The sequence below is a fragment of the Mustela putorius genome, unplaced genomic scaffold (assembly GCF_011764305.1).
Source record: "Mustela putorius furo isolate JIRA1106 unplaced genomic scaffold, ASM1176430v1.1 tig00000224_pilon_pilon_pilon, whole genome shotgun sequence".
Classification (NCBI taxonomy): domain Eukaryota; kingdom Metazoa; phylum Chordata; class Mammalia; order Carnivora; family Mustelidae; genus Mustela; species Mustela putorius.
In genome coordinates this window covers 30,512,979-30,645,565 of record NW_025421321.1, presented here as the reverse complement: position 1 = coordinate 30,645,565, position 132,587 = coordinate 30,512,979, and the positions used below count along the sequence as shown (strand labels likewise).

Sequence of the window (132,587 nt, the reverse complement as noted above, 5' to 3'; positions counted from 1 at the left end):
GCCAGGGGTTTGTCAATCTTATTAATTCTTTCAAAGAACCAGCTCCTACTTTCATTGATTTGTTCTATTGTTTTTTTAGTTTCTATTTCATTAATTTCTGCTCTGATCTTTATGATTTCTCTTCTTCTGCTGGGTTTAGGCTTTCTTTGTTGTTCTTTCTCCAGCTCCTTTAAGTGTAGGGTTAGGTTGTGTATTTGAGACCTTTCTTGTTTCTTGAGAAAGGCTTGTACCGCTATGTATTTTTTTTTTTTTTCAGGACTGCCTTTGCTGTGTCCCACAGATTTTGAACCGTTGTGTTTTCATTATCATTTGTTTCCATGAATTTTTTCAATTCTTCTTTAATTTCCTGGTTGACCCATTCATTTTTTAGAAGGATGCTGTTTGGGTTCTTCCCAAATTTACTCTTGTGATTGAGTTCTAGCTTCAGAGCATTGTGGTCTGAAAATATGCAGGGAATGATTCCAATCTTTTGATACCGGTTGAGACCTGATTTATGTCCCAGGATGTGATCTATTCTGGAGAATGTTCCATGTGCACCAGAGAAGAATGTATATTCTGTTGCTTTGGGATGGGATGTTCTGAATATATCTGTGATGTCCATCTGGTCCAGTGTGTCATTTAAGGCCTTTATTTTCTTGTTGATCTTTTGCTTAGATGATCTGTCCATTTCAGTGAGGGAGTATTAAAGTCCCCTACTATTATTGTATTATTGTTGATGTATTTTTTTGATTTTGTTATTAATTGGTTTATATAGTTGGCTGCTCCCACGTTAAGGGCATAGATATTTAAAATTGTTAGGTCTTCTTGTTGGACAGACCCTTTGAGGATGATATAGTGTCCTTCCTCATCTCTTATTATAGTCTTTGGCTTAAAATCTAATTGATCTGATATAAGGATTGCCACCCCAGCTTTCTTCTGATGTTCATTAGCATGGTACATTGTTTTCCATCCCCTCACTTTAAATCTGGAGGTGTCTTTGGGTCTAAAATGAGTTTCCTGTAAGCAGCATATAGATGGGTTTTGTTTTTTTATCCATTCTGATACCCTGTGTCTTTTGATTGGGGCATTTAGCCCATTAACATTCAGGGTAACTATTGAGAGATATGAATTTAGTGTCATTGTATTGCCTGTAAGGTGACTGTTACTGTATATTGTCTCTGTTTCTTTCTGATCTACTACTTTTAGGGTCTCTCTTTGCTTAGAGGACCCCTTTCAATATTTCCTGTAAAGCTGGTTTGGTGTTTGCAAATTCTTTCAGTTTTTGTTTGTCCTGGAAGCTTTTTATCTCTCCTTTTATTTTCAATGGTAGCCTAGCTGGATATAGTATTCTTGGCTGCATGTTTTTCTCGTTTAGTGCTCTGAATATATGATGCCAGTTCTTTCTGGCCTGCCTGGTCTCTGTGGATAGGTCCTTGCCAATCTAATGTTTTTACATTTGTATGTTACAGACTTCTTTTCCCAGGCTGCTTTCAGGATTTTCTCTTTGTCGCTAAGACTTGTAAATTTTACTATCAGGTGACGAGGTGTGGACCTATTTTTATTGATTTTGAGGGGCGTTCTTACCATCTCCTGGATTTTGATGTTTGCTCCCTTTGCCATATTAGGGAAATTCTCTACAATAATTCTCTCCAGTATACCTTCTGCTCCCCTCTCTCTTTCTTCTTCTTCTGGATTCCTAATTATTCTAATGTTGTGTCATCTTATGGTGTCACTTATCTCTCGAATTCTCTCCTCGTGGTCCAGTATTTGTTTGTCTCTCTTTTGCTCAGCTTCTTTATTCTCTGTCATTTGGTCTTCTATGTCTTTCTTCTGCCTCATTTATCCTAGCAGTGAGAGCCTCCATTTTTTATTGCACCTCATTAATAGCTTTTTAAATTTCAACTTGGTTAGATTTTAGTTCTTTTATTTCTTTAGAAAGGGCTTTTATCTCTCCAGAGAGGGTTTCTCTAATATCTTCTATGCCTTTTTTGAGCCTGGCTAGAACCTTGAGAATCGTCATTCTGAGCTCTAGATCTGTCATATTAGCAATGTCTGTATTGATTTAGGTCCCCAGCTTTCACTACTGCCTCTTGTTCTTTTTTCTGTGGTGAGTTTTTCCACCTTGTCATTTTGTCCAGATAAGATTTGCTTTCTCCTCCTCTGGAATTCCGCTGTTCTCCTTGGTGAGTGATGTTGGTCTTAGCTGGGTTTCTTGTGGCTCTTCTGGGGGAGGGGCCTGTTGTAGTGATTCTCAAGTGTCTTTGCCCCATGGGGAATTGCACCGCCTTTACCAGGGGCCGGGCTAAGTAATCCGCTCAGGTTTGCTTTCTGGAGCTTTTGTTCCCTGAGCACTTTCCATAGAGTTCCAGAGGACGGGAATGAAGATGGAGGCCTCCCAATCTCCGGCCTGGAGGAGTGGAGAGCTCAGGGTCCCGCTCTTCAGTGCGCCCTCAGAGAAAAGCGCCCAACCGCCGCCGTCTCCCTGGCCTCTGGTGGCGCTTGTAGGAAAGCGCTCAATCTGTTGCACTTGGAGAAAAGCGCCCAGAGCTTCCGTCTCCGTGGCCTCCAGCCACGCTCCAAGCTCACCGAGCCTGCGACCTGTTCAAGGTAACCCTGAGCTGAGAGCCCGCTTCCCCGCTCTAATACCTGCAAGCTCAGACACTCAGACATCCCCAGTCCTTCTGTGACCCCGTGGGACGTGGGGTTCTGCTGACCCCGCATGGGCTTCACCCCGATTTAGCCTCTGGAGCGAGGTCCCTCCGTGGAGCAGACTTTTAAAAGTCCCGATTTTGTGCTCCGTTGCTCCGCTGCTTGACCAGAGCCGGCCCCTCCCCCCGCGGCCTATCTTCCCGTCACTTTGGATTCACTTCTCTGCAGGTCCCACCTTTCAGAAAGTGGTCGATTTTCTGTTTCTAGAATTGCTGCTCTTCTTCTCTTCGATTTCCCCGTTGGATTTGTAGGTGTTCGCAATGGTTAGATAAGCTATCTAGCTGATCTCCTGCTTCCTGATATTGTCTCAGCCTGCTACTTCTCCACCATCTTGACTCCTCCCCTCCTTTTTGGCTTCTTAAGAGGAAAAATGTATTCTACAAATTTTTTTCTCCTGTAGTTTATTCAAAATATTTTCACTGCTTCTTTAGTGGGAAAGAATATTCTTAGTTAGATTTATTTAAATATGGTCAAATTTAATCAGTGTATAAAGTCACACTTATTTTTCATAATAGTATTTTGCTCTTGTAAAAATCTCATTATTAAGTAATAGAGTCTATTGAGAAGGTCAGGTCTAACAAAAAAAGATTTGAATGATTCTCATGAGTTTTATTTCATTTATAATGAATTCAGAGGAACATTTTAGTTTTGTTTAACTTTATTTTTGTGTTAGTACTTTCAAAATAAAATTGTGAGAGTAAATTATGAATTTCTCCTTTACCGGAAAACCTAGTTTTAAAGACTTTGATTCTAATTAGGTCCATAAAATTGACAGCATATGTGTTTTTTCTCAGGAATTAAAAATTTCTCAAGTATGCTGTTTCATTTATTCACATAGGCATTTATTTTTTGAACACATATTATGTGCCAGTGATGGTACCAGGCACTGGGGATACCAAGGTAAACAAGACCCAGTCTCTGGCCTCAGAAAGCCTAGGTGTAAAGGGAACAGGGACAAGGACATTGTTCCTCCCAGAGTGTGCCTGTGCTCTGCCTAAAGACTGGGTAAAAGTCAGACTGTTGCTCAAAGAGACTGCAGTGACGGGTGGGGGGTGGGGGTGTGAATGTCCAGAAGTAAGAGAAAGTCTAGGTCTTGGGAAATGGAGGTAGTTCCTGGCTAGATCTGAAAGGGACAGAGTTAAATGAAGAGGGGAGGCTAGCCCCTCCACGGCCCCTAAGCTTATTAAAGAGCCTGGACTTCAAAACCCATCGAAGGACTTCACTGATTTAATTTCATTAATTAATTAATTTGAAGATTTTATTTTTAAGTAATCATTATGCCCAATTAAGGGGCTTGAACTCATAACTATAAGGTCAAGAGTGCATGTTCTACCTACTGAGCCACCCAGGCACCCCTACCATTGAAGGATTTTTAAAGAAGAGCAGTAGTATGCTGAGATCTGTATATTATAATGATCATTCTAGTTGCAGGGAGAGAATGGATTGGAGGTAGGCACGACTGAAAGCAGAGCTCTGTCAGGATGGAGAGTAGGGGTAGGGTGGGGCAGGGATGCGGGGGGGTCCATGGAAGAGCCTACTTACCTGAATTGGAGCTCTGTGAGGAAGCTGGCAGATTTGAGAAATAATTTCACCTAGTAACATTCTTAAAACAAACAATAAAGTTAAATACTTTCGGGGAACCGTGAAAAAATTTTAGTGGTCTGTGGTGAATGAGTTTATATATAAAGAACGTGATTGACAAGAGCTTTCTGTAATTTTTATTCTAAAGTCATCTGACACAAGCCTAAATAAGTAAACCTAACCTGCCCACAGAGTATAGAAACATATCAAAGCTGCTCTGATCCCCAAATATAGGTATTGAAGCAGCCAATAATATTACCACTGGCACTTCTCTTGGCTCTCAGAATCCATAAGTGAATTTCCCTGATGTTTTCCTGGCTCACCTTAGTAGTAGCCCACTCCAACACCTTCCATTCTCTTGAGGTAAAGGGATGGAGGCAGGTTGCAGGACATTCTCAGGAACTGAACGGTCAGAGAACCTCCTTCTCCTGGAGTCCAACCACATGCATTCCTCTGCCTTCACCTGGGGCAATAAGGGGCGACTTCTTTGAGGGCAAGTATGATTTCCAGGTAAAGCATTCAGTTGCACTCCTTCTCTTCTCCGGCAGGTGGCAACATGTAAGCGACAAAACTCCAAAGAGGCCCATTCATAGCCAAAGCCAGAAGGGCACTGAATGTTTAAAATTCTTAACTAAATGCCAACTGTTAAAATATTTAAATTTTGTTTAGATTGGCACAAAATGGAAGGCCTACATAATGTCCTTGTGATTACAAAGAATTGTGGCAGAAGCAAGCACCTCAACATTTTTTTATAAAAACAGAATCCTAAAATTTCCATTTTTTTATATAAAAGGATGACGCTACAAACCAATGCCAGCGGTGACTAGTCTGCAGACGATCCCAGGAGATCACTCTGGGTTTCCTGGACAATGAACCAGCTGTAACCAATGGTCTCCCTTCCCTGTTTCTTCCAAACTCAGCTTCCCACAGCACCAGTAGCTTTTTCCTTCCCAGCAGAAGAGGCGGTGACCTCCCAAAGACAACCCCCCACCCCCAACCATCCCCACCCCCAGAGTCCAGACACAGGCAGCTGGTTCTCTCAGATAACTCCTGACAGTTGACATCTAAACCCTGACAGCCTGATACCAAAGAGTCTGTGTGGACCCCACTGACAAGAATGTTCACAGCTTTGGTCATGGAGAGAGCAAAAGGGAGGTGTCTCTTCTCTGGAATGCTCCCTTATGACATGTCCGACAGAGCACCCTGCTCCCAGTATATCCCCTGTGCCTTCTCTTGCAGACTCATGGCTTGCCACTTTCCCAGTAAAGCCTGTTCCTTTGTCTGTGACACTGAATTCACCTCAGCCCTGTTGATGACAGCATAGGCTTTAAGTTGCTTTTCAGATGATGAGTGTTCCTTAGGCAGTTCAGTCTCACAATTGTAATCTCTCTGGGGATCAACAGTACATAGAATAAGACATGAATCTTTCTAATTAGAAGGAGGCAAGTAAAACCATTGTTTCCTAGTGGAATGTCTTTAGAGGTCTTTTTTTTTTTTAAGATTTTATTTATTTATTTGAGAGAGAGAGAGAACACAAGTAGTCAGAGCAGCAGGCAGAGGGAGAGGGAGAAGCAGATTCCGCAATGCAGGGCTTGATCCCAGGTCCCTGAGATTGTGACATGGGCTGAAGGCAGATGCTTAATGCACTGAGCCACCAGGCACCCAGGAATCATACTGTTTTATAATACATTTTCCACTTACCAGTATATCTTGGACAACTTTCCGCGTCATTCTTTTAAAAGACTGTGTAGTATCTCAATACGTGAATATCATTACGCTTAACCAATTCCACATCTATAGATACCTGCATTGTTTTCAATCTTTTGCTATTATAAACGATGTTGCAATAAGTATCCTGTGTCTATAGATCTTTGGGCTCTTGAATGATTATTTACAGAGGATCAATTGCTGGAGGTAAAATTGCTGAGTCCAACAGTATGACTGTTTGGGTTTTAACAGATTGCCAAATAGTCTCTCCAAAGGTTTGAACCACTAAATATTCTTGTATAAATACTGTATCCAGCTAAGGCAGTGGTTTTCAGACTTGTGTACTGTGGGAATTCTTTCTTTGAAAGAAATCCTTTTCAGAATCAGTAATGTAAAGCAGAAAAGGAGCTTTGTTTGGGTGGAAGCTGATACCCGGGTGGGAGGCCTGCGCTTGGCTGGCCTGGCCCTCACCTTAGCCTGCAGCAGCTCAGGGGGCCTCCTGGGCCAAAAGCGATTGAGGCAGTTCCCTTCTTTCTAACAATGTGTTCTCAAATATCTTTCACCGTCTGCAAGTAGAACTAACATGATCTAAGACTTAAAAGTTACTATAAAGCACCTATTACCCTTGGTTTCTTTATTTTCTTTATTTTTTTAAAAAGATTTTTAATAATTTATTTGACAGAGAGAGAGAGCACAAGCAGGCAGAGGAGCAGAGGGAGAAGGAGAGAAGCAGGCTCCCCACCAAGCAGGGAGCTTGATGTGGGGCTCCATCCCAGGACCCTGGAATCATGACCTGAGCCAAAGGCAGATGCTTAACTGACTGAGGCACCCAGGTGCCCCTAAGTCCTGTTCCTTTTAGATAGTTGAGTGATTTCCATCTTTGTCTTAACTGTTCTAAGTGTATGAAACCTAAACTTGGTTTCACTGGGACCCACACTTTCATTTTTGTTTCTCTTCAGTTTAAAGATTAAAGAAAAAAAATGTATTCAGTAGAGGGGCACCTGTGTGGCTCAGTTGTTAAGGGTCTGCCTTTAGCTCAGGACATGATCCTGGGGTCCTGGAATCAAGCCCTGTGTCTGGCTCCCTGCTCAGAGGGAAGCCTGCTTCTCCCTCTCCTTCTCCCCCTGCTTGTGTTCCCTCTCTCTCTCTCTCTCAAATAAATAAATAAAAGCTTTTTAAAAAATTTATTCAGTAGAGAGAGCACAAGCAGGGGGAGCAGCAGGCAGAAGGAGAGGGAGAAGCAGACTCCCTGCGGAGCTGGGAGCCTGACGTTTGGGGCTCCATTACAGGACCCCGGGATCATGACCTGAGGTGAAGCCAGCCCCTAACCATCTGAGCCACCCAGGCACCCCTGTTTCTCTTCATTTTAATAAGAGAAGGACAAGATGCAATAAAATATTCAAATAATTACACAGACTCATCGACAAAGGTAGTGACTGTGACTGTCAACACTGAAATGAAACTCTTGGCTGTCTCACCATATAATATTTCAAAATATCAATTCATTAACTGATATTTAAGAACCTGAACTGAAGAAAAGGTGGGTTGGGGTGTGACTATAATACATAGAGGGATGGGGGTAAAAATGTGAAGAACCACGTATATAGCATTGCAATCAGTGACCCTAGTCTGGGGTTTAGAAGGCTATTTTCAATGTTTTCTTAAGAGATTGCCAGACTTGAACAAATCTATGTTCCCAGAGAAGCAATGAGAGAAGAATACGTAAATGTCCACCAAAGCTAGGGAGCCATTTGTACCGGTCATCTCTGAAAACTAGATGTCCTGCTTAGAGCTCTCACTCCAGACCCAAGCTTCTGTGAGATTCCTCTAAATAGAGGCCTCTGCTTCCCCTCATTTTTCCCAAGAGAATGCTCACCTCTCTCTCTCTCTCTCTCTCTCTCTTTCCTCTAAACCTTTTCACTTTTATTCCCATTTCTATCATATCAAAATCATGCAAAGTTTATTTCAAGGTTGCTTCACAGAGGCATAATTAGGCTTATTATTTTCAGCCAACCAGGTATTGTCCCCCTTTTCATAATTATATAATGCTTCTTAAAAGCATCCAGAAATCCCAGCTCTTAGAGACAGGATGGAACACATTCAACCATCTAAAAGGAGCAGATCTTTAGCCTCAATCAGATGCTTATTGTGAAGGAAGAAACAACTCAGGAGAAAACACACAGAATGCTAGAATGATTTTATTCGGCGAGTCAACAAATACGTGAGGCCCTATGAGGCAATCACTCGTTGCTAAGAGAGTGCAGAACGTGCAAACAGCGGTCACTCTCCTAAGCCGGTGATCTCACCAGGGCAACTGGGTATACACACCCAAGAAGTTCCATGATCAGGAGGTAGTTTTTGAATTAAATGTGAAATGTGTGGTACAGATGATGGTTGCTGTAGAAGACCCACCCTTTCAGGGTCTCAGTTTATTAACCCCCTTAGAGTTTCACATGCCCTTGTTCCTGGTCTAGCCACTTCAATTACATCGGCATCTCAGAATCCTTTGGCCACTTGATCTTTCATATCTGCCTTATCATTCCTTGATCCTGGTAAATGCCACTGTCTGCTTTCTCAGCTTACTCTCCTGGGGAGAATGATGTTCTCCCCAGCATCCCGGGAGAGAATGATGTTCTTTGCTTTACCTGATTTTCTGCACGGTGTCTTATAGCAGCTCTTCCAATTTTTCCTACTCTCCTGGAGCTCCTGGTCCCAGAGGCTCCCTCATCTCAGCAGGTGACCTACCCTCCTGTACAAGAATCAAGGAGGTCTGGCGAGATTGTACCTTCCATCCTTCCCATCTGAATTTTTTTCTGATCCTTGCTCTTCCTTTCCATAAATAACTTCTCCTTCCTTCCCTGATGATTCTCACCCTACAACCTTCCTCCAGAATTTGACATAGCCATTATTTCCTCTCTCCTGCAGAATCTGCAGGATCCCAGGCTCTTTTGGCTGCTGCTTCTCAACCCACAAACATGTTCAAGACTGCCTTATTCCCTCACCTCTTATATTTGTTATCATTGCATAACAAACTTCCTCAAAATTTAGCAGATTAAAACAACATTTACACTTTCTATAGGTCAGGAATATAAGGTCAACTTAGCTGGTGGTCCTTCTGGCTCTGCGCCTCTCCTGTGGCTGCAATTGCGATGTCCCCAAGAGCTTGTCTTGGGGCTACAGAATCTACTTCCAAGGTTGAGTTTCCTCCCAGCATGGCAGCTACCTTCCCCCAGGGCGTGATCCAAGAAGGCAAGAGGGAAGCCCCAGTGCCGCTTAGGACCTAGTCTCAGAAGTGTCATACCATCACTTCTACCTTATTCAGTTCACTAGGAGTGAGTAACCAAATCCAGCCCACACTCAAAGGAGCAGAACTGTTTCCATCTCTCAGAGAAAGGAATATCAAAGAAGTTGTAGACATATTTTAAACCTACCACATCTCTCAAGCTGTTGTTTAAGAAAAGATTTTATTTATTTTTGCGACAGAGAGAAAGAGAGCATGCTCACACAAGTGAGGGGAAGGGGCAGAGGGAGGAGCAGACTCCCACTGAGCTGAGCAGGGAGCCCAAGCTGGGGCTTCATCCCAGGACCCTGGCTTCATGACCTGAGCCAAAAGCAGATGCGTAACTGATGGAGTTACCCAGGTGTCCTCAAACTGTTCTTTCAAACCTGCCAGTTCTTGGGGTGCCTGGATGGCTCAGTTGGTTGAGCCACTGCCTTCGGTTGAGGTTGTGATCCTGGAGTTTCAGGATTGAGTTCTTCATCAGGCTCCCAGCTCCATGGGGTGTCTGCTTCTCCCACTGATCTCCCTTTTCATGCTCGCGCGCTCTCTCTCTCTCTCTCTCAAATAAATAATCTTTAAAACAAACAAACAAAAAACCTGCTAGTTCTTCAAGGGACTCCACTGCTTCCTTACTCCTTTCTTTGCCACGCTTCTCAAAGCAGTGATCCGCTCCCTTCCCCCACTGTCTCCCCACCTAGTACTCAACTGTTGGCAGTCCAGACGTTTATTGCCTTCCTGAACACTACTGCTGTTGACCATCATATCTGAATTAGCGTGGTATTTAGAGCCCTACAAAACCTAGCCACAGCCTAGCTTTTCATTTCATTTCCCCCAGGTCCCCAACCACCTAGCTGAATTTCTCACCATCATTCCCCAAACATGACCTCAGCTTTTGCTCAGATGGTTCCCTCACTAGAAAGGTCCCCTCCTCACGTTCTCATTGTTCAAGACCAGTTTAAATGTCTTTTCATCCAAGATTTCCTTGCTCTTCCCCTTCCTCCTCTCTACTCCCAGAGTGTGTTCTCATTCCATTTCACACCAGTACTGTGTTGGTATACATCTTTGTATTCCTTTCAGCACCCCAACAATACCTGGCTCATACTAAGACCTTAATCTTTTTTGAATGAACAAATTTATCTAAATCATTAAGATTTAATTTTACTCTTATCAAAGGGCAAATTTAAGTCCCTATAATCTCTAACTCTGTTAGACTAATATATGGAGCTAAGAGAAATTGCAAAATGGTCTCTGCCCGAGAATAGCCTTTTCTATTATTTGAACAATTTTAATGGAGTGGCTCAAATTAAATCACGATTATTTTCCAAAAAGGTTTGCCTCTGAGATATGTTTGCATATAGTATTTTTACAGTTCCTGGTCAACATGAAATTTCCATGGTAACAGATCACACACACTGGAGAAGAAAAGAATTGAATTGTGTTTGAGCTGCATTTTGTCATCTCCATGGAGCTATTTGTGCTAAATATTTGAGTGCGTAGGGAAACTGTAATTTAAAATCACCCAAGAAAAGACATAATATTTAATGCTTTTTAAAAATGGTAATATCTGTTACTAGTCTTAAAGATTTTTATTAATAATGTTGGATATACTATAAAAAGAAGTTTGAATATTTCTCAAATCATATATTAATATCGACGAACAAAATACCTTTTTGCCTCTTTGCCAGTGCATAAAAGGGAAGAAATTAAATGCCATCATGGAAAGGGTGATGGTGCTGTTTTGGGTCAATAGATAGAATAATTTCTTCTGGATATCATTCAGTTTCTAGTCTAGGTTCATGTAGCAATGAACTATCTAACAATTTTGATTCTCAATATTACTAATTAAATACAGTTTAAAATTATGTATAGAAACTAAAAGACAAAATTTTTTTTTCTCACTCAATAGTACTGTAAGCTTTTATGATTTGAGAAATGTATTCTTTTCCTAAGCACTGTAAAACCTACCCAGGAACTTGAAACCATCAGAAATAATGTATCTTGAAGATTATCTTTTTTAATCTGTTTTTGGATATAAATCTTTGTACATCAAAATTATTAGAGATTTATTCAAACAACTCAAAATATTCAAGAGGAATCAGAAACATCTCAGGGGTTTTGGTGTCTGTTTTTTTCAATAAAGACTCTATTTATTTGACAGAAAAAGAGACACAGCAAGAGAGGGAACACAAGCACAGGGAGTGGGAGAGGGAGAAGCAGGCTTCTCTCCTAGCGAGGAACCCGATGTGGGGTTTGATCCCAGGACCCTAGGATCATGACCTGAGAAGAAGATAGATGCTTAACCCAGGCATCCAGGATTTTCTTAAATTCTCATTCAACGGGCCACTTGGGTGGCTCAGTTGGTTAAGGGTCTGCTCAGGTCTTGATCCCATGGTTCTGGGATCAAGTCTTGCATCAGACTCCCTGCTGAGCAAGGGAGCTTGCTTCTCTCTCTGCCTGCTGCTCCCCTGCTTATGAGCTCTCTTGCACTTTCTCTTTCTTTCTCTGACAAATAAATAAGATAAAATATTTTTAAAAAGAGAGAGATTTATTTTAAAAAATAAAATAAAATAATAAATTCTCGTTCAACATCAGCTGTTGACTTTTATTTTTACATTTCAATAAGTATAATCAGAACAAACATAACAGAAAAAAGGAAAAGAATTACAAAAGTTGTATACCCTTTTGTGCACAGAGGCTATTCACAAAAAGAAGTTACATCACACTTACTCTACATTTTACTTGCTCCACAATTACAACTGTTGGCATTTATTTATTTATTTTTATTTAAAAATTTTTTTCAACTCTTGATTTTTTAATATTAATGAAAGGATGTATTGGTAGAAGGCAATTTAAATGTGTCAGTAATGTAGAGGCCACTTTTAGGCAAACAGGCTTGAGCAATGGAATGTCGAAAGGCCCACAGTGACCCTACCTCCCCCAGCTAAATACAGACTAGCCCATCAGATGAGCCAAAATATCTGTAGGTCCTAACTAACCAATGGGTTACTTAAAACCAGGCACTGTTACCAAAAAAGGGAACATTCCATAACTCGTGATATCTCCTTCTTTCCCCTTTAAAAACAGCCCTGGTCCCACTACCTGTATGCAGATGTCCTCTTCTCTGCCTGGGAATCCCTTGCGGTGTGTTCAATAACCTTCCATCTCCTCTGTTCTGCCTCAGTTAAATTCTTTCAAGTCCTGTGCCACTGGCCTCCACCCAATCGACACCCCACATTTGGGGGCTCCCACCCCATTTAGACACCACAAATAATACACTTAGCTTGTTCTTTAACCTTCAGCACCAAAATTTATCTTACAAAAAAGACCAGGTCTCTTACTTTGCCAGGGACAAAAACTGAAAAAGCCATCAAAGCCAAAAACGCAGTAGAAAACGGTCAATGGAGTATCCTTTCCATTTAGCAAGTTTTAATTATTTTCTGATAGTTTTGCTCAGATGGAAATTTGAATGAAGCCTCCACCTATTTGTCCGAGTGATGATAACCCCCTCAGATAGGTTTGCTGTAAGCGAACTTTCTCCAGTTGGCGGGGGCTGGCTTCGGGGGTCTGATGGTTTCCTCACAGGCCTGTAGGACTTTACCTAAATTACTGGCAACCGTGTTGAAACCATGTTTGTCCTTCTTATAGGACCCAGCTTTCCGTTCCTGGGGCAGCTGTAGCTTTGACTGGAATAAACAGCAGCTCAGAGGTGATTATACTTTGACTCTTCCAAGGTGGGGAGTTGGGGAGGTTGGGTGGAGTGACTTTAGTGGAATAGAGGGCTATTCACGCAAACGAAGATAAGTCTAAAATCCAAAATGTAACAACGGAGGCAAAAAAAAAAAAAGGTAGAAAAAGCCAAAATACTCAGGCCTAGAAAGTGACACTTTGATTAATCTTAATGAGAATCTACACATCAGAGATTATTTTTCCTTTCAGATTCTTTCTGCTGCCTCCTCTGTGCCCTGAGAGACTGACCTGTATGGACTGCAGCACTGGGCTCCCTGCTCTCCGATTTCTATCCGTGTTCACTGAATGGGAGGGGCGGTGCTGGTACTGGTGGGAAGTTGGTGAGGGAGTGAGGAAGGATGTTTATTTCCCTGGCTCCCTCCTTTCCATGTTGCCATAGGTTGACTGTTTCCCTTTGTCAAAATCACTGTTCCTGTTATGTTGCCCTCAAATGAAGTTCACCCTCAAAGGTTCAGCAACCATTCCTTCCCCTTGCCCTTTGAAAGGTAAGTGTGGAAACTGCTCCCTACTGTTACTAGCCTTGGGGCACTACACCATCCCTTCTTTTTTCCCTCCAAATCTTGTCTTTATAAATAACCTCTTTATTAAACGCTCCTTAATGACTTGGTTTGACGGTGCCATCTGCTTCCTGGATCCTGACTGATACAGATGGTACTGATTTTCAACAAGAAATCTCAGAAACATCACTCTGCATTGCAGTTTGACTACACAATCCCATTCATATTATGGACACATTTCCTTGTTCATGTTCATGCTCATGACTAAAACCTTTCCACGCCTCCAGGCTGACCCTTGACATAATGTCCTTCTCTCTCTGCACAAGTGACAGGGATTTAGAATAGTTCTTCCTTCCATTCTGGGAATGCACCAAGACCCTGGGCACATTCACGAACGGTTAGACTGTAGCTTTCTTTTGAGTTGTGTTCAGTCTCTCTGACTAATCTTCAGTGCTGGTTATTGGTTTTCAGATTAGCCTTCTTGCTGGGACTAGAGTCTGACCTTGAACCCCAACCTTGTAATTCTGACCTCTGCTTTTCCCAGATATTTAATTGTTCCCCCATTGTCTTTTAGCTACTGGATGCTTCCTATGTCACCAAGATGGACCTTCTTATCACTCTATCGTTGGCCTGCTCCTGATCCTAAAAACTGTCCATCTCAAAATCCCTTTTATTACACTAAACCTGTCCCTTAGAAAGAAATCCTATTTACTAATTCTCCTGGAACTTTCCTATTTGGTCTGCTGGTCCCTCCTTGGAGGCTATGCCTGTTGGGTGTATTCCTCCCCCAGGTCTCATGCCTACTATAGGCAGAACAGGCAGTGGGATTTTGAAATAGTCCATGGCCGTGGTGACATCACTTATGATCAATACATCCTGAAGGGGAATGGATAACACAACGTTAAAAATAGAGACTCACAAAGCAAGAATCAGTAAGCGTGCTTTCAGCAAAATACTAAGGATAATGCATTCTAAGCAACCGATACATGTATTGCTCAGTTTGGCATTTTAATTTACTAATCAGCCCTTATGAATCAATGCCCTGAGGTTTAATCAGCCTAGATAAACTTCAAAATAAGGAATTTAAAACCTAAAGATCAAGATCCTGAAAAGGGAGTAATAATTCTTGGATTCCAACACAAAGAATCTGCCAAGAAACAATCTTAAATGTCTAAAAATAGGAGAAAGATTAAAATTATGGTATTAATAACAACTATTTTGTTAGACACCTACTATGTGCCAGGTATTTTGCACATATCGCTTTTTTCCCTTAACATTAAAAAAAAGATTTTATTTATTTATTTGACAGAGAGAGAGAGGATAAGCAGGGGGACCAGCTGGCAGGGGGCACAGCTGATGGTGCGGCTAGATCCTGGGATCCTGACCTAAGCCAAAGGCAGACGGTTAAATAACTGAGCCACTTAGGTAACCCAATGTGTATCACTTTATTTAACTCTTAACAACCCTGAAACTTTGGTATTTTACTAATGACCAAGGCTGAGAAAGGTTAACTGCCTTTAGTCACACTGCTAGCATTTGGGGAACTGGAATTTGAATTCAGCCTTGTTTAGAAGCTCATTCTTCTCTCTGTACTTCTTTCTATATTATGCTAATACATCAATATGATAGAATATTGGACTACCCTTAAAATAATAAATATGATGACTTTATCGATATAGAAGAAAATGTATATGAGGAATGTAAATACAATATTATATAAAAACATAAAAATTCAGTGACCCTAAAATAATTTACAAAAGGAAACTCGGAGAAAATAAAGTAGTTGCTACTTTAAAGCAAAGAGATTATGTTTTGATAATTTTTTAAAGATTCATTTATTTATTTGAGAGAGAGAGAGCAAACATGTATGTAGGGAAGGAGAGAATCTCTAGCAGACTCACCTTTGACCACAGAGCCTGATACGGGCTTGATCTCATGATTGAGACCTGAGCCCAAACTAAGTCAGTCACTCAACTGACTGAGCCACCCAGACACCCCTTGTTTTGATAAATTTATATCTATGTATTTCTTTTTTTTGGAGGGGGGAGAAATTATAAATATTACTTTTAAATTTTTTGTTTACCGCTGTTAGTGTATAGAAATTTGTATGCTGACCTTGCTGTATCTTGCAATCTTGCTAAACTCAGTCATTCGTTCTAGATTTTCTTTTTGGGGGCATAGATTCCTTGGAGTTTTCTTTGTAGACAATCACGTTATCTGCAAATAGGGAAGATTTTATTTCTTCCTTTCCGATCTGTATGCCTGTTATTTCTTTTTCTTAACTTGCCCTCGCTAGGACTTCCATATGTTGTTGAACAGGAGTAGAGGGATGGACAGCTTTGACTTGCTCTTTATCTTAGGGAGAAGCACACAGCCTTTCATCATTAAGTATGACGTTAGTTGTGGGTTTTTTTTTTTCTCCCTAAGGCTTTATTTATTTATTTGAGAGCAAGACAGAGAGAATACGTGTTGGGGGGAGAATAAGAGGGCGATAGAGAAACAGACACCCTGCTGAGCAGGAGCCCCCCAAGTGGGGCTCAATCCCAGGACCCTGAGATCAGGACCTGAGCTGAAGGCAGATGCTTAGCTCACTGAGCCACCCAGGCACCCCTAGCTGTAGGTTTTTTGAGGATGCTTTTACCATGTTGAGGAAAGTTCCTTCTATCCCTAGTTGGTTGAGAGGCTTTTTTTTTTTTTTAAATCATGAATTGATGCTTAATGTTTCAAATTCTTTTTCTGCATCAATTAGTATAGTCATGTGATTTTTCTTCTGTAGACTGTTAAGCTAATTGTATTAATTTTCTAATATTGAACAAACTTTTCCTTCTTAGAATAAACCCCACTTGGTCATGATGTGTTACTCTATTTTTATATTATTGGATTCAATTTTCAAATATTTTGTTGAAGATTTTTCTATGTTCATGAGGGATATTGATACATAGTTTTCTTTTCCTGTAATGTTTTTGGTTTTAGTACTATAGTAATAATATTTGTATCTTCTATGTTTTTGTCAATTTTCTGTTTGCTACTCTGTTACTGAGAGAGGAGTACTGAAGTTCCCAACTATGATGTGAATTTATATATTTCTTTTTCATTTCTGACAGATTTTTGCTTCCTGTGTTTTGAAAACCTATGGTTAGATGCATAAACAATTAGAATTCTTACACCCTCTCAATGAACTGAATCCTCTATTGCTATGAAATGACCTTCTTTATCCCTGCTGATTTTCTTTGCTGTGAACTCTGCCTTGTCTGATATCAACCACTGTTTCAGTTTTCTTTCAGTTAAGAGTTTTCAAAGTATATCTTTTTTCATTCTTTAGCATTGAATCTATAGATATTTGAAGTGAGTTTCTCATATATAGCAGATTTTTGTTGTTGTTGTTTAGTTTTTTGGTGCATTTTGACTAATCTTCGTATCTCACTGGCTCAAATTCCACTTTACCCAAGGAAATACTGGGCACTGATTTGCTTAAGCTTGGCAATTATCGTGACAAGAGGGAAAAAGATCACCTGACTGGGCAGCAAATTAGAGAATAAATCAATAAGTAGAATTGAGTCTGCTTTTTCCCATAATCCTATGGCTGCTACACAGCTGGGGAGATACACTCACAATGTCCAGGACAAGCTTCAGCTACCATGACACTAGAAACATTTAGTATTTGTAAAGCTGAAGCCTTAAATGATACCAGCTGACTTTGTATCCCAAAAGAAAAACAAAAGTTCTAGAGAGGGGAAAATTGTTCTCTCACAGAAAAGTGTTTTAACAGATATTTTTGCTGAGATCGTATCTCAAGAATTGGCTGGCACAAAACTAACTTGTATTCACACAACAATGCATCGTGTTCCCATGTTAGTGCTGAAGTAAGGTAAAGGTAATTTTAAGTAATCTGATGTACAACTGTGGTCTTTCTGGGTAGATTGAAGAGTATTGACTCCTGCTTGGAGTCATATCCCCACCCTGCTGAAATATGACAGTCATGTGATTTGCTTTGACCAGTGAAATATGAGTGAACGGATATGCATCAACTTACAGGAGGAAGTTTTAAGAGCCAGTGGTTAACTACTTTTTCTTTTTTTCTTTGCCATCACGACCTTCAGTGTTCCAAAGTAGTATGAGTAAGAAACAAATTTGTAGTGATGCATGGGTGGTTCAGCTGGTTAAGCGGCTTCCTTTGGCTCAGGTCATGATCCCAGAGTGGTGGGATCGAGTCACATTGTGCTCCCTTCTCAGTGGGGAGCCCTCTTCTCCCTCTCCCTTTGCCTGCTGCTCCCTCTGCTTGTGTTCACTTCTCTCTGTGTCAAATAAGTAAATAAAAATCTTAAAAAAAAAAAAAAAAGAAAAGAAACAAATTTGTAAGTATCTGAGATCTTGGAGACATTTGTTACTAATAACTAATAATAATTAGCCTATGACTCATATTTTTTACATATGCTTTACTGCCTTTAAGCTTTTCTGTCTCATCTCTCCTGCGTCCATTTTTTTGTGCTTAGTTTTTCTCTTTTTATACCTTTATATTTTGCCATTATCCTGTCCTTGAGAATCTGTTTTTATTTATTTTATTTATTTATTATTTTAACTGTCCTTGAAAATTTGGATCAACAAAAAGCAGAGAAACAGTTAACAAGCCTGGAGCCTTGAAGATTTTAAATTTCCTCTTGTTCTACAAAGTCCAGGTAGTTGATTTGTTTGTTTGTTTGTTTGTTTGTTTAAGATTTTATTTATTTATTTGAAAGAGGGAAAGAGAGCACACAGGAGCAGGGCCAGAGGGAGAAGCAGACTCCCTGAGTAGGGAGCCTGATGTGTGACTCAGTGAGGGACTCAATCCTACAACCCTGGGATCATGACCTGAGCTGAAGGGAGACGATTAACTGACTGAGCCACCCAGGTGCCCTAATCCAGGTAATTTTTACAAGAATCTTAGGCTTACTACCATTTAGGCAGAAAACTAGAAACCTGAGAATTAAACATTTCATAAAAATGCTTACCTTTGACTAGCATTATAAATGCTTACCCTTACTTCACTTTTCATTATTGACTTTATATTAAATACTTAATATAAATTTAAAGCAATTTAAAGTATATATTGTAATCCCAACATCTTAATTCTATTTTCTATAACAATAATATTAATATAAACTTTAAAAATAAAGGTTTTAAATTTTAACACTCTGGTCACTTGAAGAAGAAGAATGGCAACAAATAAACCTCCTTAAATTCTCTTCCAAGCTCTTAATGAAAAGAATTCCCATGGCTCCCATACCTCTTTATGAGTTTGAGAGGAAAGATTCCTCTATAGCGCTCCTAGAGATTCTGATTCAGTACATATTTGGAAACCATTGCGTTAAATGGTAGTGAATCCCTAGTATAACTGGAACAGAAAAGTTTCATCCTCAATTCTCAGGCTGTACTTTCTTTCAAGTACTAATTAGGAATTTTGGAACAGCTGATGCAATGTACTGTCCCCACCATATGTTGAAGCTCTAATCCCCAATATGATGGTATTGGAGCCAGACCTTTGGGAGGAAGTTAAGTTTACATGAGATCATGAGGGTAGAATCCCCATTATAGGATTAATATGTACGTAAGAGGAAGAAATCCGAGCTCACTGTGTACAGTGTGAGGACACAGTGAAAAGGCTGCTGTTTGCAAAGGAGGAAGAGGGCTCTCACCAGACATGGAATTTGCCAGCACCTTGATCTAGAACTTCCAGCTTCCAGAACCAAGAGAAATAAGTGGTTTTTTTGTGTTAAGCCACTTGGTATAAGCTGTTAACCTTAATAAAACTGCAGTTATTTTATCACCAAAGGATGGGCTTACTAGGGAATAGCTGAGAACTGCAATCTGGCAGATAAGCAGAGGCAAAACTGTACATAAATCCAGAGATCAAAGGGACGGAATGCTTTTTTGACGGAGAAAAGAGATCAGTTGGGAAGGCTGTTATAAACTAAAAGTCCACCGGAGTAAACTGAGTATAGTGGCTTCTCATTGGCTGAGCTATTGCTGTGGGACAAGGAACTCCTCTCTTCCTCCCATCTTTCTCCTCCCCTTTCCCAAATGAGGAGAACCAGACAGTGTCTTTTATTACGTTAGTAAGGTGACTATTGAACCTCACGGAAGGATGGGGGCTGGTAGCTGGGAAAACCAACACTGTGATTCGAGGACTGGAACTTTCAGTCCCACTCCCCTGACCTGGGAGGTGAGAGGGGCTGGAGGTTGATTCATTCATCAGTGGTCAATGATTAATCAATCATGCCTATGTAATGAAACCTTCATAAAAACCCCAAAGGATGAGGTTTGGAGAATTTTAAGGTTGGGGAACTTACACGTGACGCTGTGCTGGGCCCCAAACTCCACAAGGACAGAAGCTCCTTGGTTTTGGGAAATACCATCTGTTTCATCCATCCATTGATTCATATTCTTTACTATCCTTTGCAATAAATGGATAATCTAATGAGTAAATGGGTTTCCTGAGTTCTGTGAGCTGCTTTAGCAAATTAATCAAGCCCAAGGAGAGAGTTAACAGGAATCTGTGATTTCTAGCCCGTCAGTCACAAGTACAGGTAACAACCTGGGCTCTGCTTGGCATCTGAAATGGAGGGCAGTCTTTTAAGACAGAGCCCTTAAGCTGTGGAATCTGTACTATCAGCAAGTAGGTAGTGATGTAGTTTTGGAATGTATGTGAGGTTTGGTGGGGTGAGGTCTGGTGCCAACAGCCAAGAAAGAATTCTTGAGATGTCTTTGGTGCAAACAGGTGATTTTATTAAAACACAGAGCAGGGCCTGTTGGCAGAAAGGGGCACTGGGTTTGTGCGGAGTGACTGATTATATATTTCAGGGTCAAGAAGGGAGGTGTCCAAAAGGACTTTCATATGCTAAAGAAGACTGTACTGGTGGCCTTGCTATTAACAAGCTAAGGCTGTTTTCCCCTTTAGCAAAGCATTAACAATAAGATAGTTGGAAGTTTCCTGGAGGAATGTCACACATATCCCACCCAGGAGTTGGGAATTTGGGGAGGTTGCAGGGTGTCAACTTGTGCTGTGTCTTCTACTAGCCTCCTGCTCCCTCATCAGATAGTGTCAGAATTGAATTAAATTATAGGACACCCAGCTGGTGTGGAAGAATTGGTGGCATGTAAAACCCCCCACAAGCTGAAATTGGGAGCAGAACCATTATTCCCAGCCACCTCCTTAAAATTATTAAATCAAGGGGTAGAGCATAGGAATAATTTTTTTAAATTAATAGACTTAATTTTTTTAGTATAGTTTTAGGATTACAGAAAAATTGAGCAAATAATACAGATCTCATATTCTGTCCTTAGATCTATGTAATCTTCCTCATTATTAGCATCTTTATATTAGTATGTAATATATTAATTAGTGAATGAGCCGATACAGATACATTACTAATAACTAAAGTCCATAGTTTATTCAGATTTGCTTCATTTATACTTGTCTTTTTTATGTTCCAGGATCCTATCCTGGATGTCATGTTACAGTCAGATGGCATGTCATCCTTTTTTTTTTCTTTTTTTAAGATTTATTTATTATTTATTTGAGAGAGAGAATGAGCACTAGCAAGGACAGGAGGAAGAGAATGTGGAGAGCAGACTCCTCGCTGAGCAGGGAGACTGATGTGGGACTTGATCCCAGGACCCTGAGATGATGATCTGAGCTGAAGGCAGATGCTTAACCGACTGAGTCACCCAGGAACCCCACATTTAGATGGTATGATTGTGACACTTTCTCAGACTTTTCTTATTTTTGATGACATTGACAATGTTGAGAAGTACTTGTCAGGTATATTATATCATTCCCCTCTACTGAAATTTGGCTTAAATTTTTTTCATGATGAGACTAAAGTTATGAGGGTGCCTGGTCGGCTCAGATGATTAAGCATCTGCCTTCGACTTAGGTCCTGGAGTCCTAGGCTTGAGGCCTGTATTGGGCTCCCTGCTCGGCAGGGAGCCTACTTCTCCCTCTGCCTCTCTCTCTTTCTGTCTCTCATGAATAAATAAATCTTAGAAAAAAATAGACTAAGGTTATGAGTTTGGGGAGGAAATTCACCAAGCATTTTTAACAGGCACTCAGGTGATTTTTATGTTCACACAGTAGTTAGAGGCCCTGCTGGTCATATGTGTATTATCTAGTAATTGTGACTGTAGGTGCAGCTTTGTGTATTATACAGCCATATTGATATTTTCAAGGACAGAAACCATGTCTTACTCATCTTTGAATTCTTAGAGTTCAGCATAGGACTTATCATATAGTACCTATTACAGGTATTATAATATACTTGTATATTACTTATTATTATAGTTACGCAAGTCCATTCACACCAGAAAAGGTAACTAAATATAAGGAAAGAAATAATTGTTCCTCTGAAAACAAAAATGAACATGAATCACCAAAAATAATAGGTATGGACTGAATGTTTGTGTCCCCCAAATGAATATGCTGAAACCCCAACCACCAACATGACTCTGTTAAAGATAGGGCTTTTATGGAGGTAATTAAGGTTAAATAATGTCATAAGGGTATAGCTCTGATCCAATAGGATTAATGTCCTTATAAGAAGAATAAGAGACATCAGAGAATTCATTTTCTTTCATTCCATACTATGCAAGGACACAGCACAAAGGTGGCCCTCTGTATACCAGAATAAAAATCCTCACCAGAACTTATCATCCTGGCTCCCTGATCTAGGACTTCCAGCTTCCAGAACTTTGGGAAAATAAATTTTTGTTAAGCCATCCAGTTGGTAGTATTGTATTATGGCAAGCCCGAGCAAACTAAAACAGACTTGGTACCAAGAAGTAGGATGTTGCTATTATAATAAAAACCTAAAAATGTGGAAGTGGCTTTAAAACTGGGCTATGGGTAGAGGCCAAAAGAGTTTTGAAGTGCATGTTACAAAAAGCCTAGATTGTCATGAAGGGATTTTTGGAAGAAATATGTATGTTAAAGGTGGTTATGGTGAGAGCTTAGAAAGAGAAAAAGAGCTAGAGGGGCTTCTGGGTGGTTCAGTCTTTTAAGCATCTGCCTTTGGCTCAGGTCATGATCCCAGAGTCCTGGGGTTGAGCTGCACATCGTGTTCCCTGCTCGGAGGGGAGTCTGCTTCTTCCTCTGCCTCTGCCCCCCAACCCCACTCTCTCTCTCACTCTGTCTCTCTCTTAAATAAATAAAATCTTTATTTTCTTATAACAGTTTTACAGAGAGATAGCACAAGCAGAGAGAGCAGCAGGCAGAGGGATAAACAGGCCTCCCCCACCACCATACCAGAGAGCCCAATGCACTGATCCCATCACAACCCAAGTGGGAGGCAGATGCTTAACTGACTGAGCCACCCAGTCACCCCAACAAAATATTTAAAAAAAGAAAAAAGAGCTAGAGAGAAGGCCTCCATCATCTTTCTTCCTTTCTTTCTTTTTAAAAGACTTTTAAAATTTTATTTATTTGACAGAGAGAAACACACAGAGAGAGGGAACATGAGCAGGGGGAGTGGGTAAGGGAGAAGCAAGCCTCCTACCAAGCATGGAGCCTGATGCAGGGCTCGATCCCAGGACCCCGGGATCATGACCCAAGCCAAAGGCAGATGCTTAACAATTGAGCCACCCAGGTGCCCTAGGCCTCCCTCTTCTTAGAGAATGTATGAATAGTCATGAGCGGAATGTTAGTAGAAATATGAATGCTAAAGGCCATTCTGGTGAGGTCTCAGATAGAAATGAGGAGCAGTTATTGGAAAATGGAGAAAAGGTGATTCCTGTTATAAAGCAGCAAAGAACTTGGCTGAATTGTGTTCTATTGTTTTGTGGAAGAAAGAACTTGTGAACAATGAAATTGGATATTTGGCTGAGGAGATTTAAAAAAAATTTTTTTTAAAGATTTTATTTATTTATTTGAGAGAGAGAGCTCAAGCACGGCAGGAGGAGCAAAGGGAGAGGGAGAAGCAGACTGACTCCCCACTGAGCAGGGACACCCCCCCCTCAAGACAGGGCTCAATCCCAGAACCTTGACAGAGCTGAAGGCAGACACTTAACCAACTGAGCCACCCAGATGCCTCGACTGAGGAGGTTTCTAAGTAAGATGTTAAAGGTTGTAGCCTTGGTCCTCCTGACTACTACTAGTGAAGTGTGAGAAGGGAGAGCTGAATTGAGGAAGAAAATATTAAAACCAAAAAAGAACCAAAATTTAAAGCTTTGGAAAATTCTCAGCCTATCCATGATGCAAAATAGGAGAATGCTCATTCTGAGGACAACACTAAAGGTGTGGCTGAACAACCATTTGGTAAAGATATTAATATGGGTGTGAACCCTGAATTTAATCATCACTTCAACAGACAGGCAGAACAAGAGATGGATTATACCAACAGAGACACTGCCCGTTGGCCCTAATATGGACAGAAAAAATGAGGAAATGAAGAAAGGCTGCTGGGACTTTTTGTATTGTACAAAACTGGATGATAGAGCTCTTCTGCTGGAACATGGTTTTTTCTTTAAGAAAAAGGAAGGATGACCTTCAAGGTAGTCCAGAGATCTTTGGGGCTTCCATATCCACCATGGGCCCAGTGTGCAAGTTTTTCCTCCTTGGTTTCAGAGGGTGGGGTCCTTGTAGAACAGCAGAACATTGGACCAAAAAATATTATTCTCAAGCCTTAAGATCTTACAGAATTATGTAAGTCCTGGGAATGTAATGTACATCATGATGACTATAATCAATATTGTATTATATATTGGATAAATGCTAAGTGAGTAGATCTTAAAAGTACTCATCACCAGGAAGCAAAATTGTAAATATGTGTGGTGATGGATGTTAACTAAACTCAGTGTGGTAATCATTTTGCAACATATACATGTATCACATCACGTTATACACCTAAACATAATACAATGTTATATGTCAATTATATCTCAATTGAAAGAATCTTTTAATTAAAAATAAGATCTGGGGTGCCTGAGTGGCTCAGTGGGTTAAAGCCTCTGCCTTCGGCTCAGGTCATGGTCCCAGGGTCCTGGGATTGAGCCCCGCATCTGGCTGTCTGCTCGGCAAGGAGCCTGCTTCCCTCCTCTGTCTCTGCCTGCCTCTCTGCCTGCTTGTGATCTCTGCCTGTCAAAAAAAAATGAATTAAGGGGCACCTGGGTGGCTCAGTGGGTTAAGGCCCCTGCCTTCAGCTCAGGTCATGATCCCAGAGTCCTGGGATCAAGCCTCGCATCGGGCTCTCTGCTCAGCAGGGAACCTGTTTCCTCCTCTCTCTCTCTGCCTGCCTCTCTGCCTACTTGTGATCTCTCTCTCTCTCTCTCTCTCTCTGTTAAATAAATAAATAAAATCTTTTTAAAAAATAAATTAAAAAAAATCTTAAAATAAAAGAAGATCTAATGGGATTTGCCTTGCTAGGTTTAGACTTGCTTGGGACTCACTTGTCTCCCTTCCTTCTTTCCTCTTTCTCCTTTTTGGAATGGGAATGTCTATCTGGCCCATTATTTTACTTTGGAAGCATGTAACTGGGTTTCACAGATTCTTAGCTGGAGAGAATTCTGCCTCAGGATGAATCATACCTCTTAAGTCTTACCAATAACTGATTTAGATGATAATTAAATGAGACTTTGGGCTTCAGATTTTAGAGTTGATGCTAGAACAAGTTAAGACTTTTGGGGTTACTGGAATAGACTGAATGTATTATATATACAAGAAGGACATGAGCTTGGGAATCCCAGTGGCAGACTAATGTAATAACTGTCAAACTCATTGAGGGCAAGAGAATATTAAAAGATGAGAGAAAAAATGTAGAAATCTAGAATTCTGCATTCTGATTGCTCGGTGAGTATCTTTAAATTCTTAACCTGCATGGAAGAAATTGAAGCTTGCAACAACAGCAGTGCATTATGGGTATGTTTCATGGAAGTGTACTGATGAACTCCAATCAGAGCCTGAATTCAAAAAGTCTTGGCCCTACATCAAAGCTCTGATAAATATCCATATGCTTTAAGTTAAAACAAAATGTTTAAGTACACCTATATCAATTAAGAATGACAGTTGAGGGGCACCTGGGTGGCTCAGTGGGTTAAAGCCTCTGCCTTCGGCTCAGGTCATGATCCCAGCGTCCTGGGATAGAGCCCCAAATCGGGCTCTCTGCTCAGCGGGGTGCCTGCTTCCTCCTCTCTCTCTGCCTGCCTCTCTGCCTAGTTGTGATCTCTGTCTGTCAAATAAATAAAATATTTAAAAAAAAAAGGAATGACATTTGGCTGTTAGTATCCAAGGTCCACATTTATTGTATAATAAGTAAGTCATCCAAGGGGCTTATTTTTCTTACTGAAAACAAGGCCAGAGATAGGCAGCACAGTTATCAACAGACTCCTATATCATCTCTAGTGGCATATAAGCTGACACTTAGAGCCCTAGCCATCATAAATGAATTCCAAACAGGAAGCAAGAGAAAAAGAACAAGAAAGGTCCCTCCCATAAATCACACTCAACAGAGTCCATTTACATCTCAGTGACCTGCTCTAACTACAAAGGCAGCTGAGAAGTGTCTTTTGTTTAGTACACTGCCTATGCAGAATGAAATACCAGTTTTATTGGTAAGGATGAAAGAGAATGAATTTCTTTTCAAAAATTCAAGTATAAGTAACATATGGTATTACATTAGCTTCATGTGTGAAGAATGAAAATTATTTGGGAGACTAACAGACCCTGCCAGTGTAGAAATTTTGTAATGATTCTTTGTTTTAGTAACTTAAAACTAAATGACCAATTAACTGGCCCTAATGGCACGGAGTAGAAGAGCATGTATTCTCCAGCTTATTCAGGTGGGATATGTGGGATGCTCTGATGGGATGGGGGGGCAACCAAATGTGGGGTGACCCGATTGGGAGGAAGCCAGGGATGCGGGGGCAGTGAAAGAATTCACCCAAAGCAGAACCAAGGAGATAAAAGTTTATTGAATACACCAGAAGGGAGCAATGGGCAGAACAGTAGAGCTGACTGTGTGCAACAAGGTGGTGGTGAGGGGCTGCAGTTATAGGGCAGAGTGAGACAGTATGGGAACATATCGAATTCTCCCTTTTTAGGTAGTCTTAGGAACTGTGCCTGTTTGTGTTTGTCAGTTAGGGCCTATGGTTATTTTGAGGTCGGTTGCTTGATGAGCATGTTTGCATTCAGCTTGGTGGTCACTGTGAGCCCTTTTACCTTACTCGGGTTTCCATTATTCAAGCTTGTTGCCTAATAGCTGCCTCTACAGGATACTGCAAAGCTGACTGGAGTACCTTTTTTACCCATGTGGCATCCAAAAGGGATAGATTCAGTGAAAGTCTGAAAATATGAGACTTGAAAGTTGGTTAGAGTTTAGTGCTAGAGATGCAGATGTCCTAACCTGTGGTATGGACAGCCTGTTGGATGAACTCATAAAAAGGTAGAAAGAAGAAAGCCTAGGACATTAGCTCAAGCAATTGCAGTTAAACAGAATAAGAGTGAAGAAAATAAAGAAAAACCAGAAAGGATAGAAAGTTATATCATGAAGATGAAGAAAAAAGGGAGTGACCAGCATCAAATGAGATAAAAAGGTGAATGCAGATTCATAGAGCAAGCAGTGGAAAGAGGCTGGGGAGGGTCTCACTACTCAGTATATAGACTCTTTCATTTAATCCTTTTTTTTTGCTTGACCTGGTGTGCCTAAATCTCCTTTGGTTCCAACTCTCTACCAGTTCTAGGGTTAAGCTACTCACTTGGTTATTTGTCCTAAGGATGGTGACCTAGATCTAGAAGTCTAACTACTTTGTACAGATTTTCAAATGATCCTTTGGTGTTTCCTTCCACACCCTCCCATTGATGTGGTATCCACAATTTACTTACAAGTCTGTAGTATAATATGGCATGTCTTTGTCTCCTGTTCCTAGCAAAGAGCTTATAAAAACTCTGGAATTTCCTGAGTGATAGGAGAATATTTTGCTTATTCAGGAGGCTCCACTTTTTTTTTTTTTAGGAGAGTGGGAGGTGAGTGGTGGTGCAGAGGGAGAGAGAGAATCTTAAGTAAGCTCCATGCCCAGCCCACCTTGGGGGCTCAATCTCATCACTCTGAGATTATGACCTGAGTCGAAATGAATTCAGACACTTAACCAACTTAGCTACCCAGGTGCCCCCAAGAGGCTCCTCTTTTGAGTACACTTGAGTTCATGCTAATTTAGGGGAGGGCCCCTAAATAGACTCAGGATGGTGCTGGTGACCAGAAAGACCAAATGACTGGAGGGTTAGAACTTTTAGCCTCACCCACAGACCTCCAGGAAAGGGAGAGGGGGCATAGAGATTAAGCTCTATAAAAACTCTCAAGGAAATCTGAAGAGTTTCTGGGTTGGTGAACATCATGGAGGTGCTGGGAGGGTGGTGCGTAGAGAGCATGGAAACTCTGTGCCCCTTCCTCCCTTCTTTGTATCTTTCCATGTTTCATTGTATGCTTTATAACAAATCAATAAACATAAGTAAATATTTCCCTAAATTCTGTGACCTTTTCTATCAAATTACTAAACCAGAGAAGGGAGTCCTAGGAATTCCAATTTATGGTTATTTGGTCAGAAGTGCAAGTGACAGTTCGGACTTGCAGTTGGCATCCGAAGTGGAGGTAGTCTTGACGGCTGAGTCAGGGTTCTCTAGAGGAATAGAACCAATAGGATAGACAGATGATAGATAGATGATAGATAGATAGATAGGTAGATAGATGAGATTTGCTGTAGGAGTTGGCTCAGATGATTGTGGAGGGCAAGAAGTCTTACACTCTGCTGTCTGCAAGCTGGAGAAATAGGAAAGCTGGTGATATAATTGTTTGAGTCTGAAGGATGCAGAATGGCCCAGTCTGAGTACCCAGAGAGGGGGTCCCAAAGGACTAGCCAAGAGGGTCCCTGGCTTCATGCAGGATGGAAATCAAATGAGCCAGCAGAAGTGAAAGCAGAGTTTATTGAAGATGTATGTAGAGACAGTCAGATACAGACAAGAGTATCCTGGAGATTTGGTAAGGTAAGAAGCACGAGTCTTGTCTTTGGTTGTGTCCTGGAGTTTTTATTGCCCATTGTGGTCTGGTGCACAGTCTTTAACCTCTGAGATCTGATGCTGTCTTCAGGTAGGTAGTGTCAGAATTGACTTAAATTTGTAGAACACCCAGGGGTACCTGGGTGGCTCAGTGGGTTAAAGCCTCTGCCTTCAGCTCAGGTCATGATCCCAGCATCCTGGGATTAAGCCCCACATCGGGCTCTCTGCTCAGCAGGGAGCCTGCCCCCCCTCCCCCGCCTGCTTGCCTCTCTGCCTATTTGTGATATCTGTCTGTCAAAAAAATAAAGTCTTTAAAAAAAAATTTGTGGGACACCCAGTCAGTGACCACTGCAAATTGGAGAAGTGATGTGGGATAATCCCCCCACATCTGGTGTCAAAGTTATTGAGAGTAGAGTGAGAAAAACAATTTTCCTTTACAGAGCTTTCCTGGAGTTCTGAATTATGAATTACTACTATACTTCTAATTGTCATTCCCCTCTGCATTCATCTTTCTTTTTTTTTTTTTTTAAGATTTTTATTTATTTATTTGACAGAGAGAGATCACAAGTAGGCAGAGAGGCAGGCAGAGAGAGAGAGAAGGAAGCAGGCTCCCCGCTGAGCAGAGAGCCTGATGTGGGACTCGATCCCAGGACCGTGAGATCATGACCGGAGCCGAAGGCAGCGGCTCAACCCACTGAGCCACCCAGGCGCCCTGCATTCATCTTTCTTAGTTCCAACAATTTCTTTATCCTCTTTCCTTCTTCCACTAAGAACACTCCAACATCTCTCATTCCGTTTCCCACTTTCTTAGTCCCTGTGGGTTTTTGTATTTTCTCATTTCAGTGGGGGTTCATAGGGAAACAAGACTAACATATGTTTGATTGCTCATGTTAAAAGTCACTCTGTAGAACATGTTTTCAAAATTATGAATTTTTAAAAAATCAGTTATGTGGTTATAAAATGCTTAACTGATATCCTTTTTTTCAATACAGTAGTCCTCCTTTATCCACAGTTTCACTTTCTGAGACTGCAGTTACCAAGGCAGGCCAACCTCAGGCCTAAAGCGGATGATCCTTCTCCTGATGTATAGTCAGGTCAATTGTCTAGTGCCACATCACAATACAAACATTATCCACTTCACTTCAAGTCATCACATGGGCATTTTACCATCTCACAGCCTCACAAAAAGGGTGAGTACCACTGTAAGATATTTTGAGAGAGACCAACATTCATGTAACTTTTATTACAGCATATTCTTATAATTGTTCTATCTTATTATTGCTTATTATCAGTCTCTTGCTGTGTCTAATTTATAAATTAAACTTTATCATAGCTTTGTATGCATAGGAAAAAAAAAAAACAGTATAGATAGGGCTTGGTACCATTGCTAATTTCAGGGATCTCCTCGGGGTCTTGAATCCGGGCCCTGCAGATAAAGGGGCAGTACTGAATCTTATTTTTCTGATTAGAAATGTTTGCTCATTGGGGCACCTGAGTGGCTCAGTCGGTTAAGCGTCTGCCTTGGGCTCAGGTCTTGACCCTAGGGTCCTTGAGATCGAGCCCTACATCAAGTTCCCTGCTCAGCAGGGAAACCACTTCTCCCTCTCCCTCTGCTGCTCCCCCTTGTGCTCTCTCTCTGTACCAAATAAAAAAATAAAATCTTTAAAAAAAAAAAAAAAGAAACAAATGTTTGCTTATTAGAGTAACCCAGAGGATACAGAAATATCTAACAAAGGGAAGGTCTTTCACAATCATAGCCTTAGACAAAGTTACAGGTTGGTCTCTTACGTATACTACTGTTTAGTGATTCTATATTTGTAAAATATAAGATAGGAAAAAACAACAGGAACATAACACTAAAATAGTAACAGCAGTTAACTCGGGGGATTGGGATTAATGGATTTTTCCCCCTTCTACTGATTTAGCTGTATTTTCTAATGTGCCCAAATTAACATCTAATTATTTATTTTTTGAACATTTATATTTAAAAAACCTTGAAATGTTAAGATTTAAGTCTCTTCCTCAAAATAAATGTAATTATGTTCAAACTTTTGCAATTTTTAAAAATTAAAAAAAATTTTTTTATTAATATACAATGTATTATTTGCCTCAGGGGTACAGGTATGTGAATCATCAGGCTTACACACTTCACAGCACTCACCATAGCACATACCCTCCCCAATGTTCATAAAACTTTTGCAATTTTTGAAATAAAATATTTCATTTCACTTAATATTCCAAGAATAAAAAAAAAATCCAAGAATAGTAAAAGGCTCTCTGATGTCTACAGATTAAAAGAATTTTAAAATTATAATAAAATTAAAGAATCAATACAATCTACCATACAGTTTCCATCACTTAATTACATAATTTGTGTTTAAGTGCTTAAGGGTTTCCTAGATGAATGAGCTCTTAATTTTCCGTTTTAACATCATTCACCAGATGGTGGTCTAGAAATCTTTGATCTGCAAGCCTTGTGGGGTTGTCAGGCCTCCAGCTGAGGTGTTACTTCCCCCAAACTTTATTGGTTCCTGTCCACTCTCTGAGACAGAATAATTAGACGTTTAGAGTAGAGTTACTGATCAATCACCATAAAGTTAGATAATTTGCCAAAGAGAACAGCATGAATTTTACAACGCTGTTCACGGATTGTTTTTAAGATTTTATTTAGGGCGCCTGGGTGGCTCAGTGTGTTAAGCCGCTGCCTTCGGCTCAGGTCATGATCTCAGGGTCCTGGGATCGAGTCCCACATCGGACTCTCTGCTCAGCAGGGAGCCTGCTTCCCTTCCTCTCTCTCTGCCTGCCTCTCTGCCTACTTGTGATCTCTCTCTGTCAAATAAATAAATAAAATCTTTAAAAAAAAAAAAGATTTTATTTATTTGAGAGAGAGACAAACACAGAAATAGCGACAGAGCAAACAGAGCAGGGAGGAAAGGGTGAAGTAGGCTCCCCACTGAGCGGGGAGCCTCATGAGGGGATGGATCCCAGGACCCTGGGATCATGACCTAAGCAGAAGGTAGTAGACACTTAACAAATTGAGCCACCCAGGGTAACAAATCAGGGTATTTCTACAGGGTAATTCAGAGAGATTGCCTTAAAAAACGTCAACCTTTCCACCTAATGTCCTATTGATATCTCAAACCCAAAGATTTTGAATCGTAATCATTCAAAAATTGGTTATCAACTTTCATCCCAAACACAAGCGTAGTTCTATCTGGTTCCTACATGAGTACAGGAGCGTGTGCCTGTTCATCTCTAAGGCCTCGCCACTTAACAGCCTCTCTGGTTGGGTGTAGTAGGTCTTTCCCCTCCCCGCTTTCCCGGCCCATGGCTAACCCATGCAGCAGCCAGTAGCTGGCCCGACCCTTCAACCTGGGCCTCGCCTTCCCTTCCTCCTCCTCCGCAGTCCCACGTCTGCAGTGGGTCCGGCCTCGGGGAGGGGGTGGTGGTGGAAAACCTCGCTTGACTCCTGCGGCCCGCTAACCTCGGGTGCGAGGAAGATTAAGACGCTCCCAATTCAAGAACAAGCATGAACCAGTCAGTCCCCTCCCACCGCCAAGGTCCCCAACCCGCGCCCCGAGTAGGGCGCGAGAGTGACAGGCCCGCGAGCGCGCTCCCGCCCGGCCTCCCGGCGCGCGCTGGGAGGAGCCTGGCCAATCAGAGCGCGCCTCGCCTCTACGCCCCCAGCTCCGCGCGCGTCCGTCTTCCCGTAAGGGCAGCTTCCTAATACAAAAGCCTGCAAGCGGACCTTCCCTTCCCTACTTGCTCTCAAGTCGTCGCCCATAGAAACGCCCTTCCCCGAGGCGGCCTTGAGACCCTCCCGAGGGAGGGAAAGCGGGTGGTGGGGGAAGGGTGGGAAGTGAGGTAGGGTTTTTCACTTTCAAGAAAACACCTTTCCCTCTTCATACTTTTCCCCTTTCGCCTCTCTAGATAGAAAGTCCCTACACCGGCTTAAGTCAATAGCAAATGATGTGTTAAAAGAAAGCGGTAATTAGTTTTTCTTTCAAATGACAAGTTCTCGTGAAGTAATGCGGCCTCCGTGCATTACCCAGAATTCCCAAGGTTCCGCATGGCGTGTTTCCGTTCTGCGTGCGCCGCAAGGCGGGGCTCCCGCGTTCGCCAGCCTTTTCACCCCGCCCAGTCCCTGCGGGTCCTCGCCCCGTGCCCGCTCCTCGCCCCGCGCCCGCTCCTCGCCCCGCGCCCCCCCCCATCCCCCGACCCAGCCCCTCAAAGTAATAGTTCCCTTGTATTTTATGATGATAAGAAGAAAACTGCTTTCAAAAAGTGCCTGCTCCTTGCAAAACTGATAGTAAGTACATAAATGTTTATAAAAGAAAGTTGAACTCACCACTCACCCACAATCTCACCACCCAGAAATAACAGTATTAACACCCTGGTATTTAAAATTGGGAGACTTCACATAGGCACATAAAGTTTTTTTCTGTTCTGTTTTGTTTTGTTTTTAAAGACAGAAGTGTCTCCTAGCATTCCAGGTAAATTTAAATAATCATTTTTAATGGCTGTGTGGATATAATTTGTTCAACCAGTCCTTAAATTGTTGGACTTTTAGGGTATTTACAGTTTTTCACATGTAAAATAATACAAGATGTCATCAAAAGGAATGAAATCTCGCCATTCGTAATGATGTGGATGGAGCTGGAGTGTATTATGCTAAAGAAAATAAGAGAAAGACATGCCATATGATTTCACTCATATGGAATTTAAGAAACAAAACAGATGAACAAAGGAGATGGAGAGAAAAAACGGAGAGAGAGGCAAACCATAAGAGACTCTTATCTATAGAGAACAAACTGAAGGCTGCTGGAGGGAAGTAGGTGGTGGCGGATGGGCTAAATGGGTGATGGGTATTAAGGAGGGGACTTGTGGTTAAGTACTGGGTGTTAATATTTATTTATTAATTTTGAGAGAGTGTGTGTGTGTGTGCAAGCAGGATAGGAGCAGGGAGAGAGAGAGAAAGAAAAAAACTCCAAAGCAGACTCCGTGCTCAGCACAGAGTACCATGAGGGGCTTGATCTCACTACCGTGGGATCATGGCCTGATCAGGAATCAGGGGTGCTGCTAACTAAGCCATCCAGGTGCCCTTGTTTTTTTTTTGTTGTTGTTGTTTTTAGAGATTCGTTTATGACAGAGATAGTGAGAGAGGGAACACAAGCGTGGGGGAGCTGGAGAGGGAGAAGTAGCCTGCTTCTCGCTCAGAGGGGAACCCAATATGGGGCTCTATCCCAGGACGCTGGGATCATGACCAGAGTGAAAGGCAGCAGTTTAACCCACTGAGCCACCCAGGTTCCTCGCCAGGTGCCCTTGTACTGGGTGTTATATGTAAGTGATGAATCACTAAATTCTGCTTCTGAAACCAGTATTACCCTAAGTGTTAAATAACTAGAATTTAAATTTAAAAAAAAAGAATAATACTCATTTTAAAAACTCTTCTAGATAATTATTCTCATAGATAAATCTGTACATATTTCTGATTATTTCCTTATAATAAATTCATGGCAATATAATTACTGGATGAAAGGAATAACTCCTTTTTTTTTTTTAAGATTTTATTTATTTATTTGACAGGCAGAGATCATAAGTAGGCAGAGAGGCAGGCAGAGAGAGAGAGAGGTGGAAGCAGGCTCCCTGCTGAGCAGAGAGCCCGATGCCGGACTTGATGCCAAGACTCTGAGATCATGACCTGAGCTGAAGGCAGAGGCTTTAACCCACTGAGCCACCCAGGCACCCCACAGAATACTCTCTTATAAGAAGAGTCTAGATGATGTTATCAGACTCTCCCCATGAGATATATTTATTACTTTTCTACCTGTGTCTTCAACTTCTTGCTAATCTTCAGTACTGTTAGGCTTTGAGATCTTTATCACCTTTTGAACATTTTTATCATCTTTGTCATCTTGTTTTAATTTACATTTTTGTTGACTATAAAACAACATCATTCGTATATTTATTGGCTCTGTTTTTGTGCAATTACTCCTGGTTTAAAACTGAAGTATTTACATTTAAAAATTATAAGTGTTTTTGTATATTAGGAATATTAACCTTTGAATGAAATGTAATTACAAATATTACCATATTTTTAAAGATTTTATTTATTTATTTCAGATAGAGAGAGAGAGCTTGAGAGAGCACAGGCGGTAAGGGGAGGGGTAGTGGGAGAAGGAGGTTCCCCACTGAGCAGAGAGCCTAATGTGGGGCACAATCCCAGGATCCCAGGATCATGACCTGAGTTGAAGGCAGATGCTTAACCAACTAAGCCACACGTTATTACCTTTTTTTTTTTTTTTTTTAAACGCAGCTACATCTTCCACCTTATAACATGGTGGGGGTTCAGTTTAGAGAATTCAACTATGGGTATTGTTTTATTTTAAAGACTTCATTTATTTGACAGGGATCAGAAGTAGTCAGAGAGGCAGGCAGAGAGAGAGAGAAGGAAGGAGGCTCCCTGCTGAGCAGAGAGCCCGATGCAGGGCTCCATCCCAAGACCCTGAGATCATGACCTGAGCTGAAGGCAGAGGCTTAACCCACTGAGCCACCCAGGTGCCCCATTATTACCATTTTTTAATATGGCCTATGGTGGTCATTTGCTGAAGGAGAGAAAAGTCTTGCAAAAAGGAAGAACATATAACGTCAGATGGACTAACATAGCAAAGAATACAATTCATCTCTAAGTTATTTGTATGTCAAAAGTTTAAATTAAAATGCAAAAAAATAGATCTTAAGAAAATGATACTAAAATTCACTTGAGAAAGTACAGTTGACTCTTGAATAACACAGATTTGAACTGCTTCCATCCACTTATATGTGGATTTTTTTTTGATACAGTATAGTACTGTAAATGTATTTTCCTTATGATTTCCTTAATATTTTTCTCTGGCTTACTTTATTGTACAAAATATGTGTTAGCAGTTTATGTTGTCAGTAAGATAGTCAGTTTATTATTAATAAAGATTTTTGGGGTGCCTGGGTGGCTCAATTTGTTAGGTGTCCAACTTTTGACCTCAGCTCACATCTTGATCTCAGGGTGGTGAATTTAGGCCCTCTGTTGGGCTCCACACTGGACATGGAGCCTACTTAAATAATAATAATAACAAAGTTTGGGGGGAGTCAAGAGTTATGTGTGGATTTTCTACTTGGGAGGAGTTGGTGCCCCTAATTCCTGTGTTGTTCAAGAGACAACTGTAAATCATCATCACTTTTTTTTTTTAAAGATTTTATTTGTTTATTTGTCAGAGAGAGAGAGGAGAGAGTGAGGGCACAAGCAGAGGGAATGGCAGGCAGAGGGAGAAGCAGGCTCCTCACTGAGCAAGGAGCTTGATGTGCACTGATTCCAGAATCCTAGGATCATGACCTGAGCCGAACGAAGGCAGAGACTTAACAGGATGAGCCACCCATGAGTCCCTGGTCATAGCTTTCTTCTTTCTTTCTTTCTTTTTTTTTTCCTGGTTATAACTTTTTTTTCTTTTCTTTTCTCTTTTTTAATTTATTTATTTGACAGAGAGAGAGAGAGAGAGCACAAATAGGCATAGATTCAGGCGGCAGGGGGAGGAGGGTAAGCAGTCTCCCTGCTGAGCAGAGAGCCCAATGCGGGGCTCGATACCAGGACCCTGGGATCATGACCCGAGCCGAAGGCAGAGGTTTTAACCCACTGAGCCACTGAGGCGCCCCTCCTGGTCATAACTTTCCAAGAAACTTATTTAGAAGGGGGAGAGGGAAGTGGAGTAGAGGAGAATGGACTCTCCTGACATGATTTGTACACTAAATATAAAGATAACTAGGAATACAAGAAAAAATATGTGGTAAGGTTATATAAAGTGTATACCATAAAATTATGCACAATTTTGTACTATGTAAAAACTCAGTATATGTAGAATTAATCAGAATCAGAACCCATAGGTAAGTAAAATAAGTAGAAGTTTAAGGTGATGGGATTTTTTTAAAAAAAGATTTTGTTTATTTATTTGAGGGACACCTGGGTGGCTCAGTGGGTTAAGCCTCTGCCTTCGGCTCAGGTCATCATCTCAGGGTCCTGGGATCAAGCCCTGCATCAGGCTCTTTGCTCAACGGGGAGCCTGCTTCCCCCTCTCTTTCTGCCTGCCTCTCTGCCTACTTGTGATCTCTCTCTCTCTCTGTCAAATAAATAAATAAAATCTTTAAAAAAAATACTCAATCTTCACTATAGATTTAAAATCTGTACTGCACTGTTTCCATGTGTACTTTATTTTCTATAACATTGATTTATTTGTTACTAGATGGCAATATTATTATTTTAATATATCTTAACATTGTTTTTAAATTTCTGGTGGGGTAAATCCCTGCTTAATAGATTCCTTTTGGGGAGTATTCTTTAAGAACTGTCTTTTAAAAATATATTTGATATGTAGAAAACTTAAAAAACATAACATGAGGAATGCCTAGGTGGCTCAGTGGGTTAAGCCTCTGCCTTCGGCTCAGGTCATGATCTCAGGGTCCTGGGACCGAGTCCCCCATCGGGCTCTCTGCTCGGTGGAGAGCCTGCTTCCTCCTCTCTCTCTGCCTGCTTCTCTGCCTACTTGTGATCTCTCTGTCAAATAAATAAAATCTTTAAAAAAATAATAACATGAAGCAAACCACCAACCTAAGAACTACAACATTACCAGTAACTTGCATCAGTCTATGTTCTCTTCCCATTCTACTCTGTGTCATCCTTGCCATAGATAATAGATACAGTGTTTCATTGTCTCTTTCATAGTAACTTTAAACTTACTTTGTCAAATTAGAAGAGTTGTGATTTTGATTGAAATTGCATTAATTTTTTGGATTAATTTAGGGAAAATGGGCATATTATAAAAATAACTCTGTAGGGGTTTTTTTTTTTAGTGTTGTTTGTGTTTTTTAATCTACAGAACTCGATTGTTACCACCCTCATTTCACAGATGAGGAAACTCATGCATAGATTACTTGTTGAGGTCAGGAAACAGAGCCTGTGCTTTTTACCTCTATGTCATATTGCCTCTCCACAATATGGAATCTGCTCATCTGTAACAGACATGTCCTTCAACTTGTCTGCACTACTCCCCCATGTCCCAGAATGCATCTTTCTTTATCTTCTGTGAATGAGTAGATGTCTACTTGACCCTCCCCTCCTCTGCTATAGCTGATTAGACTAGCAGGTTGGTAGAAAGCTGGTCCAATCAGATTGTTTCTCCCAGAAGTTTGCAATTAGTCTTACCTGGTCTCTTGACCTAGAAAATGATGACACAAAGGTAAAGCAGGGAGAGAGGTTTGACCCACAGATAGGTAGCGTAGAGAAAGTGGGCCCTGAGAGGCAGGAAAGAAGCAGAGCTAAGAAGCCAGAAGAGGGTGGCAGGGCAGCTGCCTGAGATTCTGGGGCTTTCCATGGCCTGGTTTGCCCCTACTAAGACCTTGTTACCCTTTCTGCTCTTGGGGATCTATTCAAGATACCTCTCTTCCTTCAAATAAACTTCTTTCACTTTAAATTCACCTGATTACTTTTCCTTTTGAAACCAATTATGCCATCTAAAAACACAGCCCCTTGATTTACCCATTTTCTTTTGGTTTCTCAGTAGCATTTTCTTTACATAAGTCCTGCACATTTCAGACGTTAAGCGTCTGCCTTCAGCTCAGGTCATGACAGGGTCCTGGAATCAAGCCCCACATCAGGCTCCCTGCTTAGTGGAAAGCCTGCTTCTCCCTCTCCCTCTCCCACTGCCCCTGCTTGTGTTCCCTCTCTCCCTGAGTCTCTGTCAAATAAATAAATAAAATATTTTTTTAAAAATCCTGCATATTTCTTGTTCAGTTCATTCCTAAATATATTTTAGTTGTTTTTTGCTCTTTATAATGATAATATGTTTACTGTTGTTCCTTTTACATCTTAATCTATAAAAATTTTACTTTCATCAGCTGAGACTGCTAGATGTCAGTGGTTTGTAAATGTGAATTAGTCTTTTAAATGCATTTTGAAATAGTGTTCCTACTAAATATATTTTTTAGTTCTATACTTTAAATTGTTCTGCTTATGATTCATGTGAGGATGATGATGATTCATCTGATGGAAATGAGCCACAAGGATCCCAAGAAGTATAGCATTTCCTGTAAACTGATTTGAAAAGTCTCACATGTGAATAAGAAACATGGAGTTTTCAACAATGTTTAGCTGATATTAAAACAGATAAAACAAGGAAAGCACTTTTCAATAAGACCACTTTTCAGATACAAAATAATAAATATAGGGCATTATTTGGGTACATATTTTGAATATAGTAGATAAAAAAATAGAGAGTAAGAGAAATCAATATCTCATACTTAATATAGGCATTCTCCTTTATCTAAAACCCTTGGGCCAGATGTGTTTCAGAACTCAGAATTGTTAGATTTTAGGCTTGAATATAATGCACATACCATATTTTCTGTAATACCTCAGTGGGTGCGGAGTAGCATCTTATAATGAAACATATTAATAGTCATGCCAATAAGAATGCATTAGTATTAACCCTAAGTATGATAAAATAAAGGCTATATAATCTATATAATATCTGCATATATATAGATTATATATCAGGTCAGATTTTCTGCTAAATGAGTTTGCCTTAGCCTTATGAAAAACTTTAGGTTTCTAAAGCTTTTCTGGATTTTGGAATTTCAGGTAATGATTTATAGACCTATGCAAGCAAATATGTTCAGATTTCAACAACTGGCCAGCTCTTGGGGTCAGTGAAAGTCTTCTTTGAAGTCCTGGCTGTGTTAGATAGTCCTGTGATTTGGGATGTTTAGTCTGAAGGCAAAGAAGTACATTTTTAGAAGAACAAAATAGATTTTGAAATAATTATTGAAAAAGTAATGGGTAAAATATCTTAACTTATATTCTTTTTTTCCCTAAGATTTTGCTTATTTATTTGAGAAAGAGAGAGAGAGAAGAGGGAGAGTGGAAGATGAAGAGAGAAAATCTTTTTTTTTTAAAATATTTTATTTATTTATTTGTCAGAGAGAAGGAGAGAGAGAGAGAGAGAGCACACAAGCAGGCAGAGAGGCAGGCAGAGGCAGAGAGAGAAGCAGGCTCCCTGCCTAGCAAGGAGCCCATGTGGGACTCGATCCCAGGACTTTGGGATCATGACCTGAGCCGAAGGTAGTAGCTTAACCCACTGAGCCACACAGGCATCCCAAGAGAGAAAATCTTAAGCAGACTTTGTGCTAAGCCCAGAGCTTAGAGCCTAGAGTAGGACTCCATCCCAGGATCCTCAGATCATAACCTGAGCCAAAACTAAGAGTCAGACACTCATTGCTCAACCAACTGAGCCACCCAGATGGCCCATTAACTTGCATGCTTGAGCTTTGTCATCAGTCATTATTTCAGTGTGTGATGTTTTAGTTGAAAACAATTGCAACAAGCACTAACAGTTCCTAGAAAATCTTAACTTAAAAAATTGCTGTATTTTTCCTTCAACTTATCAATGAAGGGATCCTTTGTTTTTTTTTTTTTTTAATTTTTTAAAAAAATTTTTCAGTGTTCCAAGAATTGAAGGGATCCTTGATGTTTTTATTTCTACCACATAGACTCCTTTCCTTCTAAATATCCTCTGACTGTGATGGTACTGTTTCAGTTGACTCTTTTAAAGTACCCAGATTAAGTAACCTATTCAGTCATCATATACATTGAGTGCCTACTCTGTGTCATACAGTGCGAGGTGCTGAGGATACAGGCTGGTAGTAGAGAAGCACACATAACTAGGATACTGTAATATCGTGAGATAAATGATGTGATAGGGTAAGTAGAGTGTACTATAGAACACCCTGTTCTGGGGTAAGAGAAGGACTGAAGGTTAAGTAAAATACTAGGCAAGTGAATGGGGGAGGGAAATAAAAAATGTTCTAACAGGGATTTTCAAAGTGTGATTGATTCATGGACCAGCAACATCAACATTCACCTGGGAACTTGTCAAAAATTCAGGTTCTTAGGCCCTATCACAGAACTACTTAATAAAAAACTTAGGGTAAAAGCTAACAATCGATGTTTTAATAAGCCTGACCATCTAGGGCACCTGGGTGGCTCAGTTGGTTAAGCCTCCAACTCTTGGTTTCAGTTCAGGTCATAATCTCTGGGTCCTGAGATCAAGTGCCCCATCAGGCTCCATCCTCAGTGTGGACAATCTCTCTACTTGAGATTGTCTCCCTCTCCCTCTGTCCCTACCCCTGCCTGCTTGCTTGCTTTCTCTCTCTCTCTCTCTCTCTCTCACACACACACTCATTCCCTCTCAAATAAGTAAAATCTTAAAACAAAAACAAAAACCTGACCATCCAAGTGATTCTCAAGTACACCAAAGTTTGAGAACCCACTGTTCTAAACAGCAAATGTGATAAAACAAGAGTGTATAGGCAATCTCGTCATAAATGAGGTCTGTATGGGATTTGGGTAGCAGAATAGGGGGTGTCATGGAAGTGCCAGATGAGATTGCAAAGGTGAGCATGTTTCATTTGGGGTCTTTTAGGCCATGTTAAGGAGTTTGGACTTCATTTATTCAACAAATATTTATACTATTCTACATTAAGAGTATAATGTGTAAAATGGATTCCCTGCTGTCAGGGAACTTAGCAATAAATATATATGTTAGGTGGTAAAAAAAAAAAATGCTATGACACAACAACTTGGATGAATCTCCAGAGAATTATGCTGACTAGAAAAAGGCAATCCCGAAAGGTTAATACTGTATAATTCCATTTATGTAACATTCTTGAAATAACAAAACTATAGAAATGGAGAACAGATTAGTGGTTGCCAGGGGTTACAGCTGCGGTGGAGGTTGGAGGGAAGTGGGTGTGGCTATAAAAGAGTGACACAAGCCCTGTGGTGATGGAACTGTGGAAATGTTCTGTATCAATGTCAGTATCCTAGTCGGGGATATTGTACTATAGCTTTATAAAATGTGACCATTGGAGGAAACTGAGTAAAGAATATGCAGAATCTATCTGTATTATTTCTTACAACTGTCTATGAATCTACAATGTTTCAAAATAAAGTTGTTGGGTTTTTTTAAAGATTTTATTTATTTATTTGACAGAGACAGAGCATACAAGCAGGGAAGCAACAGGCAGAGGGAGAGGGAGAAGCAGTCCCCTCACTGAGCAGAGAGCCTGACACAGGTCTTGATTCCAGGACCCTGGGATCAAGACCTGATCCTAAGGCAGATGCTAAACCAACTGAGCCATCCAGGTGCCCCAAGAAAGTGCTTTTTTTTAGTGTTATAAATATAAATCGGGATAGGGGACTGAAAGAGATGAGAGGATTTATCTTACTTGGGATATTTAGGAAAAGCCTAGCTGATAAAGGAAGTTAGAGAATAACATATGAATATCTGGAAAATATTCAAAGTATAAAGGCCGTGAGAATATGCTTGATATGGGTAAGAAACAGCAAGGACACCATTGTGGATAGAGTGGGGTAAGCAAGAAGAAGAGCAATGGGAAATGAAATCAGAGAGTTGATATAGATGGTGGTTGTAGAGACAGATCAGATACGGGCTTATAGATCACAATTAAAGACTTTTCATTCTGAGTAAAATGGGAAGCTATAGAAGAGTTTTAAGCAGAAAAGTAACAATCGAATTTACATTTTTTTAAAATTTATTTGAGAGGGAGAAAGAGAGAGGGTGAAGCAGGCTCCCTGCTTATCAAGGAACCTGATGCGGGACTCCATCCCAGGACCCTGGGATCAGGACCTGAGCCAAAGGCAGATGCTTAACTGACTGAGCCACCCAGGTGCCCTCAAATTTACTTTTTTTTTTTTTTTATTTATTTATTTATTTATTTATTTATTTATTTATTTATTTGATGAGAGAGATCACAAGTAGTCAGAGAGGCAGGCAGAGTGAGGGGTGAAGCAGGCTCACCGCCGAGCAGAGAGCCTGATGCAGGGCTCGATCCCAGGATCCCGGGATCATAATCTGAGCCAAAGGTAGAGGCTTTAACTCACTGAGCCACCCAGGCACCCCATCAAATTTACATTTTAAAAATATCAATTCACTAAGTAAAAAACTGAGTGGCGGGAACATGAGATTATGGGGGTTTGGACTAAGGGGGCAGAAGGTTAGTGGTTTAGTTTTGGGCTTGTTGAGATGCCTACAGATATCTCAGTGGCGATATTATATAGCCTATTGGACATATAAACGTGTCTGGAGTTTGGGTGGGAGTTCGGCTAGATATATGAATTTAGCAGGCAATAGCATATAGGTATTTAAAGTTATGGTCTGGTGCTTGCTTCGGCAGCACATATACTAAAGTTATGGTCTGGATGAGAACTCCAACAAATGTGTGTGTATATATATTGGGAAGAGAAGAAGATATCTACTTTTTTTTTTCAAGGTTTTATTTATTTATTTGACAGACAGAGATCACAAGTAGGCAGAGAGGCAGGCAGAGAGAGAGAGGGAAGCAGACACCCTGCCGAGCAGAGAGCCCGATGCGGGACTCGATCCCAGGACCCTGGGATCATGACCTGAGCCAAAGGCAGCGGCTTAACCCACTGAACCACCCAGGTGTCCCAGAGGATATCTACTTTTTAAAGGTTGGGAAGATAAAGGAGAACTCAACAAAGAAGGCAGAGAAGAAAATTGAGATAGGAAAAAAACTGTGGGTGGGGGCTATCTTGGTATTTCAGGAAGAAAAGAACAACTAATAGAATGAAGAAAGAACTGAGATTTATCCTTTAGATTTGACTGCACGGAGGTCACTAGTGATTTTGGTAAGTGCAGTTTTGATGACAATAGGAGGAAGACCTGATTGGAGTGAGCTCAAGAGAGAAAGGAGAGTCACTAGAAATTAAGTATAGGCAGTTCTTTGGAAGAATTTTGATCACAGGAAAGGAGGTGCAAAGAGAAAGTAGCTTTATCCTATGTACAAGGTGGGAGTTAATGAGCTCCTTGTGTCCCCCCCCTTTCAAGGACAGTTTAAAGCATTTGATATGACTAGGCACCTGGCTGGCTCAATAGAAAGAGCATGTGACTCTTGATCTTGGTGGTCATGAGTGTGAGCCCCATATTGGGTGTAGAGATTACTAAAAAACTAAATAAACTTCAAAAGTAATACATACATACATACATAAAACACTTGATATGACTGCTTCGTTAATGTGTCTTTATTAGCTATTACGTTGGGAGAGATTATGCTAGCTAACATCTTTATGTACAGTGAAACAATGTCATCGAAAGTCAGTAACTCACTAAAGACTATTGGATATCAGATTTTGGTTGTCTGCTTTAAGCAGTAAGATTTGTTCTTTATCTGTGAGTGTTCATATAATATACATTTATACATATATGTATATACACATTAAATATATGTACTATATAGGTATAGTGTGTGTGTGTGTATGTCTATGGATACAAATACACATATATTTGCCAAAAAAGATATTTATAGTCCCTTTCATGTAGGTTAGACTTAAAATACTCCTTGGTTCCAGAGAGAAATAGAGAAGTGGAACCAATTTTAGTGAAATTTTTTTTTCTTAGAAAGGAAGAGAGAGAAGGGGGGTGGGGGAGGAGAGGCAGAGGGAGGGAGAGAATCTTAAATGGGCTCCACACCTGACTCAGAGCTTGATCTCGCAACTCTGAGATCATGGCCTGAGTGGAAATCAAGAATCAGACACTTAATCAACTGAGTCCCAGTAGGTGTTTTCTAAATTACATCATTGTATTATTGGTTAGGATTCTGCTTTTAATGGACTAGTCTCTAAAAAGGTACAGACATAAAAACTAGAGGTAGGAGGAAGGGAAGGAGGGATGCTGTGGGAGGAAGGGAGGATCATTCTCTTGTGAGGCAGGAGTTTTGGACATTTCTGCCATGTGGGCTGAATAGTATATAAGCCAGTTTTCAGAGAAAATAGTTATATGTAACATTTACCAAAAATGTACTGTCAAACTACAAGGCTCTGTGCAGAGAGGTAACCTACCCAAAGCCCTACAGCCTATAAGAAGTAGAATCAGGATTTGAACACAGGCAGTCTAGGTCAGGAACCTAAGAGTTTCTCCATCACTCTCAGCAGATAAACAGAAACCAATGGCAACAGTACTGCTTAAAATTGCCTAAGCGGGAAGCAAAAAGGGAAGTAATCATAAAGACAGCAAACCTGGGTGCCTCCTGGGATTCAAGAGCAGGACCCGGACAAAATCTCTGGAAGGACTGAGTTGGTGATTCATCAGGAAGCAGGTAGGATGTTCTAATTCCCAAATGGCAGACTCCATATGTACTTCAAGCGATATATGTTTTGGGTTTCTACAAATAAAATGTTTTATCTTCAATTAAGTTCTTTTCCATAACTGTATAACAGCATACACCAGGCAAAATAACATATAAAAGCATAGCCTTCCATCAAGTGTAAGAGAAGCAGCACAGTACTGTCTTAGGTCCCCAAAGATTTGGGTTTTTTTCATTCATACGTGCTCATGGAAACTTTTGGGAGTGATGGATATGTTTGATATATTTAATGCCTTGATTGTGGTGTTAGTTTCACAGATGTGTACATATGTCAGAACTTAATGCTTTAAATATGTGCAGTTTACTGTAAATCATTTTTACCTCACCAAAGTTGTTTAAAATAGTGACTGAGTGCCCACAGGATTGCTGGCATCAGGCTATAGAGAGAATATAGGCAGAACCCCATCCCTCAAAGGACTTTTACTCAAGTGTGGGGCCCAGGCATGGAAGCACACAAGTCACAGAGGAACAGAGAGAGGCTGTAACACAGAGAATCATGTGCTTTGCCTCCATTTCCTTATTACATCTGCTCCCCTACCTCAAAGGATATAGTAAAAATCCAATGAAAGCACTTTGTGACAAATGCTATAAAAATATAAAGGGGTTGTTTTCAAAACGGGATGATTTTTTTAAGATTTTACTTATTTATTTGACAGAACACAAGCAGGGAGAAAGACAGGCAAAGGGAGAGGGAGAAACAGGCTTTCTGCAGAGTGGGGAGCCTGATGCGGGGCTCAGTCCCAGGACCCTGGAATCATGACCTGAGCCAAAGACAGATGCTTAGCCCACTGAGCCACCCAGACACCCCAGAAACCAAGATGATTCCAGTTTAAACAACTTATTTAGAATCCTTGATGAGCCATTTTTCAAATAATGCCAATATAAAGTAATTACTAAAGGTGTTATATCTACACACAAAGTAATAAAAGTCAGACTTGACTTTGCCATTATTATCATGGTAATTTCATTTGTGTGACTTTAGGTAAGTGACTTCTTCTCTAAGCCAATCTATAAAATGGAAATATTAAAATTGACCTCCAGGGTAGTTGTGAGAATTAAATGAAAGAAAATATGTTAACTGTTTAATATGGAGCAATAATGAAAAGTACACCTGATTTGAATTTTTTAAAGGAAACCTATTTATTCCTTTTGAACTAGTTCACATCTAACATTTTCTCTTTCATTAAGCTATTTGTACACATAGGGAATTTTTCATAATAAGTTTCACCCCATAACAATATCACAGTAATTCCAAATTTGTTTCTGTCTTATTGTAGTTGTAGGTTGGAGGATAGAAAAGATAATGAGTTGGATAAACTTGGTTGTCACCCTGCAGTCCTTGAGTAATTCAGTCTATTTTTATCCCACTTTGATGGCTCCAAATAATTATGGGATGATAGTTTTGCATGTCCTGTTTGAGGTTTATTTGGTCCCTTTGATTGTTGCCTTTGATAGTGGAAGAAATACTGATAAGGTCAGTTGGGGTGAAGAAATAATGTATACTCAACTCAGGCCATAAGTTCCTCCTACTTCAGTGGCTGATCCGTAAAATGAGGTAAGGAATACAATTTTATTTTTATTTTTATTTTCTTTATTTAAATTCAATTAGCCAACATATGGTACATCATTAGTTTCAGATGTAGTATTCAGTAATTCATCAGTTGCATATAACACTGCAATTTTACTTTATTTATTTTTTTTTTAAGATTTTATTTTTTCGATAGATCACAAGTAGGCAGAGAGGCAGGCAGAGAGAAAGGGGGAAGCAGGCTCCCTGCTGAGCAGAGAACCTGATGTGGGGCTCGATCCCAGGACCCTGAGATCATGACAGGCAGCGGCTTAACCCACTGAGCCACCCAGGCGCCCCTGCAATTTTATTTTTAAACTTTTTTTCTATGGACTTTTTTTTAGTTGAGGTATAGTTGACATACAATGTTATATTAGTTTCAGGCATACAGCATAGTGACTTAACAATTCTATACACATTAAGCTATGCTCACTAAGGGAAGTGTAGTTACAATACAACATTATTATAATATTATTGGTGGTATTCATCATGCTGTACTTTCCATCCCCATAACTTACTTATTTTATAACTGGAAGTTTGTAACTCTTAATCCCCATTACCCATCCCCCTAAACTCTTCCCCTCTGGCAGCCACCAGATTATTCTCTGTATTTATGATTCTGTTTCTGTTTGTTCATTTGTTTTGTTTTTTAGATTCCACATAAAAGTGAAGTCATATGGTATTTGTCCTTCTCTGATTTATTTCACTTAGCATAATACTCTCTAGGTCCATCCTTCTTATCCTGAACGACAAGATTTCATTCTTTTTTTTTTTAATTTTATTTATTTATTTGATAGAGATTATAAGTAGTCAGAGAGGCAGGCAGGGAGAGAAGAGGAAGCAGGCTCCCTGCTGAGCAGAGAGCCCAATGTGGGACTCCATCCCAGGACCCTGAGTCCATGACCTGAGCCGAGGGCAGAGACTTTAACCCACTGAGACACCCAAGCACCCCAATTTCATTCTTTTTTATGGCTGAGTAATATTCCATTAAATATAATCCTATATATGTATTACATCTTCTTTATCCATTTATCTATTGATGGACAGTTAGGTTGCTTCAGAGTCTTTGTTCATGCTGTTTCCTCTGCCTGGAATGCCCTTCTCCTTGAATGATTAGCATCCTTTTGATTCAGGTTTTGATTTATCTCCTTATTCATTTACTGAATGCCTGCTACATTCCAGGCATGTTTTGGATGCTAAGGAGAGAGCAGTGAAGCAAAGATCCCTGCCCTCAGAAACCTCCCCTAATTACCCAAATGAAGCACTCTTCCCTGTAATATCCTCCTTCCATCCTTGTTTGTGTCCCTTTTTAGTACTCACTACAGTTTGCAACTATTTTACTACTTTGCTTGTCTGCCTTCTCCCTCAACTGAAATACAAGCTCCATGATGGCTGGGGCCTCATCCATTTGCTATTGTATCCCCCATGCCTGGGATGTGGTAGGTCTCAATAGACACTAAATGAGGAATCATCAGCATCTGAAGAAATTTTACAATGACATCTGCTAAGAACTAAAGCTAAAGAAGATGTGAATTATGTTTAGTGCAGATTCAATATAGAAAATGAGTAGTTTAAAAAAATGAGTAATCTATAGCAAAGTCCTAGCTCATAATAAACACCCATCAAGATAATATTTGAATATATAAATGAATGAATAAGTTTGAATTTATTGCCATAAGTCCCAAATGGGACATTTGTAATAACTTGAATACCGACCAATATTTTTTTTTCATCTCACCTGATTCTATCTCATTTAATGTTCAAATTCTCGGCCAAGGAGCCAGCAAGTGCAATAATTCCCTTTAATAAACACGTAAATTTATTTTATTTTCTTTTTTTTTTAAAGATTTTATTTATTTATTTGACAGAGAGAGATCACAGGTAGGTAGAGAGGCTGGCAGAGAGAGAGAGAGGGAAGCAGGCTCCCTGCTGAGCGGAGAGCCCGATGTGGGACTCGATCCCAGGACTCTGAGATCATGACCTGAGCTGAAGGCAGTGGCTTAACCTACTGAGCCACCCAGGCGCCCAGTAAATTTATTTTCTATGGTACTTTTTTTTTTTTTAGATTTTATTTTAAGGTTATCTCTACATCCAATGTGGGGCTGGAATTTACAACCCTGAGATCAAGAGTCACATGGTCCACCAACTGAGCTAGCCAGGTGTCCCTTCTATGTTTGTTTGTTTGTTAAGTAGGCTCTACTGGGTGATGGACACTGGGGAGGGTTTGTATTGTAATGAGCACTGATATTATATAAGACTGATGAATCACAGACCTGTACCCCTGAAGCCAATAATACATTATATGTTAATTAATTTAAATTTTTTTAAAAAGTAAAAAAAAGAAGAAAGTAGGCTGTATGCTTACTTACGTGTGGAGTCCAACTTAGGACTTGTACTCATGACCCTGAGGTCAAGACCTGAGCTGAAATCAAGAGTAGGATGCTTAACTGACTGAGTCACCCAGGTGACCTGAAAATCACCATTTTACAGCTATCTTAGTGATAACTGATTCAGACTATATTCAAGGATACTAAGGCAATTGGGCAAAAGACTCGAGCACAGAATATTCACACAATCTTACTTTTATTCCACTGATCAGGTATTAATTAATTAGCACATATAAAGATCAAGAGATAAAAGAATCATCAAAGTTTTGTGGAAAACTAACCTCCACGTAAGAAAAGCAATGAATTTGCGGCACCTGGGTGGCTCAGTTGGTTAAGCATCTGCCTTCAGCTCAGGTCCTGATCCCAGGGTCCTGGGATTGAGTCCTGTGTCTCTGCTAAATGGGGAGCTTGCTTCTCCCTCTCTCTCTGCCTGCTGCTCTCCCTGCTTGTGTTCTCTCTCTTTTTCTCACTCTGTCAAATAAGTAAAAATCTTAAAAAAAAAAGGCACTGAATTCAACAAATGGAACTAAACTCTCAAGAGAGTTGATAAAGCAAATGAAAGGACTCTGGGTGAAGAAATGAAATTAGTATTTTTAGTGTGTTGTGAAAGGATTCTGCAACCACATCAAAGAGTCAGTTTGAAATCTAGGAAATTAAATTTTTGGTCTTTGAAATAAATCAATAGAAGGTTTATTAATAGAAGAGAGATGACTAAAGAATAAATTAATGAGTAGAAGGTAGAGGAGAAGGAATTCTCCTTCAGTGCATTTCAAAATAGATCTGAAAGTTTAAATATTCATATATAGAAACACTAGAAAAGAGAAAGGAGAGCATGTAGAGGAGAAAAAAAGAAAAAAAAGTAATGATAAAAGTAGATTGCTCTGAGTTTAAGAAAGATACAAGTCAGGGGCTAAGAGGATGGGCAAACTGGATGAAGGGGAATGGGAGAAACAGGTCTCCAGTCATGGAATGAAAAAGTCTTGGTGATAAAAGGTACAGCATAGGGCATATAGTCAGTGGCATTATAACGATGTTGTATGGTGACAGATGGTAGCTACACTTGTGGTGAGCGTAGTATAAGGTATAGACTTGTCAAATCACTCTGTTGTACTCTTGAAACTAATGTAACATTGCATGTCAAACTATTTCAGTGAAAAAAAGAAAAGCTACAAATCTTCAAATTGAAAATGTTAACCAAGATGAATGAAATAGAACCAACACCTAGACTTGTCATAGTGAAATTTTAGAAAACTAAGAATAGAGATCAAATCCTAAAAGCTTCCCAAGGGGTAAACAGGTTAAGCTTAGAGAAATGCAAATCATGGCATCAGGTTTCTCAGGTTTCTCCTACAGATCTTTGTTGAAATAATTAGTTGGGAATGTACTTTATCAAAGTGAACAATGAATCCAAGAAAAAGGAAGATGTAGGATTGTGAAAGGGAGAGTGGGTAGGCTTGAGGTACAGTGTGTTCTGAGTTACTGCTAATTACCCTGTATCCAGAACCTCCAAGGCCACATCAAATAGGACACATTCCAATCCTAGATGATACTTGGGATTTTCATCACCAAAAAGTTTCTCTTTTATAAAGATTATTAGGAATTTTGCTGGGTGTAAAGGACTCGTCCAACTTAGAACGAAACTCGAATATGGCTTTACTCTATTGTTTCTTGTAGGATTAGAATTAAGGTCACGTTTGCTGTGAAAATAATTATTTGATATTGTACCCATCACTGTATTTTGCCATTTGTAAAAGTTTGCATTAAAAGGTTGTTCTTTTGGGACAACATAGGAAACACTTTATTTCTTTTGGGTTGTTCTTTTGGGAGCCACTTTGGTGGCTCAGTGGGTTAAGCCTCTGCCTTCTGCTCAGGTCATGATCTCAGGGTCCTGGGATCGAGCCCTGTGTCAGCCTCTCTGCTCAACGGGAAGCCTGTTTCTACCTCTCTCTCTGCCTGCCTCTCTGCCTACTTGTGATCTCTCTCTCTGTCAATTAAATAAATAAAATCTTAAAAAAGAAAAAGGCTGTTCTTTCTTAAGAGGCATATAAAGTTGGGAACTGGTATAGCAAAGTGTTCTGTGAAGTCAGACCTATCTGGGTTTGAATTACAACTCCGTGATTTCATCTTGAGTAAAACCCTTTCTGAACCTTGGTTTATTCACGTATAACAGTCATAAGATCTCCCTCTCACGTTTGTGTAAGTATTTAAGAAGTTAAAATATGTAAAGTAGTATAGTGTGCCAAGAATTTCAACCCTTGTTGCTCATTAGAATCATTGGTGGGGCTTTTAGAAACTATAGATATTCAAGCCTCGCCCCTAGAGATTTAGTTTCAGTAGGTTTCAGGTTGGTATATTTTACATTTTCAAAAACTTGAAGTGTAATTAATATGCAGTGTTATATTGGTCTCAGGTATATAATGATTTAATAATTGTATACATTCTATACATGCTCAGCGCTCATCACAATAAGTGTACTCTTAATTCTCTTTATCTATTTCACTCATTCCCCCACCAACCTCCCCTCTGGCAACCACCAGTTTGTTCTATGTATTGAAGAGTCTGTTTTTTAATCTCTTTTTTCTTTGTTTTCATAAATTCCACATATGAGTGAAGTTATATGGTATTTGTCTTTTTCTGTCTGACTTATTTCACTTAGCATAATACCCTTTAGGTCATATTGTTGCAAATGGCAAAATCTTATTCTTTTTTATGGCGAGGCAATATTCCATTTTATGTGTATACCACAACTTCTTTATTCATCTGTGAATGGATACTTGGATTCCTTCCATAACATGCCTATTGTAAATAATGCTGCAATAAACATAGAAATACTTATATCTTTTTGAATTGACGTTTTCATTTTCCTTGGGTAAATACCTAGTAGTGGAATTACTGGATCATATGGTAATTCTATTTTTAATATTTTGAGCAATCTCCATGCCATTTTCTATAGTGACTGCACCAATTTCATTCCCACAAACAGTGCACGAAGGGCCATTTTTTCCACATCCTTGTCAACACTTGTTATTTCTTGTCTTTTTGATTTTAGCTATTCTGAGAGGTACCAGCTGTTATCTCATTGTGGTTTTGATTTGCCTTTCCTTGGTAATTACTGATATTGAACATCTTTTCATGTGTCTGTCAGTCATTTGTATGTCTTCTTTAGAAAAAAATATTTATTGAGGTCCTCTGCCCATTTTATTAATTGGATTTTTTTGGCATTGAGTTGTAGAAGTTCTTTATATATTTTGGATGTTAACCCTTTACAGATATATCATTTGCAAATATCTTCTCCAATTCAGTAAGATGCTTATTGTTTTGATGATGGTTTCCTTTGGTGGGCAGAAACTTCTTATTTTGATGTAGTCCCAATAGTTTAATTTTACTTTTATTTCCCTTGCCCTAAGGCCCATGTCCAAGAGACTACTGCCTATGTTTTCTTTGAGGAATTTTATGGCTTCAGGTCTCACATTTAGGTTTTTAATCCATTTTGAGTTTACTTTTTGTTTGCTAAATTTTAAAAGCTTCCTGAGTGATTCTAAAGTATTGACAAGGTTGAGAAAAATTGACAAGTACATATATGGCTCACATAAAGTAAGCACCTAATAAATGGTAACTTTTTAAAAAATTGGGGAAAATGTAATAGAAAGCTTCTAGACAGAGGTGGATTTAATTTGAAGCAAATTAGGCTTATGTTTCATGACCCTTACCAAGGGCAGTCTCCTCCTAAGGCTTAGAGAGATCTCTGTGACGGGAAGAGAGTAGTCAGCAGCCTAAGCCCTGGGGAGAGCTACCCTACACAGGGCCACCTGCCTGTGCTACCTAATTCTCTTTCACTTCCCTATTTCTGTTTCTTCCAACTGCAGAAGGAACTTTATTTTTTTTTTTTAAGATTTTATTTATGTGACACAGAGAGAATAAGAGCACAAGCAGGAAGAGTGGCAGAGAGAGAGAGAGAAGCAGGTTCCCCACTGCTCAGGGAGCCTGATGCGGGGCTTGATCCCAGGACCCTGGAATCATTACTGAGCCCAAGGCAGGCAGACAGACTCTTAACCAACTGAGCCAATGAAGCACCCAGAAGGAACATTAGACAATAAGAATTAGCAATATTTCAGAACAAGGATAAAAATTATGTCTGTGGTAAGACCTCAGTATACCCCACAAATAGGTAATTCTTATTACTCTATTTTACTAGTGTTTAAACCAGCACCCAGAGATGATATGATCTGCCTCAAGTCCCAAATCAGCAAATAGTAGCAGTAGCAGCCGCACAGTAATAGTATCTGTGAGTCTTGTCTTACAGCCTTGTGCCTAAGTACACAAATATATCTCTTGAGTGACTGTGCAGGTCTGTGCTGGCTAATCATGCATAAACTCCAGAGGATGGTATCATTGACCTTTCAAAATTTGCCCCATTCCTTGAGTAATTGATATGTCTTCATGCCTTACTAGCTTGTGACCTCAAAACAAGGCCATGTGCCTTAATATCCAGACCATAGCTCTGAGCCCAGGGAGCTGAGGAGTCTGTCTGTTCCTTTGCTGAATTTATATGCTCCTCCCCACCTCCCCCAAATCCAAGGAGTGCGTAGGAGCGCTTGTCATCTCCATCAGTCCCTCGCTTCCAAAGTGGCTTTCTCTAAGGCCCTGGGAGAAGCCCTCACAGTACATTTAAATGGGTGTGTGTTTTTTAGAAGTTTTATTTTAATTGCAATAATTTCAGACTTCTGTCTATTTCTACTACGACTTTTGCTCCTTTATTCTCTCCCTGTCTAGGGTAGTATTGGAGTGGCTGTGGGCCTTTTTATAGGATCTGGCTAAGAGGAGAGTGAATACTATATATGTCGTACCTCCTTTTTTTTTTTTTTTTTTACAGAACAAGTTAACTTGGAAATATGCTGTTTTTTACACCTTTAATGTCAGATATTGACATACAATAGAGGGCTTATATTTAAAGTGTATAATTTGATATGTTTTGACTCATGTATAGCCTGAGAAACCATCACCAAATCAAGATGATGAACAGACCCATCAACCTTAAAAGGTTTCCTCATGCCTCTTTCTAATTCCTCCCCCTTGTTCTCACTCCCATCCTTAACCACTGATTTCTGTCAGTTTAGTTTGCATTTTCTATAACTTTCTATAAATGGAATCATATAGTATACTCCTTTTTTCTGGCTTTGTTTGCTCAACATAGTTATTTTGGGATTCATGCATGCTGTGTGTATCAATAGTTTGTTCCTTTTTATTAGTTATATTCCATTTTATGAATATGCTGAAATTTCCTTATCCATTCTACTGTTGAGACATTTGGATTTTTTCTAGTGTAGGGGTAATTACAAATCTGTGAAAATTTAAATATAATTCTTTGTACCTTCATCTCTCTTGGTTAATATCTGGAAGGAGAATGGCTGGGTCAGATGGTAGTTTTATAGTTAATTTTTAAGAAATTGCTAAGTCTTCCAAAGTGATTATATCATTTTGCATTCCCACTAGCAATGTATGGAAGTTCTAGTTGATCTGTATTCTTGCTGATTCTTAGTGTGGTCAGTCTTATATTTTAGCCATTCTAATAAGGGTAGCAGAATTTCACTGTGATTTTAATTGACATTTCCCTAATAGCTAATGATGTAGATCTTCATTGTGTTTGACATCTTTATATTTTCTCAGTGAAGTGTCTTTTCAGATATTTTCACACTTAAAAAATTTTTTTGTGGTGTTTGTTTCCTTATTATTGAGTTTTGAGAGTTCTTTATATATTCTGAATATTCCCAGATGTGGTCAGGCTCCATATGGCCAAAATGAAGCAATCAGTATGGATGACAGAGTATTTCCAAAGCTGATTACTATGTCTTGAATAATGCCACTGTGGGACACCCCCTACCATTACCTGCAATGTAGTTCATGCAGCACTGGGCCAAAATTCCCAATGTGGGAAAAATACTCCCTGTGTTTTTCCTCTACTCTCACACTAATGCCACACTTCACTTCACTTCAGACATCAGATGTGTGGATTTCCCACACATCAGGCAATTCTCTGACACCAGCTGGGTGTTCCACAACTTAACTCAATTCCGACACTATCTACTTGGAGTTAATATCAGATCCCGCATGTTAAGGTTTCAGTCCCACAAGATTGCCTACCCCCACTTCGGATGCCGATCTCAAGTCCCAAGTGGTCATCTGTACTTTTGACTGACCATCTGTAAATCTCATGTCACACTCCTTGGGTTTGATAATTTGCTACAGAGACTCACAGAACTCAGGAAAAAGCTAAATTACCTTTACCAGTTTTTATAAAAAGCTATGATAAAGGATACAAAGTGGCATCAGATGGAAGAGATGCCTAAGGCAAGCTATAGGGAGTAGGGCTCAGAGCTTTCAAGTCCTTGCCAGGTGCCACCCTCCCCAGAACCTCCATCCTCCATCCGCAGTGTGTTCAGCAAGCTGGAAAATCCCTGGAACTCATATTTTTGGTTTTATGGAGGTACCATCACGTATGGATGGTTAATCAACACCTCAATTTTTAGCCTCCTCTTCCTGGAGTGTATGGGATGCAACTGAAAGTTCTAAAGTTTCTAACCATGGCATGGTCTTTCTGGTGACCAGCCCCGACCTGGAGCCCACCAATCATTGACTCCTGAGTACAAAAGATACTCTATCACTTAGGAAATTACAAGGGTTTTTAGGAGCTCTGTGCTAGGAACTGGGGACAGAGGTCGATATATACATTTTCTATTATTTCACATACTCCAAGTCCTTTTCACAGCTTTTCATCTGGCATAGGGGAAAGAGAAGTTCAGACATGCAGGTTATCCTGCCTATTGTGTAGTCTTAAAATCTCCCATTAACAAATACCTTAATAAAAATACCAATATGTCTTGCAAAAACAAATACCTCTTGCAAGAACCATCACTTTTAGGGACATTCCAGTCTACATAAGCATTTAGAAAAACAACGGAGAAAAACAGCTCTCTTACTCTGAAAGCATGTAGTCCTGCTAATAATACTCCCAATTTGTATCCCTAAATGAAAGGCTTAACATTTTAAGTTTTCAAATGCTTTACAACAGCCTGCACATGTCTTCACAGTTGTCTTCAAGAGCAGCTGATGGATTCCTGTTTGTCGTTTACATTTTGCAGGTTACATTTTCATCTCTACTTCTAGAGACAGAATATTTGTAATAAATATCACCTCTTCCATATCTCAAAACACTGAACTTCCTTATCCACTTGACACTGAAATGCCTGTAAACATGTGTGTGTACATGTACACAAATGTATATACTACTTTATATATATGTATATGAGTTGTGAATGTTCTATATAGAAAAGTATATAGGGGCACCTGGGTGGCTCAGTGGGTTAAAGCCTCTGCCTTCTGCTCAGGTCATGATCTCAGGGTGCTGGGATCGAGCCCCGCATCGGCCTCCCTGCTCAGCGGGGAGCCTGCTTCCCTTCCTCTCTGCCTGCCTCTCTGCCTACTTGTGATCTTTCTCTGTCAAATGAATGAAATCTTAAAAAAAAAAAAAGTATGTTATTTGCAACTTTCCCTTCTAAAGAACTTCTGTTGGGAAGTCTCTGGATCAATGAATAAGTATTTTGGAGGATTCTAATGGTCCTAAATGTGTGAGCTGGTATCTAGCCATTTTGAAACACTGATAGAGGAGTAAGGGAGTTACCCTAAATGGGGCTAAGCAGTGGGTGGCAGAATATTCTTTCCATCCTAAACTTTTCCTTGCTACTATAGCCTTTACCTGTGCAAAAACAAAGGTTTTACAGAGGGGCATAGAATAGGAACATTTACTGCAGAATTTTTGAAAGACTTTGGAAACTAAACCAAGTCAACCAAAGGAACTTTTAAAATCCCAGTTGTTTGCAGAACATTTATTATAGGATCAAAAAGCATTATACCCCTCAACATTCTCTGACTACCTTGTCATATTCAATATAGCACTGTCATCATCTTCGTAATCATTATCACATAAGCGTTGGTTTTGTTTATTAGCATTGGCCAGTTACCGAACTACATGCTTTATACATTTATCTTTCAGTAACTTGGAACAGCCCTATGTGTTAGATATTATTATCCCTTTTCACAGATTAAAAAGCAGAAGCATGGAGAAATAATTTCCCCGCAGTCACAAACTAATGAGTGAAGTTAAAAATCAAACACAGATCCATTTAAACAGAGTCATGCTCATAATAAGCTTACCATACTCACCCCTTCACTCAATAATTGATCTTTGTAGAAGCAGATTTGCCATGAACTAGTGAAGCTTAAGTTCAGACCCATGAGTTGTACAAACCCCTTCCAAAGCCTTGGGCTGGGGGTCCCTAATGATGTGTCCACATGGCCATGTGCCTTTGTAAAACAAGCTATCGGTTAAGATGCTTTTCCTTCCATTCAGTTCCTCCTCCATCACACTTTCCCTTACATCAGAGGGCATTGGAATTTGCTGTGGACATTCTAATACTGAACTGGAGATTTGGGGATACATTTAGTTTGGGTTTTGTGTGATATTTTATGTAGTTCACAATCACTTATGTACAGTCAAACAGTTGCTATCTATGTCGGTATAGGAATGGCTTTTAGTAATATTCTAATCACTGATGGTGCCAACTCACAGGGTGTTATGACATTTAAACTAAAAGAGTTAACTAGCAGTGAGGGAACCAAAGAAAATGGAATTAGAATGAAAATTATATTTTTGACATCTTAAACTAGTATAAGAATTCATAAATCTTTTTTTTTTTTTAAGATTTTATTTATTTATTTGACAGACAGAGATCACAAGTAGGCAGACAGGCAGGCAGAGAAAGAGGAGGAAGCAGGCTCCCTGCCGAGCAGAGAGCCCGACGCGGGGCTCGATCCCAGAACCCTGAGATCATGACCTGAGCCGAAGGCAGAGGTCCAACCCACTGAGCCACCCAGGTGCCCCAAGAATTCATAAATCTTAAAATTAAGCTCCTTACTATTAGAATTAATGATTAAACCATTAATGAAGTTGCGTACAGTATAATCTCTCATACATTTTAGAGAGATTTTTATTAAGTAGTTTATATAAATGAGCATCATTTTTCTGAGTAATGTGCTTATAAGAAGCAGCTCATTCCCCGGGTGGTGCCTGATGAAGCATAAATTTGATGAGAAAGAACCCTGGCATATGATCATATGTGATGTGTGATGAATTTGTAACATTGGCCCTCCCAGTTTAAACTGTCAGATGAGCAGTGAGAAACCTGTCTGGCACATATTTAAGGAGGCATTTGTCAAACGAATGAGCAAATGAATGAGTGAATGAATCATTAAATTTGTAGGGTTTACATATCATTTGATTTACATGATCAAGACCCCCTGGTTCAGAGAGGCTGAGTGTGATTTACTTACTAACATTCAGTGGCAGGGTGAGGTAAGGACTCAGGTTTCCTAACTCTCAATCCTATGTTGTTGTTGTTGTTGTTTTTTAAGATTTTACTTATTCATTAGAGAGAGAGCACAGGTGGAAGGGAGAGGCAGAAGGAGAGGGAGAAGTAGGTTCCCCACTGAGCAGGGACCAGATGCACCCGATCCCAGGACCTGGAGATCATGACCTGAGCCGAAGGCAGATGCTTAATAACTGAGCCACCCAGGTACTCCTCAATTTTATGTTCTTTAATAAGATTTCAGATTGTGAAAATTTTCTAGAAGGCTTTAAAAAATCTCTACTAATTCCAACAACTAAAAGTACCTCTTTTATATCCTAGAGATATTATTGTCCTATGGAAAAGAATTCTTCCTTAGAAAATACAAGAAATTAGGTAGTGGTTGTTTTAAATATTCCCTCATGTTGTCTGACCTGGTTCTGATAAACAAATGCCAAGAGTCTTGGGGGGACATTTTATTTTATTTTATTTTAAAGATTTTATTTATTTGAGAGAGAGTACAAGCAGGGGGAGTGGCAGGTAGAAGGAGAGGGAGAAGCGGGCTCCCCAGGGAGCCTGACACAGGGCTCAATCCCAGGACCCTGGGATCATGATCTAATCTAAAGGCAGACGTTTAACTGACTGAGCCACCCAGGTGCCCCCTTTTACTTTATTTTATTTTATTTTTTAAAATGGGGGGCCCTTTAGATCAAGGGTTTTCAAACTGAGGGTCTTGACCTATTAGTGGTTAGTGAAATCAATTTAGGGGCTGAATTTTTTCACTAGAATAAAGAAGAAAATTCAGATTGTATTGCCACATGTTAAGAGACTAGTATAGAGACTAGTTTGTATGCAGCCGGTCACAATATAATTTTGTTTGTTTTGTTTTGTTTACTGTGGATCACGGTCAAAATTGAAAACTAGGAGTGGTGACCCAAGCGCCTAGAACAGAATAAGAATGTAACATCAGTGAGTCACCTGGGTGGCTCAGTTGGTTAAGTGTCTCTCTTTAGCTCAGGTCATAATCCCAGGGTCCTGGGATCAAGTCCTGATTAGGGCTCCTTGCTCAGCTGAGAGCCTGCTTCTCCCTCTGTCTGCCACTCCCCCTGCTTGTGCTCTCTCACAAATAAATAAATTTTCTTTCTTTCTTTCTTTTTTTTAAGATTACTTATTTATTATTTGAAAGAGAATGAGATCACAAGCAGGCGGGTTGGGGAAGGGAGAAGCAAACTCACCGGTGAGCAGGAAGCCCAATGCAGGACTCCATCCCAGGATCCTGAGATCATGATCTGGGATCATAACCTGAGCTGAAAGCAGACACGTCACTAACTGAGCCACTCAGGCTCCCCACTCTGACAAATAAATAAATTTTAAAAATCCTAAAATATATATATATAACATCAGCATAATATGTATTTGGGGGGAATAAGCCTGAGGACATGAATTTAATTATTTGGGGTTGAAGAGAAGAGGAGGGAGGAAGACTGCCATAGTTAGGCCAGCCCTTAAGCTCAGAGCCCTTGGGGTATGGTTGGAGGTCAAGGCCTGGAGGTCTTTACATAGTTGGTTGGAGACTTAGGACCCTGGGAAGTCTCTCATTGGGTCTAGATTCAGCCTGAGCTTGGGCCTCTAATGAAATCTGATATGGACAGGTTTGCAAGGGGCCTGTTTGGAACAGAGATCTTACTGTGCTTGGGGGACAATCAAGGTGGTTGACTTTAAAGTTGGTGGAGCTCCAATTATAAGTATAGTTGGAGACCTGGGGGGCTCAGTCAGTTAGGTGTTTGCCTTCAGCTCAGGTCACGATCTCAGGGTCCTGGGATCAAGTCCCATGTCAGGCCCCTTACTCAGCAAGGAGTCTGCTTCTCCCTTTCCCTCTGGCCTTCCCCACTGCTTGTGCTCACTTGCTCTCTCTTTCTCTCCCTCTGTCTGAAATAAATCTTTAGAAGAAAAAAAAAAAGGCACTGTTGGTTTTATTCAGTGCTAGATTCTGAAGGAGTGGCATTAAGGGTTGGGTCTACGGATTTGTGGAGGATTCTATAGGCAATGGAGTGGAGGTAGGCAAGGATGATGCGATGGGTTTAGGAAGTTATCACTATTACCTATTTTTCTTCAGACTGCTTACTTAGTACACAGAACAGTTATATATTTAAAATATTGTGCTTTTGAGAATAATATCCAAGAAGAAAAATGATTATAGAAATGCTATACCCGCCTTTTCATTAGCATATTCCCAGTGAAACTTTTTCCATTCCTTTATTTTTTCCCTTTTTTTTGACATGTTGTTTTAAGTGTGTCTCTTATAAATAGAAGATAGTTATTTTTATTTAATTAAAAAATATCAAAATGTAAAACAGTGATTAGAAGGGTGACTACCTGTCAAGATTCAAATATCTTAAAGAAGCAATTATAATAATTTAATATGGTAATTATAGGGGCACCTGGCTGGCTCAGTCGGTAGAGCATGCAACTCTTAATCTCAGGGATGTGAGTTTGAGCCCCATGTTGGATGTAGAGATTAGTTGTTGTTTTTTTAAGATTTTATTTATTTATTAGAAAGAGAGAGAGAGAGAGAGCATGCATGCATGCATGCACACAGCGGGAGGGACAGGCAGAGGGAGAAGAAGGCTGAGCAGGGAGCCTGGTGTGAGACTGGATCCCAAGGCCCTGGAATCCTGACCTGAGTTGAAAGAAGATGCTTAACTGACTGAGCCACCCAGCCATCCTGGGTGTAGAGATTACTTAAAAATAAAATCTTTTAAAATAAGTAAATAGATAAAATTCTTAATTATATAACTGGAAGAGTTAAAACAAATAATTCACCCACTAGTTTGAAATACAATTTGGAAATCTGAATCTATAAAATTACAATTACTATGTAATAAGTGACCGCAAAAGAAAGAAAGGTGGGAGCAAATGGTATTATCAGGTCTTATTAAACCAATTGCAGATTATTAGGGATTTGATATCTACCAATATAACTGAGAAGAAAAAAAATAAATTAAAAATATAAAAAGTATGGCTATTGTATTTATAGAAAAATACAGTTTTATGATTCCACTCTCAAGAATGCAAAGAGGGGCCCCTGGGTGGCTCAGTGGGTTAAGCCTCTGTCTTTGGCTCAGGTCCATGATCTCAGCGTGCTGGGATAGAGCCCCACATCAGGCTCTCTGCTCAGCAGGGAGCCTGTTTCCCCCTCTCTCTCTGCCTGCCTCTCTGCCTACTTGTGATCTCTCTCTCTCTGTCAAATAAATAAATACAATCTTAAAAAAGAAAAAAGAATTCAAAGAATTGAGGATAGTTTTGTTGTTACTGTTTTTACTTGTTTTATCCAGTAGCAGGATGGATTTGGGTTGAAATATTGTGCTCTTTTACCTGATCCACTTTGTTGTGAAGAAGGCTGGCTAAGGATCAGAACCAGGAAAGTCACCTGGCCCACACTGGCATCAAACATGTGCGATTATATGCATCAGATAACTTGGAGCACCTGGGAAGCTCAGTTAGTCATGGTCCTAGGATTAAGCTTTGCATCGGGCTCCCTGCTCGGTGGGGAGTCTGCTTCTCCCACTCCCTCTGTGTGCTTGCTCTCTCTATCTCGTTCTCTCTCTCAAATAAATAAATCTTAAAAAAAAAAAAAAACCCAAGCATCAGATAACTCTTTAATATATTTAAAATATCTTATTATGCGAGCTGCCGTAATTCCAGCAGCTACATTTTCTGTTCTGATTATCTTTTCAGAGGGTAAATTTCTTCTCTGTTTCAGTGTTAACAGAAAGTGGATTAAAACTAGAATGTCAGTGTGGTTAAACATGGACCAATCCAATGGGGCCAACAGATTCCATAAGGATTCATTTTCAAACCCATGCTAAGGCAAAACCTAACTCATAATTGTCCTATTTCCAGGTAAAACAAAAATACCTTGTGGCCTCTAGTAACCTAACTTAAACAGTAGCATTTACTAGTATATCAAATGTCCCCTGCAATAGTCATGGATAATTAGTATAAGGCAGTAATTGTGCCCATGTATGGAAACACCAAGATAATATCTGAATAAAGTGGTAATTATATCAGCAAGGATTTAAAAGATAACTCTATCAGAAGTCATGTCATCAAACTTATTGAGAAATGATTATTTTGAGGCTGAATGATACTCAGAGGTTTAATTCTCTCTACTTTTGTTTATCTTTGAAATTTTCCATTAAAGAAGTGATAAGCAAACAACAAAAGTGTGGAAAATCCTAAATCACTTTTTTACTTCTGTGAAAGTAAAAATAAAGTTTTAAGTGATAGGTTCTAGAAAAAGCAAATACTACAATGAGTTTAAGTGACCTTTACAAAAAATCAAATTCATAGTCATTAAAATTTTGCATTGATTTTTGTGTGTATATGTGTGGGCTTCAGTGCTCATAATATATGTGGCAAGTTTGAGTAAAATATTTTTATAAAATTTATGTCACAGTATAAATGTCAGATATTATTTATTTTGAAAATTACCAGTGGCCAATGTCACTGAAGCTGATAGATAGAGGGCAGCATGGTCTTGTCATTTTAGCAACACGTGCTAAGAGATGGGCTGTGATCCCAGTTTTGCTTACTAAAGAAACAGACCAATCTAATCATTATTTAAATGACACATAATAAGGGTTCAACACGGTGCTGGAACAGTATGATAAAATGGGTATGGCATAATGATAGGTCTGGAGTCATACTTGGGCTAGAATCCTGGCTTGGCCACTTACAGCCACGTGATCATGGGCAAATTAATTTAAATTTATTAGACCAGGCTCAGTTTCCTCTTTTCTAAACAATAATAGCTAACTGAGAGGGTTGTTGTAAGGATAAAATGAGATACAGTTCATTAAGTAATTAGAACAGTGTCTGGCATATAGTATGTACAATAAATGGTGGTGGTTATTATTATCTGCCCCATTGACTATGATATATTCTCTCCATAGTGGTAAGTAGAATGTGGAAATATCCACAGTAGTAAGTGGAATATACAAATAGAAATATTTTTCAATTGCTCTAGGCGTTCTGAGATAGACCATGTATGCAGACAGCCTAGCTCTTGACAGGAGCGGCATTATTCAAATGCAGGTTCTTTGTGTCAGCCTATCAGGCATCTATACTTTGGGGTATCTTAACATCTAGGTGCCTGCAGCTTCCTGAGGCTTGCATTTTGAGGAATCAGCCACGTAGGAAGCAGGGCTCTTAAAACTTGTTCCACCCTCTAATTTTGCACTTGCCATCTCCACAGCTGGATTAATCTTCTAGGCACCCTCAATTCCAACTGATCTGGGTCCAGGTCTGCCCCTGGTGCCATGACAATTGCCCAGAGTTCCCAAAGCCACATGTCACCACTACTATCTTACCCCTCAGATCAGATCACCTCTTGCATGCCATTGTCTGGATGCAGTTTAGCTGCTCTCCCTGGGCTCAGATGTTAAGACTTTATACACCTCTCTAGCTAAGAGAGGCTCCACCTTTTCAATCAGTTGCTTTCGTACTGCTGCCTTATCCCAGACTCTGTTTCCCATCCACCTCAACCCTCCTAGCATGCTGCAAGACATGAATAAGTACCTATCTTATAGAAGATAGTCACTAAATATTTGTTGAATTAATGATGTTCATGTTAATGATGGGAATGGGAGGATATTCAGCTGGTATGGGCATGAGTATGAGTAATTCTATAAGTAATCATGTATCTAATACTTAGCATTCGACCTTATCTTGATGTCTTTCCTGTCATTTTGATTTTTGAATCTCCTTCTCTGGTATATTCCTGGGAAAGCACATGAGAACAGCAGTCCTTGATAACCATTTATTTGTGCCCTTTATATATATATATTTTTTTTCATTAAACTTTTGTTCTAATGGGTCTCAAACTACATTGTTTTAAGACTTTATTAATTTACTTGGAGAGAGAGCAAGCACAAGCACGGGGGCAGCAGGCATGGGGAAAAGCAGGCTCCCTGCTGAGTGGCAGCACAGTGCAGGACTTGATCCCCGGACCCTGGGATCATGACTCAAGCCAAAGGCAGACATTTAATCAACTGAACCATCCAGGCTTCTGTGACAGGTTTTTGGTCAAGTTGTTTCCATTAAAAAGCACTGATTTTAAAAACTAATAACTTAAAACTCTCTCTCTCTCTCTCTCTCACACACACACACACACATACACACACACACACACACACACAAATGGTCCACAAAACATTCCCCTTTCCTTCTGAAGGTTTTGCAATGCATTTTTATTATTAACCAGTCTTTACTATTAAACATAAATGGCCAATTGACATAAACAGTTCTGAGACTGTTCTTCCACCACCAAGTAAGACTGGGGTGGCAGGTATTGGGGATAATACTTATTTAGTCTTCTGAGCTTTCTGGGCATACTTGGTGACTTGCCAGCTCCAGCTACTTTCTTGTCCACTGCTTTGATAACACGCACAGCAAGCATCTATCTGTCTCATGTCACAAACAGCAAAATGGCCCAGAGGAGGATAGTCAGAGAAGTTCTCAACACACATAGGCTTGCCAGGAACCATATCAGCAATGGCAGCGTCACCAGATTTAAAGAACTTGGGACCATCTTCCAGCTTTTTTCCAGAATGACAATCTATCTTCTCCTTCAGCTCAGCAAACTTGCAAGCAGTGTGGGCTGTGTTACAATTCAGCACAGATATGTATCCAGCACTGAATTGGCCTGGATGGTTCAGGATAATCACCTGAGCCATGAAGCCAGCTGCTTCAATGGGTGGTTCATTTTTGCTGTCACCAGCCACATTGCCATGATGAACATCTTTGACAGATGTATTCTTTTTTTTTTTTAAAGATTTTATTTATTTATTTGACAGAGAGAAATCACAAGTACACTGAGAGGCAGGCAGAGAGAGAGAGAAGGAAGCAGGCTCCCCGCCGAGCAGAGAGCCCGATGCGGGACTCAATCCCAGGACCCTGAGATCATGACCTGAGCCGAAGGCAGCGGCTTAACCCACTGAGCCACCCAGGCGCCCCTGACAGATGTATTCTTGACACTGGAGCCCACTTTGTTCACAGGAAGAGCCTCACTCAAAGCATTATACATTTCAACAGACTTTACTGTAACATTGACTGCTGCAAAGGTGACCACCATTGCCAGGTTTAAGAATACTAGTCTCCACTCGAACCACAGGCACAGTACCAATACCACCAACTTTGTAGATGTCCTGGAGAGGCAGATGCAAGGGCTTGTCAGTTGGACGAGTTGGAGGCAAAATGCAATCCAGAGCTTGAAGCAGTGTGGTTCCACTGCCATTCCCATTTACTGGTGACTTCCCATACTTTTAACCAAGGCATGTTAGCACTTGGCTCCAGCATGTTGTCACCATTCCAACCAGGAATTGGCACAAATTCTACTGCGTCAGGGTTATAGCCAATTTTCTTAATGAAGGTGCTGGCTTCCTTAATGATTTCCTTGTATCTCTTCTGGCTGTAGGGTGGCTCAATGGAATCCATTTTGTTAACACCAACAATTAGTTGTTTTACACCCAGTGTGTAAGCCAGAAGGTCATGCTCATGGGTCTGCCCATTCTTGGAGCTACCTTCTTCAAATTCACAAACACCAGCAGCAATAATTAAGACAACACAGTCACCCTGAGATGTGCCTAATATCATGTTTTTGATAAAGTCTCCATAGCCTAGGGCATCAGTGATGGTCAAATAATACTTGCTGGTCTCATATTTCTACAAGGAGATATCAGTGGTGATATCTCGTTCACGTTCATCTTTCAGTTTATTCTAAAACCAAGCATATTTCAAGGAGTCCTTGCCCATCTCAGCATACTCCTTCTCAAGTTTTTCAGTAGTTCTTTTGTCAGTCCCACCACATTTGTAGATCAAATGACCAGTAGTGGTAGACTTGCCCTAATCTATGTGTCCAATGATGATGATGTTGATGTGAGTCTTTTCCCTTCCCATTTTGGTTTAGATTGAGCGGTGGTTTTCATAACACCTGTGTTCTGGTGGCAAACCCATTGCAAAAAAATCTGTGCCATTTATATTTGAGTCAGTTTTGCCCCACAATGGTGATTTCAGCCTTCAATGTCTCAAACTTCTCAAAGCTCTGGTCACTCCCTTCTATCGTGGGTGATAGCAAACCTACCCCTACGTGACAGAGGAAATAGAAGCCCCATTTTCCCAATATAAAACATAAGACTACTTCCCTCCTTCCTGTTGTTACAACAGAGAGCCTATTATTGCTCTTTAAAGTTAATCCCTCTTTGTTTAGATTCCATCCCTTCCTCTAAGGAAGATTACACTGTCAGTTATCCTTTTCTTTTCTTGTATGTTCAAACTTTCTTTCTCCTGATTAGACCCTTCTTATCAAGTTTTAAATACATTCAAGTCATCCCCATTTTTTTAAAAGGTCACTCAATCCCACATCCCCCTTCCAACTGTCACTGTATAATCTCCTTCCCTTGTGGACACACTTTCTCAACATATGATTTGTACATGCTGTGTAGCTGCTATGGGTGCCTTCTCAATATCCATCTCCCCTGCTTTCTACAGAAACTGATTCTGTTAAGAATGATAATGAGTCAAACTAAAGAGCTACATTTCCCAGCTGCCCTTATCACTAGGAGTAACCGTATGACACAGTTCTGGCCAATGATAAGTAAGTTGAAGTCAGCTGAGGATTTGCAAAAAATGTTTGTTTTCCTGGTATTAGGTACCAGACCTTTCCCCTTGATGTTTGTTTCTTCTGTCTCTCTGAAACACTGGCTTGAGAGTTAGGAGCCATCTTGCATGCACAATGGGAAAAAAAACCACATACTAAGGATGACAGAGCATAAAGAAGGACTCTAGGACATTGGTGACATCATGGAATCACTGCCCCAGTCTTAACTGTCTCCCTCCATCATTCTTGTTATGTGAGGAAAAGAACCCTATTTAGTTAAGATACTGTCATCAGGATCCATTACATGTGACCAAATGCAATTCTTAATCTATAATTCTCCCTACATTTTCTCACCTTCTCCTTATTCTCAAATCATTCCATTCTGGCTTCTGGCCCATCATTCCACTGGGCTCACCAATGACCTGCATGTTGTGAAATCCAGGGGATATTTTCAGTTCTCATATTTCTTAACCTCTCAGCAGCATTTGACTCTTGTCCATGGCCTCCTCTTTGGAAACACTGTCTTCCCATGGTTTCCATGACCAATACTCTCTGAGTTTGTTCCTTCACTTGGAGCTGCTCCCTCTCTGTTTCCTTTGTGGATTCCTCTTCCTCTTCTAGCCACACTCAGTCTCTCAGCCTCCAAGACAGACCATGGCCTTAGTTACATGCTCTTCCCTCTGTTACAAATGCTCTCCTCTCCTTCCTTTTGCCAGCTTAGTCTTCCTTTATCCTTCAGTTCTCCATCCATTCTTTGCTTGCACAGGGAGCTTCCTCTGACCTCCTTGTGAGGTCATATTTCCCCATTGTATATTCCTTCATAGCTCTTACATAGTTACAACCTCACCATTTTTAGTGTGACTCTTTGAGTAAGCTGCCTCCCTCAGAATGTAGGCTCCATGAAGACAGGGATGATCTACTTTTGCTCATCATTGTATCCTGAGAATGCAAAATGTTCCCCAACACATAATATGTGTTCAATAATTAGTTCCTGGATGCATAAATGGGTGAATATATAGTTACATGGTGATTTATTTGCCTACCTGTTTATCATCATCTTCTTCCAGCTCCATGAGAGAAGGAAGCTTATCTATTTTGTTCACAACCACATATGCATTACCTAACACATACTACATGGCACATAGTAGGAAACACAATACATTTTTAATGAATTAAAGAATGAAAGAATAGGGTACCAAGAGAGACATTCCAATAGTTCCTTCCCTAAGATGTCAGTGTTTGGATATTATTTTACTCTCTTTTTTTTTTAAAAATATTTTTTATGAATTACTTTTTCTTTTTTTTTAAGATTATATTTATTTATTTGACAGAGAGAGATCACAAGTAGGCAGAGAAGCAGGCAGGGAGAGAGAGAGAGGGAAGCAGGCTCTCTGCTCAGCAGAGAGCCTGATGCAGGACTTAATCCCAGGACCCTGAGATCATGACCTGAGCTGAAGGCAGAGGCTCAACCCACTGAGCCACCCAGGTGTCCTATTTTACTATCTTTTTATAAAGTTTCTGGTTACAATAGAGTACCAAATACCTTTATTGTCTCTAGAGAAGAGTCTTTTGGAAAAAGACTGCTATCTGCTACATTGTTCTCCTTACAATATGTCATGTCTAAAATATGTTGTCTATAAAGATCTTGAATCTCTACACTTCCCCTTTTCATTGCCACCACCCTAGTCAAGCTCACATATTTCCCCTGGAGTGAATTGGACCACACACCTTTCTCTAAGCATGATTTATTAAATTATATATAAACTTGGATGATTCAGAGTTTTGACTGTACCTCAGGACCAAGGACCATATCTGTTTATGTTACCTCCAAAGAAACCTAAGTACATATGGCATATACATAATTTTTTATTTTATTGTGGCAGAGAATTATTTCTGTTCTGGATTTGAAAAATATTTCATTTATTAAGGAAAAGAAGCATTTTTAAACTAGCAACAAATCTTTGTTTTCAAATGACCAAACTGAAAACATTTTTAAAAAGCCAATAACCTTTTAAATCCTCCTACCTGCCCCATGAATTCTTAGTCATTGAGGTACCTGAGATGCTCAGTGAGGTTGACAAAAAGAGTAATTTATGTAACTGTGACAGATTTGAGGATGCCCCCATCCTTATAGCCAGCATATCTGGATCCTGCCCTTCCACGGAGGCCGAGCCACCTGTCTTTCTTCCTCGATAGATCTTCCTTTCACTCACTCATAGCTGTGCCACCTTGACTTATCTTATCTGTCTAATAAACATATGTTTGATATATCCCTTCTCTCCATATCCATGCCTGGGAAGGATGCAACCCATATCTTACATATTGTTGTATCCTCAGGACCTAGTACAAAGTCTTGTTGATACAATGATACAATATGCTGATGCTTATTTTCTTTTTGCTAATAAGATTTACGGAGCACCTACAACTGTGCCAGACACTATGTTAATGCTCAGTAGGTACTATTACTGTTCCCTTTTCACTGATGGGAATTTAAGTAACTTGCACAAGTGTTGTAGCTAGTGAGTAACAGACCCAGGGCTCAAACCCAGATTATCAGATTCTAGAGCTGGTGCCGTTAACCACTAAGCAATCCTGCCCTTCATGCATATTCATAGGTTACATACTCCAGCCAGGCTGCATTTGCTCCCAACTTTCAGAAGGCAGTAAGTGAGACCAGCTTTGCTTACAACTGATCAGGAGCATTTCAAGTTGTTTTCAAATGAAGTTTTAAGTCTGCAGATAATTAAGAAAGAAACCATATTTGGAAACAGCAGGAAGGGGTGATGTATAGAGGCCCACTTTGACATTTTGAAGTGCATTTAAATACATAGCTCAGGGCTATAAAAGTCCCTGCACTGAGATTCCAGAAGTATTAAAAATAAAATTGCCTTATTAATTTTTTAGAGAATTGTAAATGACAACCTTTCATCTCTGGGGAAATCTTTCCCTAGAGCTCAAAGCCTCCTGGTGTCTAGGATGAATAAGTTGGCCTTCATCCTTGTCATGTATCCATTCTCTGTCCCAGAGGGTCAAAGAAAACCATCTCATTTTAAAATGTAAGCATTATTTGTTGAAGGTTCTAGCCAGTTAAACTGGAAGCAGGAAAATCCACTTCATGTGGCATGAGAATAGAAAGCATTTCGCTGCAGTCCAGCATAATGAGGGAAGACTAGCCAAGGTTATTATTAAGGTTTAGTCTCCTCATCTAGTTGATAAGGACAATTAATACTCTTCCTGTCAAGAAAAAAAAGCTTTATGAAGTCTTGACCATTGATACTTTTACCAGCTTGCCCTTTTGTGTTTTGAGTGAGAGGCTCTATTTCATGAACAACTGAGTTTCCTTGAAAGCTCCAGAGAATCCAACAGTTGCAGAAAAGTCTAGGAGTAAGATAACCCAGAGACTTGAACCTGCAGCAAAATGGAGTTTCTTCAAATTAGGCATTAGAAGCAGCAGATAAAAGCAACTGGCAACTGGAGATATCCTTGTTATTCTCTGGGCTACAGTCATGCTGGCAGAAGCTTTAACTAAACTTACTTGTGAGTTCTCCAAAGGGAGTGACTGTGTTGCACCAGGGTCATTTTTCATAACATACTACTTCGCAAATAAGTTCCTAGGACCTTGTAATATACTTGACTTCTGAACCTCAATAGAAGTATTAAAATGACAGCATGTCTATTACATATCCCAACTATAAAAAATATGAGTTTAACTGTTCCCTGGAAATAGAAACTCCAATAATAGTTATGACTTATTAGAGTCTTCATTTTGAAAGACTTAAAGCCTCCAGGAGGTATTTATCCAAAATTAGCATCCAGTAACAACACCTTGGGATATCCCTGTTTTGGCAGCATCTGTAGCCAGATCTGGTTACAGTTAATAAACTAATGCTGGAGCTGCTGACCTTAGGAAGACAACTTCTGTCTAACAGTAGGTCCATATTCTGGTCAATAAGAAATTTACTTGCTCAGTTAAATTGGCTTGAGGCCTGTTCTGTTTGCTCCAATATCTGGCCAGCATTGTAGCCTCTTCACAGAGACTTAATAGAGTTTTTATCTCTTCTATCTCTTCTTCACATAATTTGCTCTGTAATTGATGGAGCATTACATTTCCTGAAAGAAATATTGTTTTGTGGCTGAATACATACCATTCACTAATTTATTAATTAATCCAATATGTATTGAATACCTCCTATGTGTCAAGTACTTGGCAGGTCATGGAGATACAAAAATTAATGATGAGGAATCTCTACTAGTAACTCAACTCAGTAGCCCAGTAATTGCTTGAGGGATCCAGATCTTTCTATCTATATTTTATCCAGGCAGCCTAATCTACAAAGCCCAGTTCAGGTCTTATCCTCTCATTCATTCATTTAGGAAAACTTTGTTAGTTTCCCCAAACCGTGAGGCACTGGAGTGAAAAAGATGAGGAGATCACCGGGAGCTTCCAACTTTATAGAGAGGTAAGCGATGTAGACAGGACCAGATTATTGAAGATGTTTCAAGCCAGACTAATCAAGGAATATAGGTTTTATCTTTTAGCAGTGAGGAGCTTTGTGGCATTATAAAGGAAAACAGAAGCACGGTTAAATTTACATTTTAGAAAAACCAGTTTGACAATTCCAAGGAAGAGTGGCCAGAAGGAAGGAAATCAGAAGGAGGAGAAATCAAATTCCAAAGTAGTTGAAGAAATAGAAATAACAAGATTTTAATAACATATTGAATGTGAAGACTGAAGGAGAGGATGAATTCTAGAAAGACTTCTAAGAGATTTCTGTTCTGAGTGGCATTAGCAGCAGGAGAAAGAGAATAAAGTTAGTAGAAAAATGAGTTCAATTTTCCATGTATTTTGGGCGCCTGGGTGGCTCAATTGGTTAAGAGTCTGATTCTTAATTTTGGTTCAGGTCATGATCTCAGGGTCATGAGATGGAGGCCTGCTTTGGACCCTGAGCTGAACAGGGAGTCTCTCCCTTTCCCACTGCCCCTCCCACTGCTCATGCTCTTTCTCTCTCTTTCTCAAATAAATAAATCTTTACAAAAATTTTATTTGTAATGTGTTTTGTTGCAGGTGCCTTTGGAACATCCATGTATCAACATAAAGTTTGCTGTTGTAAATGTTTGTCTGAAACTGAAGCTGTTGTAAATGTTTGTCTGAAACTCATGAAAGAGGTAAGGATTCAGACTCATCAACTTGTAGATTGTAACGGAAACATAATTACAAATGATATTGCCAGTTCTGTAGCCATCCCATATTACTCCCTAGTCTCAAATGTCTTGTACTCATCCATTCATTTTTTAATTTATTTATTACTCATTAATTCATTCTTTCCCTTGGTTGACTAATGTGGAAGAATCTCCAATATCATACTCCTGGTGACATTAAAGATTCTGGTGTACACAGATAAATAATCTTTAATTCCCTACCCTAAAGGTAACCTGGCTGTTGATTATAAACTAATTCTCTAATTCTTTTGTGTGTCTTATTCTCTAAGAAGAAGATAAACTCTCAAAGTAAGACACTCCCTTAAGCTCCTTAAAAAAATCCCCGTAAAGACCTAGTACAAGTTCTGCTCTTTGTAGATGCTTAATGTGAACCTTGAGTGATAGATTACTTATTTAAAAACATGGATCATTTTAAGAGCTGTCTGGGTGGCTCATTCAGTTAAGCGTCTGAGCAGGGAGTCTGCTTCTCCCCCTCCCTCTGCCTGCCACTCCCCCTGCTTGTGTGTGCCCTCTCTTCTTCTCTTTCTGTGTGTCAAATAAATAAATAAAACCTTAAAAAAAAAAAGACTATTTAGAGGCTAAAGGCAGAGACCTATGACTTTTTAAAATTAGGAAGATAGCATGTATACATAAAAGTTCATGAAAGTAAGCTTGAGGGCGCCAGGGTGGCTCAGTTGGTTGAGCAACAGCCTTGAGCTCAGGTCATGATCCTGGAGTCCTGGGATCGAGTCCTGCATCAGGCTCCCAGCTCCCAGGGGGTTTGCTTCTCTCTCTGACCTTCTCCCTTCTCATACTCTCTCTCTTTCTCTCTCTCAAATAAATAAATAAAATCTTAAGAAAAAATAAATTAAGCTTGATAAAATTTTATAAAATGAAGATACGTACATAAAACCTAGGTTAAGAAACAGATAATTACCAAAACCCCAGAAGCCCTCTTCTGCCTTCTTCTAGTTATTACACGCCATGGCCACTTTATTGCTAGGAAGCTCTCTGTCAATGCCTGAGCATGGTGTAGATACTAGTGACTGGATATTTCTGCCCAGCATGGGTCCCCTCTGTGAGCTGGCCAAGATTTTCTCAGAGCTTCTTCCTACTCTGTCTGAGGTTCTTCCTGCTCAGTTCTCTTTTCTCTCCTCTCTCCTCTCCCAGGTGTCATACCTACATCATTGTCTAAAGATTTACCATGTCTACTCCTTTAATAGATGTTACCAGCAATAAATCTCTTGCAATTCTAACTCTGCTTTGATGTCTGCTTCCCAGAGAACCCATCAACACAGATGGTACCTGAGCTGAAGGCAGACACTTAACTGATTGAGCCACCCAGGCTCCCCGATTCAAACCGTTTTAAGTGCAGGTGGTCAAGGGAGGGAGAGACTACACAGAAGGATAATGGAATTGGCGGGGTGTTAAATAGTTGCACGGACAGCCTCCAGAAGAAAAAATGGAAATTGAGGGCAGTTAACAGACAGTTATGTCTAAATATAAGAGCCAGCAGGCCTCTTTGATAGCTTATGAAGTAGAAAAACTAGTACCACCCAGAACCAAATTCAGGGTTTGACAGTTAAGAGCCCCTCCAAACAGGGGCACCTGGATGGCTCAGTGGGTTGGGCCTCTGCCTTCGGCTTGGGTCATGGTCTTAGGGTCCTGGGATCGAGTCCCACATCGGGCTTTCTGCTTGGCAGGGAGCCGGCTTCCTCCTCTCTCTCTGCCTACATGTGACCTCTGTCTATCAGGTAAATAAATAAAATCTTAAAAAAAAAAAAAGAGCCCCCCAAACAGTGGAATGCTCTGCCATATCAGATCTGTTATACCCTGGTTGAGGAAAACCTAGGACCCTGAAATGGGTTGAGAACGCCTGGGTGGATACCTTCAAAGACGCTCTGCAGTCTTCCTTGGACCTCAGACAGATGTGGCCAACCCCTCCCTGTGCAGGAAGACACTGTAGAGGCCTCTCTTCAAGGCAATAGATGCTCCCCCTCCCCCCAGGAACTATTCTGGCTGCCAGATAAATAATTACCCTTAAATCCCCACATAAATTTACTGGGACACAGTGGACTTGTTGAGGACACTAGTGTTCCTCCCTCAGCTCATACCTGTGGCCATAGGGGCCATCCAGTATACTCAGCTGAAGGAGAAGGAAAAAGTCCAACCTTGGTTTACAGATGGGTCAGCTCAATTGTGGGTCCAAACTTTGTCTTTGGAACTGGCACAATGGGGACATGAGTGGAGTGGCCACGGTGGAAGAGACAGAAGCTACATATGGGGCTAAAAGCATGGACTCCCACTTATCAAAGCTGGCCTCATTATTACTGCCTCTGAATATCTACCCTGTCAACAAGAGAGACCAATATTCAGGCCATTATATGGCTCTATTCCTTGAGGAGACCCACTGGTAACAAGTAGACTAATTGGGGCCCTTGGGCCCCAGAAGACACGAGATTCATTCTCACAAAGATAGACACTCAAATATGGATTTGCTTTTCCTGTCCTCAAGAGCTTCAGCCATTACCACTTTCCAGGGTTTTGCACAGTGATCCACAGGCATGGAATCCCACATGACAGCATCTGACAAGAAGACCTTGTTCTGAACACAGAAGGTATGAATATGGGGCTATGACCTTGGGATTCACTGCACCATCCAGAAGCTGCTGGCCTGGTAGAGTGATGGGATGACCTGCTGAAAGCATAAGTGAAACATTACCTTGCAGACAAGACTCTTAATAACTGGGCAGTCCTCCAGGATGCAGCATATGCCCTGAATCAGAGGCTTCTATATGGCACTGTGTTCCTGGAAAGAAGAAAATAGCTGCCTAGGAACCAAGAAGTGGAAGCAGGAAGGACTCCACTTACCATTTCTCCAGTGACCCACTGGAAGATTTTATGTTGCCCATCCCTGCAACTCTGGGCTCTACAGGGTTGGAGAGCCTGATACAGGGATGCACTCTTGCCATTGGACACAATGAACTACAAGCTGTGGCTGCTACCTGGACATCTTGGATTCCTGTGTCTAGGGCCCAGCAGGCAAGAAGAGTCACCATCTTAGCAGAGGTCATTGTCCCTGATCAGCTAGTGGAGGCAGGGCTCCTGTTACACATGGGGACAGGTAAAAATATGTGTAGAATTCAGGTGGTCCACATGGGTGCCTCTTGGTGCTTTTTGTTGAATTGCAAACTTGGATGAGCAAGTGCAGCCATCCCAGCCAAAGAAGGATATGGTTAACCAGAGCTCAGACCACTCCAAGTGGAGCACCTGCTCCCTGGATCTGTGGAGAGAAGTAAATCTGTGTGGCACAGGGGTGGGCTGTGGCAACCACAGATGGGTGTGCTGTTCAAATGCCCCTTCAAGAAAGAACTTAGTGACCAGTTGCGAGAGGAGCAATTAACTGACAGCTTCAGGTTGCAGCACCTTTGGGATCTGCTGTGGTTTTTGAGCTGAGACCAGGCTGTTTTTCAGCCAGCCCCAGCCAATGACTGAGCATGTGCCCAGCTCTCTTTCTTACATTTGGGGACTTCTGTACTCCAACCCCAACTATGGGGTTCCAAAAGGAGCAACCATGGTCTTCTATGTCCTGACTCCTACCACTAAAGTCAATTGGTCTAAGGATGAATGCCTAACTGCAAATAGGCGGCCACTCATAGTTCTTCCCTTGGATTTTTTTCCCTTTCTTTTCTTTTTAACTGTAACTAGGAAAGAGTCTCTCTGTAGGGAAGGTGTAAGAGGTAGACTCCGCAGTCACTGGTTTCTGGCTACAGTGAGTGAGAATGAAGTCAACACAGAGAGCAATACAAAGACAAGAGACAGAGAATGCATGCAGCATTCAGTTGCTTGAGGTCCACCTGTATCCAGTTCTTCTAGATTTGATTGTTCTAAACTTAGACTATCTAAAGATAACTTTAGACTATCTAAAGATCGTCTAGTATGCTTCCAATGAATAATCTAATCAGAATCAGACATCCATAATATGTGATCGCTTAGGTTCTGGTATTTAGGAGTATCCTACACCTATTTTATGTTAAAAGTTGACATTGAGGGCACCTGGGTGGCTCAGTCAGTTGAGCGTCTGCCTTCCGCTTGGGTCATGATCCCAGTGTCCTAGGATCGAGTATCAAATCGGGCTTCCTGCTCAGCGGGACGCCTGCTTCTCCCTCTGCCTGCCTCTCTCCCCTGCTTGTGCTTGTTCTCTCTTTCTCTCTCTGACAAATAAATAAATAAAGTATTTAAAGTCAGACAGTCTTAAAAAAGAAGAATTTAAAAAAAAAATAGTTGCCATTGATAGAGTTGAGGGTTTATTATGTTCCAGAGAGTGGTCTAAGCACTTTACATATCTGAATTCTTGTAATCTTCTCAGCAACAAAATGAGTCTAATCAAACGTCCTATCTTGTTTTCCCCAATTTAAATATAAGGAAATTGAGGCTACTTTATTTTAAAATGAGAAATAAATAGGGATTCTACCACACATCCTTTTAAGAGGGGCTCCAGAGAGCCAACTTTAGAGATGTACAATCTTTAGCATTTTAGTCCCTTATGCAGCTTTGACAGCTCTGATTTATGGCTTGAACAAGACGGGTTTGCAGCTGCAGATCCCTTCAACTCCTTAGAAAGGCATGTTTTTAAGAATAGGGAGAGTAGCATTTAGAGTAGTCCCCCCTTAGCTGCAGTTTTGCTTTCCATGGTTTCAGTTACCCATGCACGCACACGATCCTCCTCCTGACAATCGTCGTGTCAGTAGCAGCCTAATGCTGTGTCACAAGCCTGGGTCATTCACCTCACTTCATTTTATCACATAGGCATCTTATCACAAAAAAGGTGCATATAGTACAATAAGGTATTGTAAGAGTAAGACACATATGCACACTTATATAACTTATTACAGTAATTGTTATAATTATTCTATTGCAGTATTATAGTTAGTCTCTTACTTTGCCAAATTTATAAATTAAACTATGATATAAACTATGATCATAGTTATGTATACATAGGGAGACACACAGTATATAAGGTTCTATACTATCTGTGGTTTCAAGCATCCACTGGGGGTCTCAGAACATATCCCTTCCAGATAAGGGGTCAACTATATATATAAGCAGAACTGATCATTTCCTATATGTACAGACTTTGTAACCATAAAAACGGGGTGCAAGTTTTGACAACTATGAGTACTAATATGGTCAGAACATGTAAATGGAGACAGTGGAAGTCCACGAAGGATGCCACTGGTACGTATCAACAGAAATTCCTAGAAGGCCAAATACCTTTCTCACCAAGATTTGAAATACAATGACAGTGAGTCACTCCTTCGTGTGAAATATCCACATGATCTCTCCCATCTTTTAAAATTGAACGCTCTTGGGGAGCCTGAGTGGCTCAGTTGGCTAAGGAACTGCCTTCATCTCAGGTCATGATGCTGGAGTCAAAGGATGGAGTCCCATGTTGGGCTCCCGGCTCAGCAGGGAGTCTGCTTCTCCCTCTGACCTCTCCCCTCATGCTTGTGCTCTTTCTCTCTCAATCTCTCTCAAATAAATAAATAAAATCTTTTTTAAAATTTTAAAATTGAACACTCTTGAGGGGTATAACTGGATAGTTAATACCTTCCATATATCAAGGGCAAGAAGAATAAGAAGGATGGAGGGGAAGAAAGAATGAAGAGGCCTAGAGTAGTAAGAGGTGGGGAAGGGCTTCTAACCCCACCATGTAATGGAAGCTTCTGTTAGTGCCAGGACCCTGCCCCTGGAACAAGGCTGTCCAACAGAAATACAACACCTGCCACGCATTTAATAAACATATTTCTAGTAGCCACATTAAAATTTGTTTTCTAAAAACAGGTGAAATTAATTTAAAAAATATAATTACTTAAGCCAACATACCAAAAATATTATCATTTCAACATGTAGCCAATTAAAAATTAATAAGCTAATTACATGTATATTAAATAACAATTCAGATGCTCACTGTATTTAGATTTCACAAAACTTTAAATGGAAAGAGTAGTTACATAGACTAAGTTGTTCAAAACATACTTAAAATTTCCCAATAACTGAATCAAGTATAAGTTTTTAAAATTAAATAAAATTTAAAATTTAGTTTTTCAATCACAGTAGCCACATTTCAACTGCTCATTAGCCATGTGTGGCTAGTGACAAGCGTATTAGCACAGATAGAGAACATTCCATCAGTGCAAAGTGTTATGGGACTATGCAGGTTTAGATGGACTGGTTGACTTCCAGCTGATGAATTTACTTCTCTGAGCCTTAGTCTTCTCATTAACAAATTGATGACAGTATTTTTTAAGCTTTTTTTTTTTTTAAGCTTTTTTTTTTTTTTTTAATTTATTTAGTCAGAGAGAGAGAGAGCGAGAGGGAGCACAGGCAGACAGAGTGGCAGGCAGAGTCAGAGGGAGAAGCAGGCTCCCCCATGGAGCAAGGAGCCCGATGTGGGACTGGATCCCAGGACGCCGGGATCATGACCTGAGCCGAAGGCAGCTGCTTAACCAACTGAGCCACCCAGGCGTCCCTGATGACAGTATTTTAAAGGATTGTTGTGAGTAGTAAGAGAGGTAATGTGCACAAGACATTGAACACAATACCTGCCACACCGAAAAGAATAAATGGTAGTTATTTGAAAACTAAGTCTCTGTATATGCTTTTTATATGCTTCCACCACTCTCAGCCACCTGTACCTGGTTATTCCTTGGTATTCTTAAGCGGGGCAGGAATTAGTGAGGTTGGCAGTGAGAAGTAGGGAAGGGCCCAGCATCTGGATACTTGCATGCACCCCAGCTCAGCCCTGTGGTTAATTTATGAACACTGTTTGCGGCTACTATTATCTTCGGTTCTTCCCTCCCCCTTATCCGTTCAGATGACTTTTGCTCTGGAGCTCCAAGTCCTACATGCCCGCCCCCTTCTACTCTGAACTAGAACAAATGATTAACCACACAAAGCAGTCATCAACAGTCTTTCCAAGGACATCAATGACCTCATTAAGTCCATGCTAAGGGACACTTTCTCCTCAACCTCTGCAGTGCCTGACACTGTTGCTTCTTCCTCCTCATCCTGGTTTTCCTCTAACATCCTACAGACTATTCCAACTCCTCCTTCTCCTCCTCCTGCTTTTGCAAAGGCAAATGTCTTCACTGCTCCCTAGGCCTGAACCTTCCCTGGGCACAATCTCATTTACTCCTAAACTCAGTTCTCCTAAACTGATAGCTCCCAAACCTATCCCAGCTTCCACTTCAGCTTCAAGCCCAACCTACTGCTCCTTTCTGGCCCCTCCTCCCGCATGACCCACCTCTGAATTCATGCTTATTCCCCTCAAACCAGGTTCCCAGGTTGCTGTCAGTGGGGGAAGAGAACACACACTGACTCCAAGCTCCTGTGGCCACATCTTGTGCTAAGTCCTTCATTTTATCTTCACAACTACTCTGTGAGGAAGGAACTGCGATCTACATTTTACATCTAGGAGGAAAAAAGGACTCAGAAAAAGAAGAAATCAAAATTTAGGTCTATCTGAATCAGGACTCCATTTCCTTTCTAATCCATAGGACCACCTCCCATAATTCAATCAGTGAATTGATGCTTTCTGCCAGGACGGGTAATATACCATCTACCCCCTAACGTTTGCACTTTAGTGAGAGAGACAGAGAGGATACAGGTAAATTCAATGATATGATAGTGCTATGCTAAGGTCCAATGGGAATGCACAGTGGGGAACCTAACTCAGGCTTTGGGGTCAGAAAAGTCTCTACCAAAGAGAAAATATCTCTGCTGAATCAAGCAAGACTAGTAAGAATCACAAAGGAAGAGAACTGGATTAGGAAGCATGATCTTAGGCAGAGGTTGTAGTGAGAACAAATGCCTGAAACGGGGAGAGTTGGAAGGCTGCACACAGTTCAGGGTGGCTGGAGCCAAACCAGAGGTAGCATGAGACAGCAGTGAGCAAGGCCAGCTGGAATCTAGGTTGAGGGTACAGGAAACCATTAGATCCTTTTAGCAGAGATTTGCATATGAGATTTGCATATGAGAAAGAATCTCTCAGGCTAGAAGGTAGAGAGAATGGACTCTAGAGGAAACTAAAGAGGAGAAAGCAGGGAAACCCATTAGCAGGCCAAGGCCACAGTCCAGGTAAGAGATGATGACAGTGCAAATTAAGGTAAACGGCCCTCTAGATAAGGAGGGGTAGAAAGAAATCCAGGTTGGAGACTGCATGGGACTTGGTGGTTGATTAGATGTTAATAGATGTGGAAAACAACTAAAGAATCAAGAATAATATTCATGTTATGAATGTTATATTCATATTATGAATATATCAATATTCATGTTATGAAGTGGGCAACTGTGTGGATGGTAGAGTCATTAGAGAGATACACAAGAAAGGGCAAGTATGAAGGAATATTGATGCATTTCACTTGAGACCTGTGGAAGCGAGGTGCCAGTGGGACACCCAGAGCAGGCTGTCAGATAGACAGTGGTCTACAGGTTTGTGGCTGAGGAGAAGGAACTGTTGGGATAGAAGCAGAGGTTTGAGTTTCATCAATGGTAACTTAAGCAGTAGGGGTATATGAATACTCCAAAAGATATAAAAGGAGGGGGAAAGTAGGTTGAAGAAGAAACTGAGGCACACAAACATTTAGGAGTTAAGTAGGAGAAGGAAGACCTTCAAGGAGACTGAGAAGAAGCCAGAGAAGCAAGGAAAAACCAAAAAAGTGTAGTCTTGTTTAAGCATAGGGAAGATAGGAGTAGAGGTAAAGATGCTGACAGTATAACTCGTTTCAACAGTAGGGAGGTTATGGGTGTACTTCCTGAGAGCAATCTAAACCAGTCTGCAGTGGGGTGAGGGGAGACTGGATGGTAAGCAAATGTAGAGAGAGAGGCATAAGGAGAAGCAGTCTCCTCACTGAGCAGGGAACCTGATGTGGAACTCCATCATAGGACCCTGGGGTCATGACCCACTGAAGACAGACACTCAACTGACTGAGTTACTCAGGCGCCCCCCCAACAAAAAAAGTTTTTAAACCATCATCAAAGAAATATATGCAGATGGTTAAATAAATAAATAAATAAATAAATAAATAAAAGCAACAGTCCCCTGAGCCACTCTTTGCTAGCCCAGAAGCAAACACTTTGAACTGCTTCTGTGTTGAGGTAACCTCCTTATCACTAATAACCTCCTAATGACTGTTTCTTGGTTTATCAGCCTTAGACATTATCTATGAACTTCCTGCTATGCTAAATGAGAATTTAGTTCACTCTCTCTTCTTTGTCATCCAAAGTGGTTATGTCACCATCCACTGGCCACAAAACCTACATAAGCTCTATTTTTCATTCCATTAATCACAGCATTTCTTCCTTTTTTTTTTTTTTAAGATCCTATTTATTTATTTGACAGAGAGAGAGATAACAAGTAGGCAGAAAGGCAGGCAGAAAGAGGAGGGTAAACAGGCTACCCACAGAGCAGAGTCCAATGCCAGCTGGATCCTAAGACCCTGAGACCATGATCTGAGCCAAAGGCAGAGGTTAACACACTGAGCCACCCTGGTGCCCCTAATCACAGCATTTCTTGACTCCCTAAATTTAAGGTGAGGATGTTAGTAGCTTACTCTTCCCACAACCTCTCAAGGGGAAAGGTTAGTTTTTGTTTGTTTTTTTTTTTTAAATGTGAGAGATTCTTGAGTAAGGTTAAATGAAAAGGAATCAATGGAAGTGAACAATTGAAGATTAGATTGCTTACAGTTGTTGCCCTGGTCCCTGGAGAGACAAAAGCATGACTTCAGAGTCCAATATGGGATATCTCCTCCATAATGTCATAAGTCTAGGAAATTTCCAGAACGTGAGGAACTCCTTTGCACCCTAGATCCAATCAGCTATAAAATTCCATAGATTCCAACTCTTCCGTTACCATCTTTCTATTCATTTCTTTTCTGCCCATGTCATTGGCCTTTCAATATTTCTGACTTGGACAGCAGACTTTTAACTTATTTCTCTCTTTCTCTTCACTTGCCCCACTCACACAATGGGTCCCAGCCGGGCAGGGGTTATTGAAAAGGTGCAAGCTGGGAGTAATGAGATAAAGGCCAGGGCAAATGGACCATGTTCCCCAGGCACAAGCATCGTTTCTCAGGACTGCCCATTCCAACTGAGCTTCAGGACCTTACCAGAAGAGGTAAAGGCTGGTTAGGCCCCCCAAAATGTGCCTGTTGCAAAGTCAAGTAACCATAGCATGGGCTCTGGTTGAGAAATTCTCTTCATACATCCTTCAGAGTATCACAAAAGAAGAAATTCAAATGCCAACCAACATTTAAATGTTCAGTATCACTAGTGTAGAGTGACAGCCATGAGAAAAGGTGGGTATTGTTTTTTGAAGGGCTTCTTTTGTGCCCATGATTAAATTAAATTAGTAACTGGACAGCTCAGCTGGGAGGTGCTTTCCCCTGCTTCTCTGGTCTCAGTCCTTTGGGAACTGGATACGCCTGGCATAGGGCACTAACTGCGGAGAGCATGTGAGGCATGTACCTCTGTGTCACGGAAGCTCTGACACTGAGCGAGATTATTTTTAGAGGTGACCTTCTAGGTTCCAAGGAAAAGTAAACAGACAGATGCACATGATTTCCTCTGAGAGACTCTTAGTAAACAAATTGACATGTGTGCACTCACTATTATCCCATGTTCTGAATTCAGGGCTCTTAAAGAACCAGCTCAGGGGAAAAGCTTTGTTGAAAGCCGTAACCAACCAGAATAAAGAAAGGGCAAACTGAGTGAAAGTTCAGTTTCTAGCTACTGGGTCAGAAAACCACAGATGAAACACCTTATCTAGTCCAAATTCTTGGAAAACATGTTTTACTTTGTTTTTTAAAGATTTTATTTATTCATTTGAGAGAGAGAGAGAGAGAGCTAGAGAGAGCATAAGCAGGGAGAGAGGCAGAGGGATAGAGAGAAGCAGACTCCCCACTGAGCTGGGAGCTGACATGGGGAAATCATGACCTGAGCTAAAGGCAGACACTTAACCATCTGAGCCACACGGGCACCCCAACATGTTGTTTTAAATAACATTTCAACACTTTCTTATAAAAACATTGCTAAAATTTATTATTTAACTTCTTACCTTTTATTTTTTATTACTCTTTTTGTTTTACCTTTATGGTTCTTCCTGTCTGATGCTTATTATTTTTAAGTGAACATAGTAAGAAAATGTAGAAAGGAAAAAAAAAGTCTCCATAATCCTTCTGCTTATTAACTTTGTTATAAAAAAGAATGCTTTGTCATATATCCTTGAGATTTTTTTGCACATACTTATATCTGTATATCAACAAAAGAAAAATGTACTGTCTTATAACTTTCTTTTGTCATCCAGTACTGTATCTTTTTTTTTTTTTTTTAACTGGACAGAGAGAGAGCACAAGCACGGGGAATGACAGAAAGAGGGAGAGGGAGAAGCAGGCTCCCCTCAGAGCAGGGGGAGCCCAATGTGGGACTCGATCCCAGGACCCTAGGGTCATGACTTGTGCCAAAGGCAGTCACTTAACTAACTGAGCCACCCAGGTGCCCCAGTACTATATCTTGCCATCTTTACATGTTGGTATATATAGGTCTCTCTCATTCTACTGATGGTTGTATAGATCATTTCCAGGGTTTTACTGTTACAAACAGCATGCATAAGGAAGCATCTTTGCACAGATACATTTGAGCACTTACATGAAACTTTCTGTTGGACAGGTTGTGGGAGAAATTTCTGGATCAAAATGTTTACATATTTTAAAATTTTGATGTAATTATTGTGCTCCATCTGTCCCATGAAACATGAAAATAAGCTCATTTCTCATGAAGACTTAGCACTTAACACAATGCTTGGCACATGTTTATTAACTGCTGGTTAGATTAAAGCATCAAATATCAGTTACTGTTATGGCTGTGAAAAAGTAATGCCTTTGACTCTACTGAAGCACATTGCCCTGCCTGCCTACTCTTATTGTCCTCGGCAATGGAGGCAATGATAAAATGCTAGATTCATTGTAGCAGTTCTCATCATAATAAATATAATAAACAAGTGCATTCCAGAATACATAGCACTTCTGATTGTCTCCTTAGTGAAAAGCTATTTTTGTCACCTGAAATCATAGAATTTTATCATAAACAGGAGTCTAGATATCAAATAGTCTTTTAAAATATATATACATATATATATATATATATATATATGGTGCACTTGGGTGGCTCAGTGGGTTAAAGCCATTGCCTTTGGCTCAGGTCATGATCCCAGGGTCCTGGGGTCGAGCCCCGTGTCGGCTCTCTGCTCAGCAGGGAGCCTGCTTCCTCCTCTCTCTCTGCCTGCCTCCTGCCTACTTGCCATCTCTGTCTGTCAAATAAATAAATAAAATCTTAAAATATATATATGTATGTATATATATGAAGAAGCGAAGTTGAAAAGTTTTCAAACTACTAGATTCTACTTAAAACACCCCTTATTCCCCACCATACTTTCTTGACTTAAATACACAGATTCAGCATAATTTTATTTCATTTGATTATGTCATATAAACAAGGCAGATTATCGATTGAGATATGTTTCTTCAGGTCTTCTTAGTTCTGTCACTTTACCTGCCTAGATCTTTCTGTCTTACCCTTCTAATTTCCTACTTCAGGTCAGTCAAGGATTGGAGATAAGATAGGCTTAATAGAACATATGTCGGGGCACCTGGGTGGCTCAGTGAGTTAAAGCCTCTGCCTTCGGCTCAGGTCATGATCCCGGTGTCCTGGGATCAAGCCCGCATCAGGCTCTGCTCAGCTAGGAGCCTGCTTTCTCCTCTCTCTCTGCCTGCCTCTCTGCCTACTTGTGATTGTGATGTCTGTCAAATAAATAAATAAAATCTTAAAAAAAAAAATAGAACGTATGTCAATTGGTGGTATCTGAGTGTAAGTCTAAGCTTTTCTTGTGAGTGAAACATCGAGTCTTTGTACAACATTTTGTCAGCTATTTTAACTATTCGGGACAGCTTGTGTGTGTGCATGTACATTCACATGCACTTCCTAAATTTTAGCAGCTTAGGAACATGTTGCCATGTTCTGGAGAGATGAGATGATACTGTATATAAATATTTATATGGCATATAATACCTGGAATACCTGGAACTTAGAACCCTTCAGATTTAAAAATTTGCCCAAATCTAAGGAAACAAATGGCCAAAGGGTTTGTCTTCAAATGCTCTTAGCATTTGATGCAGGTCTATTTAAAGGACAGTGAAATATTCTTTTTTTTTTTTTTCATCCTTTTGATGATGCCAACTTTGGTTTCATCATCAGTAATTTCAGGAATAGTATCTATGGCAGGCAGAATAATGGTTGGTCCTCATACGTGGCAACCAGGTCCTAATTCCTGAAATCAGTGGACAGGTTACCTTAGCAAAGAGATTTTGCAGATATGATTTAAATTAAGGATCTTGAGGTAGGGAGATTATCCTGGATCATCCAGGTGAGCCCAGAGAAATTACAGGGGTCCTTAAAGAGAGTCAGAGTCAAAAGAAAATATGTCAACAAAAGCAGAGGTCAGGGTGATACTATTGCTGGAGGAAAAGACCATGAGCCAAGGAATGCAGGTGGCCTTTAGAAGTTGGACAAGGCAGGGAAATGGATTCTCCCTGAGAGCTTCCAGAAAGGAATGCAGCGCACTGCCAACACCTTGATCTTAGTTCAGTAAGAACTTTTTAGATTTCTGACCTCCAGAACTGTAAGATAACAAATTTGTGGGTTTCTTAAAGTCCCTGAGTTTATGGCAATTTGTTGTAACAGCAATAGGAAATTAACACGGTGTCTTACCGTAAGGCGGTACAAGTTTGAGTTTTATTGAAAGACACTATTCTAGGGGGTAGGAGAAGAATAAATGAAACAAGATGGGATTGTGAGGGAGACAAACCATAAGTGACTCTTAATCTCACAAAACAAACTGAGGGTTGCTGAGGGGAGGGGGGTTAGGAGAAGAGGGGTGGGGTTATGGACATTGGGGAGAGTATGTGCTTTGGTGAGTGCTGTGAAGTGTGTAAACCTGGCGATTCACAGACCTGTACCCCTGGGGATAAAAATATATTATATTTTAATAAAATATTAAAAATTAAAAAAAAAAGACAGACACTATTCTTTTGCATTTTAATAAAATACTTAGGGAATGTGAAAAATTTTAAAGAAAAAGTTAAAAAAAATAACCACATAATAATAGTTAACATCTACTGACCACTTACTATATCCCCAACATTGTGATTCTCAAAATTTCATTTAAGGTTTACGACAATCCTATGATGTTATAATGGCACTAATCTGTTTATTTGACAGATAAGAAAGTAAATATAAAAGAGGTGAAGAATTTAATTAACTTCAAAAACAACGAGATTAGCTGAACTCTCCAGTAGGAAAGTGTACAATTCCATCCTCTCAAATCAAGCAGAAAAAGTTGAAAGTAGTTACCATAAAAATCAGGCAAAGGTAAAACTTGCAGGGGATAGATGGTGCTCTAAGTTGTAAAAATAAATCCCATCTGAAATGCTTTGAGTTCCTACCACATGGCAGGCAGTTCCCGGCTATTACAAGCTATTACAAGTTCCCAGCAATTACAAGCTGGGACTGGCAGACCCAGTAGAACCTTGAGAAGGTGCACTCTTTCCTCTCCCACCTAACCTTCCCCTTTCTGAAATCTTTGACCAAAACCCCCAAACCATAACCCCAATCTCACATTTTTGACTGAACCCTGAACATATCAGATTAATAGTGCCAAAATAAATATACTGTCTTCTTCCTTGGATAATGTCACTGGATAATGATTGTGGCCCCACTAATACACACATGCTGATGAAATTAGCATCATTTTAATGCCGCCTTCTATTTACAAGATGTAATAATAAACTTATAACTCACTGTGTTGCCTGTGTACATATTCTCTGTATTTAAGATACTTGGAATATTTTAGAGTCTCACAGATTGGGGAAAAACTCTGACAATAGACTGATTTTTAATTGAAATATATATATTTTAAAGAGTTTATTTATTTGAGAGAGAGAGAACACACATGCAGGCACACACAAGCAGGGTGGGGGGCGGTGAGCAGAGGGAGAGGGAGAAGCAGACTCCCCATGGAGCAGGGAGTCTATTACATGGTCGGGCTTGATCCCAGGACCCCAGGATCATGACCTGAGCCTGAAGGCAAACACCTAACGGACTGAGCCACCCAGGCATCCTTTTTGAAATATTTAGGATTTGACCAATTAAAGATGTAATGAATATTTCACTGATTAAGTGAATTTGACTTAATGTAAAGGTTTGATTTTTATGTTGCACAGATGCCTAAGAGAATCTGATCTAGTAGATTTACACTAACATTATAACATTTGTTGAGCACTTAGTACCCTCCCAACACTGTCTTAAGTGCTTTGCATGCACTAACTCAGGTAAGGCTCACAGCAACTCTGGGAGTTGTGTACTATTGCTACCCCCACTTTCAGGTGATAAAGCAGAGGCACAAACAGTTACATGACTTAACCAAGGTCACACAGCCAGTTAGTAGCAGAGCAGTCTGGCTGGCAGCTGGCTCTTCTAACCGGTGTCCTTTCAGTGTTCATGGAGTATTCATAGGAATACTCTGTCAGTGCTCTGGACTAGGCAGAAAATGGGCCATGTTGATTTAGAGTGTAAATCTGCCTTGTTAGGGGCATGAAATACCTGAGACAAACAGATACAGCAGTGTGTGATTTTGACATATTTTAAGGGAATTTAATAAACTAAGTTTATAAACTGCAGATGTGTAAGACAGTTTGATTTATTGGATTTGGATGCTTTTGTTACTTTAATATGTAATGCTTAAGAAAATTCTATCACATTTATAATAGTATTTATTTGGAAAGTTTACTATGTCAAATTAGTTCACTGAGTATTAAGCAAAGAACAAGTTAAAGTGTTTCATTTTTAACATAAAACTGATAGATTTATAAATGAATTTGAGATTTGTGTTTACATACTTAATACCAGCTAGGCTTAAAATTTATAACACGAATAAATTTAAATATCAATTAAAAAACAAGAAGCTTTTTGGGTTCTTTCCCATGCACAAGAAGTCCCTCTGACATTTAAATCTTCAGTGACAGTTCGTAAAGTTATAGACCTATTTTATAGAGGGGAAAACTGAAATAAAGAGGAGTAACTTCCCAAGTGGAAAGCAGTGGATCCTGCATTCTGGCCCAGCCAACACCAGACCACCAAAGCACATTCAGACATTTTCCTGTATTGCCTCAATGTTTAGAGAGTCTATTTTTATAGAAAACAAATTCCAAATACATAACCTGGAGAAATATATACCCATGTAACAACGCTGGTTTTGTCTGGACTATAATTCTAAAGGGCTCTTATTTTAATTTCTGTATTACTTAAGATTTGAGTAAAAGGAGTTCTCTTCCCTCTCACCCCATTTTTCAACTAATCTTTTTGCTGCCAATTTAAAATTAATAGAATTCTGTGCCTCTTTATATTTTAATTTCTTTTGTGTTGTCAGTCAGCATGTTGTGATCATTTATTAATGTCTATCTCCTGAGCTTTTTTTTAAAGATTTCTGCTTATGTTTCTTTGTTTCAAATACCCCCTCAATGGACATCATTCCTGAGTCAAATCTTTCCTTATACACTCATCCCCATAAACTTGTAGAATTAGTTACTCCTTCGATTAGGCTACTTTTGTACTTCGTATATGCTTTTATTAAACATGTAACATTGAATTAGTTGTTTTTTTATTAATAGGCCCATCTTCCCTATTAGTGTCTGTGATATATATTTCTTTTCCCTGGATCTAGCACAGAATTTGGTCGGTTAAACCAAACTTTATTTATTTATTTATTTATTTATTTATAGGTGCAAAAAAGGTGGTTTTATTAAAGCATGAAGACAAGATCCATGGGCAGAAAGAGCTGCTAAACCAAACATATTTTGCAGTTACAGAAACTGAAGAATGCTTCAGATAAGTAAGCTGAGGTATTTTTTGTTTTGGTTTGGTTTATATTTTTTTCTTATTCTCTAGAAGATTCTTTTACTTTATTAGTCTCTGAATGGTACATATTATATTTTCAAAGGGGTTATTTTAGAGTCTGTTCAGAGCCAGTGATCAAAGACAATGTGGTTGTGGTTTATGAGGTATGGGAAGAGATGCTGTGTTAGTGGGTTTCCAATGGCTACTGAGTGGAACATCCTTAAAGAATTGATAAAGCCACTCACTGTCCTTTTAGCAGTTGTCAGCACCATAACAGGTATGGAGAAAGGGAAAACCAACAGAAAGCTGCTACCAACCTGGGTGTGGCTCAGTCCAGAATTGTGCATTGTTTTGAGTGCTTGTCTTTAGGAATATCAAGTGTCGGGGTGCTTTAATCTTGCTCTTACAATTTTTCAGTTAAAGTATGCTTTGCAAAGACAGTTATATACCACCACCTCCCACCCTTTAAAGGCTCATTAGTCTCCTTTGGTCCTTTAACTCTGGTCCAGCATTGGGGTAGATGACACAATCAAGATTTAAGTTAAACGCGGAGGAATTCAGTTAAGAAGCTGTTCCAAAGCCAGAAAAATTGAATTCTCTGAAAATACCCATCATTTGCAAGGAGAGTGGAGCCATGTCACATTTTAACAACTTGGGAGGGAGGGAAAATCTTGTTTTTGCTTTCCTTGAGGTGCTCCCTGTCCAGCTGCTTTCAAGCTAACCTAGCCACCACATCTGGTATATATGTCTAAGTGTCCAGTTATCTACTTAAAAGAAGAAAAGTTAACCCCTTAACTAGAACAATATTTTTAGGTAATTGGGGGCCAGGAATACTTCAGTTACTTATCATGACCCCAGTACATTTGCATTTTATCCCATACTGTTTCAGCGGTGGGAATCTGGGGCGTAGAAGGGTGTTTTGTATCCCCTCGCTTGCCGCAGTTAGGAGGCCGGTTTGGGAGCGGAGACCGTGACACCAGGGCTGGCCCCCGCCACCTTCTCCAGTCCCAAGTCTGCAGCCCCATCGGGAAAGTGAGAATGAAAACAGAAGCTACTCCGATTGCCTCGTCTCAGGCTGAGACCCGCATTGGTCACTTAGGCTCTGTGAGAGGATGGGAAGCTCGGCGAGCGCCTTCTCCTCTGGGTAGAGGTGTGGGTGTGTGTGGAGGGGGAGGTTCTCCTATCTGCCCGCGCGGACCCGTGCAGCTTGACCAACCATTTTGGGGAGGGATGACGACCCCCACCGTCCCCGCCTCGCTGATTCCCCACCCGGTGACTGTCCCCTCCAGCGACGTTCCGCCCGCCCTCTGCTTCCGCCCTTGAGGCCACGCCTCCTTGGGGCGCAAGCCAGCCGGGGGCGGGCGGAGCTTCGATGGGGGCACTTCCTTTTCTTCCTCCTCCCCTGTTCCCTCTCCACCTCGGTGCTGCGGGGAGTTGCGGGGTCCGAAGGCCTGGCAGAGACTGGGACCGGAGAACCCAGGGTATCTTCTCATTAGGACCGCGTCTGGGCCTGATCATCCGGAGACGGAGGGTTGAGTCGCTTTCTCCCGGGCGCATCTCTGCATTGAGAACCTGGGGGTTGGAGGGGAGGATCTTGAAAACTCGTTTGGGCACTTGTTCCTCCTGATGCACCAACCCCACCCAAGTGGAAGTTTACAAGAGGGGGAATAGGGAAATAGATTGTTGAAAGGAGTGTGCCCCTGGATTGCGAAGTGCCTAGCCGAAGGACAATCAGGGAGCAAGGACGTAACAGTACTAACGTTTTTTTGAAGTGAGTTCAGTTAAAAAATACAAATGGCTGGAATCACCATCAAAGTATTGCTAATTTCAAACTGCCTTCTAATTAATTACAGCTAACAGGATGCCTGTTAATTACAGTTCACACCAGTCCAAATACTTGCAGACCAAGTTCAGATAGGATTATTTAGAGAAATGCAGGTGGGAAACAGGAAAATGGGGTATTGATGTTTTCAGAGTTCCTTTCAGGTATCTTAAAGATGGGGGGAGGGGGACTTCCAACAAATATATATCCCAGGCATATACAAGAACAGCATAAAGCCACTGTCATCTGTGTTTCTCCATGTCTGACAGCAGTTTGTATTCACAAGTTGCTCACTGAAGTAAGCCCCTGTGATCAAAATGCAGCTAGATGATTGAGCACATACAGTTGTTTGACTATGTTCTCAGATGCTGAATAACATTGCCTAACACACTTGTAGGGAGTTTAAAGGAAAAAAAAAAAAACACCTGGTTCAAGTGCTTAGAATTGTACTTGAACAATTATAGAAGCTATAGTTTAGCTTCTGTGAATTTTTGCCTAAAGAAATATGTAGTTGTGAGACTTACTTTATAACTACCTATTCATTCTGAAACTTTGTCCTTTTAGAAATTATTCGGCAGTGATTGGTGGTAGAGTGAAAGGTGCACGCAACCATATATGCCTGTCAGTGCTATCAAGGATACCGTGAAAATTCTGAGGGTTGTGGGCAAATGAGATACAAGATCATGCTGTTTCTCCAGTGTTGCTTCTGCCTCTGACATAAGGAATAAATGAATATGGGAGTCTCAGACAGTTCAGGAGCTGCAGGCTTCATGCAGACATGGCCAAGTCTAAGAACTGTACCATAGACAACCAGTCACAAAAATGGCACAGAAACAGCATTTTAAAAAACCCTGGTCACAAAGATCAGAATCTCTTAAGAGGATAGACACTGAGTTCCTGAGGAGCATGTGCTTTGCCAGGAAGCATAACAAGAAGAGCCTGAAGAAGGTGCAGGACAACTCCACCAAAGCCGTGAGAGGATGTGCTGAGGCTGTGAAGGCCCTAGTGAAGCCCAAAGAGATCAGACCCAGCATACTAAATGGCTGTAGGTATAAGCTCAGTCAACTTGCCTACATTGCTCACCCCAAGCTTAGGAAATGTGTGGGTGCTGTGTTGCCAAGGGTCTCAAACTTTGGCCTCAACCAGCCAAAGGCCAAGACTCTAACCAAGGCCCAGGCTATGCCTGTGGCTCGGGTTCCCAAATGTGCTCCCGATCCCCCATAAAGGCTCTAGTGTAGACGCTTGTGTCTGCCAATGTGAGGATACGAGTTCTGGTGTTACACCCACCCCCTCCCTGGGCTTCTGCTTGCATAGGGCTAGTGTCCTGTACTATTTGTACAAAGAAACATGAGACAGGATCTGTAAAAAAGAAAAATAATAAAAGAAATGAATATGGTGAATAGTCAGAAGTGAGGAAGAAATGATGAGTTCATAGATCTCTATTTGAAAGACCCCAGGTAGAACTTTCAGAAATATGAAGTTCATTTTTTATCTCACTGACTCCCTGGTGGTCTAGTGGCTAGGATTCGGCGCTTTTGTTTTTTATTTCATCTAGTAATAAAAGGTGAATTGAAAATAGGCTATATTCTGGACACTAACTGTTCATTATTTCACTGTACCTTTACCGTTCTGTGAGATCATCATCCTCATTTTACAGGGAAACAAATCAAGGCTTTGAGAAGTTAAGGTAGCTTACCCAAGGTCACACGGCTAGGAAGTGACCAGTTTAGGATTGAACTCAGGTCACCCATTTCTCTAAATCAGAAACCATGCAGAGGGACTCCTGGGTGGCTCAGTCAGTTGAGTGTCTGCCTAATGCTCAGCTCAACATCCCAGGGTCCTGGGATGGAGCCCCATGTCAGTCTCCCTGCTTAGCCCAGTTGGCTTCTCCCTCTCCCTCTTGTGCTCTTACTCTCTCTCTCAAATAAGTAAATAAATAATGAGGGTGTATCATTTATATAAGTGCATCACAATGTATGGTTTAAATGGATACATTTTATGTAAATTGTACCCCAGTAATGTTAATTTTTTAAAAAATCATGCACGGGGCACCTGGGTGACTCAGTCAGTTAAGCATCTGCTTTTCCCTTAGGTCATGACCTCCAGGTCCTGGGATGGAGCCCCACGTTGGGCTCCCTGCTCAGTGGGAGTCTGCTTCTCCTTCTCCTTCGGTTTTTCCCCACTTCATGCCCCCCCGCCCCATGCTCACCCTCAAATAATAAATAAAATCTTTAAAAAAAATCATGCAGGATGAATATGATGTTTATATGAGAAAGAAACATTTTGGGGGCACTTGGCTATCTCAGTTGGTTAGGCATCTGATGATTTCAGCTCAGGTCATGATTGAGGGTCATTGGATCAGGACCTGCATTGGGCTCCATGCTCAGCAGAGTCTGCTTGTCCCTCTCCCTCTGTTCCCTCCCCTGCACTTGCTCGCTTGCTCTCTCTCAAATAAATAAATAAAATCTTTTTTAAAAAACCAACATTATGATGTTTCAGAGATGGAGGTGAGATATACATAACTAACATGCACACTGAAAGATGGGTGACACCACAGTTAAGGATTGTTCATTTAGTTGATCTTCCCAACTTAAGATACAGATGTACAGAAATAACCGGGATACTACCGTGGCTAAGGGGCATGCAAGTCTGTTGGGGAAATCAATCAAGCAAACTTTCCAACAAAACCGGGAAAGACATCTGAAGTTTGTGATATTAAATCTGTATAACAAAAGTATGTTCCTTGTAAAGGACATTAAAAAGATACATTTGGGTCAGCTGGGCAGCACAGTCAGTTAAGCGTCCAACTCTTGGTTTTGGCTCAGTCGTTTTCTTTCTTAGTTTTTTGTTTTGTTTTGTTTTGTTTTAAGATTTTATTTATTTAACAGAGAAAGAGTTAGGGAGAGAACACAAGCATGGGGAGTGGGAGAGGGGGAAGCAGGCTCCCTGCTGATGCAGGGCTCCATCCCAGGACCCTGGAATCATGACCTGAGCTGAAGGCAGTCACTTAACAACTGAGCCACCCAGGTGCCCCCGTTTCTTTTCTTTAAAAATGGGAATAGTACCTATTTGGGTGGCTGTAGGAAGGACTGACTGATATCACATATGGAAAAAGCTTTTTGGAAATTAGTCTATTCAAATGATAGTGTCAGAAGACAGAATATTCCTGAAGAGATATATAACTAACCATACTTTTGTTTCAATAAGATACAAAGTGATTTAAATATTTTTAAAAGACTTTATTTATTTGAGAGAGAGAAAGAGAGAATGAGTGGGGGAGGGGCAAAGGAAGAGGGAGAAACAGACTCCAGGACCCAGAGTTGAAGTCAGATGCTTAACCAACTGAGCCACCCAGGTGCCCCCAAAGTGATTTGAATATTGTATTAGAAATAATGTTTAGGGGTGTTTGGGTGGCTCAGTTAATTAGGCATCCAACTCAATTTGGATTCAGGTTGTGATTTCAGGTCCTGGGATAAAGCCCCAGCTCTGGTTGGAGGGGAGACTGCTTGAGATTCTCTCTCTTTCCCTCTCCCTCTCTATTCCTTTCCCCCACTAAAATAAATAAATAAATCTTTTTTAAAAGGGTGAGTTACTTTGGCTGGTGTTGTGCATTAAAGTCACATTTTCTGTGTATAATAATGTACTATACTAAGCGTTGTGATTATAAGCTGTATAGCAGAATTTACACATTTTTATTTTCAGTTAAAACTTATTTGGCTCTCTAAAAATAAATAGATAAAATTTTTTAAAAAGCTTATTTAAACAGTTGTTGAAACAAGCAAGGCACACAATTGCTTTTGTGTTTAAAGGCTATTTTGGGCTGTTTAAAGAGAATATATTGATTCCTTTTTCATTGTATGACTCTCCATTTTGAAATTTCACCAATTTCAGAAACATTTTGAATTTAAAGCTTTAATTACAATTTACGAATCAAATATTTTGTGAATTGGGTATTCTGAACAATTATGGTTACTTATGCACATGTAGAAACAGGGCACAAAATAGCTCAGTTCTTTCCAAAAGTAATAAAACTGGCTTTCTGGGGTACCTGGGGGGCTCAGTGGGCCAAACCTCTGCCTTCGACTCAGGTCATGATCCCAGGGTCCTGGGACTGAGCTCCGTATGGGGCTCTCTGCTGAGCGGGGAGCCTGCTTCCTCCTCTCTCTGCCTGCCTCTCTGCCTACTTGTGATCTCTGTCTGTCAAATAAATAAAATCTTTTTAAAAAAATATTTAAAACTGGCTTTCTTAGGATGCTTAAACTGATGGTGGCTGTCCCCACCCAATAGAGGTATATGTATTGCTCAGTTTAACAGCAGCAGTAATGACAAACTCCACAAGGCCTCAGGGTAGGAGATATGACCAATGAGATGTCATGGTTAGGAATTCTGCACAACTTTAACTTTTCCAAGAGAATATTCTCTTCAGTGGCTATTGTGAAGATAGTGACATATCTTGAGTGAAAAAGAAAACGATAGTGAGAGAAAGCGTAAGTCTTAGGGCAATTTGATTTGGATGCATATTTACCACCCTTTGTGAAATGCAGAGGAAACTGACCCAGTGCTGCCATCAGGAGAGTACTTAGCAAATTTGAGCATAACAGGAGAAAATGACCATTCTTGTTAATTAGATATAACCAGGATTGATGGTTGGGAAACAACATAGAGCCTGAGATGAGACCTCTTTGTGGAGCACTTAGCCTTCCTGATGGTCGATACTCTCTTTACTATTTTACTTCTCTAACATTTGTTTAATATTAGTGCAATTTAATTGGCAATGAAAGCTGCTACATCTTCTCAGACATGCATAAGCCTATAATTGATAAACTACTAAAAATGTTTCTACTCCAACTAATTCCTAGTATGGTTTTCTTAATTTATTCATAGAACTTATAATGATTCATTCCAGAAATGTACCATTTTCTAGAACCATTCTGAACAAGAGGCAGCAACTTTAATAAGGGGATGTGTTATCCATTATAAACGACCATTTCCCCCGTCCAGCAACGTATCACCTTGAATTCCTATGTCTGTATGATAAAAATTGAAATACAATTTCAAAACTATAGTTCTAGGGCACCTGGGTGGCTCAGTTGTTAAGTGTCTGCTTTTGGCTCAGGTCATGATCCCAGGGTCCTGAGATAGAGTTCCCCATTGGGTTCCCTGCTCAGCGGGAAGCCTGCTTCTCCCTCTCCCACTCCCCCTTCTTGGGTTCCCTCTCTCGCTCTCTCTCTCTCTCTCTCTCTGTGTCAAATAAATAAAATAAAATAAAATAAAACTATACATCGAATTCTTTTATTTTTTTTAAGAGTTTTTTTTTTTTAATTTATTAGAGAGGGAGAGAGAGCACAGGAGAGGGAGAGGGAGAAGCAGATTCTTGCTGAACATGAGACTCCATCCCAGGAGCTTGGGATCATGACCTAGTTGAAGGCAGATGCTTAATCAACTGAGCCACCAAGGCACCCCTATACTTCGAATTCTTTTTTTTTTTTTTAAGATTATTTATTTATTTATTTGACAGACAGAGTTCACAAGTAGTCAGAGAGGCAGGCAGAGAGAGAGGAAGAAGCGGGCTCCCGGCTGAGCAGAGAGCCCGATGCGGGGCTTGATTCCCAGAACCCTGGGATTGGGACCTGAGCCGAAGGCAGAGGCTTTAACCCACTGAGCCACCCAGGCGCCCCTATACTTCGAATTCTTAAGATACTTTTTGGCAAGGTATTTTAAGAATCTTTAAAAGCTCATGACCTTTGATTCAATAACTACCCTCCTAGAAATCTACCCAAAGAAGATAAAAATTAAAGCAAAGATTAGATATAAAACACATTCACAGAATTTATAAGGTCAAAGATTGGAAAATCTAACCTAAACATAATAAGATCTTTAAATAAATTGACATATCAATTTATGCTTATCTTAAAATATAGTCATTTAAAATTTACAAAAATTTTAAAATGTGTTTCAAGTACATGTGATTTTAGAGTATCATTCAAGTTTGTAAAAATACATGTATATGCATAGAAAAAGGACAAGAAACAACTAGGTAAGAATGTTATCTGTAGTTATTGCTGATTTAGTAAGATTATGGGCCATTTAAATTTTCTTTATCTTTTAATTTTTTCATATTCTTTATAATGAACATGCTTTTTATAGCCAAGAAAATAAATGCTACTTTTTAAAAAATATTTTATTTGTTTATTAGAGAAAGAGAGAGAGAGCGAATGACCATGCACAGAGGGAAGGGGCAGAGGCAGAGGGAGAGGCAGGCTCCCCGCTGAACAGGGAGCCAGATGTGGGATTTGATCTAAGGATCCTGGGATCATGACCTGAGCCAAATGCTTAGCGGACTGAGCGAACCAGATGCCCCATAAATACTACTTTTTAAAAAGAAAATGATTACAGGGCTTAACAAACACTTTTTGATTCATAACTAATAAAATGAGATATTAGTACTTAGGCATGGTAAATAGCCCAAACAATGACTAGTTTAGAAACAAGCAGTCTCACTCTGCCTTCTCCTTTCTTTCATTCTTATCCTCTTCTAGTTGTTAAAAATGTTTCCTGTAGTGGGGTGCCTGGGTGGCTCCATCAGTTTAGTATTTGACTCTTTATTTCAGCTCAGGTCAAGATCTCAGAGTCATAAGATCAGTCCCTGTCTGGCTTGCACTGGGCCTGCTTGGGATTCTCTCCCTCTCCCCCTCTGCATTCCCAAGGCAAGCGTGCAGACAGACACACACACACACACACACACACTCTCTCTCTCTCTCTCTCTCTCAAAAAAAAATAAATAAATAAAAATTTATTTCTTATGGTTGAAAGCCTGTTATTACCAAAGTAGAATAGTATAACATGAATTAAGTCCAAAAGCTTATACCTACATAAGCCTAAAGTGCTAACTTAAAAAAAGATTAATAACACAAGCCCCCAAACAAAGGTTATGTATCATGACATGTTTCCTTCTTTCTAATACCCTGAGAGTCCTAGGCCCTGTGCTAAATAGTGCAGAATTGCCATAACTGAGGGGTTTTTTTCACCTAAAATATTGATATACACTTAAATTTAAACATGTCCTAGGAAAATGTCTGGAAGGCTACCCCTTGATATCAAGGGGTGATAAGTCTCTGGGTTGGTAGAAATATTAATGTTTTTAGGACATTTTTGTCCGTATTTTCAGACTGCCCTGTAATGTGCAAACATAGCCTTATGTTAAAAAAAAAAAATGCTATCCAGTGCTGTCAGAATTAGTCTCTTTGAGACCTTGCTAACTCACAGTTACGAAGACAAATTGCCAATTACAATATGGAGTTTTGACAGACTAAATAATATCTGCCCAGTACTTGGGAAAAATATAATTCCTTTGAACTCATCTATGAAGCAATTTAGGAAACCCTCTTGGAAAACTCAGTTGTACAACAACTATTTAAATTTAAAGATTAAATTTATATCTTCCATTGGCAGTTATTTCACTGGAGTCATACGTTGAATGATTTAAACAAGACAGGTACTCCAATAGAAAATTAAACAAACACAAAATCCCACGAGGAAACCAACAAGTTTCCTAAAAGAACAGGATCAAGTTAATAACTGGTGTTTAAATAAAAACCCCTGGGACATTTTTGCACATCAGAGCTTTTAGAGATGGAGCATTATTAGTGGGTTGGTAACAAGGTCCATTTTACAAAGTATATTAGCACAGAGTTTGACATAAAGTAGATATTCAGTATCTTCTTATAAAAATTTGTTTTGATTCAAACCTATGCAATAGAAAATGATTCCTAAGTTTAGTTTACAAATTTAAGTTTGTTACAAATTAAGTTTATACATTCACTTAAAACATATAGTTTTAAGTTTTCTCCCTAAATTTGAACATCTAGATGAAAAAGTTTCAATCAATTTGAGTATACACCTAACAAAATGAAACGAAGCCATTAAGATTGAGGCAATATTATGCACTGAAAAACACTTTGAACACTGGAATCTACTCCCGACATTGAGCTAACTAGCTTGTAATCTTGGGATTCATTTTCTACTACTTTAAAGTAAGGTGATTAAACAGGATCATCTGCAAAGATTTCTTCATAGTTAACACTCTATAATTTGAAAACAAACATAGGAAGGTACTAAAAGATGGAGAGAAGGTAGATTCTAAAAGGTGGAGAGAAAGTAGCCACTAGCACAAATTAAAGAACAAAATTAAAGCACAAATTAAACCCCAGGGGCACCTGGATGGCTCAGTGGGTAGAGCATGTGACTCTGGATTTAGAGGTCCTCAGTCTGTGATCCACGTTGGGTGTAGAGATTACTTAACAACAACAACAACAAAAAGCCCCAACAAAAGCCTCAGCCAAAGTACCTGAAAAAGGGCAGTCTAGCAAGACAGACTTGTAAGCAACAAGAGCCCTACTCTAGCCAAACAGGACACAAACAAACAAACAAACAATACTATGGCCCCAACCCCACCCATGTCAGTGGAGGCCTAGTGGAGAGCTCAGACTTCTACTTTTGCCAGGCAGTAATAAAATAGTTTAACCCTCCCCCTCACCACCACCACCAGCATAATATCAGAGGAAGCCTAGTGGAGAGTCAGGACTTTCACAACCACTGGCAGTAATGAAGCCAGAGGTCGGTCACTCCCACTCCTGAGTTGTCACTGGAGTCCACATGAGGAATGCTAAGGCCTATTACCCCTCCCTACCAAGGATGTAGCAGTGGAGGCCTAGTAAAGAGCTATAACTCACATCTCCTTCCTTAGGTAAGGAAAAGAAAGCACCTCCCACCTCAGGCGCTAATACAGGCTGAGTAGAGGCTGAAAGTCCAATACCCAAATGAAATTCTACACCCCAACTCATAATAATGCGGTGATCACTCCCCCATCTCTCATCCTTCTCCTGTTAGAGCCCTGTCAGAGGAAGCCAGCTAAAACATAAGGTTTAAATAAGATCCATATGGTTTCCTTTGAAACACAAAGAAGTTTTTAATCTGATGAAGTCAAATTTATCTCTCTTTTTCTCTTTTATTGCTCATGCTTTTGGTGTCATATCTAATAATCCTTTGCCAAATCCCAAATCATGTTTTCCCCTTATGTTTTCTTGTAAGAGTTTCATAGTTTTAACTTATACATGGAGGTCTTTGATCCATTTTGAGCTAATTTTTGTATATGGTATAGGATAAGATTCCATCTTCATACTTTTGCCTGTGGCTATCTAGTTGTCTCATCATTTGTCAGAAAGAACATTCTTCCCCATTGAATAGTCTTGGCACCCTTGTCAAAAATCAGTTGACCATAGATGTATGATTTACTTCTGGACTATCAATTCTATTCTCTTGATCTATATGTCTCTCCTTGTGCCAGTACCACATTGTCTTGATTACTGCTGCTTTGTAGTAAGTTTTGAAATCAGGAAGTATGAGTCTTCCAACTTTCCTCTACTTTTTCAAGATTAATCAGGTTATTCTGGGTCCTTTGCAATTCCATATGAATAGTATTTTATTTATTTATTTTTAAAAGAATTTTATTTATTTATTTATTTATTTATTTGACAGACAGAGAGAGCACAAGCAGGGGGAGTGGCAGGCAGAGGGAGAGGGAGAAGCAGGCCCCTCACTGAGCAGAGAGCATGACATAGGGTTCCATCCCAGGACCATGGGATCATGACCTGAGCCAAAGGCAGACGCTTAACCAACTGAGCCACCTAGCCACCCCTATTTTTCCTCTTGTTAACATTAGATATTGATTAATTGATTAACATTGATTAATTTGTGAATACTGAATCACCCTTCCATCCCAGGAATAAATCCCACCTAATGATGGAAAAGTTTTTTTTTTTAATGCATGGTTGACCTTAGTTCTGATTTTTGTTGAAAATTTTTATATCTGTGTTAATCAGAGATATTGGCCTCTTTTTTTGTAATGTCTTTATCTGATTTGGGCATTAGGGTAATGCTGACCTTATAGAATATATTTGGAAGCTTTGCTTTGTTTTATATTTTTTGGAAGTTTGAGAAGAATAGGTATTAACTTTTCTTTAAATGCTTTGTAGAATTCACCTGCAGAGCCATTGGTTTTTTTTTTTTTTTAAGATTTTATTTATTTATTTGACAGAGAGAGAGCATAAGAGGAGAGAAGATCAGAGGGAGAAGCAGATTCCCTGCAGAGCTGGGAGCCCAGTGTGGGACTTGATCCCGGGACTCTGGGATCATGACCTGTGCTGAAGGCAGTTGCTTAACCAACTCAGCCACCCAGGCAACCAAGCTACTGGTTTTAGACTTCCGTTTGATTGATGGGGTTTTTTTGATTATTGATTCAATTTCATCACTGGTAATCAGTCTGTTCAGATTTTCTATTTCTTCCTGATTTGGTTTTGGGAAATTGTATGTTTCTAAGAATTCAACCAGTTTCTTCTAGGTTGTCCAGTTTGTTGGCATTAATTTTGGCATTGGCATTATAATTTTTCATAATATTCTCTTATAATACATTTAATTTCTGTGGTGTCAGTTGTTATTTCTCCTCCTCTCTCCCCCAACTTTCTTTAACCTCATTTTCTACCAGGCATCCCTATATACTATGTTTCATACAAGCTTTTGTGCTATTTTTTTTACACACCAAGCACATTCATCTTTTAGAGCATTTGTATTTCCTGTTTGCTCTGTCCAGAACACCCTTCCTCCGGATACTTTTAAAGTTTCCTCTTGCTTTCAGGTCTCTGGTAGAAGGTGATGGTTCTGATAGAATGTGATGACTGCCTATCAACATAATCACTCTCTAACTCCTGTCTCTTTCTACATAGCACTTACCAACACCATTACATACCTGTTTGCTTATCATCTGTCTTGTTTTCTAGATCATAAGCTCCATGACAGCAAGGATTTTGTTCACTACTAAATCCCAAGAGCCTATGTCAGTATTTGGACTTTATTTATTTATTTATTTGACAGAGAGAGAGAGAGCATAAGCAGAGTGAGCAGGAGGCAGAGGGAGAAGAAGAAGCAGGATCCCCAGTGAGCAGGGAGCCCCATGTGGGATTCGATCCCAGGACCCTGGGATCGTGACGTGAGCTAAAGGCAGCCACTTAATCAACTGAGCCACCCAGGTGTCCCCTATGTCAGTATTTGGAACATAGAAGATGCTCAATAAATACTTGGTAAATGAATGACTTAATAGGGGAAATGGAATACTAGATTTTCCATGGAAGCTACCAAGCAGAAAGACAGAAGTGAGAAGAACATGACGGAAAAATCACACCAATATGCTTTGAATATACTCAAAGTGAGTTGACTGCTGCCTGAGTAATTAAGATTGTGTTCCTGCCTTCAAGTTCAGGAGTTGACAAGGTAATAGCCTGATAATATCTATACAGAAGTAAGACAATGTTCAGATGTACAATAATTTTATGAGACAATAGAAGTATCTGTGTTCATATAAATCTTTCTATGGAATTAGAAATGGTGAGTATGAGGAGAAAGCTTATTTTGGGGTTATATAATACGTAAGAAAATTTTGAATGATGGTTATGACTATGGCTTGCCATAAACTTATGGTCACATTTTCTGAGTAGTTTTTATTCCTTACTAAAGAGTATGAAAACAAGTTTGGCCTGATTTAGCTTCCTAAGACAGCAGTGAACCACCTACTTCATACCAGCATAACCTACTTTTAGATTAATTTCTAGGTAGGTAGATAGTATCAAGGCCTTCTTGTGGGTGATTCTTGGATTTAGAAATTTTTTTTAAAGATTTAATTTTTTAATTTTATTTATTTTTTAAGATTGTACTTATTTATTTGAGATAGAGCAAGAGTGAGAGAGCACAAGAAGGGGAGCAACAGGCAGAGGGAGAAGCAGGCTCCCCACTGAGCAGGGAGCCCGATGCAGGGCTGGATGCCAGGACTATGGGATCATGACCTGCGCCAAAGGCGGACACTTTATCGACTGAGCCCCTCAGGTGCTCCTCAATTTAGAAACTTATGATTGCTTCTGATACCACATTCCAGCTCAGAAACACTAGAATACTTCATATCCTTAATATTCAATGTCCAGTCAAGCAATAAATGTCATAGAACCTGGACCTGGAAGATCCAGAGCCAGGATCTAGCCCAGTGTAGGAGTATAATTGACCCAGATGATTTATCAGCAGCTCTGTTCCGAAGGTGAAATAATTATATTTATATTTACATCTTATATTTGGTGGAATTCAACAGTGAAGCCATCTAGGCCTGGGCTTTTCTTTGTGGGTAGTTTTTTATTACTAATTTACCTATTGACTTGCTGTAGATCTGTTCAAATTGTCTATTTCTTCTTGAGTTAGTTGTGGTACACTGTGTCTTTCTAGGAATTTGTGTATTTCATCTAAGTTATCTAGTTTTTTGGCATACAATTGTATGCCATGGTATTCCTCTTCATAGTATTCCTCCTTATCACTTATGGCTAAACTGAACTAAATATTCCTCATTCTGGCTCATGGTTTCCTGCCCTTTCATTTTTGCACTTGGAATACCCTCAACTTAATCTCTACCTATTAAAATGTATTGGATATCTACTGGGACCAAAATATTCTTCAAGTTCTCTAGGGAATGCGTGAACAATAGATATGATAAGGTCTTGGCTTTGGAATAGATAGCTGTCAACAATGTTAAGTGCTGCGAGAGAGGTCAAAGAGACCAAGAAATGGCACTTAAATTTAACAATCTTGAAGCCAGTGTCAGCTTTGAAAAGAACAATTCCAGGACAATGTGGAAGCAGATAAGAAGAAAATAATGAGTAAATAGAACAATACATGAGCACCAAGAAAGTAGGGATTTTTGTTCCTTTTATTTACTTTGTTACCCGTCATGTAGACCATGCCTAGTATATTGAAAGCTCTCCATAAATATTAGTTAAATAAATGAATTAATTAAGCCATTGGTAAGTGGTGGTTAAAAAAAAAAAATAGAGGCAATGGGAGTAATAAAGGAAAGACTAGAATGATGTTGTAATTGAAGAAAGGTGCAAGTTGAACATGCTTTTAGGGGAGGACTCCAGTGGAAAAGTGGAAATCAAAGATGTTAAAAAAAAGAGAGAGAGAGAGATGGTAAAAGAGTTGGGGTGCCTGGCTGGCTCAGTCAGCAGAGCGTGCAGCTCTTGGTCATGTGTTCAAGCCCCATTTTGGGTTGGGGTAGAGATTACTTTTTTTAAAAAGATGTAAAATAGGGAAAACATTATCATTATGCAATGTTATCATTAAAGCAATAGGAAAAGGTCACAAATAGTGGAATAGGAAGAGGCAAGTCTCACCTAATGTGTAAATAGAGTCATTTGCAACTCTTTGCAAAAAAAGAAAATTATTCCTCATAATGGATTCCCTATTCCCATTAACTGCCAGAAAATCCAGTCAAGCACCCAAGCTAGAGACTCTAGTTTTCTTTAACACCTCCTTCTCTTTTGTCTTCTTGCCTGCTTCAAGGAAAAGAAAGTTATCTCAATTCCACTTCTATAATGCTCCATTTCCACTCCCGTCTTCCATCCCCACTGGCTCTACCCTAGATAAGCCATCAACATTTTCTTTCTTTCTTTTTTTTTAAGATTTTATTTATTTATTTGTCAGAGAGAGACACAGCAAGAAGGGGAACACAAGCAGGGGGAGTGGGAGGAGGAAAAGCAGTCTTCCCGCTGAGCAGGGAACCTGATGCGGGACTTGATCCCAAGACCCTGGGATCATTACCTGAGCTGAAGGCAGACACTCAAAGACTGAACCACCCAGGCACACACATTAACATTTTCTTTCTTTCTTTTTTATTTTTTAATATTTTATTTTATTTATTTGACAGAGAGAGAGAGATCACAAGCAGGCAGAGAGGCAGGCAGAGAGAGAGAGAGAGAAGCAGGCTCCCTGCTGAGCAGAGATCCTTATGTGGGGCTCAATCTCAGGACCCTGAGATCATGACCAGAGCCGAAGGTAGAGGCTTAACCCACTGAGCCACCCAGGCACCCCCCCATCAACATTTTCTTTTCTTTTTTAAGATTTTATTTATTTGTCAAAGAGAGAGAGGGAGAGCGAGCGAGCACAGGCAGACAGAGTGGCAGGCAGAGGCAGAGGGAGAAGCAGGCTCCCTGCCGAGCAAGGAGCCGGATGTGGGACTTGATCCCAGGACACTGGGATCATGACCTGAGCCGAAGGCATCTGCCCATCCAACTGAGCCACCCAGGCGTCCCATCCCATCAACATTTTCTTGACTGGAATTTTGTTTTTAATATTTTTTTAAAGATTTTATTTATTTATTTGACAGACAGAGATCACAAGTAGGCAGAGAGTCAGGCGGGGAGAGAGAGAGGGGGAAGCAGGCTCCCTGCTGAGCAGAGAACCTGACGTGGGGCTTGATCCCAGGACCCTGGGATCATGACCGGAGCTGAAGGCAGAGGCTTTAACCCACTGAGCCACCCAGGCACCCCTTGACTGGAATATTGATGACGGATAGTTGGAAGGCAGGCAGGCAGGGACAAGGGGGCCCCACCCTAAGAGGAAACCACCCTTAAAAGGATTTTACACCACCCTCAAAGGAGCCCTACCCCCCCCTTTCCTATGTGATAGGTGACAAACCTGATTGGATGACAAGTGCAGGGAGGATTAATCTGATTAAAATGCCCTCTAACAAGTTCATAAAAACCCCTAGACTTAGAAACTCTAGTGGCAACTTTCTTGGGTCCCTTTCCTCTTCAGGAGCTTTGTACTCTTCTTTCTATCACTCAGTAAACCTTGCTTTGCTGCCTACCACTCTGTCTGGTCTACCCCTTCATTCTTTGAAGTGAAGTGACCAAGAACCACAGGCACTGCTGACAGCAGAAAAAAATCCTATAACAATATTTTAATGATTTTCTGACGATACTGTGAATTCAGTAGCTTTCAGCTCTCAGTCCCTTCTTTATACTGCCATCAGAACTATAGTCTTAAAACACAGATATGGGGGGCACCTGGTGGCTCAGTGGATCAAAGCCTCTGCCTTCGGCTCAGGTCATGATCCCAGGGTCCTGGGATTGAGTTCCTCATCGGGCTCTCTGCTCAGCGGGGAGCCTGCTTCCTCCTCTCTCTCTGCCTGCCTCTCTGCCTACTTGTGATCTCTCTCTCTCTCTCTGTCAAATAAGTAAATAAAATCTTAAAAAAAAAAAAAACCACAGATATGATCATACCATTTTCCTCTTCAAAAGAGCCATAATAGATCATTTCTGTCTTTTATATTTCTTCATTTATTGAGTGCCTTGCATATGCTAGGTGCTGGGGATAAACTAGTGAGTTATAATAAGGGGGGGTGTTTCAAATTAGGGGTAAAGAAATGGTCGCAACAAAATGAAGACACTTAAGAATGAAGTGTCATTTTTCTCCTTTGAGATTGACAAAGATTAAAAAGAATGAAAATACTCAGTGTTGGCAAATATGTAGGAAAACAAGCAACCTTATCCACTACTGGTGAACATTACTAGATACCAGCTTTTTAGAGGGCAGTTTAGCGATACTTATTAGGACAAATTGGTATCATCAAAATTTTAACAATAGTTATCTCCAGGGTTGTGGATTTATGAAAGACTAACTTGCTATTTCTCACAGTATTTTTCACTACTTCCTATAGTATTTAAGTGTTTATAATATTTATATTTTTCGACTTAAAAAAGGAAGACACAAAAATGGAAAAAATTACCTTACTTAGACAGTTTCACACTTTTTAGGTCAACATTCAATGCAGTTTAAAATGAGTCCCTTATGTAGTTCCACCTTCCACCATTCCCATTTTTTACCCAGGGCTGTCCAGGTAGTGCTTTTCATTCTTCTGTGCCTCTTATATTCCTCTAACTAGAATCCCTTCCTCCTCTCCTTTATTAATCAAAACAGTACTCATCTTCCCAGAACAACTTAGGAGTCACTTCCCTTTCTCTGTGAAACTTGTCCTCCCATCTGGTTTAAAATGCCCCTCCTTACTGCTGAGGGGTTTGTTTGTTTATACCTCAAACAGAGCACAGCTTGATTTGCATTGTTGTTACTTGTGTCTGATGTCTCCCTTGCCCTCTTTTATTCTCCATTTTATTTGCTTTTTCTTTGAGATAAATGTTAATTTCAAAATAATACTCAGATTCCTATATGTTCCATACCTAAATCCACACTTAAATTACACAGTTTTCAGAGATGCATAGCTCAGCAATGTGGGCAGTTTCCTTCAAGTCACAAAATGCTACTTTGTATTAATTTGTATTTGAAGAGAGTGCAGGAATTAATTAAACATGTCTATAGATGCCTCCTGTTTATTCTCTGACAATGAGCCGGAATTATTACCTCACTTTAAGCCTTTCTCTGGTGATTTGTTTACAGAGAGTTGTGCTAAATAGCTGAATTGTTGTCATGACCCTTTGCCTAGATCTTTTCAAAACAGTCATTAGACTTGAGTTTTACATAACACACACACACACACACACACAATCTCATAACGAAGAGGCAAATTGAAAACAATTCTTAGAATTTTAAGCTTGCACTGTGTTAAGATTGGATTTATGGTAATAGGAATAGCCCGCAATTTTATAATTCAGCAATAATTAAATCTGACCATTTATAAGTGCTGAAGTGTCTGTGGTTGCCAAACTGTGATAAAGTATAAAATTAACTAATTACCTTACATGAACTTGATCAATAGGGCTCCTTTCCATAAACCAGAGAATTAACTACTTTTTGCTCTTTTGGTGACTACACAGTTTCAGGTCCCCAAGTGGGAGTAGCTCTTAAAGCAAAAGTGGCAGCTCCATTATCATTTGTAAATTTCCACTAAGAAGCCAGCCTGGCAGTGTCTGTTGGCCGCGCAGCCTGTGACCTTTCTAACAGCCTGATACTCGTCATTGTTTTGTTTATGAGCATCTATCTGTGCCGTGAAAGTTCTGGGGAGAGAGTTTCAAAAAAAAGAAAACTGAAACCAAGAAAGAAGTCAAAAGCAAAAAAATAGAAACTACTTCTTTAGCCCTTTCTTTATGATCTCAGGACTTCAGGGACCTTGAAAGATTGATTTCCTCTCACTCAAGTTTCTTATAAAATTAGCTTTGGCTCATACATTTGTAACACAGTAGTTAATTTTACAAGATAAGCAGTATAGGGGAAATGTATCTGAGGGGAAAATCAAGTGCTGCAAGCTCAAGAGACACTTATAAGGTCACAGAACAAAGCTGGTTAGTAAAGTGGTCCCACTGTAGACCTGCAAATAGCAAAGGGTCTGCTTCAGGTTAATTTCAGTGTATCTTTCATCACATTTCACTTTTCTTCTCAGCCAGTATTAAATATAAGTGGGCCTACTCAAACCTGTTCTGTGAGTCTTTTGAATTACTCAGTCGAAGAGCAATCATGATTTAAGTTGAGAAATTTGAACTTTGTTTTCGCATCCACTTCCCTGAAATGGTCTCAGAGACTATACTAGCCACAGCTATGAGTATATTAATCGGGAATTCATGTTCACAGTTACTTATGCCATTTTAAGAAATTAAATGTACTTTCAGATAAGCACCATTGGCTATCTGAGCTGGAAGGAATATTACAGTCTTTTAATTCAATCCTCTCCCTTTATAGAAGGGGTTTCTAAGGCTTAGAATGGCTCCTAAAGTTGAGGCACTTTGCTTAGGAGCAGAGCTGGAATTAGAACCAGGTGTCTCAGCTAACCCAGACTCCAAATCTAGAGCTCTTTATACTCACAGGGAGTAAACGCCAGAATAATTTCTCACTTATACAGTCAGAGAAAGTCTCTGTGAATTAATTAATCTTTTTATTTGGATATGTTAATCTTTTAAAATATGCATAAGACTCATTTCAGTATATGTCAGCACTGGGTAAATACTCACAGATAAACGGCCTTAAGAAGCATCTTAGAGGGGTGCCTGGGTGGTTCATTTGGTTGAGCATCTGCCTTCAGCTCAGATCATGATCCCTGGGTCTTGGAATGGAGCCCTGCAGCAGCGTCCCTGCTCAGCAGGGAGTCTGATTCTCCCTCTCCTTCGAAGTCTCCCTCTCCCTCTGCTCCTGTTCTCTCTCTCTCTGAGATAAATAAATAAAACCGTAAAAAAAAAGCATCTTAGAGATACCTCCTAAAGTGGTTTGATGGGACTGGCCCAATAATCCACAAATTATAAATTTTCAAGAGAACATTAACTGGAACCATTACATTACCTTTTTAAAAAAGATTTCATTTATTTATTTATTTGTCAGAGAGAGACACAGTGAGAGAGGGAACACAAGCAGAGAGAGTGGGAGGAGGAAAAGCAGTCTTCTCGCTGAGCAGGGAACCCAATGCAGGGCTCCATCCCTGAGCTGAGCCACCCAGGTGCCCGGGACTATTACATTTCTACCTGACTATCAAAATACTGTGTTGATCAACTTTATCAAAATTCCCCTCAAGTCAGCCATATCATTGAGGTTCCTCTCTGTGGATGTAGCACTTCACAGGCAAGTTCTAAGGGGGACAGAATTCCTGTGAAACACACAAGGCTATTTATGCTCACCTTCTCTTAATATTTTTTCCTTAAGATATGCACTTGGCATTTCCCAAGTGTGTCATTAGAATGTTAACTTAGATTTGAAAAAATGGTTCAATTATGCTAATTTGATTTAGTCATTCAAAATATTTATTCAGTGCCTGCTATGTGTCAGGCACTGTCATAGATGCTTAGGATACAGAAGCTAAGGACAAAAATCTCTGCTTTTGGGAAGCTCATAGACAATATAAGGTAGGTAGCTTTTTTGTATGCTGAATTAATTCTTTTTAAAAAATATTTATTTGAGAGAGAGAGGGCAGAGGGTGGGGCAGAAGGAGAGGGAGAAGAGGGAGATAGAAAATCTCAAGCAAACTCCCCACTGATCGCTGAGCCCAATGTGGGGCTCAATCCCGTGAACCTGAGATCATGACCTGAGCCAGAATCAAGAGTTGGACACTCACTCAACTGAGCCACCCAGGCGCCCTTCTGCTTAATTAATTCTTAAGTTAAATTCCCAGGAACAGGACAATGAATTGCATAGTTAATAATTTGCAATAATACAAAGTACTATGAAAGAAAAATCCAAAATGGTATGGGAAGATATAATAGGAGAATTTATTAGGGACTTATTACCTTTTGGAGGGTTGCTCCAAATGCGATTCTGAATCTGGCTGTGGGTAAAGAGAACTCAGTATTTTGAAAACCCCTCTTGATGTTTCTGTTCTCTTCCACAGCCCTCCCTTCCCTCTGTGAGGACTCCACACCACACCCAGGAGCTCCATTTTGGGGCAGAGCAAAATCCCAGCACACCCAGCTACTGTGACCTCGGGCTCTTCTCATCCCCAAATGTTCTAGATGAGCAACAAAAACAATTGGCTCTGAAAGCAGAGCCAAGTAACAGAAATTTAAGCATGAAAGAGTGACTCAAGGCTCTCACCATTAAAGACTGACATTTCCTTTTAAACTTGACATCTAAGCAAACATTTTCTGAAATGTAAAAAATACTCCCTTTTTTTAAAAAACCATGGAAGTGCTCATACCCTTTGATTCAGCAATCCCATTCCTGGGAATTTCACTTGAGGATTAATTCATCAGAAAAGTAAAACTGCATACACCAAGTTGGTCATTGTAATGTTAAGTGTTATAATAAGGAGGGAGAAAGTGAACAATCTAAAATTTTCTGCAGCTGGGAAGCTGTTAGATTGTGGTATATTAATTTTGGGGATTTGGTAAATGGTAGAAAAATATGAATGAAGTAATGGCAAAATTATATGCTAAAGAATACAAACTATATAAAAATGGGTATGTGGAACACAGACGGCAAGGTAAAATGGAAAAGTGGAGTCAGTTTGCCGGGGTAGTAGGGCAACAGAATAGAAGCCCATCATGATCTGGCCTATGCAGACAGGAGAAAATTCATTGGCTCAAATAACCAAACCTTAGGCAGAACAGGAGTGCCACTGGCTTCAAGGATGTCTTGAAAGAGGAACACAAATTGCCATCAGGACTTTATATCCCTCTCTTCCCACTTCTCTGTGGACAGAAGCCTTTTTCCTGTTAACCCAGATTTTTCCCAAGATGAGATTCTCATCTTCCCACAATGAGTTTAGATCACTATAAACTCATATTCTTGTATCTTCCAACTAGGATGAGTTTAAGAGCAATTTAAGAACTCGGGTTTAAGACCAATTCTGGGAATGGGCTGTGATTGGCCTGGCTTCAGTCATGTGCCCATCCCTGGGCCAGTAATGGCCAGGTTATCATGATCAGTACCCACCTATCAACGTACCAAGGAGTCTGGGTCATTTAAGAAGACAGTCACTCACTTCTGGGGCACTTGGGTGGTTCCGTCAGTTGAGCACCCAACTCTTGATTTTGGCTCAGGTCATGATCTCAGGGTCATGCGATCGAGCCCCATGTCAGACTCCCATGCTAAGCATGGAGCCTGCATGAGATTCTCTTACTCTGTCACTCTCTGCCACTTCCCCGAAACTCATGCATGCTTTCTGTCTCTCTAAAAAGAAAAAAAGAGGAAGAAGAAAGTGGAGGAGGAGGAAGAGGGGGAGTGGGGGGGAAGAAGAAGAGGAAGAAGAAGACTGTCAGTTCTGTTAGGATCCTATGTCTAGAAGAAGAGAGAAGCATTTCCGTAAAAGGAGAGAGGTGCTTGCTGCTCTCAATGGAAATTAATTTGCCTGTGGTTCAATTTAATGTTTTAGAAAAAAATATCTTATTCTCTTAGTACTACTCCCAATAGCAGGTTGTGATTTCCTGATGCAGTGTGTTTTACTATAAGATCACAAGTTCAGCAGAAAGAACACTACACTGAATGCCAGGAAAATGGATTCTCCTAGCTCTACCATGAATCAGCTATGTCCTTGGACTAGTTCTTAAACCTCTCTGAATTTCAGTTTCTTTGTCTCGGAATGCTGTCATTTCCATGACTGTCTGAAATGGAGATCTGCAGTTTGTAAAAACCTCTGAGGCTTGGTTGGATAGAGAAGGATGCTGAAGTATGATAATGGTTGCAGCAAAGCCCTCAGATAGTCATGGGAGCCTTAGACTTAAGATAATCTTTCAGAGTTGTCACAGATTTTACCAAGTGGACCTACTTTATATTCCCTTTATAGACTAGATATACACTGTCCAAGGAAAGGACCTTCAACGTGGGTGAATCAGTTTCCTGAACCTCAGACAACTCCTCAGGCAATTCTCAGCTGGGAGTTGATGGCAACCAAGACACCTGGCTGCTGAAAGAGGGAATGCCTTGGTCCTGAAAGAGCATATCTGAGCAGAACACTGTGACATCTACTACAATCAGTATATTCATAGCACCAATATGTATAGTGCCTGGCGCAGGGTAGGTGCTTGTTTATTATGTTAAACAAATAAACTATGCAAAAAGGAAGGTGGGGAGAGGTGCCTGGGTGGCTCAATTGGTTGGGTGTCCAAATCTTGGTTACAGTTCAGGTCATGATTTTATGGGTCATGGGATTGACCCACATCAGGCTCCATGCTCAGTGGGGAGTCTGTCTGAAGATACTCTCCCTCTGCCCTGCCCCCTACTCATGTGGGCTCTCTTTCTCTCTCTCTCTCTAAAATAAATAAAATAAACCTTTTTTTCTTTTTTTAAAGGGAAGGTATGAATTAGAAGGTATTGCCTCCTGGCAATATTGTATACATTTATCTATCTCCCAGAGGATGTGGAAAGGGTGATTAATCAAAATCCTCATAGTTTTTGTTATTGCTCTTTTTAAATAAAGGAGTGGGACTAGAACAGGAGAAGATTGTTTCCTAAAATTAATGTTGACTGATCTGTTTGGCTAGAGAGCATAAAGCATTCTTTGCAATTGCGTTAATAGTAGAAAACATTAAGGAAGCAATTACTATAGATATTACATAGAGTCACACTGTGCTGTCCAATACAGGAGCTGCTAGCCACAGGAGGCTATTTCATTTAAACCAATTAAAATGAAATAAAATATAAAATTCATTTCCTCAGTCACACTACTCACATATCAAGTGCTCAGTAGCCATATGTGGCTACTGACTATCACATTAAACACTCAGAATATTTCCATCACAGGGAGTTCTAGTGAACAGTACTGGTCTACACTGAACAGTTGTGTTCTTCACTTTCATTCAATAAAAATCTAATTTCCTCTCATGAATTCTGCTGCTCATTATAGTGAGATGGCTGAAACTGGAGCCAAAACTTTGAAAGGCTTGGGGGAAAAGAATTGCCCTGTATCCACATTTCTTCTTAAAAGCACATGGGTGGCTAAGTCAGTTACGCGTCTGGTCTGCCTTCAGCTCAGGTGATGATCCCAGGGTCCTGGGTTCAAGGCCCGCGTCCAGCTCCCTGCTTTGCGGGGAGCCTGCTTCTCCCTCTGCCTGCTGCTCTCTTTGCTTATGGTCTCTCTCTCTTGACAAATCAGTAAATACGTACATACATACATACATAAAATCTTAAGAAAGAAATCCAAGTAGCACAGGACAGTATGAAAATGGAACATTTGCTGTAATTTCATCCTGCTCCTGTCATCTGGCTCATCTGGATGTAACCAGGACTAAAAGCCCTGGGCTTCTAGAGTGTGCTCTGTTCTTGGCTCCCTACAGCAAGGAAGACAGGACTGCTCCTTCAAGCAAGGAAGATAGGGACTGCTCCTTCAAGCTTCAAAATGTCCAGATTTAGACATTCAACAACCAGATTTTCAAAAGAACAAGTCATTTTTTTACTATCCTCCAGAAGATTAACTGTGAATTTTTATTCTCTTAATATCAGTATCAGAGGTAAACATATTTGATGTTTCCAATCTACTGTAGTTATTTTTCTTATACAAACAGTTCCATCTCCGGGCATTGGAGGCATCTTCAAGTCAGCTCTAAAGTCCTTTTGACACAACCTCAGCAGGCTTTGATAATTTCTTTACTATCTGTTACTACAATTTGTACACATTTTCTAATCTATTTGCTTTGATATTCCTCTGTGAAGACACCAGTCACTCATAACCACGCAGCCTCAGAACTGAGTTTTTTTTTTATATAAGACCATAGACGGGTGCTTGGGTGGCTCAGTGAGTTGAGTGTTGGACTCTTGATTTTGGCTCAGGTCATGATTTCAGGGTTGTGAGATCCAGCCTCACATCAGGCTCTGGCGTGGAACCTGCTTAAGATTCTCTCTCACCCTCTCCCCCTGCCCCTCCTCCCCAACTGAGCTCACTCTCACTCTCTCTCAAAAAAAACAAAACAAAACAAACCTTTAAAAAAGGAACATAAAGCTCTCCGAGAGAACACCAAATGGCGGATGACGCCGGTGCTGCGGGAGGGCCCGGAGGGCCCGGGGGGCCCGGGGTCCCGGGGGCCCTGGAATGGGAGGCCGTGGTGGTTTCCGCGGTGGCTTCGGCAGCGGCATCCGGGGCCAGGGCCGTGGTCGGGGCCGGGGCCGAGGCCGCGGAGCACGCGGGGGCAAGGCCGAGGACAAGGAGTGGATCCCCGTCACCAAGCTGGGCCGCCTGGTCAAGGACATGAAGATCAAGTCCCTGGAGGAGATCTATCTCTTCTCCCTGCCCATCAAGGAGTCTGAGATCATCGACTTCTTCCTGGGAGCCTCCCTCAAGGACGAGGTCTTGAAGATCATGCCTGTGCAGAAACAGACGCGCGCGGGCCAGCGGACCAGGTTCAAGGCATTTGTCGCCATCGGAGATTACAATGGACACGTCGGTTTGGGTGTCAAGTGCTCCAAGGAGGTAGCCACTGCCATCCGCGGAGCCATCATTCTGGCGAAGCTTTCCATTGTCCCTGTGCGGCGAGGCTACTGGGGGAACAAGATCGGCAAGCCCCACACTGTCCCGTGCAAGGTGACTGGCCGCTGTGGCTCTGTGCTGGTGCGTCTCATCCCCGCCCTCAGAGGCACTGGCATTGTCTCGGCCCCTGTGCCCAAGAAACTGCTGATGATGGCTGGTATTGACGACTGCTACACCTCGGCCAGGGGCTGCACTGCCACCCTAGGGAACTTTGCCAAGGCTACTTTCGATGCCATCTCCAAGACCTACAGCTATCTCACCCCTGATCTCTGGAAGGAGACTGTGTTCACCAAGTCTCCCTATCAGGAGTTCACGGACCATCTTGTGAAGACCCACACCAGAGTCTCTGTTCAGAAGACCCAGGCTCCAGCTGTGGCTACCACATAGTTTTATACAAGAAAAATAAACTGAACTAAAGCTTGTTAAAAAAACAAAAAAAAACAAAAAAAGGAACATAAAGGTACAGTCCTTGTATCTTCAATATATTGTGAGTAATTTATATTCATTCATTTTTTAAACAAATAGTTACCAAGAATTAGCAATTATCAGGCACTAGTACAATTCTCAGTGCAGCAGGAAAAACAATAAAAATGATGTAAATAGTTACATGTATTGGTTATATGCAAGCATGTTGTAGTGAAAAGCACCATAAGAGAAAAGGAGAGGGCACAATGAGAATATATGACACTAGTCAGAAGGGTTGGGGAAGGCTTTCCTGAAAAAGTCAGAGAGAAGCTGAAATGCCAAGGGTAAGTCAGATGATGCAAAGGAATAGAGAGAGAATAGCATGTGCAAAGTCTGGAGGTGGAAAATACCACATTCAGGGAACTGTAAGTCTTGCATGAGTAAGACCGTGGTGAGAACAGAAAGGTACACGTTGGAGCTGGAAATGCATGGGAAGGTCAAATCATTCAGAGTCTTGTGGATCAGGTTAAGGATTTTAGACTTCATCCTAAAAAGGATAGGAAGCCACCGGAATGTTTTAAGAGAGAAATAGCATGGTCAGATTTCCATTTTTATGAGACCACTGTACCTGTTGTGTGGAGAGTGAATTGGTAGGGGCAAGAACAAAAATGAAAATTGGGGGTTATTACCGGTGGAAAATCGTAGCGTTTTAAACTAAGGTGACAGCCATCAAAATAGAAATAGATAGATTGAAAGATTTATAGACATCCAAAAGTCAGCTTTGTGTTTACTGGGGAAACAACAGAAGCATTCTCCCTAAACAGAGTGTTTTTTTAGCTAAGTGTCTTTTTTACAGGAGTAGAGATAGAACAGCGTGTAAAAAGGTCTGGCAGTGGGAAATACTTTGTCACATTCAAAGAACTGAAAGTCCTGCTTGAGGTGGCCTGTGGCAAGAGAAGAAGAAGACAGGGTATGTGTTGAAGTTGGAAAGGCAGTGAGTCCTGAAGTAGTGAAGAGAAAGTGACGCAGTGGAGGCCAGGGAGACAGGCAGAGTGGCTGGCTGCTTGGGGAATAAGGATAGAGTGCTAGCTGATATTTGCTTCAGCCCCACCTGGTTTCCTCCAAGATGGCAGATGAAGAATCCCTAGGATTCTTCACTGCTACCTTCAGGATAGCACTATAGACAAACTAGGCCTTCTAAGGTCACTGGGCTGAGGGACGTTGCTTCTTCCTAGCTCTCACTGGAAGTTGATGACTTAGCAGTGCATTTTTCAGTTCTTCACAGGATATAGGCTTTTCTTTTCACAAGACATCCCTACATTTGACTTCATACCAGGAGGGGATGAACTTGGCATTGTTTTTCCAGGAATGGGATGAGTGTAAGAACCTCTACTCTCTCCAGGCCAGCCCTCCTGTGGTGAAATCTGCTGCACATAGTCCCGAAAGCCAGCTTATCACAGGTGGCGGTTTGTGGTTAGGAATGGAGGAAAGCTAACCTGATAGTTGAACAAGACCCTGATCTCATTTACCAGTATCCTGCCCAAGAGCGTTAACAAAGGATATGGCAGAGTAGACCTAAGAAATGCAATTTCACACACCTAACTAATGCCTGAATTCCTGTCCCACAGAAGCTTGGGCTCTGGAAAGGTGACTCGAAGTCCATTTCCTGGAACAAAGGAACACCGCAGTCCTGCTTCATGAGCTGCCAAGTAAAACTGTCAGAATCTATTTAAGAAAACCAGGCCAGTCTGGCTGTGTTTATTGAGAGTAGCCATATGAGACAAAGAGGAAAAGAGTTTTCATTCAGTTCATTCAGAGATATTTATTGGGTGCCTATCATGTGCCAAGTCTTGTTCTAGCTGGTAAGCCTACTGAAATGAGCCAAGCAAACAAAACACTTGCTCTCACAAAGCTTACATTCTAGTGGGAGGATATAGACAATAAAGATAACCAGACAAAATACGTATATATTAGGAGATGGTAAATATTAAAGCTTCAGGGGGCGCCTGGGTGGCTCAGTGGGTTAAAGCCTCCGCTTTCCGCTCAGGTTGTGATCCCAGGGTCCTGGGATCGAGCCCCACATTAGGCTCTCTGCTCAGCAGGGAGCCTGCTTCCCATTCCCCTCTCTCTGCCTGCCTCTCTGCCTACTTGTGATCTTTGTCTGTCAAATAAAAAAATAAAATCTTTAAAAATATATATATAATAAAGCTTCAGTTAGCATAAAAAAGTATATGTAGGATCTTTTTAGGACACAAAATGGGTGTTGATAAACATCATGGATAAGGTAAATATTAGTTATTATCGTAGATATTAGAGTGACCATTGAAGAGCTTTCTGAGGTGATACTTAACTTAAAACCTGAAAGATGAGGAACCAATCTTGTGAAGTGTGAGCAAGAGGGAAAGAGAAATGTTACAAAGGCCCGAGTAAGGCAAGAACTTGGAGTGCTCAAAAGACAGAAGGCCAATTTCTACGGTGCACTAAGCTAGGGGAGAAATCCTAAACTCATGACTGGGGAGGCAGCAGGCCAAGATAAGGAACATGGGTTTTTCCTAACTCACTGTGCTCATTATGGCACAATTATCTATTCCACTGTAACACTGCCCACTCAGAATTCACTGGCCCTGTGGCTGCCTGGGCTTACCTCAGAGAGGACATCTTAAGAAAGTCCCAAGAATGGCCAGAAACAGACATAATAAAAACCATGCTCTAAAGCTTATAGACAACACTCCTGGGGAAGCTTCTGGGATTTGCACTCAGGTTCTTTACTTTCCTGTTAAATACCCTTTTAATAAATTTCCTTAACCGATTTCCAAACCCACAGCAGATTACAAGGGCAGGAAAGGTCAGGCACTCTGCTCAGTTGACATTTTAATTCAGTGAGTCATTTTGCTTGGAAACCACCTTTCCCCATGACTGACCTCATCCTGTTCTGAAGGACTCCAGGACTCATCTGAACACCCTCATGACATGTACATTTACTGTACCATGTTGTAATCATAAGAACACTGATACACCTTAGTCCTGGACACAAATCCTAACTCCAACATTCGTAATTCTGTGTCCCCATAGACTGTGAATGATTTAGGGACATTGTGTCTTAGCTTCGAATCACTTGTAACCCATCCGCCTACTCCAAGCCTGGGATAATGCGAGTCACGTAATGGTGCTTGACAAATGAATCTTGAATGAATAAATGAAAGTAGGATTGAGGAAGAAGTTCTCTCTGATCCTCAACTGCCTCATCCATAAAAGGATGGGCTTCCTTGGAATGTTAAATAGCAATATACATAGAAAGCACAATATAAAGTGTAATGGATGATATAAATGCAAGGTATGTGGCTACTCAGGGCTGAAGCAGAGTTGTCTTGAAAGACAGTCAAGGGAACCTTTAGGTCCTTGTGTCTATGACTTGAAGTAGTTGCCACTAGATGGCAATGTTTTCTTAAAGCACATGAAGCCATTTTTGACTCTACTCTAGTGGCCTTCAAACTTAGGGGTTCTCATACCACTGGGAATACAGAATGCTTTCCAGGATGTGCTCAAGTATGGATAGCTTTGAGGAAATCAGTTTTCCACTCCACAACGTCTATGTTTCTTCTTTCTTAAAACTAATCTGCTGGGAAAGTACCTGTGTTCATAATAGCCCTTCTCCAACTTTTCAAAAACAAAGACATAGCCATTATTCATTCTATATAATATTTTATAGCACAACCAGGTGAATAATATCCATCAGGTAACAAAGGGGAAGTCTCCTTCAGTGATTAACAAGGAACCAGTCTTTCCCTAGCTTTTACATACTTCTGTGAAGAGTGAAACTTGGCTTTAGAAATGGCGTATTTTGGCTCATGTTGTTCTGGTCTAAAAGAAAATATATGATACAGTGGAATGATGGTGATAAGATTTCTTCCATCCCCTAGGAATTGTCCAAAAAAAGCATTTACCTTTAGGATGCAAAGCATTTTTTAAAAAATTCTAAAGAGTAATTTTTTCACATTCTTTTTTTTTTTTTTTAAGAATTTATTTATTTGAGAGAGAGAAATCACAAGTAGGCAGAGAGGCAGGCAGAGAGAGAGAAAGAGGAGGAAACGGGCTCCCTGGTGAGCAGAGAGCCCAAAGCAGGACTCGATTCCAGGACCCTGAGATCATGACCTGAGCCAAAGGCAAAGGCTTAACCCACTGTGCCACCCAGGCACCCCTTTTTTCGCATTCTTAAATCTAATTCTTTTCATCTATTCTCAATACTCATTCCAAAGTCATTAGCAGGAAAGAAATATGTTGGAATGGCCAAAGCATTTGATTATTTGACTTTTAAATTTTTATTTATCGGATTCTTAATTAATTAAGTTGATTATTTCAGATGTAGCTAAAATATTTTTTAAATATTTTAAAATTTTAAATATTTAAAAAATATTTTATAAAAATATTTTTTAGAATAACCAAATTTTTGGGGCGCCTGGGTGGCTCAGTGGGTTAAGCCGCTGCCTTCAGCTCAGGTCGTGATCTCAGGGTCCTGGGATCGAGTCCCGCATCAGGCTCTCTGCTCAGCAGGGAGCCTGCTTCCTCCTCTCTCTCTCTGCCTACCTCTCTGCCTACTTGTAATCTCTCTCTGTCAAATAAATAAGTAAAATCTTTAAAAAAAAAAATAGAATAACCAAATTTTTATGACCCACTAGCTAAAACCAAGTTTTCACATGATCTCTTTCCAATTTGGTACATAATTCAAGAAGATAGTTACTAATGATTCTTATCAAATCATATGATAAAAAATTTACTCTAATAATAACTTGTATTTTTATTTTATAATATTTAATTTTATTTAATATTACCTATTGTTTAACAAAAAACAATTATATTTTACATTCAATTACAATTAATTTTTATAATCTATACCTTTCTATTTCATTAAGTCAGAGGAAAAGTTTTATCATAATGTCTGATGAAATAATGGTGCTATTTCTAATTTTTATACTTGAGATTTATTTATTGCAAAAGCAGGATCTGAAACAGATAAATAGTTTCATTTGACCAAAGAAATATCAGGACTTGCTTTATAAATAGTTTATAATTTGGCCATACATGACATTGCTATGTTACAAATTAGGTAATGAAGAATAGCAAGCATATTGATTTGCTACTTTGATTTCCTAAATTTAAAAATTGATTGATTTAAAAAAAGAGATAAGTGAATTATATTAAATCTACCTTAAATTAATCTTGACCACTTTTAATCCTTATAACAACCCTTGAAATAAGTCCTGTTATTTTCCTTAGAAAGGTTAAGTAATTTATCCATAGTCACAAAAGCAAAAAAAAAAACACCTCTGAGCAAGCCAACATAAATGTCCCCATTACTGTGTATTAAAACTTAGGCAAATCAAAAAAATGAATTCTTGCCATTTGCAATGACATGGATAGAACTAGAGAGTATTATGCTAAGTGATAAAAGTCAATCAGAGAAAGAAAATTATCATATCTCTCTGATATGAGGAATTTGAGAGGCAAGGTAGGAATTCGTGAGGGGAAGGGAGGGAAAAATGAAACAAAATGGGACCAGGGAAGGAGACGAACCGTAGGAGACTCTTTTTTTTTTTTTTTAATTAAATTTATTTATTTTCAGCATAACAGTATTCATTATTTTTTCACCACACCCAGTGCTCCATGCAGTCCGTGCCCTCTATAATACCCACCACCTGGTACCCCAACCTCCCACCCCCCCACCGCACCCCACCCCACTTCAAACCCGTAGGAGACTTAATCTCAGGAAACAACTGAGGACTGCTGGGGTTGGGGTGGGGAGGGATAAGGTGGCTGGATGATGGACATTGGGGAGGGTATGTGCTATGGTGAGTGCTGTGAATTGTGTAAGACATGATTCACAGACCTGTACTCCTGAAACAAATAATACATTATATATTAATTTTAAAATAATAAATAAATAAATAAATAAAATTCAGGCAAGTTATACTTTATATATTCCAATGTTATACAATAAAATAAGCTTGATCACATGACTTCCAAGCTCACAGCAAAATAGGAGAAAACTAGAAGTCAGGTAGCAGCATCTACTACAGACAAACATTTTGACATTAATGAGAACTGACAGTCAACAACCTAATAGCAAAGAAGAGACAAAAGAGCTATATAGAGCAATCTTCAAGATAAAAATGGAACTATTTTAGTGAAGATACTAAAAATCCTACCCTATATTGCTGTTTCAAATTAAAATAATATTTAATGTCTACATTATCATGATTGTAAATATTTTTTATTGAGCCAAGTAATGTACAGTTATTTAAGTTGGACAACTTATTCTTTGCCCTGGAAATAATAATTGCCTCATCTTATCCATTACTTAGTTTTCTAGATATCTATTTCTGATTAATTCTCAAACTCTGGCACTACTATAAAAATATCTAACAATGCCATCAAATACTTCAAGTAATGTTTCATTTTTTTCTTGAGTAGATCCTTCTGGAGACTTTCCTTCTCTTTTCCAGTCTGGACAGGTTCCCTGTTAGACTATTACTCATCTTTCCTTCTAGGACTTATCATTACTACTTTCCTATAGATTCTTTTGTCTCCTGTGTTCAATCCTTTGTTTCTTAGATTCCTTCTCTGTCTTGGTTTAATGCCTTGTTTTGCTGGAGCAGATTCTCCAATATCTTCCTAAGAAATGAAGAATAGGAGGTAATTTATTTGAGCCTCTAATCTGAAAACATATATTCTGCCCTCAAACTTGGTTAATAGTTTAGCTGGCTATAAAATTCTTCAGAATTTTGATGGCTTTTTTCAATTGTCTTCTCCATTCGAGTATTACTTTTAAAGTCAAATTTTGCCCTGATTCCCAAGCCTTTACATGTTACTGTTTTTCTCTGTGAAAGCTCCAGCATTCTGAAGTTTCAGGATGATGAGTCTTCCTTTATTAAGCTATACATTTTATAAAATATACCATTTTAAGTATATAACTATAAGAGGGTTTTGTGGGGGGTTTTAAGATTTATTTATTTATTTATTTGAGAGAGAGAGAGAGAAAGTGTGTGCCTAGAAGCACATGTGACCAGGGAGAGGCGGAGAGAGAGGGAGAGAAACCCTCAAGCAGACTCCCCACTGAACACAGAGACTGATGCAGAGCTCCATCCTAGGATGTGGAGATGAAGAACTGAGCCAAAACCAAGAGTGGGCTGCTTAAGGGACTGAACCACCCAGGCACCCCATAACTATAAGAGGTTTTGTGTGTGTGTGTGTGTGTTTTAAGGTTTTGACTTTTTTTTTTTTTAGGGCTCTATTTATTTATTTGACACACAGAGAGAGAAATCACAAGTTGGCAGACAGACAGGCAGAGAGAAAGAAGGAAGCAGGGCAAGAGAGTGTGTGAGCAGAGAGCCTGCCACAGGGCTCGATCCCAGGACCCTGAGACCATGACTGAGCCGAAGGCAGAGGCTTAATCCTCTGAGCCACCCAGGTGCCCCAACTATAAGAGTTTTGAAACACACACATAATAATGTAATCTCTACCACATTATTGATATAAAATATTCCCAGCATCACCCTTTGCAGTTAATTTCCTCCTCCTAGTCCTTGGTTCCTAGAAACTTCTGATTAGCTTTCTATTACTATAGTTTTGCTTATTCTAGAATTTCATATAGAGTCATGCAGGATATATTTTCATATGTCTGGTTTCTTTCCCTTGGCACTAATTCTTTTGAGATTAATCAATTTTGTTGTGCATATCAGTTTTTTCTTTACATTCCTTGTTGAGTAGTATTCCATTTTATCAATATACAACAATTTATACATTTACCTGAAAATGGACACCTAGGTTATTTCCAATTTTTGACTGTTATAAACATTCATATATAAACATTTGGCTGTTATAAACTTATACCATTTGTATGAATCTCTTTTCATTTCCCCAAGGTAAATATCCAGGAGTGAAGTTTCCAGGTCATTTGATAAGTATGTGTTTGTGTGTATACATGTATATGTATATACATACACACACACACACACTCACACTTAGTTTTTATTTAATTTTTTAATTTAAATTCTAGCTAATTAACATACAGTGCAATAGTAAGTATATATTAACTTTATAAGAAACTGCTGAACTGTTTTTGCAAAGTGGTTATACCATTTTGCATTCCCAGCACTAGCACATGAAGGTTCTAGATGCTATGCATCCTCACCAATATTTGATGATGCAGTCTTTTGAGTTTTGGGCATTCTAGTAGGTATAGTGATATCTCATTCTGGATTTAACTTGCAATTCCCTAATAACTAATATGTTGATTATCTTTTGAATTTTGATGAATCCCATGTAGTAGATTGAATAGTATTCCTCCAAAATTCATGTCTACCCAGAACTTCAGAAAGTGATCTGATTTGGAAATAAGATCTTTATAGATCTAATTAAGATAAGATTTGAGATAAGATCATACTGGATTAGGATAGGCCCTAAATCCAATGATATGATCCTTGAAAGAGAGGAAAGGGCACACAAAGACACAGAGAAGTCCACATTAAGATGGAGGCAGAGTTTGTGATTATATTGTATATAGGTTCTGGTACCAATTCCAGTATATGGGTTTTCCCCACAACACCAAGCAATTCTCCCACACAGCTAGGTATCTTACAATTCAGCTCATTTCTGACACTATCTACCCAGAGATACTATCAGATTCCTCAAGTTAGCCATTCAGTCCCACAAGATTGCCTCCCACTTCAGATGTCAATCACAAGCCCAGGTTGTTACTTATATTTCTGACCAATTCACTATAAATTAGAGGTCCACCTTTTCCCTCCTTGGGTTAGATTAATTTGCTAGAGCAGCTCATACAACTCAGGAAACCCATTTACTCATTAGGTTACTCATTTATTGCAAAGGATATGAATCAACAGCCAGATGAAGAGACACATGGGATAAGGTCCCCAAATGAAGGTGGTTCTGTCCCTGTGGATTTCAGTGCCTGGCACAATAGCACATGGTTCCCCACCTAGAAAACTCTCTGAACCCATCTTCTGGGGGTTTTCTGGAGACTTCATTACACAGGTATAGTTGATGAAATCACTAACCAGAGATCAGGGCAGGTAGAGGATGGGACTGAAAATTCCAACCCTACAATCACATGGTTTGTTCTCCCAGCAACCAGCCCCCTCCTTAGGTGGGGGTCCCAAAGTCACATCATTAACATAACAAAAGACACATTTGTTTTTCTTACCACTTGGGAAATTCCAGAGTTTTAGGAGCTCTGTGCAAGAAAGGACGACAAAGACCAAATATATATTTCTTAATATATGCCAGAAATTACCATCAGCTAGAAGACGACTTTAAAGAGGATATGGCCCTGCCACACCTTGAGTTTGGCCTCCAGAAATGTGAGAAAACTTTCCTGTGGTTTTAAGTCACCTTGTTTGGGGTAACTTTGTTATGACAGCCTTGGAAAACTTATACAGTCCAATGTATCCATTTGTTTTCTTTTATTGTTCTTGCTTTTTGTGTTCTACTTAAGAAATTTTTGCTTTATACAGGTTACTAAGATTCTTTTTTTTTCCCCGCTAATTTTATGGTTTTAGTTTTTACATTTAAGTCTATAATCCATTTCACATTAATATTTTATATGCTGTGGAGTAAGAATTAGGGTTAACTTCTATTCTAGCATTATTTATTGAAAAAAAATTATCCATTCCCCATTGAATTGCCTAGGAAACTTGGTCAAAAATTAATTAGCCATAATTCTGTGGACTTATTTCTGGACTCTTCATTCTGTTCCCATGATCATCTTTTTTTTTTTTTTAAGATTTTATTTATTTATTTGACAGACAGAGATCACAAGTATGCAGAGAGGCAGGCAGAGAGAGAGGAGGAAGCAAGCTCCCTGCTGAGCAGAGAGCCCAATGTGGGGCTAGATCCCAGGACCCTGGGATCATGACCTGAACCGAAGACAGAGGCTTTAACCCACTGAGCCACCCAGGCAACCCCCATGATCATCTTTCACGTGATCATCTTTCATGTGATATTGTGACAATATCACAATGTCTTTATTTCTATAGCTTAATAATAGGTTTTGAAAACAGATAGTTTAAGTCCTCCAACTATGCTATTTTTCAAAACTGGGGTTCTTTAGATCTTTTGCATTTCCACCTAAATTTTATAATCAGCTTGTCCATTTTTACAATTGGAATTTTTAATTGTTTGTTGCTAGTATATAGAAATATAATAGTTTTTTGGATATTAACCATGTATCCTGTGAACTTGCTGATTCATTTATTAGTTCTAGTAGCTTTTTGTAGAATTTTTAAAGATTTTACATAGAGGTACACCTGGGTGGCTCAGTTTTAAGCATCTGCCTTTGGTTTGGATCATGATTCTGGGATCCTGGGATCGAGTCTTACATTGGGCTCTCTGTTCAGCAGGAGGCATGCTTCTCCCTCTCTCCCCCTCCCCTGCTTGTGTTCCTTCTCTTGCTATGTCTCTCTCTGTCAAATAAATAAATAAAATCTTAAAAAAAAAAGATTTTACATAGATAACAATGTCTTACGTGAATAGAAAGAACTTTACTTCTTTTTCACTCTGTGGAAGATACATGGAAAAAATTTAAATTTCTTTTTCTTTTATTATTTATTTATTGTTTGTTTTTGTTTGTTTATTGCCTTACAGAGAACTGCCTAGGACCTCCAACACAGTGTTCAGTAGATGGTACTAAATTGTGCATTCTTGCCTTGTTCTCGATCTCAGGGGGAAATCATTCAAACTTACACCCTTTTTTTTTTCAATCTTACACTGTTAAGCATGATGCAACATTAAGCCTTTTTGATCTTTAAACCTTATGTTCCTGGTGTAAGCCCCACTTGGTCATAATGCATTATCCATTTTATATATTATTGAATTTAATTTGCTAATATTTTGTTAATAATTTTACGTCATGTTCATGAGGATTGCTGGTCTGTAGTTCTCTTTTCTTGTGATATTCTTGATGGCTTTGGCATCAGGGTGATGCTGACTTCATAGAATGTGTTGGAAAACATTACTCTTCCTTTGCTTTATGGAAAACTTTGTGTAGAATTGGTATTATTTCTTCTTAAATATCTGGTAGGTTCTCAGTGAAGTTGTCTGGTCCTAGCGTTTTCTTTGTGGGGGTTTTCAATAAATTAATTTCTTTAGTAGGTGTAAGATTAAGTGATATATCTTCTTTTGAATGAACGTTGGTACTTTGCATCTTTAAAGGAAAATGTACATTTTATCCATGTTGTCAAAATTATTTTTGAAAGTTGTTTATAATATTATCTTACGATGCTTTTAATGTCTATAGGTTCTATAATGATATTTTTTCTCTCATTCCTGATACTGGCAATTTATGCCATTGCTTGCGCGCGCTCTCTCTCTCTCTCTCTCTCTCTCTCTCTCTTTTTTTACCCCCCGATGAATCTTTTTTTTTTTTTAAGATTTTTAAAATTTATTTGACAGAGGGAGACACAGCAAGAGAGGAAACAGAAGCAGAGGGAGTGGGAGAGGGAGAAGCAGGCTTCTCACTGAGCAGGCATTCTGAGGCAGGGCTTGATCCCAAGACCCTAGGATCATGACCTGAGCTAAAGGCAGACACTTAACAACTGAGCCACCGAGAAGCCCCATCCCAATATATCTTTTTTCAGTTTCATGGCTCTCTCCATGATGGTTTCACGATTTTACTCCATTATTTTTGTTTTCTATTTCATTGATCTTTTCTTTTATCTTTATATTTCCTTTCTTCTGTATACTTTGGCTTTAATTTGTTCTTCTATTTCTAGTTTCTGAAGGTAGAAGTTAAAGTCATAGACTTATTAAGACCTTTCTTCTTTTCTAATATAGGTATTTAGTGCTATCAATTTTCCATTAATACTGCCTTGGTACCCACAAATGTTGATAGGTTGTTGTTATTTTCATTTAGTTCAGAATACTTTCTAACTTCCTTTTTGTTCTCCTTTTTGGCCCACAAGTTATATAGAGTATATTTAGTTTAAGTATTTGGAGGATTTTCCAGAGATCTTTTCATTATTTAATTTTATTTTGGTGAGGGAAAATACTTTGTGTGGGCTGATTCTTTTTTAATTTATTGAGACTGGTCTTATGGTCCAGAAGATTATTAGAAATGTAATTCACCTGCGGCACCTGGGTGGCTCAGCTGGTGACTCTTGGTCTCAGCTCAAGTGTTGATCTCAGGGTTGTAAGTTCAAGTCTCAGGTTGGGCTCCATGTTGGGTATGGAACCTACTTTAAAAAAAAAAATCCACGTAATGAAAAAAAATGTTATCATTATCATGCTAATAAAAGGACTAAGGTCTGAGCAACAATATGTTTCTTTTCTTTTTTAAGATTTTATTTTTAAGTAATCACCACACCCAACATGGGGCTAAAGCTTACATCTCTGAGATCAAGAGTCACCCACTGTACCAACTGAGCCAGCCAGGTGCCTCAATATTTATCATAAATCAGTATATTGGAGTTTGGATTTTACACATCAGTCTGATGAACTCAATGAATATGAGTTCTTTACTGAGAGAACAAGCTGCCTCTTCATGTTCGCTATGTACAATGGCAAAGATCTTAATTGAAAACTGAACATTTCAGTCTTTCAGTTATTTTCAAATATCCATATATCCATTTCGGGATATTTTCAAATATCCATATATTTTTATTCATATATTTGTTTTACCTTTAGAACATAAATGGTGATTTTAGGCCCCTGAATAAATTGTCCTTGCTTGGATTACTTTGTTTCTCATCTGAGAATTTAAAATTAAGTAAATTTAATTGACTATACTTATACATGAATGTATTTTGAGAGGAAGTCCCTGTTGATTAGTATCACTGATTTAGCAGTTTAAGTGACCAGTAAGTATGTAGAATTTGAGCCTCCTTGGAATCAGTCCCAAAGTTCTATTCATGAACATATTGAAATTAAATATTTTCAGAGTCATTAGATGGTGTGTAAATACACTGACTCAGGATATTTTTCATTGTGCTACTAGGCATCATAACTGCAATATCTGAATAAAAATTGCTAACCTATTAAAAGAAGTTGCTGGGGTGCCTGGCTGGCTTAGTTGGAAGCGCACGCAACTCTTGATCATAGGGTCATGAGTTGGAGCCCCATGTTGGTGTAGAGTTCACATACATATATACATAAAAACATTTTTTAAAATTTTTTTTAAGTTGTTGCCATGTCAAAAAGCAAAGACAAAGCAAAACCAATAAAAAAAAGTGACCCTCTGCTTCTCCCACAAAACAGAGGGGAGTGGCCGGGGAATAGAAAAGCCTTAACCTTCCCGTGCTGTCCTCACAGCCAATACTTAGTCTCTAGTGTGCCGCAAGCCCCCCTCTGTCCTTTCATGACTGGGGCATAGTGACAGTAGGATCTGCTTAAGTCATCAAGCCCTCGTGAAACTGCTTTCTCTCATGAGGCTCTCCAGCTATTTTAAGCCCTCATTTTCAATACTGTCTTAATATATGCCCAATAGGAGGCATTGGGCCTTTCAATTGCACAATATAAAGTTGTATAGAAAACAAAGTGGCACAGTACAAGATCTCAGGAACCAATCAGTCTGGGGAGAGGGAAAACTTTTGTTCTAAAATAACCACAAGTCTGGGGGGTGCCTGGCTGGCTCAGGCAGTAGAACATGCGACTCTTGATCTTGGGGTGGTGAGTTTGAGCCCCATGTCAGAGGGTAGATTGTAATCTTAATTTTAAAAAAACTTTAAAATAACCACAAATCTGGATGTGCAAGATGAAATTATCCACTCCCATTTAGAACATGTCAATGAGGGGCGCCTGGGTGGCTCAGTGGGTTAAGCCGCTGCCTTCGGCTCAGGTCATGATCTCAGGGTCCTGGGATCAAGCCCCATATCGGGCTCTCTGCTCAGTGGGGAGCCTGCTTCCTCCTCTCTCTCTGCCTGCCTCTCTGCCTGCTTGTGATCTCTCTCTGTCAGGTGAATAAATAAAATCTTTAAAAAAATAATAATAAAAAAAAAAGAACATGTCAATGATAACTTAACCTCTTTTGTCTGGCAAGTATTTTCCAACCAATTAAACATTGTTGGCACATCATGGTAAGTTTTACGAAAAAGATAAAAAAGTATTACTAAATTCAACCTTAAATTTAAAGCAAAGAAATGAAAGAAATATTCCTTGCTTCTGCCACAAGCATACAACAAGGTAGACAGACTTTTTCTGGAGAAAAAACTGTCCTGAAGTTCCTCCACAGCTTTTTAAAAAATAATCTATAGAATTGTAACTCCCTTCACATTCACTAATGTCTCTTTGTGGACATTGTTCAATGTGAAAGGAAGAACTGAAGTAAAAATATTTGTAATTCAAGAAGTCTTTTTGTGAGAGATAATGAAGTTAGAAACAAAATCCCCACAAACCAGACATCCAGAGTTTCACTAATTTCATTTTTCTGGGCTCTCATCCAAGGGTGAACAAGAAAAAAAGCACCTACACGTGGTGCCAGGAGAAAACAGAATTTTGGATAGGGAATCCGAAAACCTAAATGCTGACCCTGGCTTTGTCACTAACTTGTTAGGTGAAATAAAAGTAAGCTGCTTAGTCTTTCTGCTCTAGAGTTCCTCATCTCTAAAGTCAGGGGATTGGATTAATAAATTCCAACATTCCTATAGACTCCTCCCTCTGTTTCTTTGGTTTCCATGGCGTCCGTCCTGCTCTCTGTGTTCTCCTAATATTTCTTTTTTTTTTTTTTAAGATTTTATTTATTTATTTGACAGAGAGAGATCACAAGTAGAAGGAGAGGCAGGCAGAGAGAGAGAGAGAGAGGGAAGCAGGCTCCCTGCTGAGCAAAGAGCCCGATGCGGGACTTGATCCCAGGACCCTGAGATCATGACCTGACCCGAAGGCAGCGGCTTAACCCACTGAGCCACCCAGGCGCCCCATCTCCTAATATTTCTGGTTCCTCCTTTCTTGCAATTCTTCTTCCTATTGTCGCTTAAAGGTAGAAGTCTCTCTAGTAAGCTGTCGCTGACTCCCTTTTTTCTCTAATCCTCTCTTGCGATATTATATTCTCTGTGGTGGATACTGGTGTATCACCCAGACCCCTCCTTTTTTGTTCTTGTTTAAGGTTTTATTTTTAAGTAATCTCCACAGTAAGTGGAGTTCCAACTCACAACCCCAAGATCAAGAGCCCCACACTCCACTGCCTGAGCCAGCCAGGTGCCTTCCAGATCTCCTCCTTCTATACTGACTTTCCTTTCCTCAGCTGCTGGGAAGGTCGGAGGATGACAACTCTCGGCTGAGTTCCTCTCTGGGAATTGCCCTCATGCAAAGAGAGCCACCTTACCCAAGGTCACATCCTCTTCCTGAGGAAAGCCACATCCAATGTTTGTTCAGTATGGGAGAAGAGCCAATCCCCTTACTCCAAGATGGGATAACTTTGAAAAGCCAGCCATACTGCTCCAGAATTCTCCTGGTTTCTGTTGTAACTGTATTGCAGCTCAACTCAGTTCAGCAGGTGTTGATCCTGAGAGCACTCCTCAGCAAACCACCTACACAAAAATATTCATGTCAGTGTCTGTTTCTTGAAGAACCCAAGTTAAGACAGCTGGTGCCAGGAGTGATTCAAGGAAGACGACTATAAAATGAGATATTGGAACTAGACCACCCATCTTCCACATGGCAGTGAGTATCCCATCACTGGTGGCCAGAGGAACATGATAAGCTCTTGCTATGCAGTACTACTATTAAAACTTTCACTAGTGGTGGAATACTAATGGAAGGGGATACAGCAGCTTTTAAGAGGTTGGGGAAAGTACTAACAGTAGTGTTAACCAGAGTGAAATCAGATGGATTTTTCTGAGTGTCACCGATGCATTGGAAAAAAGACATCAGAAGACTAAGAGTGATTAATCATCAACTGAAGGCCAAGTGTGAAAACCAGAGGGCCTCGTTGGAAGCATATACAAAGATTCTCATCTCCTGCAGCCAGAAGTCAAAAAAAAACTGTAGATGGACCCAGACTCTGGACTTAATTATAAGGGTAGTGGAAACCCAAAGAAATTTGAATTCTCCAGTCTGCTGTGCCAAGGTCAGGGCTCTGAGTAAGAAGAAGTGAAATCTCAAAACCCAGGATGGGAACATTTGGATTGATCCACACAGAAACTTTGAAACTTGGGGTGCCTGGATGGCTCAGTCATTAGGCGTCTGGCTTTAGCTCAGGTCACAATCCCAGGATCCTGGGATGGAGCCCCGCATCAGGCTCCCTGCTTGGCGTGGGAGGCCTGCTCCTCCCTCTTCCACTCCCCCTGCTTGTGTTCCCTCTCTTGCTGTGTCTCTCTCTGTCAAATAATAAAATCTTTAAAAAAAAAAAAAAAAAGAAGAAAGAAACTTTGAAACTATGAATCTCTCTAAACTTTCTGGGCCAGCAGAAATGGCCCACTGCTCCCTTAAGGCTTCATATAAATCACACAGAGGCCCCTCAACTTAGATAAGAAATCAAAGAAGGATTTACAAGAGCAGCCTGCCACTTGAACAATACAACCCAGCAAACATCATGGTATTAGAAGTGTCAGTGGTGGGAAAGGATGCCATGTGAAACTTCTGGCAACTTCCAATAGAGAATCACAATGTAGATCCCAAAGGTACTGGAGTAAGGCTATGCCAACTTCAGTGTAAAATTTTCCACCATTTGAAAAATAGCCCCAAACATGCTATTGTACTCTGGTAAAGACAGAAGATCTGATTACAGGATATCAAGTCAACACTAGGCTGCCTATTACAAGATTGTTTCTGTCAGGCCCATCTGTTACAAGTGGAAGTGGTAAATATGGGATCAGGCAGGAACCGTGTCAGGAGAGCACAGTATGTTGCATAAGCAGGTGATCCAGAATCCCCTGTCATCCTCTACTGGTGCACTGATGTCTCTCCCTCAGCTCACACCTACAGCTGCCTTGGCATATTCAGAGGATCCACTGGGGCTTTCTTGGGAGTCTCGGACTCATTTTTGAAGGTAAATGGACAAGCGTGACAGCCATAGTCTAAGAAGTTTCTGGTAGAGGCTTCCCCACAGGCTGTGGTTATCCACTTTGTGTGGGAAGAGAAGTAACATGAGGTAGAAATATACATATGGGCAGCCTTGGAAAGCTGGGCAAGTTGGCCAGGAGTCTGAAAGGAGAAAGACTAAAAGATAAGGTTGAGAGCCTGTCACCCAGACCACCAAGAAAGCCACCTAGATCAGCAAGGTGCTGGCCAAGGGTAAGGGAATTCTAGAATGGGTAGTGGAGGAGGGTCACCCTGAGTTATAGTTCTACCTGAAGGCCAGCTATATTAGAGAGGGCTGAGTCCATCCCACCAACCTTTCTTTTACAAGTTTTCCCCAAGAAGAGACCAGTTAGAATTCTGGAGGTGTTGAACTTGCTTTATAAAGCAAGTGAGTCTGAGTGGCATAATAGGTAGGCTATCATGAATGCTGTGCTGTATTGCCCAGACCCTCTGTTCTGGACCAAGGCACTTATTCTCCCAGGTACTTGGTGTGTTGGTTGCCAAAAACTCCCAGCTAAGTCTTTCTCCAAGGATTGCCTTCAGCAGATGAGCACTTTCTCCCCTCCAAGATCATT

The 132,587-nt window shown here is 40.1% G+C and overlaps 1 long non-coding RNA gene and 2 pseudogenes across 1 annotated transcript; 2 read left to right on the top strand and 1 right to left on the bottom strand.

Moving 5' to 3' along the window:
- Positions 1 to 32,708: 32,708 nt before the first annotated feature.
- Positions 32,709 to 92,646, top strand: LOC101693879. The gene is made up of 6 exons (XR_006606045.1): positions 32,709 to 32,822; positions 44,565 to 44,731; positions 46,235 to 46,334; positions 71,859 to 71,959; positions 88,885 to 88,994; positions 91,386 to 92,646. It is a non-coding gene; the product is annotated as an uncharacterized LOC101693879 (long non-coding RNA).
- On the bottom strand, positions 64,500 to 66,093 carry LOC106004775 (annotated as a pseudogene).
- A 21,399-nt stretch (positions 92,647 to 114,045) lies between the features above and the next one.
- On the top strand, positions 114,046 to 115,004 carry LOC101693606 (annotated as a pseudogene).
- The last annotated feature ends 17,583 nt before the right edge of the window (positions 115,005 to 132,587 follow it).